We start from the raw sequence: 144,179 nt of genomic DNA, 5'->3' as shown, positions 1-144,179 counted from the left end.
AAAGGCTGGCTTGACTTCAGGTATAATTCGTCTGTAAACACACTTTAACCCTAACCCCTATCCTAGTTAGCGTTAGTTTAGCTTGCTAAGCTAGCGTTAGCTGATGTTGGTATGCTGGGCTGGTGTAATGCGTAGGCTACTATTAATCACTGCTGTGTGTAATGTCAATTTGCAGAAAATGAAGAGAAAGTCAACAGACATCTCTTCTTATTGTAAGAAGAAGATGAGTAAAGGAGAGACAGAGCTGGCAGGGGAGCAGCAGCATAGGGCTAGTGAGGAGATGGCCTTACATGCTAGAAAGTACACGTGGAACTCTGTTTTGTAAAAGTGAAACTAAAACCTAAGTACAGTTTTATTAATGTGATTGTGACCTTTTTAATCATTTAAGTCTTCTACACACTTTAGGTCTGCAGCTCCTTCAAAACGAAACGAGAATCCATGCAGTTTTTCCTCTTCTGTGTTCTGAGGTTATGAGCCGACCATTAGTCAAGTTTGTTTTCATAATGTTCTGTATGCCAATTTTAAAAAAGGGTAACCAGTTTGTTTATAAAGTATATACATTCCAAAACAAATGGAATACAAGCTATATGTATTACTCTGACCACAGTGGCCTAATCTAAAAAAATAGAATGTCTCGTCACTATTTTCTGTCTAATACTAAAAGGTGGTGTTTTGTATCATTTATAATGTTTTGAATTAGCTATAAAGGTCAATAATAGATGGTGTTTTTGTGTTCAATCACAGTATGTATTTACCATTTTATACCCCTTGAGTTTTTGGGTCCTGTTGAAATAAAATAGTCATGTTTTAAAACTTGATTTAATAAAGTCAGGTCAATCATCTTTGATCCCAGTGTGACACAAACAGCTTTGTTCTAAAACTATTTATAACCTAGAGACATAATATAACTGAAGAACATGTTGTGTTGCTGTTGTGTATTGTATGTGTTGAGAATGCTGAACATGTTGTGCCTTACAATAAAGGAACTTATTTAAATTAAGCTGTATTTGTCTTTTTAAAAAGGAAAGAACAACTAGCATATATAAAAAACAAAACAATAAATCACCAACACATGTATACATAACACAAAACAAGGTTCTTTTAAATGTTGTTTGAAGTAAAATGTTAACTATCCGTATTATATTCACTTCAGATGAATAGGATCAGAAAATGTAAAATAAGAAACCAAAGTATATCAGTAGGTGATTCTCTTTGCCATTGTTTTCATCTAGTCTATACTTTTACAGCAATTAAATTCTTGGTTTTGGTGGGCCACCCCAAGATTTTCAGTGGCCCCATTTGGCCACCCCTATGAAAGGTTTCTGGAGGCGCCACTGGATGGAGGTGACGAGGGGTGAGAGGGATCCCAACAAAGTAAATTAAGGCACCCGTGATCACTACACACTCACACGAAGGAACACAAATCAGGGGGGAGCACAGCACGACCAACACATCCTCACTCCCAGGTCGGCCTATGTTGACGTTATGTCAAGTCCCCTGCCGGCTTTTTCCAACGCAAGGGGGGGGGCCTTAGCGTCCATTTTCAACGCAAGGGGGGGGGCCTTAGCGTCCATTTTCAACGCAAGGGGGGGGGCCTTAGCGTCCATTTTCAGCTTTCCGGGATGTCCATGTGCTTCTATGGACGCTCATGGAAGCACGGCATTCGTTTGTGTCGACTGCCCTTAAAGGCAATGTGAGCGTCCATTCTCATTGGATAGCGGAGAATTGTACACCCGGAAGTAAATATTCCCCTTACTGACAATTGATTTTACAGTGATATCTGCACTACTCATCGACTAAAAAACACCAGATTATCCTTGTTAATTACACAACATTGATTGGTTTAAATTGTGTGCAATGCTTTTGTATTTTTCCCCTTCGATTCGGAGAAACAAATCTTTTTTCGGAGTAAAGGATGGCAGAAGACACTACACTACCCAGAATCCCCAGCTATCATTTCTCCCTGCAGAAAAAGAAAACATGGCCGAACTTCGTTTTATTCTGGGTGTAAAATGCCTATTTTAAAGTTAGTTTGGCCATTAAAATGCATTTTGATGTCATTTGATGCGAGAAATATGAGTTGTTATTTCAGATTATGTGTGCAGTGGATGTACATGATCTTTAGTTTGCTAGTTATTACGAAGATTACTTCAGGAAATTGCGTCCAACGTTTTCATTGTTACCAAGGTGGTTGCTAGGGACGCTGCTATCGATATTATTTCTGTTATGTTGTGTAACTGTTTAATGGTGTTATCTTTATTGCTACCCCCTTCCCCGTCAATGTATAGTGTTGGTCCACAGCGCAAACATATTAGTTTAACAAAATCCGCATCTAAAGATACGTTATTTCCCCCTCTGCAATTCCAGTCTCACATCTCACAGCACATCGTCATTAACAAATACCGGAAACAGACCGAAAACATTTAAAAAAAATAAAATAATACCTTATTCCGAGTGTGCTTGCTTTTCTCTTTGAAAGTCATCACATAACGGCATTGTAATACACGGTTCGGCTGCATTAAATATTACATATCTGCCGTAGTTCTGTATTTATAGCCCTGATGAGAAGACAAACATGAGGAACTGAAAACGTGACGTGGATCATAAATATATCAACCATTAAACAACATCTTACATTTCTTTTCACACAATACGTCTCCTTGCCGTATCAACACTAATTCGGCTCACTTTTATATTTGATCCAATTGGTAGATAGGCTGTATTTACACCATAAAGGTGCACAGATGATATAAAGAGACACCTGGTGGTTAAAGCATGTTATTGAATTTCATTATTTTTATTATTAGATATTAATAGGATCACTATAAAGTATATTCATTACTCGTTATTCTCTACTAATAGTTAATTAAAGACTGTATATAATGACTATTTTGCACATCCCGTTCAAGATTTCAAGATGTTCTAAGGTTTATTGACATATCATATAGGCCTACACAACTGTGGTGTAGTTCTGCACTGAATGAAAAACTTGGGTCGCAGGTTCCTCAACAGTGCATTACAAGACATCTATCAATATGTGTGCATACCTCCAGCAATGTTAACTATGTTGAAGCACTTATTTTAACTGATATTATACATAATGTATTATACTCTTATGATGTATGCAGATATTTCATCTCCGGCCTTGTCAGGTATTGAACAATCAATAAATAAAGAACACAGAATTGTTAAATATAAAACACAGAATTTGTGTGATTATACTAAATGATTTTCAAATAAACACCACTGCATATTTAACTGTTACACATGCTGATGTAACGCAAATGTTCCAACTTGGGATCAATAAAGTATATCTTATCTTAAGCTGATCGATGGCTACTGCCATATTTGCAAAATGTGCCTCTGAACCTTGACAAGTGCATGTTTCAGGCTTATCAATTAATGTAATGTAATGTAATGTAATGTTATCAATTAACAACAGGAGGGGTCACAAACATAAGTCCAGCTGTTAAATAAAGCTCTTCTGACCTTAGCTGGCGTGTGGGTATATATATTAATACTGCCCATTATGGGCACCAGCAATTTTCACCCATTTATTAATTATATGTTTTAAATGTGAGTGTTTCCTGTCCCCTAAACCTCCAGGGATGTACACAGTTTAATACTGGCAACTTCTTATTATGGGAAATACGAAAACGTCTTTTAAAACTACAACTCCCAGTAGAGACGTGCCATAGAGAACATGTTGCGAAACAGAATAGCCAGCATGTGTAGTTCTGGGTACGGGGTGGGGGAGGGGGGGGGGACGCGGTGGACCCGTTCAAATCCAGTTTTGAACAGTCTGCCGTGGTTCCATCCCATTTCAAGTGCTGTTCGAGGCTCGGTAACCCTCGGAGCACACTCTCCAATCACAGAGCTTGAGGACTATCACGGGGTTTGTCAAACAGAGCACATGGTGTAGTCCAAACGATAGCTGGGGCTTCTGGGTAGTGTAGTGTCTTCATTGCCTTTAAGGGCAGTTGACACAAACGAATGCCGTGCTTCCATGAGCGTCCATAGAAGCACATGGACATCCCGGAAAGCTGAAAATGGACGCTAAGGGCCCCCCCCTTGCGTTGAAAATGGACGCTAAGGCCCCCCCCCTTGCGTTGAAAATGGATGCTAAGGCCCCCCCCCCTTGTGTTGGAAAAAGCCGGCAGGGGACTTGACATAACGTCAACATAGGCCGACCTGGGAGTGAGGATGTGTTGGCACGACACACAAAGGGGGAAGCCACCACCGGGGACACCAGCACCACACCTTTGGCTCTCAGCAACTAAGAGGGGCAAACAAGAAACAATTACTGGGATAAACAGTAAACACAAACTAGAGAATGCAATTCCTGAAGAAATTGCTAGTGGGAATGCTTTATGCTGAAAAGCTGACACTAAACTGCTATGCTGAAATGTAATGTGTAAGAAGAAAGTGAAGAATTTAGATTAAATGAAATGTGTAAGAAGAAAGTGAAGAATTTAGATTAAAATGGAATGTGTAAGAAGAAAGTGAAGAATTTAGATTGAAATTATACATGAACACAGGGGGCTTGAATGTGTGATGAGAGAAGAAAAGAAAGTAAAAAAGCTTGGAAAAGCAGCAGAATATTTGAACTGCACATTTCTGAACTAACTTGATGGCGAATGATCTGTCGCCATGGCAACGGCATTTGATGACACCCCATACTACGCTTAGATGCATTGATGGCTGCATCGTTATCAAACCTGTGAAGTTCTGGGCTGTAGTGTTAATTTCGTCAGCTATTTTTTTATTTAGTTTTAGTCTTAGTCCTGTGTTAAATTTCCTTTTTAGTTTTAGTCATATTTAGTCACCTTCATCCTGTTTTTATTTAGTCAAGTTTTAGTCGACTAAAAGTCTGAGCATTTTAGTCTTATTTTAGTCGACTAAAACAGTAAACATTTTAGTCAAGATTTAGTCGACTAAAAGTCTGATTATTTTAGTCTTATTTTAGTCAAAGAAAACTAATTATTTTAGTCTACTTTTTGTCAATGAAAACTGTTGAGTCTTTTTTAGTCATCAGATTATATAGAACATTTCCGTCAAACTAGTCTAGCCAAAACCAATACTTTGTCATTTTAGTATATAAATAAATAAGATTATCTTGTCCTTATTTGATGAAAAACACAGGTTGAATGATTAAGAAAGCAGCTTAGAGAGCATCTGGTCAGGTTTGTGGTGTTTGTACCAGCTGTGTTATGGCCACATTGCTTCCCTTCTGATGAAACAATGCATTCGCTTTTTTTCTCCGCCTCATCGTAGCGAAAATGGGCCCAAATATCACATCGTTTCTTTATCCCAAGCAGTGGTGGCTTTAGACTTTTTCGTTGTCAGTCATTTTGACGGACAGGATTGTAACATTTCCGTCATAATCCATTATTACCCGTCGAGTGCACAATGTATCACTCACTCGCGCTGACGGGGGGGTATTCGGTTAACACGAACACTGCTCCTAAGCCCTGTTGTTGCCATTTTATTTTCTGTTAAATAAGGTTAGTTAGACCATGAGTTAGACCCGAGTCTTTCACGTTAACAGTGTGACGCTGCCCGGTGTAATTCAAATGTACCGCCGCGCGCAGCACAGACACAGCTGCTGCTCTGCCGCAGCACCGGAAATGGAACTGCTGGGAGAAAAACTGACTATCAGAGATGTAACGTTATCTTTGATAATATTTCGTCTCCTCATTTTTCGTCAACGAAAGTAAAGAGAGATTTTGTCATAGTTTTTATTTAGTAAACTACATTTTCGTCTCGTCACTTTTCGTCAACGATATTGCATAATGATTTCGTTACAGTTATTGTTTACTGCCGTCGGTGCCGTCTCGTCATCGTCTCGTTTTCGTCATGGAAAAAAAGGTCGTTGACGAACATATTTCGTCATAGTTTTAGTCAACGAAATTAACACTACTGGGCTGTTTGGAGTATTTTTACTGAAGCTATGAGAAAACCGTGTTTCGAGGCGAGCATTGTGTTGCCATGGCAACGGCATTTGAAGAAATCTCAAAACTGTCCCGAAGATGTCTTCACAGCTGGACTGTTGAAGTCTGCTGCATGTCAGTTGGAGTGATGACATCATCGTGTTCCATTAAACAGGTGTTTATATTTGAGCTAACGAGCTCTGTAGAGATCACAGGTTTCCATTGTTCTGAATGAGAGATGAACCTCTTACATGTGAACGTTTTGTGGAAGAACCGTAACAGATATCTGTGAAATTTCAAAACGTGAAGCATGTCAAGGAAGTTGAGTATCTGAAGTGTAATTTATGTGTAATTTCGGGTTAATAATGTGACCTTTTTGGCAGTTTAACTAAAGGTGTGCGGCTGCTACCATGAGAAAATATCTGCCTGAAATTACAATGGGCTTCAAAGGAGGAATGTTGAACGTTTTTGTCACTTCATGCCCTCAAACAAGGTCTGAACAAATGTTAATATCTCTAAAAGTAAGAATCAGATTTAAAAGTTGTTTCACACGAATAATGTCAGAACGATTTGTAACATTTTAAAGTTGGAATGAGGTTTCTGAGTGAAAGTATGAATGAACAGTTAGCAGTTGAAGTCGCATGAAGATTTGTTGAAGTCTGAAGATTTCCTCCATTGACTTCAATGTTAAAAATGTGATGTATTATGGGATGTATCTCTGGAATTATGAAAGTTATGAATGAGAAAAGTGATAGCCATTGATTCCCGACCGAGCTGAACGTTTTGATGTTTGAACGGAGTTTCTGCGATGTTCAATGCGGGAGGAGAAGAGGGCCAAAATAAGTTGGCGGAATAATAATACAAATGTAGAAGAACAGTTAGTTGGAATGCTGTTAACAGCATTCCCACTAAATTAATACACAGACCAACACATAAGATAAGTATAAGACAATAAAAAGTCAAGAATACTACAAAATACAGATTTCAAGTAACTGAATTAAACAAAACAAATTTAAAGCAACAGGGTCGAAAACTAAACCAAAGAAACGAAAATCAACCTAACAGTCTACTTAATCTTGAATTAAATAAACAGAACAAACTTAACTCAATGAAATAACTAATCATGAACAGAGATTAATCGAACAGTCCGCGATAACAATGTTTAAAATATGGCCCTGTAATGAAGAGCAAAGGCACAGTGATACCAAGAGGCTGGTTCAGACTATAGAGGCTTCTCAATTCTTAAATTTCCCCTCCTCGACTCCCCTCCTCGAGACTTAGTCCCGCCACAGGAGATGCGAGCGGAGGACCGAGGAGTCGAGGAGGGGACATTTGAGTATTGAGAAGCCTCTAATGTAGGCCAAGAGCAACACCCGCCAGACAGTAGTGTAGCGGTGAAGCACAGTAGGGCATGGAAGCCGGCTGTGCAGACAGAAACAGCCGTGAGGGCTGAGGGCAGACCAGCCGTCCAGGCAACAGTCAGGCAGGCAAGACACTCGTAGACTTAGAGCAGTCGTGGATGCAACACAGACGTGGAGAGGCAAAACAGACGTGGAGGCAAAACAGCAGTCCTTTATCACGCTTCCAGCGCAGAGCCTAGCAGACATTAAGTTTAAGGTGATGTTATGATAACAATACTAGGTTAAGAACATTCAGGAAGAATGATACTAGCAGAAGGTCTACCTACCGATCAGGCCAAGTTCAGACAAACACACAGCAGGAGAGCTTCATTTACAGCGGCAGCAGACATGGGCTGCAGGATCCCTGCAAGGGTCTACAACCAGCGATACATTTAGTATTTAGGCTAATTGTCATGCTAGGTGTACAACAAACAGTGGCGGCGCCAGGGTATGGCTGGGGTAGGCTACAGCCATACCAAGAAATGGCTTAGCCCTGCCTTAGCCCGACCATGAAAAATGTTAAAGTAAGCATGTTGAGAACACGGATTGCGAAAATCGTGTCGTGTCCACATCACACAAACTGATCCTGCTGTAACAACAAGTGCATGTTACTGACGCAATATGGTTGAGACCATTCGGGCAAATGCTAGAGGGGTGCAAGGAAGTAGTGGGGGAGTTTTATACACTAAAGGTGTGAAAATTCTCTCGCGCTATAATATCAGATCAAAATGCCTCCGAATGCAATTTGAATAGACCTACAGCCAATCAGAGCAACGAAACGTTGGGTCTGCTGCGTCATGCATTACTGATACGTCACGTTCACAGTGAAAAGTCCCCAAACTCGCGCAGAGTAAATTGCAGACAGCAGAACTTCTAGGATTAATTGTATATTTCGGATGGATAGATTTGTTCTTAAACGCCCTCGCATTGAGGTACAAGTCGAACAGGTGCCAGAGTCACACGACCCACCTGAAGAGTGAATAGTGAGTTTTGAATATATTTTTGTAATAATGGGTCATTTCAAAAAGTGTTTTGGATGACAATAGAGACACAGGCCACCTGTTGTGTGCTGTCTCTCTCTCTCTCTCTCTCTCTCTCTCTCTCTCTCTCTCAAGCATGGATATAGCGTGTATGTAATTTATATTACAAATACTGACTTGAGCCCCACCACTGTATGGGTTAGCCCTACCATAGATTACCCAACAAAAATACTCTGGCACTGCCACTGACAACAAACGGCAGCCACTCATGGATGGTGCCAGCGGAGAAAGCACGTCAGCGAAACCGGAAGTGGCCTTCGTGCCAAAGAGCAAGAGGGAGCAAGACCGACACTGACCGCTCTTTATAAAGGTTGCCCCGTGTGGTGATAGGGCTGAACAGTCTATCCTGCTACATTAGCATATTCATACACACTGTTAATACTGTTCATACTGCTCATACGCTATACTGTGTATATCTAGTGTATTCATACCCCTCACTGTTTATTCATCATTCAATTCATTCTATATTTTATTCTGTAGATTGTGTACATTAAGCTTTATTTAACAGCTGGTCTTATGTGTGTGACCCCTCCTGTTGTTAATTGATAAGCCTGAAACATGCACTTGTCAAGGTCCAGAGGCACATTTTGCAAATATGGCAGTAGCCATCGATCATCTTAAGATAAGATATACTTTATTGATCCCAAGTTGGAAACATTTGCGTTACATCAGCATGTGTAACAGTTGTAAATACTGTGATAAAGAAATAAACCGAAATTAACTCAAAACAAACAGAAAATAAGCGAAAACACGCATGGTTGAAAAACTGTGTGGCTTCCCTCTGGTGATTCCCAATCCCTAATGCTGTGCACCTGTGTCCTCCCTAAATAGTAGGTTGTACCCTGAAATTGGCTGAGTCCCCGCCTATGCCCAGGTCAATTCAGTAGTATCACAGCACCTTCATATACAAATATTAAAATACATCAAATTGGCTGCAACAAACACTATACATTGACGGGGAAGGGGGTATAAAGATAACACCATAAAACAGTTACACAACATAACAGAAATAATATCGATAGCAGTGTCCCTAGCAACCACCTTGGTAACAATGAAAATGTTGTATGGACACAATTTCCTGAAGTAATCTTCGTAATAACTAGCAAACTAAAGATCATGTACATCCACTGCACACACAATCTCAAACAACAACTCGTGAAAAAAAACGTAGGGATCCTACAATTTCAGAGGCGTTTTTGTAGAAATACTACGTCCTACGTTGTGGACCAACGTAGTTAATACACGTTTTTTTGTGAGACTGGGTTGGTGTGGTCCATGAGTAGTGGAAATGAGTCTGTTTGCTAAGCTTAGTCCATTGTAGATAATAATTGTAATGTTTTGCTGACATTAAGTTCTGTTAATATCTTCACATAAAATGCAGAGGTTTTTCATGTCACTCCTCTTTTAGCTGACATTTAATAAATGCAGGTACATTTTTAGCAGCTATTCATACTAAATCAGTTGTCCCTCCCCCTGGTGCCAGGACCAACAGATCCATCTCTAGGCTCAGCAGCCCTGTTCCCCCATAGGGCTTTGCAGTCTTGCCATGCTGTCCATTGAAAGCCAGTTGGCTAGAAAGCTGGACTTCAAGGACTTGGTCAGTGACTTTGCCTGTGAGAAGGCTAGGCGCTGGGCTCTTGGTGAGTACGGCTGAGCAAGGGCTCGTAATAACTGTTAAAGGGCAAGGCTATAGTAACGATATTGGATCACTACACACAAGATGCATGATGAGAAAAAGACTGAGAACAGGTAATAGGCTCTGATTTAGCACCGACATCAGGCCTATTCACTTCCATTTCCGTTTTGTTGTCCATTTCCACTTTAATGGACAACTACTTATTTTGTAGTTGGTATGTATATTTAATTAAAAAATATGCTGCTTATGTTATTTTTTTTGTGATAGCATTTTATAAATGATAATATTGGTGTTAATGTTCACTTTATTTTAATTTAAGAGGTCATGTATATTTAAGTTATATTTATTTTGATTTATGAATGTTCCATTCAAAAATGTTATTAAAAAGGCATGTACACCATAAAAGATGACTATTGAGGTCTATTGTCAGGAATGCTAGTCTTATATCAAATAGTGAATTCTACTGCAGTAGAATGTTGCACGTCTGCACAGTGTTATATTTTCACCGCTCAGTGTCAGTAAATATTGTGCAGTTAGTATTAGTATACAAGATAGATGCAAGCCTGTACAGGTAGAGTTATTTAAAGCATAACTGAGTCGGTTGGGTTCTGGAGGTGTGGTTACAGCAATTGTGCTTGGTTGGCGTGGCCTGTGCCTGGTGGTGGGGCCCAATGTGATATATTTTCATGGGGCCCAAAATCCCTGGTGGCGCCCCTGCGTCCGGCAGATTAGACGAGTCCCAGTCCATTCGTGGTGTTGGAACGCCTGTGTTCTCCATCTTCCGTCGTCAGGTCGATGATAAATGAACTAACTCTGACATCATGTAATATTCTGTTCTATGGACATGTAAGTGTCTACATTACCAGATGAAGCGGACTACTTCTCTCATTCCGAGTGTCCATCTTTATTCCACTGGCGCGTAACATGCACACATACATTACATCCACGTGAGCTCTGTAATCAAAGATCTTGTATTCACCAAGATGTTACATAAGTGACCGGGGGCGTCACTCTTCAGCTTAGCCAATCACTTCGCTCTATTCCCAAGAGCCTATCATAGCGTGCGTCAAACTCTTTAAACTCTGCTCTTTCCCCTCTGACAGCTGTCATTTCAGGTGACTCAACGCAACCCTCCTCCACCCCTTTTCGCCTCCCGTCCCTCCGAATCCAGGGTCAAGCTAAACCACTCCTCCTCAGACCGACCCAACTATCCACCAGTGTCTAGACCCCGGGGGGTTTTCATCGGATCGGTTCTACCCTCCCGAATGATACTTCCTGCACAACGGGGCCTAATCGCCAAAATTACTGTCACATTCATTTGTGTATCTGTGCATTAAATATGTATTATCACATCAAAACCTTCTCTCCTGATTGAACTGCCAGAGAAGACATACTCATATAAATCAATCACAGCCTGTTAAGACTCCACAGAAGCGGCATATATCTGCAGTTCTGCTGGGTGCCTGCTCATGTGTGTGTGCTGATAGATTAGCAAAAAGTGCAATACAAAAGGAAATCACACTACCAGTTAAGCTTGGAAAAGGAGAAGGAAAAGCAGTAATTAAAAAGAAAGGGATGGAGATCTGGCAGAAAAGGTGGGAGAAAGACCAGCAAGGCAAAGAGTATCATCAAGTGCAAAAGACAATTACAATTCATATTTATAAAGAAAGAAACAGAAGGGAGGACATCATGATAGCTCAGACTAAATCACACTGCATTGAATGGTACGCTGTATGTCATGGGGAAAAGTGACAGTGACAAGTGTGGGAACTGTGGAGTTATGGAAAATGTGGAACATATTTTATTACATTGTGTCACCTATAGAGTTGAAAGAGGAAAATTAAGGGATAAGGTTTTAGAGGCAGAGAGGGAGTGAAATGTAGCTGGTATTCTGGGAACAGAAGGAGAAGGAGTAAGAGCTACCAAGGCACTGTTCACCTTTTTGAGGGAAACTGGGATAGGGAAAATAATCTAACAGTAGGTTAGAATAGACCATGGATGATTTGTTTTTTGTTTTGTTTTATTTATTTTATGGTTTCTTAGTTTTATGTTTTTCGATATGTTGGTTTATTCGAGGGATGACATGATGACACACACCCGTGTACAGTAGGTGGCGGTATGCAACCAAAAGCTGTTTGCGACCCGCCATTAGAAGAAGAAGAAGAAGAAGAAGAAGAAGAACCTGGATCGAGATCGAGGTGGCGTCTCGTCGCTACGGTTCTCTCTCTCTCTCTCTCTGTGTTCCCGATAAAGTGTGTGTGAGCTTCAGCACTACTGATCCATCATCTGTGTGTCTGGATAAACCTCTGAATGGACTGTGTGCTCTTTTTTCTGGAGCGTTGAACTCGGACTATCGGAGCTTGTTTCGCATGCTAGCTGGAAACACGTTAGCAACACTAGTCAGCGTTTAACGGAGTTTGCAGGAAAAGGTGATCTAGTAAACATGAGTAAAGTCCAAATGCTGCTGTCGTTGAAGAAGCAGCGACTCACTGCTGCTGTTGAAGATATATTTGCTCTGTTTGAAAATACTTTAGCAGAGCACGAGGAGGAGCTGTCTCGTTCAAAAGAGGAGAACGAGAGACTCCAGAAACTACTGGACGCTGTTTTACAGCCTCAGCTTCGGATACACAGAGCAGGTCTGTTCCCTTTACTCTTAATTAACACTTTAAACCAGGGGTGTCCAAATGCGGCCCGCTGGCCATTTTGAATTGGCCCTCAATTCTTCATTTTCCGACGCTAGGAAGGATCCTTGCCTCGCTTCTGAAGCAAGTGACTCGGAAGCAGGGCCGGCCCTAGACATTTTGGTGCCCTAGGCGAGATTATGATTTGGTGCACCGCCCCTCCAAGCAATACACAATAGAATATATAAAGAATAAATGAAAAATCTCTACAAAAGACCAATACACTACAACAACTGAAGCGTATTGACATGTTGGTTGTATCCATAAAGAAGGTTTCAAATGTAATCATTATTGTATGAACATGTTTTAATTGGTGGGTGGACGTCACATCCTCTAGGGGGGTCCGGGGGTATGCTTCCCCGGAAATATTTTAAAGTAAAATGCTTCAATCTGGTGCACTTTGAGCAGAATTACTAAAGACTAGATCTAGGGGGTACAACTCTAAACACCCATATGAAAAAGATTGGTTTACATTTTAATAATCAAATATGTATGTGAACATAACCAATAACCTACCATAGCCAACAACAAATAAATGTAACGTATTTTATTTGTTGTTGTTCATTTATATCTTATTTTACCTAGTTAACATTTATTTATTCATGCATTTTTTTTTTAATATCTCCAGTTTTAAACGATATTTTTGGTTTACTGTCCTATAGTATACATTGGAATGTTTTCAAACCTGTTTTTATTCATCACAATAATTATAAAGGTGTGCCTTGGAAATATTTGTTTACATAAATTGTGACCAAACCGTTTGAGACCCACTGAGATAACTTAGACTAAAGTGTAGTAGTATAGTATTAGTCCCCGAGGGAAAAATGGGTTGCAGCACATCACAAAGGCATTTAAAAAGATAAGACAATACATCACTGACAACAACATAGACACAGATAAAAACAAACATAAGACATAACCAGATATCGGCAGACATGACAAGGGGCCTATAGGCCCTCATTTGCGAAATAGGGGGGACAGGGCCAGACCAGCTGGGTAAACAGTGCGTCCTAAAGTGAACTATCTAAACCAGGGCTCTCCAACACGTCGACGTTATTAAAAACGTTATTGTCCAGCCGCGGCCGAAAAATCAAGAAGCAACCTTACTACGCTATAATCGATAATCGAGCGGCGAGCTACTGAAAAGCTTTTCAGAAACTTTTCAGAAACTTTATTATTCACTTAATCACTGATTGAGATATGATGAAGCTAACTTAGTCTCATACATTCATGGGATTTATGTAACAGTAAGACAGAGAATGTGTGCACCCACATGCACTATTTTTGTATTTATAATGCTGTTGTAAATACTCCTCTCTGCTGTGTTCAGACTTAAGTCGTGTGTGATGCCACAGTCAGGACATTCAGTGTCTTCTTTTTAATAGAATACCGTTGCTAGACTGCAGAAGTATTTGTTTTTTTGTTTTTGAGGATGGAACAATTTCACACACAGATATAGAGAGGTTAGACTTATATAATTGATTTATTATGGTTTATAATTTAATGTGAAGAAGAAGGCGAAGGCTGAACTGTTCAGTGTCAATCCTGTGGAGATGGAGATGGAGGTTATAAATCTCCAAAATCATGTTCAGCTTAAGTCTCAGCAAAACTCACAACATTTCTGGAGCCTTGTAGACCCAGAAAACTATAAGAACATTCACCAAGCAGCACTGAAAATTTATGCTTTATTTGGTTCTGTTCTACATACCTTTTTGTGAAGCAGCTTTTTCTGGCATGAATGTCATGACATTTAAATACAGAACAAGACTGACTGATGAACATTTAAATGACTATTAGAGTGAACCTAAGTGTACTCCAGCATACACCTCTATGGTGGACTCCATGCAGTGCCATTCATCTCACTGACTGTAAAAACGAGTGAGAGTGCCATAAGATGCTTGTCAGGTGGTGATTAAGGACATTTATGTGAATTCTCAGTGATGTACAAGTTACTATGTGGGCCATAACAATATGTGAGACATTTACGTTTTCTTGGACCTTGATGTGAAGTTAAGATTTGTGATAAGCTTTAGGTATTGCAATTTCACACGTGTACAAAAGTATAGCTTAATTCAACTGATGAGGGCTATGTGAATAAATGTAAGCAAAGTGATGCAAGTAGCTCTTGGCTACTTTCATTTTTTCAAAGTAGCTCTCAGATGAAGAAAGGTTGGAGACCCCTGATCCAAACACTCAAGAGTCCTTTACTCCTGAGCTGTAGTTATCAGCCTCAATCCAACAACAATCCGCGGTACCGATGGACGGAGGCTCGCTTGCACTTTGGCTGTGAGCTGCGGGCGCCAGATAAGTCAACATCCCCCACTTTCATCACTTACAGCACACATCGTACAGGGCAAATGCAAAATGTTGCCGGGCCGGGGTGCAAAGGGTGTTTACTTTATTCAATTATGAATGTAATTGTATTGAGTCAAGGGCAGAACATTAGGCAGAATACGAATTCAAAATTAATTAAAAAAAAAAAATTATTATTATTATTTTTCTCCCAGCGCAGCGCCCCTCCAGATCTGGCGCCCTAGGCGACCGGCTAGTTCGCCAGTGCCTAGGGTCGGCCCTGCTCGGAAGACATGTGCTACCAAGCAAGCGTCCTCGACATTGAGAAACACCCAGAGACTAGGCATTTCAGTCCTGCAGGGTTTCCCCGTTAATATCAGTGTCTCGAAAACACATGTTGGCGACGGAAATACATCCAGTGTTTGGTCTTTTCCTGAAGCAGTGGTGCCCAACCTTTTTTGAACCGAGAGCTACTTTTAAAGTTGCCAGTCTGCTGAGATCTACCAGTCCAAATAGAGAGGCGTAGCCATTACTGACAGCCTACTACCAGGTAAATACACACTTCTACTAAAACTGACCTTTGTACGATTAATACTTCATAAAATACTGCAGATCCTTTGTCTTACCTCTTTCTAATCTACACACATACAAGTATTTAACTGAAGTTACACAACAGTGTTATTGATACAGAGTTGGAGTTTATTCACACGTCACATACTACAGTGGGTAATGTTTTCAAGAAACATTGAACAGTGCTGCCACATATGACACAGGAAAAAAGAAAAGACTCTGAACCCTTTCTTTGCCATTATATAAAAATAGTGTTGCTACAAAAGTATAAATTAGGCTTATAATAAGACAACTCAGATCTGAAGCTACACAGGAATCTGCTGCCAAAGTGCAATAAAAAAGACAAAATTAATAGAATCAAACCCTTTTTTTGTTGCATTTTAGTAGAGTATAAAAATAAATGCCTTTTTTTAAAATAGGATGCAAGCAACACTAGTTTCTTAATGTGAATTGATAATAGACTATAATCAATTTAAGTTTGCATTCTTATACCATTTTGTACAATAATTAATGCTGTCAAAATTATCGCGTTAACGGCGGTAATTAATCTTTTGAATTAATTGCATTAAAATATTTAACGCATTTAACGCAAGTGCAGAATGGCCCGCCCCATACATCCCACCAGTGGCAGCGCTGGGATAGGCTACACCCATACCAAGAAATGGCTTCGCCCCACCATGAAAAATGATGTTAAAGTAAGCAAAATAAAGTCCGCCAACTCGCGCAGAGAATTGCACAGACAGCAGTTAGTAAGATTGATTTCAGTAGCCACTTGTCTGGAAATACCGAAGACCAGAAACGGTTTTGAAAACTTTTGTCACGTAGTGATCGTCTTCTCAATAGAACATCTTTGATAATGTCTTCTGGCCAATCAGAATCAAGATAACGGCATGGTGTTGTTGCAGGAAGTCCCGACGGAGAATATTTTTGCTGTAGTACAGGTACATATAACTGGTACGCAGGTTATGTGCGTAATCTGAAATGCGTACCGTCACTTGTGTCACAAAGCGCATTTGCTTACCGACGTACTTGTGAAGCTTTTCCAGAAGGCGGTTAGATCACCGGAGGACAGAGTCGGTCTCCGTGTGCACAGACAGTGCTGCTGTTAACGTCGGTCTGTACAACGGAATTGTACCAAAACTACGCCAACTGGCTGCGGAGGGAGACTCCCCCCCCCCCCCCCCCCCCCCCCCCTTCACTGGAGAACTGCGCTAAAACAGCTGATCACAACGTTCACATCTATGGTTCACACTCTGTGGTCACGAAGTACTCCACTAGACCCCCCCCCCCCCCCCCCGTCGACTTTCCTGAAGTACTCCCCCGTTGATAGAAATCAACACGTAATGAATTAAGACCCCACGGTTTGATGATTGATAGGTGCTCTCTTTCATTTTGACACACAGAAAAATGTTACAATAAACATGTTAAATGGATATATCCGCCGTCTTTCATTTATCTTTCCATTCCCACAACAATATACATAATGAAATGACATAGTTTGAATGGTGATTAATCATGATTAATTAATTTTTAAGATGTGATTAATCTGATTAAAAAATTGTAATCATTTGACAGCCCTAACAATAATTATAATGAATAAGTTCAAACAAACTAAAACTTACAGCTGATTAATAACGTTATGTAATTTGAGTTTTTATTATATCAAAAACCTGTTGAAATGCTACTGTTATTTTTTACTGTCCCCTAAAAGCGCGTCGGCAGCCTCCAGGAATGCTTCTTTCACAACTTTGCCGCCTTTGAAAGACTTCATGTATTTTGCAAGAACGTGAATGACACGATAAGATGCTATGGTAGCAGCCTTGCTCTTGTTGTTGGGCCTGGTGAAAATGGACTGCTGTGCATTTAGCTGTCCTTTCAGGTCCCTCACCTTTTAGGAGCGTAGGGCAGAATTAGGAGGGAATTCCGTCTCGTAGCGTTTGTGCACTGTTTTGAAATGCCGCTCCTAAATTACCCTTCTTCGATAAAGCCATGCTCGCATTGCAGATGAGACAGATGGACTTCGCATTGCAGATGGACAGATGAAAATTATATATTTTGGGCTTTTTTGCTTCTGCTATAATTGTGTGTGTGTGTGTGTGTGTGTGTGTGTGTGTGTGTGTGTGTGTGTGTGTGTGTGTGTGTGTGTGTGTGTGTGTGTGTGTGTGTGTGTGTGTGTGTGTGTGTGTGTGTGTGTGTGTGTGTGTGTGTGTGTGTGTGTGTGTGTGTGTGTGTGTGTGTGTGTGTGTGTGTGTGTGTGTGTGTGTGTGTGTGTGTGTGTGTGTGTGTGTGTGTGTGTGTGTGTGTGTGTGTGTGTGTGTGTGTGTGTGTGTGTGTTGTTGACACGGACAACGTCAGCGAAATAGTGCCCACCAGCCACGCACCGACACATGGGGTCACGCCGGCCAATCACAAAGCTTTGCATTATTCTTGCACAGGAAGATTATGTTATAGGACATTAACGATAAAACAGAATATTGTTGTTCTATTTTTAGACACATCTCGTGACTGGTTGGGCACCCCTGACACTGGTTGTGTCTCAACTGAAAGAGGACCAGAAACACACAAAAAATATAATACAATTTTGAGATTTTGGGATATTTATCTCCCATTCTTTCACCTTTTCTGACATTTTCAACACCAAACATGTCGTTAATGTCTCTGTTTAGTGAACTACAGCAATCTGAAAGCCTGTACATTATTTATATCACACTTTATCAGTAAAAACATGCAGGAAATGCAGTATTTTCTGATTTATGGCGCAACACAAAGATATTTCGCTCTGTGCAAACCTTTGACTCTAATATGTCAACAACATGAAACAAGAATATGAACCTGGCTTTATCCAATGTTTACACAAGAGTTCTGGCTTTCCTACATCCTGACACATCCTTCATCTACACCACATGTGTCAAACTCAAGGCCCGTGGTGGATTTAATTTCGTCCCGCAGGATAATTTCTAATTACTATTAGATCTGGCCCGCCGGTATATTGCACGCACACCTTCACTCCATCCTGAGGGTTTCCTCAGCTCAGAGCCTGAGCCCAAACATTGATGAACTTGCACCCAAGATGAGATGCCAAGTATCTGACTTGAACTAGCATCACAGAGCAGAAAATTGAGTTTCAATGGATGTTTCCTTCTGCACTTTTTGTCTTGCGACAACAGGGCATGTTTGTTTTTTTTCTTTGAGGGGAATTGTTTTTTTGAAGCTGTTGTTGGCCTGTGGAAAAATGTAATCATAAGAAATGACTCCGGAAAATCTGCAGATAGAGCCACAAGAAATGACTGCAACTGATTATTTAATGTGTAATGTTGTTTTTTATAGGCAATAGTTTAAGCTTTGTTAGTTCCAGGTTTAATATGTGCAATAAGTTAATTTCAATAAGTTTTGCAATAAACATTGAACCAGTCCGGCCCTCGACTAGTACCAATTTTTTTTTATTTGGCCCACTTTGTATTTCAGTTTGACACCCCTGATCTACACTGTCTCAACTGTAAGAGGACTAGAAACACACTTAAAATAAAATGTGGAGACTTTGGGATATTTATCTCCCATTCTTTTACTTTTCGGGCATTTTACAGACCAAACGTGTCGTTGATGTCACTGTTTATCAAACTACCACTTTTTCTGAAAAATGCATAAAATTATGCAATATATGTTAAATATATGGTTTATACATGTAATTACTGGGGTTCCATTTCTTCTGATTACCTAATTTGGGCATGCACATTTGATGCGCGCAAACCTACCCCTTTTGGATTGGGAAAGGTTGGCATGTATGAATTCATTTTGATAACATTTTCTAACAAATCTTAGTTGATACAAAAAAGCCTTATAACTTATTTACATAACAAGCTTGAAATAGACTCTTCATATTTCATCTTATTATAATACTTCTGAGTCTTCTGTCCTCTGTTTTTTTTAAGGGATGAGCTACCAACAAGATAAATGAAACCCTATAGAGAGCTGTGATGTAGGCGTTTTTTTTCTTAAAGCATATTCATGTATCAAGCCTAATTTACCTACATGTTGCTAACTTATAACTTAACTGATGAGGCGATATACCTCACCTTTATGAGCGGCCCAGCCCTTCATATATTTTCTGTACGTGGCCCTCGGTGAAAAAGAGTTTGGACCCCCCTGCTTTAAACTCTTTGGCAACACATTAAAGTCTTTGGTAACACTTCTGACTATTTATTAGTGCTGGGCAACAATTAAATATTTTAATCATGTTTAATCAAATGATTTTCTGCGATTAATTGCATTGTCATGCACACAATTAAATAATGAATTCAAAAGTAGTCGTGTATTGCGCACTTTTATTTTAAACAAATAAGGTTATTTTTAACAGTAGTAGGCCTATTCCCTTTACAGAGTAGCATTTAAAATATTTGTTGTAAATCTCAAAAAACATTAATGTAATCAAATATAAAAACAAAGCTATTTGCCACTGTCTGGGCATTAATGTTTCATCTAGTTTGTTATTGAAAACAAGTTACCCTCCGAGTCCAGTGATAACGAATGTACATTTTTCTGAGAATACTTGCATACTTGTACTTAACCTGTTAAGCCCCAAGCCTGTGTTTCAGGTCTCAGGCTCGGAATTGAATTTCCCAGAACAAATGACCATATCTTCACTTCTAAAAGGTGTAAATTAATAATCTTTTTTCTCAAAGCAATGATAAACCTGTGAGTTGGATGTAGAAGAGAATCAGAATCAATATAGATTTTTTAAATTTTAAAGTAAATTCAGATTGAACATAGTAAACAAATGTAAATTATAGTGTCTGTCCAAAACCCATAACTTATAGTGAAAACCACCCTTCAATGATGGGATAGTATACAACAAGCTTTAGGTATTCAAACTATAACATATAAGTATCTTGTATCAAGATTGATGCAAAACAAGTTAAATTTGACCTTTTTTAGAGACGTTTAGAATAGGGGTCGGATTATTGGGGCCGATATTCCGCATTTGACCGATTATCGGTATCAGCATTTTTTTATGAAATTGCCAATAAAACTTTGGCTCTGATGCGGCCGTTTCTCTGGCTGCAGTCACCACTCTGTGTACACTAGTGATGTGTCGGTCGCAAAGTTAACGACGGGAGCCGGCTCGCGCCCGCGAACGAGCCATTTTTATTTTTTTTATTGTTAAGTAATACAAGACAGAATGATATGATGATCTCCGCGCTACAGCTGCTCCGTGCATGCATGCAGTGACATGGATTAGAGACGGTTGGATGCTGCTGTTTTGAGCATTGCGATATATTTATTTTCACTGTTATTTATTTATGATTATCCTTAGGCTCAGCAAAGATTTGATGTCAGCTGTTGCTGTCTTTTTTTCTATAGTTAATACTGAAATAGAGCCCTGTTGTTTTGTCAGGGCCTTTTCTTTAAATATAATGTTGTCGATACAGTAGCTCCTTTTTTTTAATGTCTATGCTTAAGTATTTATAGGTGTTGTTGCTATCTGCTTTGTGTAGCGTGGTTCTACAAGCAAGTCAGTGCATTCATGGGGTGGTATCAGAGAGTTACAAGGGTCTGTAAATGCAATGAAAACATTTGGCCACAGCATGTATTTTTACTTTTGAATACTTCAGTACAAAGGATGTATTGAATAATGTAAGTGATATATGTGTACACATATAAATCATTAGTCAAAACAGGGCTACATTTGATTTAATTATAAAAGGTATCATTTGTGGTAAACTGAAGAGCCGTTTGGGAGCCGAAAGAGATGGCTCTTCTTGGTGAGCCGAGCCAAATGATCCGGCTCATCAAGAAGAGCTGGAATTCCCATCACTAGTGTACACAAGCAATGTCCCGCCCACAGCGCTATCTGATAAACTATTACTGAAGATTTTCTGGGCGGGAGCCAGCCAGAGAGGCGGGACCTTCTCAGATTACAGGCAGGTGCGAAAGAATGCAGACACAGACTGAAGCAAGCAGCAGCGCTGAGCGGCCGAGCCATACATGTGTTAAGCCGAAGTTCAATAAACATCCCAATCCCCTATGCTGAAGTTGCAAAAACACCACGATCTTATGATCCAATTCTATCAGTTTCCCAGTTACACAGGGGCGCGGGAAGTCAGTCAGAGTTGGGGGTGCGTGCAGCGTCTCGCAGCGGAGTAAGTGTGGTGCGGAAGGGGGGGGGGGGGGGCTGCGAGTGGAGTCTCGTAGTTTTTCAGGTTGATATGTGAAGCTCATTAGCTAGCCAACATGTATCTAACAAATGTTTAGCAAAATATTAGAAGTGAGGCTACTAGACTAATGTTAGGTCTACTGTAATAGCCTCGCTTTTAATAGTTTGCAAAACATTAGCTAGCACTAGTGTTTTGAAGTTGCTAGCAGTTTATTGGGATTGTATGCTAGATAGACAGGCATTGTTTTGATATAATAAATTAAGCATTATTGTTAGTTAAGCATGTCAGCCTGCAGCCCCACTTCTTGTCTCTCTCTAACTCATTGCAGATGGCTGCACTAAAGAAAAGGGCACAGAGAGGAAATCAGTTGTAAGATGTTTAAAAGTTAATTAAACACAATATATGCTTAAATGCATTTCAAAGAACTTGTGTTGGAGTTTGTGTTATTGTACATTTTGACACCAAGATTATCTGATTTGACTGCAAATGTATATCGGTTCCAAATATCGGTTATCGGTCTCCTTGATTACTAATAATCGGTATCGGTATCGGCCTTGAAAAAGCCATATCGGTCGATCCCTAGTTTAGACAATAAAACCCCTTCTGGGGTCATTTGGGTGCATTTTCCATATCTCTGGAACCCATCGGTCGATTTTGGTGATTGACGCCACTTTTGAACCATTAGAGCCAATATAATCCTAAATCCATCTAAACATTACCATTGGTGAATGATGATTTGTTTCGGTAAAAATGGTCCATATCGACAGTAAGCTGAGTTTCTTCCCGTTAAGTGGGTATGACACATTCAAAGTTTGTTAAAAGTAGAAACCCTCAGACGCTGTTTCTTGCAAGATGTTGCGTTTAGCCCCCGGTACCAAGGGCATGGGGCTTAACAGGTTAAAGGGGACCTAGTATGCAAAATGAACTTGTTGATGTATTTTATACATAAATATGTGTGTAAGAAGACTCATGTTTAAGAAAATCCAACCCTCTCGCTTTTCCTCCTTACCCACATCTAAAGAAAAAAGCGGGGTACAAACGAGCAGATCCAGGATTTGGCTCCTATGACGTCATTGGTGAAATGTGGCACACGTGACACGTCCCAACCTATCGTCTACGGCACACGTGACACGTCCCAACCTATCGTCTCCGGCACACGTGACACGTTCCAACTGTGTCCGTCCCTCCGTATACAGTCGTCTAGCTGAATCCCCTCTCGCAGCTGTGTGTCTGTGTATTCAGCAGGATGTATGCATGAGGCACTTAGAGTAAAGTTGTTATATATAATGCATATAATGGCACTGTTCTAGCGGTAAACACTTAAGAAACAACATGTCAAGCTATGTGCTGGATCAGAAACAATGCTCGGCGTGTTTTGGGAGTAATATGGTCTGTGTTGACATTAGCAAGCATCGCTAACACTCAGAGCTAATGCTGTACTGGAGAGAATATGTGTAACGTAATGTCCTTGTGGTAAACCCTGCAAGAGAGAACGTTTTGAGCTCCATACTGTTTAAGAAATAATGCTTGTGGTTTGGAGCATAATATGGCATTTAATCACAGCAGCTTTTAGCTGAGTTTCTCCTGGTAGAAAACTCTCTTAGCAGGGGACAGCTGCATGATGCTACAAAGGGGCGTGGCTAGCAGCAGCTGTTTTAAAGCTATGGTCACAGAATCAGCGTTTTTGGAACAGGGCTGGAATAGAGGGGTATGAGCAGTATGAGGCATGGCTACAATAGCTGATCTACAATAGCTGATCTGTGGCAAAAAAATTCACAGACATGTTTTGTATAGGTATGGCCCTACAATATATTTGTAGTATTACCATTCTTTAGGCGTAGTGTATCTCTGAACGATCCAAAATACAATTCATTGTTTACATTGCAGCTAGTGCTAAACCAGAAGAAAACACCCTTTTTCATTTTTAACTGGAAGTGTAAAGGGGTTGGGCTACATGAGTGATTTGAGCCAACACAAATACACAATAGGTTGGACTAAGAAAGATAATATGAAAGTATAAAAACAAAGGCATTAATTAGGGTTGCAAAATGTCTGCCATTTTAATGGTGATTAGATTTTTTTAAATGCTAACATTTAACAGTTTTTTCTGGCTGTGTTTCTTGTTTCCTGCAGACATCCAGCAGCTGGAGGTGGTTAAAGAAGAGCTTCTCCCTGACCAGCAGGAGTGGAGCACCAGTCTGGACCAGGAAGACCCAGAGCCCCCCCCACACATTAAGCAGGAACAGGAGGAACTCAGGATCAGTCAGGAGGGAGGGCAGCTTCTGGAGCTGGAGGAGGCTGATATCACCAAGTCCACTTTCACTCCTGACCCTGTGAAGAGTGAAGATGATAAAGAGGAACCTCAGTCCTCACAGCCTCGTCAAAGACAAACTGAACATATGGAAACAGAAGCTGATGGGGATGACTGTCGAGGACCAGAACCAGCCAGTAACTCAGATCCAGAGAGCAGTTTACAACCAAAGACTGAGGATGACCCTGGAGACTCTTCTGAACCTAACACTGAACACAGTGCTGATTGTAAGGAGACCATAGAACCTGCGTCAGGCTCAAAATCACTGAAAAATAGACAAGAATCTGTCAGTGATTCAAGCCGTAGTGCTGTAAAGAAACAATTTGGCTGCTCTGTGTGTACGAAATCTTTTACATATGCACGAAATATTCAGCGACACATGAGAATCCATACAGGAGAGAAACCCTTCAGCTGTTCTGTTTGTACCAAATCTTTTGCATTGGGTCAAAGTTTAAAAAAACACATGAGAATCCACACAGGAGAGAAACCATACAGATGCACAGTCTGTAAGAAATCTTTTTCACAGAGTGGAAGTTTAAAGGAACACACGAAAATCCACACAGGAGAGAAACCCTTTAGCTGCTCATTCTGTACCAAATCTTTTGCACTTAGTGACAGTTTTAAAAAACACATGAGAATCCACACAGGAGAGAAACCATACAGATGCTCAGTCTGTAAGAAACCTTTTTCACGGAGTGGAGGTTTAAAGGAACACATGAGAATCCACACAGGAGAGAAACCATACAGATGCTCAGTCTGTAAGAAAGCTTATGCACTGAATAGAAATTTAAAGACACACATGAGAATCCACACAGGAGGGGAAATATACAGCTGCAATGTTTGTGACAAAATGTTTAAATGTCATAGTCGTTTAAAAAGACACAAGTGTGTTGGTCTTCAGTCCTCACAGCTTAATGAAATTCAAACTGAGGATAACGGAGAGGCAGAGCCTCCAATCAGCAGCTCAGCTGAACACATGGAAACAGGAGCTGATGGAATGGACAATGACTAAGTCTTATGAGAAAAATCAGTCTGACTGGATTAACATTGTTGCACAACATTCATATAAGACTTAAATGAACTTCATCTTTATCAACATATGTGGACAATATGTTTAATGTTTTTGTCATACTGATTTTCTGATTTATACGTTAACCACTGACTGTTGATGAACCATTTTTTTTTTATTGAGGGCTCCAAGTTTCCAGATATAGGATGATTTGATGTATTTTTCTTTATTTCTAAATGTTTTGTGTCATTGCTATCCTGTTAACCTGTTGACCCCCACGGACCCGTGGGTGGGGGCAAAAACGCAACATCTGAAAGAAACAGCGTCTTAGGGCTTCTTAACATTTAAAAACTATGGAGATTTCATATTAGCTGCTACGAGAGTGTATGACAGTTTCTGGTCTTGGGCAATCTGGCTACGCATCACTCATTCACCAATGGGTAATGTTTAGATGGATTTTAAGGAACTTCCCCTCGATTCTATTGGCTCTAACGGTTAAAAACAGGTGTCAATCATCAAAATTGGCCGATGCGTTCCAGAGATATGGAAAATCCACCCAAATGACCCCAGAAGTGTTTTTTTTCTTCTAAATCTCTCTAGAAAGGTCACTTGTTTTGCATCAATCTTGATACAGGGTACTTATTATATGTTATAGTTTGGATTCCTAAAGCTTTTAGTCTACTATCTCATCATTCAAGGGTGGTTTTCACTATAAGTAATGTTTTTTATTTGGACGGACACTAATTTACATTGTTTTACTATGTTCAATCTGAATTTACTTTAAAATAAAAAATATCTTTATTGATTCTGACTTTTCTACATCCAACTCACAGGTTTATCATTACTCTGAGAAAAAAGATTATTAATTTACCCCTTTTTAGAAGTGAAGATATAGTCATTTGTTCTGGGAATGTGATTTTCGAGCCTTATACCTGAAAAACAGGCTCAGGGCTTAACAGGTTCATAATGGTGAGGTGTTTTGTACCTGCAGGTGGTAGACGTGAGGATACAAAGGCCGGTACATGTCTTTTATAGTAGCAGCGCTCCCTGCACATGTCACACTTCACCGGTCCTCTTCCTGTGAAATCTAAACAGGAAAAGTCGTGATGAGTTTTTGTGATTTTTATTTTGGGGGGTAAACCTTTCAGTGCACATACTATACAAACAATAAAATACAAAATAATCCCTATAAAAGTTAAAAAGCTAATGTCCATGCAGCAGAAGAAGAGTGCATACAGACAAAATATGTAGAATTATCATTATGAAATATAGCAAGACAAAAAACTCTGATTAAATTATGATTTGTGTTCGGAGCCATAGACTCAATCTCCCAGGATCCTTCATTATGTAAAAACTACAACCACAAAAAGGCAGATTTAACTTTGTTTATAATACTGTATGTTGGATTGGTGTATTGGTGGATTGTGTAACTGTGTATTTCTTACGGTGGCCCTGAAGTGCAAGTCACTACAGCATTTCACAAAACACTACAGCATTTCACAAAATACTACAGCATTTCAGAAAACACCACAGCGTTTCACAAAACACTATAGCATTTCAGAAAACACTACAGCATTTCACAAAACCCTTCAACATTTCACAAAACACTACAGCATTTCAGAAAACACCGCAGCATTTCAGAAAAAAACGCAGCATTTCACATTGGACGGAAAGGGTATTCCTTTAGGGAGAACACTTTTTGTTTGTGATTGGACAGAGCCAGCCAGAGAAGCACCGCTGTGATTGGTTGTTTTTGCTGCCAGTCAAGAAATGACGCTTCGTGAATATTAGAAGGCACTGGTTTTACTCGGCGTGTTTTCGCCCATTGTGACTTCTGACTCTTAAATTATGTATTGTCCGCGTTGTGGGAAGACATTTCAGTAACTTCAACAATTTTGCAGTTCTTGTGGCTGCATTAAAAGAAAAATAAACATGAACAGGACGTCATTGGCCGGATTCCAGGTAAAACATCAACTCAAACTGTGTAACAATGCTCTGTAAAACCTTTAAGACTGTCTCGTGATTCATGTGTGAACCATAGAGCGCATTCACACTGCAGTACTTTTCCCACAAAGGTTAATGAGAACTTAGTTCATGAGAACTCTTTAGTTCTCATGAACTAAGTACAGATCTCGTTCACACCGGAATAAGTCCCTGGAGAAGGATTAGGCAAATGAAGCCGCTGACGTCACTTCTTCTTCTTCTTCTGCTTTGGGTTTACTGGCAGGTCGCAAACAACTTCACGGCGTATACTGCCACCCGAAGTCCACGGCCGGAAGTCCCCGGAGTTGGACCTTCCGAGTAAATCGCCACTGCTCCCATGTTTTCTTTTGTGTTGCCATAAGTTAGTCTCTCTGCGTTTCTGCGCTGGGCTAATGCGAGGATAATAAAATGGCGGGTTCACAACACTTTTTGGGAGTTTTACGGGGCGTGGTTTGCATCAAAAACGCTTCCACTGATTCTGGATCCTGACACTGACGCAGCTGGGTTGCATCGATTGGCAGTCAAGAAGATGACTGACTTTGGCCCATTCCCAAACCGCCCCCTACACCCTAGCCCTCCGTTTGTGCGTTCACGCGGAGGGTCCGCCATATTGAGGGCTGTTCCAAAGCAACGAGTGTGGAGCGGTGTGGAGGGGGAGTGGGCTATCAAGCCCTCAAACAGCGAGTCTGCAGCGGTGCTGACTTGAGACCAGTCTCTACCTGACCGGAGTCACGCTGTGTGTGTCCGTCAGGACATACGCTGTTTACTAGTAGTTCCAGCAAACATCCACTGATAAATTGCGATGTTAACAACCTCATGATAACCTCATATGTTTTTAACTTAGGATCATACCTGTGTTTAGTCTAGAAAAAGGTAAATGTGTGCATTTTATTAAAAAGTTGTGTACATTTAGAGACCGTTGCAAAAACTAAGAAGCTTATAAACATCAGGTTTAAAACTAAAAGAGATTTGAAACACAATGAAAGATGTTTGGAGTTTTATTTGAGTTAATCATTTAAACTTTTTGTCGAAGAGATGCTGATTTGAAACCATTGTTACATACAGTTACGGCATTTCCTGTTTCTGCCAGAGAGAGGGGAGGCCGTCCCAAAGCTTGCTGCTGTATTTACTCCCTCCATCTGACAGGAGGGAGCCTCGTTGAGCTGCGCGTGTGGCTACAGACGGAGTTCACTCCGTCACGGAGGGGTAGGGTCGAGGGAGTGGTTTGGGATTGGGCCTTTAATTCGGATTTGGATGAGGGCCCCTATGTCCTCATTTACCCAGACACATCAGAAGTCATTAATATTCCTGGTACTTCAAAGCCATTTAATATGAGGAGTATAAAACGGAAATAGGGAAAACCTACAACCGAATTGCTCTCTTTATATGTCTTAAATCAGATTATGACAAAGGTAGCGGGTAGAGGTTTCAGACGTTCAACCTTCTGTGAAAAGTCTGACTTGCTTGTGAGGTTCACGGATGATGCAGGCTCTGTGGAAGAAGGAATAGACGCAGGTGGACCAAGCTGAGCATTTCTGACACTCCTCATGAGCTTTTTGCAGTAATTTTTTGCAAATTATGGTGGAAAATAAGTATTTGGTCAATAACACAAGTTCATCTCCATACTTTGTTATATACCCTTTGTTGGCAATGACAGAGGGCAAACGTTTTCTGTAAGTCTTCACAAGGTTTTCACACACTGTTGCTGGTATTTTGGCCCATTCCTCCATGCAGATCTCCTCGAGAGCAGTGATGTTTTGGGGCTGTCGCTGGGCAACACGGACTTTCAACTCCCTCCAAAGATTTTCTATGGGGTTGAGATCTGGAGACTGGCTAGGCCACTCCAGGACCTTGAAATGCTTCTTAAGAAGCCACTCCTTCGTTGCCCGGGCGGTGTGTTTGGGATCATTGTCATGCTGAAAGACCCAGCCACGTTTCATCTTCAATGCCCTTGCTGATGGAAGGAGGTTGTCACTCAAAATCTCACGATACATGGCCCCATTCATTCTTTCCTTTACACGGATCAGTCGTCCTGGTCCCTTTGCAGAAAAACAGCCCCAAAGCATGATGTTTCCACCCCCATGTTTCACAGTAGGTATGGTATTCTTTGGATGCAACTCAGCATTCTTTCTCCTCCAAACACGTCTAGTTGAGTTTTTACCAAAAAGTTCTATTTTGGTTTCATCTGACCATATGACATTCTCCCAATCCTCTTCTGGATCATCTAAATGCTCTAGCAAACTTCAGACGGGCCTGGACATGTACTGGCTTAAGCAGGGGGACACGTCTGGCACTGCAGGATTTGAGTCCCTGGCGGCGTGTGTTACTGATGGTAGCCTTTGTTACTTTGGTCCCAGCTCTCTGCAGGTCATTGACTAGGTCCCCCCGTGTGGTTCTGGGAATTTTGCTCACCGTTCTTGTGATCACTTTGACCACACGGGGTGAGATCTTGCGTGCAGCCCCAGATCGAGGGAGATTATCAGTGGTCTTGAATGTCTTCCATTTTCTAATAATTGCTCCCACAGTTGATTTCTTCACACCAAGCTGCTCACCTATTGCAGATTCAGTCTTCCCAGCCTGGTGCAGGTCTACAATTTTGTTTCTGGTGTCCTTTGACAGCTCTTTGGTCTTGGCCATAGTGGAGTTTGGAGTGTGACTGTTTGAGGTTGTGGACAGGTGTCTTCTGTACTGATAACGAGTTCAAACAGGTGCCATTAATACAGTTAACAAGTGGAGGACAGAGGAGGCTCTTAAAGAAGAAGTTACAGGTCTGTGAGAGCCAGAAATCTTGTTTGTTTGTAGGTGACCAAATACTTATTTTACTGAGGATTTTACCAATTAATTCATTAAAAATCCTACAATGTGATTTCCTGGATTCTTTCCCCCTATTCTGTCTCTCATAGTTGAAGTGTACCTAGGATGAAAATTACAGGCCTCTCTCATATTTTTAAGTGGGAGAACTTGCACAATTGGTGGCTGACTAAATACTTTTTTTCCCCACTGTATAGTATAAATATACTGAAGTATTATTTATCTTAGCAGTTGTAATGTAACTTTGTGAATATGTGGGTATATAAAGGTCCCCTGTATATATATATTTTTTTAGCTCTAGTAGGGCTATGTAACAGTTATTTCATGATTGGGCCCCTGTTCTGTCCCACATCAACATGGGAACGCTACAAGATACATATTTCACTGATCTACCAGTAGCAGAAATGCACCAGCACAGGCATGAAAGAGACTGCAAGTCTGTAAAAATTGATGTAAACAATGTTTAGTTTTGTACATTATTTTATACGCTATATTCAATTCTGATTATTTGCGAGTTTAAAAGTAACACTTAATATATATAGTGATATATAGTGGGTATCACAGACTACCTTTAATGTAAACATTTATTTTGTTTATTACAAGAAAACTCCACAGGGAACATTTTTACATGTGCTTTACAGACAGGGAAAGTAGCTATCAATTTTTAAAATCTTTATCTAAGAGAAAGAATGAGTTCAACTATAATTTGCTTGTAAAGCTGCAAATATTATGAAGCTAATGTTTCTGTAACATCTCATGAAGACAACTCTAAATATAGTTAGTTAAATACGTTCTGATTTTCAAGGGTACAGAATTTGTTTTTGCAATATGATGTACTGTACTGTAATTACATTTAGTTTCCACCATCTGTATCCCCCCAGCAATCAGGGAGGATGCATTTTCATGGCAGGGAAGATGATAGCTGTGTGTTGTTCATGGAGGATCAGGCCCACATTTTCTTTCAAGGGACCTGGTGAACCACATAGCTGGACAGCCTGGTTTCTGGGCACATGTGACGGATGTGTCAGATGATGAGATAGGGAGGTATTGCAAGAAACTACACCAGTCATTGTCATACATTGGTTATTTTTTTAAATGCTAAGAAGCACAGTACTTTTGTTTAAATGTACAGAAAAGCCCCTTATTCAAATGACTGTGTGCAGAACATCTGAAATGCTCAAAAACAAATTTAGAGTATTCCCTTTTTTTAAACATTGCAGTCATTCAACTACTTTTTGCATTTTTTTTTCCTTTTGTCAAATCAGAAGAGTGATATCTATTGTAATAATTTGCCGTTATGTGGATATCTTTGATGGTGTGTGTGTTTTCCATTTAGATTGAGTTGGCACATTTTCTGAAGTCTCTGCAAGATGTGTTACTGAAACACAGCTCCATGCTTCAGACTGCTGGCTGCTTCAGGCATGTCAGCTCCATTGAAGAAAAACACACTGTGGTGGCAGAATACCTTACCTGGTACACCATCGGCAGGAATCACAGTGTAACTGAAAGGTAATGATAGGTGCTTTAATTAAAGGAATTTAATGTTGATTGAGGCTTTATTAAAACATACTTATTACCGCTGCTGCTGATGCTGCTACTTTGACTCTACTTATAATATTAAGTATTGGTCAAGTTCAGACAATGATTTGAAAATTGTTGCTGTCTAAACATTATGAAAATAAGTGTTTCATAGTAATATACAGTATCATGTTATTATTTTCACAGTATTTAAATACTACTGAGAGATATATAACCCTTACAATTGCATATGTTTTACTGACTGTAACAATTCACTGTATTCTTTAACAGATTCAAAGATGGACTGGCTAGCCTACACTTTTTGGATGCCCTTTGCCAACATCCGAGTGTACTGGCTCCAGTGCTGTGTCATACGGACAAGAGGCTGACTTCAGTTGAAGTAAAATGACTCTTCTTACCACAGCTCAGTCCAGCAGGGAGCAACAGGAGGACTACAGAAACCGTGGCACTCAGCTTCTGGGCAGACTATCTGATGGACTGTGAAGGTTTGTGCAGTAAAATACTGTTCTGATCAGAATAGGATCTGCTGTTATTACATGAATGTTAATATATGTAATGACAACTCTTTGTTTCACAGAACAAGGACCAGTGTCACTGGAGGAATTATTCATGTTCATCACAGGCCTGAAGACACTGCAGGAATGACACCCCATCCATGTGTCACGTTTTCACATCTATCTATCTATCCCATGGCAAACACCTGTGCAAACACCATAACACTTCCACTACTAGAAACGTACGCTCGTTTCAAAGCCAATATGGACTTTGAGATCCAAAACTCCCCAGGTTTTGGATGTCTGTGAAATGGTAAAAGAAACCATCAATGGTAACCATCTATCCATCCATCTTCTCCCGCTTATCCGTGGTCAGGTCGCGGGGGTAGCAGTTCCAGCAGAGAGCCCCAAACTTTCTTTTCCCTGGCGACATCAACCAGTTCTGACTGGGGGATCCCAAGGCGCTCCCAGGCCAGCGAAGAGATATAATCCCTCCACCTGGTCCTAACCCCTTGGTCTCTTCCCAGCTGGACGTGCCTGGAACACCTCCCTAGGGAGGCGCCCAGGTGGCATCCTAACTAGGTGTCCGAAAAACCTCAACTGGCTCCTTTCGACGCGAAGGAGAAGCGGCTCAACTCCGAGTCCCTCCCGGATGACCGAACTTCTCACCTTATCCCTAAGGGAGACACCAGCCACCCTGCAGAGAAAACCCATCTCGGCCGCTTGTATCCGCTATCTCGTTCTTTCGGTCATGACCCATCCTTCATGACCATAGCTGAGGGTAGGAACGAAAAGGGCCTGGTAGACAGAGAGCTTTGCCTTCTGGCTCAGCTCCCTTTTCATTACAACGGTGCAGTAAAGCTACTGCAGTACTGCTCCCGCTGCTCCGATTCTCCGGCCCATCTCACGCTCCATTGTTCCCTCACTCGAGAACAAGACCCTGATATACTTGAACTCCTTCACTTGGGGTAAGGACTCATTCCCTACTTGGAGTGGACAGTCCATCGGTTTCCTGCTGAGAACCATGGCCTCAGATTTGGGGGTGCTGATCCTCATCCCAGCCGCTTCACACTCGGTTGCGAACCGATCCAGTGAGTGCTGAAGGTCGCAGACCGATGAAGCCATCAGAACCACATCATCTACAAAAAGCCATGGTGCAATCCTTAGTCCACCGAACTGCAGACCCTCTCCCCATGACTACGCCTCGAAATCCGATCCATGTATATTACAAACAGGATTGGTGACAAAGCGCGGCCCTGGCGGAGGCCAACCCTCACCGGAAATGGGTCCGACTTACTGCCGAGGACCCGGACACAGTTCTCGCTTTGGGAGTACAGAGATTGGATGGCCCTGAGTAGAGACCCCCTCACCCCATACTCCCGCAGCACCTCCCACAGTAACTCCCTGGGAACTCGGTCATACGCCTTCTCTAAGTCTACAAAACACATGTAGACCGGATAAGCGTACTCCCAGGCCCCCTCCAGGATCCTTGCGAGAGTAAAAAGCTGATCCGTCGTTCCACGACCAGGACGGAATCCGCATTGTTCCTCCTCAATCTGAGGTTCCACAATCGGCCTGACCCTCCTTTCGAGCACCTTAGAGTAAACTTTCCCGGGGAGGCTGAGTAGTGTGATGCCTCTGTAATTGGCACACACCCTCTGATCCCCCTTTTTTTTAAAAAGGGGAACCACCACCCCGGTCTGCCACTCCTTCGGTACTGTTTCCGACTTCCACGCAATGTTGATGAGACGTGTCAACCATGACAGTCCCTCAACACCCAGAGCCTTCAGCATTTCTGGGCGGATCTCATCCACCCCCGGGCATTTGCCACTGTGGAGTTGTTTGACGACCTCAGTGACCTCCACCCGGGAGATTGGTGTTGATCCCCCGTCATACTCCAGCTCTGCCTCTAACATAGAGGGCGGAGTTGTCGGGTTCAGGAGTTCCTCAAAGTGTTCCTTCCAACGCCCTAACACTCCATCAGTTGAGGTCAACAACGTCCCATCCTTACTGTACACAGCTTGGATGGTTCCCTGCTTCCCCCTCCTGAGGTGTCAGACAGTTTTCCAGAACAACTTTGGTGCCACCCGAAAGTCCTTCTCCATGTCTTCTCCAAACTTCTCCCACACCCGCTGCTTTGCCTCGGCCACGGATGAAGCTGCTGCCCTTCGGGTCTGTCGGTACCTTGCAACTGCCTCGGGAGTCCCCCGGGATAACAAATCCCAGAAGGCCTCCTTCTTCAGTCGGACGGCTTCCCTGACCACCGGTGTCCACCAGGAGGTTCGAGGGTTACCGCCCCTTGAGGCACCTAGGACCTTGAGACCACAGCTCCCCGCCGCGGCTTCGGCAATAGAGGCTTTGAACACCAACCATTCTGGTTCAATGTCCCCAACCTCCACAGGAATGCCCGAAAAGCTCCGCCGGAGGTGTGAGTTGATGGTTCAATGGTAACCATCACTGTGAAATTATGAATGAAGAATGCTGGTGTATACAAGTCTGGCCTAAATCTTCTGTCAGAAAGATTGCAGCAATCCAGGGGGTATAGATATCCAAACTTTAATGGTTCACAGGAGTTATGGTGTTACAGGATGTTCATTTGTTATGTTGTGTTGTGGTTATCTAGGAAATATAAATAAACCGAGTAGATCAAATTAATGAATGACAATATTAATCCTAATAGTTACATTACGATTTCCTGCTAGGAACAGTACATACACATAAATGCTGGAACAGTCAGCTACATGGTAAACTACGTTGGCCCTGAAGTGCAAGACACCACAGCATTTCAGAAAACACTACTGCATTTCAGAAAACACTACTGCATTTCAGAAAACACTACAGCATTTCAGAAAACGATACAGCATTTCAGAAAACGCGGCAGTATTTCAGAAAACGCCGCAGTATTTCAGAAAATGCCACAGCATTTTCTGAAAACACCACAGCATTTCACAAAACACTACAGCATTTCAGAAAACGATACAGCCTTTCAGAAAACGATACAGCCTTTCAGAAAACACCACAGCATTTCACAAAACGCCACAACATTTCAGAAAACACCACAGCATTTCAGAAAACACCACAGCATTTCAGAAAACACCACAGCGTTTCACATTGGACGGAAAGGGTATTCCTTTAGGGAATTTTAATACTTAAGATATTTTTATATTAATATTTTAATGCGAAAATGAGCATATTGCTTCAATACCTTCCAGGTCATGTGGCCTAATCACTCAAAATCAATGTTGGGTCAAAGAACTACACTGGCTGCATAGGACACACCTCTTTTTATTGCATTTTAATACTTTAAATATTTTATATTAATATTTTTATGGAAAAATTAGCTTATTGTGAGGGCCACATTGTGCAGTATGATAAGATGTTGTTGTCCACAGGTTGCACATGGCTTCTTTAAGGTGCCGTTTGCAGGTGTGTGCCCTCTCCCACACCTCTAGCATTTCCTGTTATCCTTTATCCTGCTTGCCTTTTCAGTGTTAGTGAGTTTAGCAAAGTCGGCACAGGCATTGAGGTAGTGCTCCTGGTTCTTACAATAAGGGCAGAAGGGCTTAAAACGTTTATTTAGCTGGGCAGGAGTGCTAGCAGCAGGTGATGAATTAGAGTGTTGGGCTCCATGCTGGCTACCAAGCAGTATAGTAGCAGATCTGACTCTCTGTGGCTTAGCCACTCTTCGCTCCTTACTGTCTGTGTGTGCAGGCTCTGGACATGTGACAGTTATTCGACGTGAAACCTGTAATGTCTGGACTTTCCTCTCGAGCCACACAGCTAGGTCAGGGTCAGGTGAGGTTACTACCACTCTGGATGATTCCTCTGTTGAAGCAGTATTCCACGAATGAGTCTCTGAAGTGAGGAGGGAGTTTTCTGAGTAATGTGTCAACATGAGACCCACATCTCAGCTCGGATGATGAGGGGCCTTCCATGGTGTTTAGCATTCCCACCAGAGTGCCAACTGATGCTGCAAAGTATTAAAACGCTTGATACTCAAAATGTTTCACTGCTGGAGCGTTCAAGATGGCTTTAAGCTCTCCCTGCACCAGTTGTCTTGGCTGGCCATAGCGTTGGGTCAGGGTATGCATGGCACTTGTGTATGGAGTCGGGCTGTTGATGTACCTCTTAGCTACCTGGAGTGCAGATGGAAAGGTGAGGTGATCGAGGAGGATTTGGTATTTATAATCCTCGGACAGGTGTTGGTGAGGGCCAAGCACGCTGTCCAATCCCTTTTTGAGCATAAGAAAGTCAGTTTATTTTCAAGAGCTGAAGATGGTTAATCTTGGCATTGGGATGCCATATGATGATGCAATCGCCATCTCCATCATACTGGGTATGTTAGGATTAGCTGTGAGCCAGGCCGGTGCAGGAGGCTGCATCATGTAGGAGTGATGTAGTGATGTAAGGTGGTGCAGCATACTGCATAGGCTAATATGGCTGTGGAGCCGTCTGCCAGTACCGGTGATGTGCATTATATGGCTGTTCCGGTGGAGCTGGCACAGACTGTGGGCATGCAAAAGGAGCAGGAATAACACTAGGATGTATTAGCAAGGCAGGAGGTTCAGGCTGTACCACAATAGGAGAAGTGACAGGTGACGCAGAATGCATCAGCGAAGCAGTGGGTGCAGAATGCATCTCTGTTGCAGAAGCTCTTGGAGCCATAGGAGGTGTGGGCTGCATCTGTTCAGCAGAAATAACAGGCGCCGCAGGGGAAGTCTGCTGTGTCTGCGGTGCAGGAGGATCAGCCCGTGTTTGAGGTGGAGACGTTGAAGGAGACGTTTGGAGAGGAGCAGGATGAGCTTGAGGATATGAGAGTAAACCTGTTTCTTCCATACGTTGGTTCGTGGGAGAACACAGCTCCAGTTGAGGGAGGCTGCAGTAGCGACTCTGGTATGCTGTAAACTGTTGTGAGTGGTATGAAGGGTAAGCCAGGGCACTTTGAGGATGTGAGATAATCTTTACCTTGTCCATTTCAGTTTCTAGCTCTTGCATCTGCCTACTAATCGTCTGCCAGCGTGCCTCTAATCGTTGCCAGTTGTGATCTGGAGTGCCAACAGGGTGATGTGCTGTTACAGGGTAACCGACATGTCCTCCTTGGTTGGGCGACTCGTCATATGCTGCTCTCGGTGATGAGACTGGCCTCATATGGGGTGGATAAAGAAGTTGATGTGGGTAGCTGAGCTCGAAGTCCTCCAGATGTCCGGGAATGCGCCGCACTCTGCTGGGACGGGGACTGAGTGGTGGCTGCCCATCATACAGCTCCCTGGATGTGGCCATAGCGCAGCTTGTATACATCCGGCTCGAAGGACCACTTGTGAAAATTATGAATAATGAATGCTGGTGTATACAAGTCTGGCCTAAATCTTCTGTCAGAAAGATTGCAGCAATCCAGGGGGTGTAGACATCCAAACATACATTTTTCATAGGAGTTATGTTGTTACAGGATGTTTGTTTGTTATGTTGTGGTTATAGTTTCATACACGCACAACGTGGAACAAACAACGACCCGTTCACTCGCTGAAAGTCTGTTTATGACCGGTCGCGCTGCGCAGGACTAATGACGTTACAGTGTGAGGGGTGCGTCCGGTAACTATCTCTGGACTGTCTGGGGGGAGTCCCAAAGCAGGGAAGTTTGCACAACTGTGGTCGCGACGAAGAGTGCACTGGACAGATGCCATTAACCTATTCTCTGTTCCACAGTCTGTGCACAGTCTCATGGGTAAAATCCCAACATTTCTGATACAGTCAATAAAGTTGTTTTTTATCCCTTCTGGGTTCTTGTTTGTTGGTCCACACTTGAGCCACATGATTTTGCGGCATAACCCGTCTATACAGCCAGATATCCCAATGCCAAATGGTTTCAATTTGTCATATCCATCTATGTGCCACACATAATTTGGAGAGTGGTACGTGCGTCTGACAAACCTACGGCGTGTCCGCGACAATGTTCCGAGTGGGTTGAGTTCACGAAGCATCCTCATTACAGTCTCCCTTTTAACATGGAGTCCATGTTTCTGCTTTAATGTCAGCCACATAGTTCGATTTGTCCAGGTCCCCGCAGCTCTGAGAAGATGGCCCTCCTGACTTCACTTGTTGACGAGTAGTCACCCCGTCTCCTCAGTCCTAACTCTTTCAACCGCGCTTTCAGGGTTCTAAGGGACATGTTGATGTCGTGATGGGTTGAAAGCATGTCGAGGATAACATCGTATGTATATCCTTCGTTAAAATATTCCCTTAAGATTTCCATCTCTTCTTCCATTCTTTCCAACTCAGTTTAAAATTCGTGAAGAAACAGCTGAATAGTACCAAACAGGGAATACGTGGTGCTGTCCGCCGGGTGCTGAACAATATCGAAACGTAATTTCTTGACTGGCAACAAAAACAACCAATCACAGCAGTGCTTCTCTGGCTGGCTCTGTCCAATCACAAACAATAAGTGTTCTCCCTAAAGCAGGGGTGGGGAACCTGCGGCCCCCGGGCCGTATACGGCCCGCGAGACAATTTGGTACGGCCCTCGAGGTAATTTATAAACACACGCATAATATATTAAAGAAATCTAGACCGCAAAAAAATTAAACAAGCAAGTGCCTGTTTTTCCTCGCCACGGTCAGGGTCCTTGAATACAACACGAGCCTAACGTGTCATCACGTGGTATATGTCTCGTCTGACAGGGGTGCAGTTCTGACGGAGAGCACCAGAACGCCGCTCCGGCACTTCCAAAAATTGCAGTACCCATAAGGAGCCGTACACATGCCGCAGTTTTTGCGTGGCTGTGTCTTAGTTGTAAGCCCAGTGGTGATCTGTTCATCGCATACAGTTTGAAAGGGGAGTGATTTGTAAAATATCCATAAAGAAAAATAAATCTGCTTACAGTTCTGTTTCATATGGGTGTTGAGAGATGTGTGCATAGATCTCCTAATTTTGCTCTCAAAGTGCACCAGATTGATGCTTTTAACTTCAACATTTAAAAAAATAATAATAATTATTATTATTTTAGGTCCCCCCCCACTTAAATCATGTCTAAACTAAATACATTTGCATACATCTTGTCTCCAAATCTTTCTGTGTTGGTAGTCATGCCACAACCGTGCACGTGCATGCATACGCGAGTCATGATAAGATATCTGGATTGAGAGGTTGCTTTTTCTTTGCACAGCATGAAAGAAAGGCGAAATGAATGGGCTGTGATTTTAGTATTTTTAAGCAGAGGTCAATAATTTGTACGGCCCTCGGAGGATGTTGGAAACATTGAAATGGCCCTTGAGAGGAAAAAGGTTCCCCACCCCTGCCCTAAAGGAATACTCTTTCCTGAGATGCTGTGGCGTTTTCAGAAATGCTGCTGTGTTTTCTGAAATGCTGCAGTGACTTGCACTTCAGGGCCACCGTAATTTCTAGACCTATTTGACAACCTTTAAAACTTTATCAGACATAGTTTGTGAAAAACCATGAAATACTGAAGACAAAAGCAGTGTACAGGAAGTAATGAGGAAACGCACATGACTCATGCGTTTGGAATGAAACTCAACCAGATAAACAGTCATGATGAAGCTCCACCTATCACCTGACTCACATGAGATTAACCAGGTAACAGGCTGTTATTCTGCCTCGCTGAGATGACACACACACACACACACACACACACACACACACACACACACACACACACACACACACACACACACACACACACACACACACACACACACACACACACACACACACACACACACACACACACACACACACACACACACACACACACACACACACACACACACACACACACACACACACACACACACACACACACACAAGTCAAATCAGTTACGAAATGTATTATCAAGCAACAATGGCAAAAGTTATGGAACAGTAACACTAAAGGAAGACATTTATACCAGATACAAAGGGCGGTAGGAATGGAAAGCACTTAAGGGAGTAATAGAAGAGAACAGAACATTAACAGCAGGATACAATTGGATCACTCTGGATTAAACTCATCACCGCATCTGATTGGAAAACATCCAACTTGCAACTGTGATGGTTGCCAACAATCAGAGACAATACATCATGTATTTTTTAGCTGCCCGGAATATAACAGACAAAGACTCATTCTGAAAACTGCACTGGAACAACATAACATTAAGGACATGGATTTCAAGTCAATATTCGTAACTCAAGAAATGAAGTAAACAAGCTTATTTTCAAGTTTCTCAAAAACACTGGTCCGAGGACAAGGATTTAACATGAACATTAAATAAATCAACAATAGGTGGCGATATATGCTCCAGTCCAAGTGGAAGCGATTCACCATTGAAGAAGAAGAACAGATTTTTAAAACACATTTTATTTGCATTTGTTTTAAACATACACCCACCCTGCAAAAGAGTCGGAACAAACCTAATACATTACACAATCAAATAAATAACAGATTTTCATGACTACCAAATAAATATCATTTGAAAACCCCATTTGAAAGTGATTTACCCATTTAAAAACATCCTCTTTTACACTTTCAAAAAAACTACACCTATCCTTTGAAACTTCAATATTAGAGTCATTATCCCCCAGTGAGCACAGAACCTGCCCAACAGCCAACAGCGTATAGTACGCATGCTCCACCCTCAGACACGCTGCCACCAGCCCCCTCAGACAGAGCACTCAGGGCTGTTTCTTCCTATCGGCGGACTATGCAGATGCATAGGGCCCCCGCAGCCACTAGGGGACCCCAAGCGGAAAGTATTTTTTTTCTGCACATGTCAATAGCAGTTTCAACTATCTTTTTTTGGAAATGAAAATACTATATATAAATATATACATATGTACACATGTACTTGGCAAATGAATAATAATAATAATAATAATAATAATAATAATATATGCATAATTGCATATAAACATTGTGAACACTTTTTTTACATTCATATGTTCACGCTGTGGTTTGGAACTGCTTTTGAATGTTATTAGGCATTTTGTTTTGTAAATGTTGTGCATAATCAGTAATGTTTTCAGCTATATTTAACTATGTCAACACATTCTAATAGATTGAGTTTTTTTAAATATGGGATTTGTGTGTTCATATTTACCAACACCATAGACTATTCGTAATACTTTTTTTTAAGGATGTTATTATTTTTTGTAGATTTGTTGAGTACGTGTTTCCCCATATTTCGGAGCAGTAGTAAAGGTAAGGGAGAAATAGACTGTCATAAAGAGCATTTATAATCTCTGTATTGCAAATCCATATAATGCAGTAATTTCTACTCTCAGACTTTGTATTGAATAACATGTAATTTGTTTTGGCCACATTAAGGGATCATTTATTAACTGCAAACCAGTTACATAGTATTTCTAATTCTGCATTCACAATTTAAACAAGATTATGATGGGAGCAGAGAATTCAAAGTTCAGGTTCAGCCTCACTATATTTGGGGAGAATTAAAATGAGCCGTCTTTATTTGTAGATAGCCAAGCCCCCCTCCTGTGTTCGGTGAAGCATTATATGCTTAAAAATCCAATGTAGGATATAAACACGACTAAACTGCAATGATAGCAAAGCTGTGGCTTGTGTTTTTGGGATAATAAAGTCCAAATGATCGTTGAGCTGTCAGCCAATGAGTGACGTCTGAGGAAGATGAAAAATGTAAATTAAACATTGTTGAGAAAATGCTGCATCTCTTGCATTTATTGACATCGAGGAGCCTTATTGTTTACCTTTGTAATATACTTTTTGTAAGTTTCAATTGCTTTGTTTTCGTGAAATTAGCGTGTTTTCCTATTAAACTGTAACAGATTGATGCATCTCCACAGATCATCTTGAAGGCTTCGGAATCCCCCCCATTGTAGTAAAAAAACTGTAAAAACTTGGGTCCCCAAACAGCATCTTGCATAGGGCTCCCAAAAAGCTAGAAACGGCCCTGAGAGCACTGTATCCATCCATCCCACTCCAGCAAGTTGGTTCTTCCTACTTTTCCAGATTGCTAATTTTGCATTAGCAAACAAGAAATGTATCAATAGTAAGGTTTCCTTCTTTTTCAGGATGTATTTGGGGCCATGGGCAAAAAGTGGTATGGAGAAAACCTCCCCGAACCCTTCCACCCACCCCTGTAAAAATCTTTTAAGACCAGCCAATCTGGGACAGGACACCACTAAATGTTCCAATGTTTCTGTCATAAAACAGAACAGACAGCCCCCCCTTGTGCCTGGGTCAAAATGAGCTCTGTATTTGTTAGTGGCTATTGCACCGTGTCAGCCATCCTTTTCTCAACCGGAGATTTATACGGTCCGCCAGCTGCCCTGAGGGGAAAAGCCAAAGCCAAACACATCCGTCCACCTCGACTCTCTGACGCCTGCGAGCGAGCTGAGGTTTAGCACCTTTACGCAGCTAAGGTATAGCTTCTTTCCATTGCAGGAGCTGAACTTTCCAGGTGTTAGAGTCCCCAGTGATAGCAGGAGACCATCCTCCTCTCTCCATTCCCCCACCGCAGGACCCACACTCAAGGCAGGACAAACATAATCATGTCCCTTTCTCCACTGGTCAGCCAGATCTGCATCCAGAGCAAAAGTCTGGTGGGATGGCGACAGCGACTGCCACACCTCATCTACCAGGTTCTCCATGCCCGTCACCTCAGCCAGTTTTTCTGTGGTGATCCTTATCAAATGGCCAAGTTTTACCACTCCCGCTTCAATGAATGCATTTTTTAGGGTGGCTGAAGAGAAAAGGGTTTCAGAAAGAAAACCAGTGTCAAACAGTGGCTCCTCAAACAGCCACATCCCAGGCCGGGGGTCGGGTGTTCTGGTAAAACTCAGAATCTTCCAGGCATTGATGACTGAGCAGTAAAAAGGTGCAAGTCCAGTTATCTTGTATGCAGGGGCCTTCAGCAGAAACAGGTGTTTATCAAAACCAAAGGCCCCTGCCCTCCAGAGGAACAGCCGGGCCATAGGCAGCCAGCAGGGAGAGGCACCATACAGCAGCCGCTGAGCTGCCTGCAGTCTAAAAGCAGCAGTCCCTGCAAGGCCCTGCCCCCCCTCCGCCACAGGTAGGTACAGGACCTTTGCTGGCACCCAGTGATGACCCGACCAGAAGAAATCCACGAGAAGCCGCTGCAGTTGTTTCATGAGGCCCGGCGGTGGGTTTAACACCTGGAGTCTGTGCCACAGAGACGAGGTTGGCTACAATAACTCTTCCCCTGTAGGACAGCTGGGGTAGCAGCCATTTCCATTTGGCTAATATTGCTTGCACCTTTCCCAGCAATCCCTCGCAGTTCTGTGCCACCATGTCCTCAGATCCCAACCAAACTCCCAGGACCTTTAAACCCTTGTTTCCCCAGCTGAGGTTACAAGGAAGACTGGGCCTATTTCCTACACTCCACAAAACTGCCTCACTCTTCTCCCAGTTAACTTTGGCTGTAGCAGCCTTCCTATACACAACTAAACTGTCCTGTAGCTCCTGGATATCTCGCTGACCCTGGACAAAAACACTGACATCAGCATAAGCTGATACAACCACCGGAGAGGCCTGAGCTGACTCTGGCAGACACAGGCCCCTCAGCCGGTTTCTAAGTCTGCACAAGTCTTTTGCCATGTGGAATAGCCGGGCATCGGTCTATCCACTCGCCGCTCTTTGTAGAGCGCTGTGTCAGTGCTTCATTATCAAATCCATTCCACTTGCTTATTGTGAGAATGCCATACAGTCTATGGAGAATGCCCAAATCAATGAAATTCCGTACCATGTTTTCACTGCTACTTTGTACCAAGATAGATTCTCAGAGCCGTACACATGCTGCGATTTTTGCGTGGCTGTGTCTTTAGTTGTAAGTCCAGTGGCAAACTGTTCATCTATCATATCATACAATAAAGCCATCAATTCGAAAATAATAGGATACAGCATTAAAAGTTATTCTGGGTCTCACGTGTGGCACGACGAGCGCATTTTGTGTGAGCGAGCGAGAGAGTGAACGAGAGAACGCTAACGTACATGGATAGTTGTCTCCATGGCCGTATCTACCATTGAGGTCACCGAGGTCCGGACCTCGGTAATCTTTTCCGAGCTGCGTATAACAAAACTTGTGAAATAATTGCACTAAACGGGGTTCTTTGTAGTACTTCCATTTACTGACGATGGGGGCGCTGCATAAATACGTAGCCTCGGTTAAAGCAAACAGAAGAAGACGACATGTATCAACAAACCACCGCAGCTCGGACTTGAACCGGATCAGCGGAGGAGTGATGAAGTATCTAGAGATCTGAGTCCAGTGGGCTGCTTGTGTTTCTGTTCATCAGGACATCATATGACCAGCAGATCCTGTGTGAACGCTCTACGTTAGTCAGTGGACGTCCGACAACATGCACACTAACTTATATTGCAGCTATAGGCTATACTTTGGTTTACATTGCGTGAATAAACTAGCTAGAGAGCTAACGTTAATTACATTCATCCAATGTCAGAAGGATTACCTTTTAACAAACGTTGTAATGCTTTTCTTTCATTTCAATTTGAGTAAAACATTGAAGATATAACATTGTATTGTTTTCTTTTTACACTGACTCAGATATAATGAAAAGATTACGTCAGTTGAAGCTCAGCGTTGGTACGAGAGAGAGAGAGAGAGAGAGAGAGAGAGAGAGAAGTCAGGGAGGAACTGCAGGTACAGTCACACAAAAGAATGTAGGCATCTATTTATCTATCTATGTATCTATAACAATAGTCGTCATTTACAAAAGGCATAATTTAAAAACATACATCTATTGCAGTTATGATGTTATAATAATCAAACATAACAGATTTAAAAAAAAAAAAAAATGCAAACAAACAAGTGAAATTAACTAAATGGCTGAATTGCTTTTAATTAACTGGCAGGAGCGACAAGTGAGGAGGAGACAAGTGAGGAGGAGCAAACAGTGAACAACGAGGGAGAGATAGAACAAAGAGAGAGAGTAGAGGAGAGAGAGAGTAATGAACAGGAAGAAGACAGAGAGACTAAAGACGATGGAAGAGAGGCTGCAGGTTATGGAAAGGAGAGAGACATGGAAGTGAATGTTGACAATGTGTTGTGATCATTTTAGCCTCTTCTGCATGTCCAGATCATTAATAGTAACAATCAACTGATTCTTATGCATCACACTTTCAAAAATAATGGATGCTGCAGCCCACTGACATGAAATCAATATATTACCTAATTTGTGACCCCCCACAGGACTTCAAAAGCACCTAACTAGATCATGAAAATCCCAAATATGCTAGGGGGGTATCTCCCGAACCCCCCTAGCATATTTGGACCTCGGTATTTAGGAAATCCTGGATACGGCCCTGGTTGTCTCTACAACAAGGAGGAGGAGAGCTCTCTCCTGTCAGACAAATCTTATAACGTCAGCCCAGGGAGGTAAAGGACTCTCTGAGTGTTTAGATCGTTGACTTTAGTCTAAGTTATCTCACGTAAACAAGTATTTCCAAGGCACACCTTCTATATGATCATTATAAAAAAACAAGAGAATAACAGGTATATGAAACAATTCCAACTCATACTATAGGACAGTAAAACAAAAATACAGGTTAAAAGGGGAGTGATTTGTAAAATATCCATAAAGAAAAAGTAAGTCTGTTTTAAACAGTACTGTTTCACATGGGTGGTGTTGAGAGATGTATCCATAGATTTAGTCCCTAACTTTGCTCTCAAAGTGCACCAGATAGATGCATTTAACTTCAACATTTAAAAAAAAATCTTCCCGTGGGAGCATGCCCATGGACCCCCCAAGAGGAGGTGAGATTCACCACCTGCCCACAAACCCCGTCAAATTGTCCCACCCACATTGAGGATGCTTCCTACGCCCATGCATCTCTCAACAACACCCATATGAAACAGAACTGTAAACAGATTTTCTATTTCTTTATAGATATTTTACAAAACGCTCCCCTTTTAAAACAAACCGTTTGAGACCCACTGAGATAACTAGACTAAAGTTAACTATCTAAACACTGAGAGATTCCTTTACTTCACCTGAGCTGAGGTTATCTGAGACTCTCAGTCTGACAGGAGATAGTTCTCCCTCCACCTTGTTGTTGAAAAAGCTCCTTATATCCGTTAGCTTGGCTAGCAAGCACCAGATGCTAACCACAACGATCTCCAGTAGATACCTTAGATACCCACCGGTGCGCGAGCTCTCTCTCTCTCGCTCGCGCACGCACACAAAATGGCTCGTGCCACACACACACACAGAGCAGAGCTTGAATGAAACACAGAGACCCAGAAGTAAGCTACTTGTACTCACGAGGCTATGCTATTATGTGCAGAATCCCTCTCGCTTTCAGGTGGTTTTGATTGAGTGTCCACACGTGGACGTTTAAGGACTAAAAAACGATACATTTGTCACTTTGCTGTTAGCAAGTAATTTGGCACTCTAGCTAACAGGAAGTCACTCAAGTGTCACAAAGTAATTTAGCCTATGGGTAGGTCAAAAATGGAATGGGTGCTGGCCATTGGCCTAATCATATCACCTGTGTTGGCTTTATGTTTTTGGTCAAAAATGTGTTTGTTTCACATTTGCATTGATGTAATCAATAATTTTTCTAATTTAATTTAATACAAATAATAATAATAATTTTCTGAAAAAAACGGGGGGAAAAACACCCACACCCTGTGCAACACCATCGCACCGCAAGCCCGCGCACAGTGTTGCCAACTTGGCGATTTTCTCGTTAAATTTGGCGGCTTTCCAAACCCTCCGGCTACTTATTCGTGTCAAAAGCGACTAACGACTAATCTAACGATTTATAATGGTGTTATTAGGGACTTTTCTGGTGTTTGGAGACTCACGTATTGTTCTGCAGTTAATGAGCCGCGGGTGCTGCCGTGAGCCCCGCCTCCCTCCCATAGTACTCACAGGCGCCCAGACCTTTCTTATTATACATCCATGGCTCAGACCGACAGTTGCCTGGCCGCAGCAGAGCTGCTGCTGCAGTCAGAGCAGAGAGGAGACAACAACACTCCTCCGTGTCGAGACTGCAAATAAATTGCCCATGCGCCAACTGCCAAGCCGTCCTGGTTTTGAGCGGGATTTAAATGTAAAATGTAAATGTTTCTTCACTCACCGTCACACTATAATAAATAACTGCCTTTGCTTTGCTTTGACTCACACAGCCTCAGTCACTCAATCACCTCGTCCACTGTGTGTGTGCCTCTCTGTGACAAGCTAAACATCATGGCACAGTCTAAATTGTATTCTCAAAAATACAGAACGGAGTGGGAATCAAACCCTGAGTATAAAGGATGGTTGAAGCCATTTATTGGAGATGACATGACACACGGGCATACTGCCTTTATTGTAAGGGGGATTTCTATGCCAAACTGTCTGACATCAAGAAGCATGTTAAAACCCAAAAACATACTCAAAATGGTAAAGACATTACCAGACTGTCGTCTGAATTTAACTCCGGTGGTTTCAAGTTTTGATCCTTGAAGGGTTGGGAACGTTTTTTGTACTTTACCATGCTCTCTCCTACAGCCGCCATTACATGATATGCAAAGTAGGCGATGACGTAATTTAGCGACTTCTGGCGACTTTCCGGACAGCTAATAACTACTTTCCTTAGTATGGAGTTGGCAACACTGCCCGCGCACATCGTGCACCACCGCCGACTGCTCAGGAGCAGCGTTGCTGTCAGCAGCAGCGGCCGCCTCCAGAGGGGGGCCCCCGCCACCGTGGGAGACACCCCTCCCTCAGCAGCAGCCACCTGCTGCTCCATTACAACCGGCGCAGCCACGGGCGGTTTCGGCGCAACGGGCGTGATGAGGTGTGATTTGTGCCAAAGAACAGATATCTAAGCTAACTGAGCGGAGAGCTAACGTGTCAACGTGTGCCAACGCCTCCAATGGGTTGACATACAATACAGGCGACGGCACGACGTTGTCAGACGTCACGGCGACGTCACGGCGACGTATCATAGGTGCGCTCAAAGTATGCGCTCAAAGTACGCGCTCACGTGGCGGCGGCGTAGCTTTGAAAGTGCTATCTTTAGATATGCGTGTTGATAACGTGTTGATAATGTGCGTGTGCATATGCGCGTGAACGACGTGCGTGTGCATTAGCGCGTGAATGACTTACGGAGCGTCCACACTACAGCTTCAAAAAAAGCTTGGAGCTGGGCGTGTCTGGGGCTTGGGGATTTTATTCAAGCAACGCGACCAACCACCAATCACATGAATGTCCCGCCCCGGACATACAAAGCAAAAAAACGCGGTTCTTCTCCACTATTGCTAAAATGGATGCCGGTGTTGTAGCAAGGGTAAGAAGGGCAAGAAGGGTAACACGTGTGTGTGCAAGGTTGCATAAAGTGTATACATTGTCTCGCAGGAAGCCATTTAGTGTGCGTCACTGTTGGGTACATCCTATACTCCGAAAACGTTTGCAACGGGGGGAATACCACGTTCTGGTCCAAGAGCTCCGTCTGGATGACAACCTCTTTCAGAAATACTTCAGGATGAGCAAAGACGTATTTGACGAGTTGCTCGGAAAAGTGGGTCCACTGATTACAAAGGCTGACACCCATCTGCGTTTGTCAATCGGACCTGCCGAGCGACTCGCCATATGCCTATGGTACGTTTTGTGTATTTCTACTTCTTTCATCTGACTCTGTATAGAAGGAGAGAGAATGCATGAATGAAGTCTGTGATTTAGTTCAGATCGATAACATTAATTAACCCTCTGGAGTGGAGTGCACCAGATGGGCGTAAAAAAGTAGGGCTTAACTCTAACGTCGGGCTTAGCTACGTTCGACTTAGTGATTCGAATTTACTCCGAGTGCACCAAGCCTGACTAGTCTCGATCGTAGCTGCGCCTGGTCTTAAGATGCGCGTCCACGTGAATACACGCTAAACAGTAATTGTTGCCAAGCAACACACGTCTACATAAGTTACCACTCGAACTCCTCCATTCAGAGCAAGCTAAGAATTTGATAATGAATATGGATAACGGAAAGAAGAGAAAAAACTATTTTACTGATAGAGAAATTAGAACCTTAATTGAAATATATGCAGAGCACAAAAACTCGCTAACTGCCAAATTTAATAACAATATGACCAACAAGAACAAACTTGCAGCCTGGAAGTCAATCACTGAAGCAATAAATGACTTGGGTGATGGAGGGATACGGACGGTGGAAGAGTGTAGGAAGAAGTGGAAGGACCTACTATCCAGAGCCAAGAAGGATGCGTCAGTTCTCAAAAACCCGCCAACCGGCGGGGGCCCAGCACCAAAAACCTCTCCATATAGCGATATAATTATAGCTATCTTTGGAGAGGATTCCCCCACTTTCACCGGGTTGAGTGGGATCGACAGCTCTGAGCTGTCAACCTCAACATGTGAAGAGGTTGATGCAGACGTGTCAGCTGTCACTATAAGTGGTAAGTCATTAATAGAGTAACATCTCCCTACATTATCTATATAAACATTACCCCCCGTGAGACATCACGGCTAGCAAGATAACAATTAGCAATCACGGCAGTTGATACAGTAACTGACATTAACTTGAAATTTTACAGACTCAGAGGACCGCAGAGAAGAGGGAAGTCCCTCACCCACAGCGTCAGCGATGACTCAAGGGGAATCCCAAATGGCCCCACCCCGAAAAAGGAAGAGGGATTTGACTGAGCTACAGCGGGAACTGACGGAAAAAGAAATCATTCGTGTGGAGGTGGAGACCGCAACATTAAGAGCGGAACACGAGAAGATTGAGCTGGAGAAGGAGAAATTGAGTCTCCAAATTACCATTCTTAATAATCAGCTAATCATGACGGAAGAAGACAATTGTTCATTCTTTAATCATATTTGTTGTAGGCTACTTGTTTTTATCTCAATTTCATGTTAATAGTTCTCCAAAATATTGTTATTTAATGTTCTTGTGTGTTTTTTTAATAAATGTGGCTATAAAACGGCCTAATGAAAATATGTGATCACAATGGGAGCTTATTGAAATGCAATTGCAAAAAACAGCATTCATATTACAAATATATAGGTCTAATATAGGTTGTTTATTATATGATTGCGAGTAAGTCGTCCACCGATATCTTCACGGATGTCAGCAGGAGCCACAGGGTTCTCATCCGTCTCCAGTACCAATTCTCCATGCATGGGAAGGGGGATTCTCTTTTTCACACAGATGTTGTGCAGCACCGCAGTGGCAGCAATGATCACGCAGACGCGCTCAGGGTGCATTCGCATTTCACTGTGGAGGCAGTGAAACCTACAAAAAAAGCAAAAAACAATTTAGCCTATCTAAAAGGCTGGCCTTTTATATATTATAAAAATGACTTACTAACCTACGTTTGAGCACTCCAATGCAGCGCTCTACAATGTTCCTTGTTTGTACATGCTTCTCATTATAGCGGCGCTCTTGTGCAGTTCTCTCTGCGATGACAGGTGTCATTAGCCAGCACTTCAGAGGGTATCCACTGCCTCCGAGAAGAAGACCATTCACTCTCCCTGCCTCAAATTCCCATTGAAGGGCGCTCTCTCTCAGGATGCGAGCATCATGGGTCGACCCAGGCCATCTTGCAACGAAGTCGACAATGCCCATGTCCGAGTTGCACACAATTTGGACATTTATTGAGTGGTAACCCTTTCTGTTAACATACAAATACTCATGTTCAGAGGGGGCCTGAATGCGAACATGAGTACCGTCGATGCATCCGACAATACCAGGTATACCTGATTTTAACAAAAAATCTTGCCTGGATTTCGCTGCTTCTTCTTGGGTTGGAAGATGGATATAATTCCTAAGGCGGAGCTGGAGAGCCAAGGAAACTTTTCTAATAGCCCGACATGCAGTTGTGCGATGGACATTAATCATGTCTCCCACAGTATTTTGAAAGGCCCCGTTCGCGTAGAATCTGAGCGCAATCAGCACCTGCAAGATTGGGGAGAGCGCAGCGTTTCGGTCTGATCCGTGCTGGAGTTGAGGGGAGATCTCCTCGATTAATTCAAAAAGGGCTTGTCTGCCGAAACGAAACCTTTCTATCAGCTCACTGTCCGAATAGATATCCAGTGGGTTTGTTCGATCACGGACGACTCTTTCTCTTCTTAATGCCCTTTCGTTGTTAAACCTGTAAACAAGACGCACTGCCATAGTTATGTTCCTTCTTGCCTGTTTTACGTTACTATGGATACTAGTCTCTCTTTCCGATTTACGCCTGCTCCGTACTAAGCGTAAAAGTTACACCCGGGCGCAACGCATACAGGGCTTAAGTCTTAGTGGTGCACTAGTCATAACTTTAGTTTGGTCTTAACCTTCGGTTCTACGTCGGACGTAGAGTTACGCCCAGCTTATGCCCAGCTGGTGCACTCCACTCCTGGACGGTGCGTCTTGGTCACGCTTCATATCGGCCGGCGCGGAGGCCCTCCGACAGTGGGTCGCATTTGCCATTCGATCAGTGAGAGGAGAGGAGAAAAATGCAACAAAAATTGTCCCCGGTAGAAACCGGGTGAAATAGCCAAAAAAATAATAAAACTGGGGAAATGTGAAAAAAAGTGTCCGAAGATAGGCACTCGTGAGGCGGGCAGAGTCCCCTGTCAAATCCCGTCTACAAAAAACAGGGTAACCAGAATTTCTGGCCTGGTCTGGAGAGCATGTGGTTCCTCCCAGAGTGTCCGACCTGCTGATGAATGTCGCGTAAAATCAGTTTGGATATGTGGGAGTTTTTTGGAAGGATTATCGGGTTTCTCAAATGTACTGGCATAGCAGATTTACTTATGCGTCCTCCAATCCGTAGGATACCTTCATCCAGAATAGGATCAACTTTGCGTAAGGGGCTGTCAGCTTTAACATCTTTTCCTTTCCTTAGCAGCATCAGCTCAGATTCAAAGTAGCGCTCTTGTTCATAGTGAATGATGGATTTCTCTGCTTCCTCCAAAGATAGTCCTTGTTGTCTTTCTGCTGTTTTGGAGCGGGTCACTGGTGCTTTAGCTCTTTTGGATTGAAGCAGTCTTTTGAGTTTCAACAACCAACCAACTGCTCTCTGTAGTTTTTTCTAAGAGGAGTAGTGTTCAATGAGGTCGGTGGTTGCACAGTTATTTATTTTCAAGCTGTTAACAGAGATGTCCTTTTTAATCTCTGGATCATTAGGGAGGATGTGGCCAAGATCCTTTGGCTCTTCGGGCCATTCACTTTCCTCATTTGAAAGGAAGTCAGGGCCATTCAACCATCTTCTGGACTCCAAGAATGGTTCAATATTCAATCCACGTGATGCAAAGTCTACTGGATTGTCCTTGGAACTTACATGCCTCCATTGGCTTTCTTGGGACAAGGTGTGAATCACAGCTATCCTATTAGCAACGTAGGTATGGAATATTTTTGTTTGGTTGTGGATGTATTTTAGTACTGATGTACTATCTGTCCAGAAGGTTGATTTCTGTAGTTTCATGTTCAGTTCCTTCTGTAACATCCTGTCAATGTTTACAGCAAGTGTAGCAGCTGCGAGCTCCAGTCTGGGAATGGTGATTTGCTTCAGAGGATTGACTCTGGATTTCCCGAGAATGAATGACACATGAGTATCTCCTTTGTGATTCGTGAATCTAATGTAGCTTGCAGTGCCATGCCCTGTTTCACTTGCGTCACAGAAGTGATGCAGCTCAGCAGTCCTTATGAATCCAAGATGTTCAGGCTTCATGCACCTGTTCACTTCAAATCTGCCCAGCTGATCTAGTTCTGCTATCCATCTTTGCCATGACTTTGAAAGGTGTTCTGGGATAACTTCATCCCATCCACACTTATCAATGCAGAGTCCTCTAAGGATTTGATTCGCCTTGAGGATGAATGGTGAAAGGAAACCGAGGGGGTCGTAAATCGAACTGACAATAGAAAGAACTGTTCTTCTTGTAGGAACTCTGTGTTTGATGGCAGCAGTGAAGGTAAAAGTATCTCTCACGATATTCCACTGGATGCCTAGAACTCTTTCTAGAGGTGTTTTGTCTTTGTCTAGATCTAGTTGCTCAACTGGTTTAGCTCTGTGCCCGTGTGTTGAGGTTTTCCTGAGTAAAAATGTTGATTGCAGGATTTTCCAGTTGTGGGCTTGATGCACCATTTGCTTGCCGAGATCTTTTATGGAAATCCACAATTGTTCTATGTAGTGGAGTTTTAGGTACAGCAGCTACTTCAATAAATTCCAAGACAGAAGTGTCTGTATACGTTTGCTCCACCTTGTCCAATTTACCTTCTTCATCTAAATAAGCGTTCATAGCATCCCCAAGATGATCATCCTCATTTGGGCTGAGAAGTACCCTCATTTTGGCATCTGCTGCTGCAATCTGTGATTCCATCTCCACCTTTTCCATTTTTGATTTGAGAATTGTTTCCTCCAGTCGCAGTGCATGCATGTCCTTTAAAGCAGCAGCCTTAGCCTTCAGAGCTGCCCTTTCTGCTGATGCTAACTTAGCAGCAGATGAGGCCCTTTATGTTGTAGTCCTTTTGGAGGCATTGGAGATACTGTCAAGTGGATTAACTTGTAGTTGTGCAATACGTTCTCTTCTCCATGCTTTAACTTCCTTTGCAAAGTAATTAAAGTTCATAATTCTGGGTTCATACCAGTCTGTTACATCAATGTCCCTTTCCTCTTCAGATAAGAGTTGTTGGAGAGCATTATGCACTTTATTGAATTCATCCATAGCAGTTTAGTTTGTTTAGCTAGCTCGTGCTTTAAAAAGATATGTAACTACAACTGATTTACTTGCAATAAACATTAAAAAAATATTGGAGGCATGCGGTGCAGCACATTACCTGCTTGGCGAAGTCAGACAGAGAGGAGGTTGTAGCCGATGTCCAGTGCGTTCATGGTCATCGGATAGTAATCGGTAGCATGGTGTTCACTTACTACGCGACCGCACAACGTAACGTACAGTAATTCCACAACCACATAAATGGATTAACATCGATTTAGCTGGGGTAACACAAATAAATGAATAAATCTACTGGTTTCATAATTTGAACCAAAAGTGGTGCATTTTGCACTATCTTTTATTTATCTTTATTTATTTTCTTATTATGTCCTATTTATATTATGTTGCACTGTTGGAGGAGCTCGTGATCTAAGATTTGAAATGCCAAAATTACACTGTAGCTAGCATCTGATAACAAAAACCCTTGACCCTTGAACCTTGAACCTTAGTGGTGTTTATTTTTCACGGAGTTCAGTTGCTAAGAGATCACAAACGTCACGTCCGTTTACACAACAACACAAATGGATTAACATCGTAGCCTTTGTTTCTGCTGAAAGAGGTCTCGACCAGCTAGAGCCACAAGAAAATCGGCGAAATCGAGGGCGAGGATTACAAAATAAATTAAAAACATCTAATTTTGACAATAAAAACCGACCAATAGCTTGGTTTCACTTGACGTCACACCGCTGCGTTCCTTTGGCGCGAAATTCCATTGGAGGTCAGGAAGTAATTTTCTACAGAGGATCTAGCTGCTGTTACCATTGTGAAAATGCCGGTGTGTTGTGTAGTTTACGGTTGTTCCAATCGATCTGGCCGAGAGAAAAACAAGAGGTTTTACCGAGTGCCGAAGGTTGTCGTCCATAAAGCTGAGCAATTTAAGAAGCTAACCGAAGAACCCCGGAAAAAATGGCTTTCAAACCTACATCTGCGGTCGGGAGCAGCAGAGTCGTCTAATGCAGTGTCTGCAGCGACCACTTCATCAGAGGTATTAGCTAACTTGGTTTTTGTGGCTTTGTTTATGTATTATTGGGTTGTGGTTAAATGCTTATTTACTTAGTTACTGATCATGTTTAAGTTACCTGTAGTCTAATATGGTCTTTGTTGGGACTTTATAGGGTGCCCTAGCGCTTTGGGTGACGTTGAGTTGGAAGACTGGGCTCCCACTGTTAGCCTCGGTTACCACATAAGTAAGCCCAGATCAGAGGCATCTCTTTGACGAGAGCAGACGATGGAGCTCAAGGAAGACCAACAAAGACAATCAGAATGTGCAGACGCTTTGTTGGATCTCCTGCAGACAACCGAGAGCCCAGAACCGACGCAGCCCCTGTCTGACAGCCCTCAACCAGAGGACACCAGTGGGATATTAAATGACCAACAAGGTAAATTAACCACCAGCATTATTATTAAATATTAAAAATGTGATTGTCAGAAAATCAATGCAAACTTTGAATTAGGTTTAGGAAATAGAGTACTAACTTGAGAATCTGCAATAATTGGAACAGAGAACTTGCATGTCTGTAAAAAGGTTGTCAAAAAGATAACTTCACAACAATTCACATTCATATTTGATTATTTTAAATAACTAATTATGCTTGCTACTGCTATATTGTATGCAGGATGCCAGACTGATTTAACGATGGAGGACATCGAGAGGATGGAGGATGTTCTGAGACAGAACACAACAGAGCTGGGAGATCTTCGGACAAAGGCACTGGACACAAAGTTCAACCAGGAGTCCTTTGAGAACAACGAAGAGAAGACAAAGTTTTACACCGGGCTCCCCAACTTCTTAGTTTTACTACAGGTTTTTCAACTGTGCGAGCCCTACATCACCTACTTCATGAGAGTACAGCATTTATAATTGAGTGGCCAGAGCGACATGTACTTCAAGCTACAATGCCAATGGGATTCAGACAGGCATTTGGATGTAGAGTTGCTGTGATTGTTGACTGGTTTGAAGTTTTTATTGAGAGGCCCTCTAATTTAGCTAGAGCACAAACATGGTCCAACTACAAGCATCACCATACTGTTACATTTCTGATTGGTGTTGCTCCCCAAGGCTATGTCACTTACATATCTTGTGCCTGGGGAGGAAGAGTTAGTGATAAACAGATCACAATACAGAGTGGGCTCCTAAAAAACCTGTTACCTGGAGATATTGTCCGAGCAGACCGTGGGTTCGATATTGGCGATAGTGTGGGATTTTACTGTGCTTCACTAAAGATGCCTGCATTCACCAGGGGGAAAAGTCAGCTGTCAGCATACGAGCTGGAAGAGACAAGTGAAATAGCTAATGTGCGTATTCATGTCGAAAGAGTCATAGGATTAGTCAGAAGAAAATATCAGATTCTGCAAAGCAGGGCTGTGCCCATAGAGCACATGCTAACAAAACCAGGTGAGGCACTAGCATTAATTGACAAGATTGGGGTTATTTGCTGTGCCTTGTCTAATCTGTCAGTGTCTGTCGTCCCATTGGAGTAAAGTCATGGAGCTGTAGTCTTGTAAATAAGAAACCATGTATTATTCAGTATCATTTAATCTTTTCAGTAAACATCTTTTTGTGTTCAAACATCTTGTGTTCAAGTATTTTCAGTAAACATCTTTTTGTGTGTTGTAAATTGTGTAGCCTTACTCAATATACAACAATATTCATCTACATTCAGGCTTAATTCATTCAACAATATTCTAGAGATGACAATTGGTCTGGTGACGCTCCCATGTATGGCCATTGAGGGTTATTGTAAATGTAAATAAGAAACCATGTATTATTCAGTCTTCTTAGTATCATTTAATCTTTTCAGTAAACATATTTTTTACAATAGCAATATATCACACAGCCCTACTTCCTCTAGTGAGTGTGGTCAGTGAATATGAAGGTGCTGTAATGCAGGTTAAAGAGCTGCCACTGTGCAAATAATAATGCAACAAGGAGAGAACCACAACTTCCGGGACCAGGGCGGACCACAGGTGCTGGTAATCACGCCTTCTCTCCCTCCTGATCATCTTGCAACTGAAACTGAAAAATGGAACAGCAGACAGGGAGAGGAGGCTTTTAGTCACCTGATAGTTATGCACTATCATGTTCTTGTGGAAAAAAATGAGCACACCAACTCTTTATGACTTTTACCTTTCCCCTTGTAAGTTGCTGTCCCAACACTTCAGGGAGAACACATAGTCTGAAAAAACTCTCAACTCTGGGAATGATGTTGTCCCACAGGTCCACATCACGCACAATTCTCTCTACAAAGAGGTCATTTTTAGTCCAGACAACAAAGTCGCAGTAGTCAACATCAACGACGTGGAGCTGAGCCTGTACTTGATGGTAGTAGGCATGTCTCCTGTCCAGCTTCACAAGGATCCGACCCCACGGAATATCGGCTCTAAAATGAGGAATAACAGATGATTTTAGCAGTCAGAACAACTAAAGCAGCAGTGTTAATAACAGAAACGCCAAAGAGTCACATCTAATAGAAATATATAAAAGCATGTATTTTAAGTGTGTAGCAGTCAGTTTATCATTTTGAAAAATTATTTTCATGCCTCTGTGCAAGGCTTAGTCTTTCTATCTGTATAGCCTCCACTACATGTATTTAATACCTTCAGTTACTTCACAGATGTGGATGAATGATGTGAAATATAATAAGTGTTAAATCAGACTTTAGTTCCACCTGGAGTAAATCCACCAGCTACCCTGCAGTATACAAAGTACTTCAGACTAGCTGCACCTTCACCAGCTTTGAGAACACTTTCATGATCAATCATTATAAAACATATCATATATATTATTCTGAAATGGACCAATCTGCACAACGACTACTTTTACTGTCTTTCACTATATTTTGATGAGAATACTTTTCTACTTTCACTTGAGGAACATTTTGAATGCAGGACTTTTACTGTAACAGAGTATTCCTACACTCTGGTACTTTTACTCAAGTACAAGATCCGAGTACTTCTACTTTTACTCAAGTAGGCTACAAGATCTGAGTACTTCTACTTTTACTGTCGCTACTTTAACTATATTTTGATGATAATACTTTTGAGGAACATTTTTATTGCAGGATTGTTCCTACATTCTGGTACTTCTACTTTTACTCAAGTACAAGATCTGAGTACTTCTACTTTGACTCTAGTACAAGATATACCACCTCTGTTCATAGCCTATGAAAAAAACTATTAGAAAACGAAGGCTAAAGCTAACGTTAGCAGATAGTGACAATGTATGCTAGTTAGCTAGCTCAACGATAATATTGCGACAGAAAGACTTTTCAGTGCACATCACGCTCTGCCGCTCCGACAGGGAGCTCTGCTCTGAACACCGAACGGCCCGTTCTAACAGTTGTTCACCAGCGGTCCAGTCTGTGCCACAGTGACTCCGGACCGCACAGTTAATAATAACGAACAAGGTAATGTAGCTGCTGAAGCTAGACCCTCGTCGCGGAGCAGCAGAGCCTTATTATACATCTATGAGCAGAGCCGACAGGCAGGAAGACTCGAGCACACAGCTAGCGCTTCATTATAATATATAAAAAAAGAACACCTTGCGTGTCATGATGGCACATAACAGCTCGCGGCCGCAGATTTTATTGCAGATCTACATGAATCACACAAACGACCTATTTTGGATTCAAAACGGCGAATTTCGCCGAAAGGTGACACGTTTGCATCCCTGATACACACACAACACTCACAGGCCAGTTAATGCTGAAGGCAAGGCGACAGCCGTAACACTGCCTTACATGAGTCCATGTAGCTAAAGTTAGCTAGCTAGATGTCTCCTAATAATGCTACTTAGAGGTAAGAAGGTATAGGTAGTTAACACTCACCCGGGCAAAAACAAGGCGACATTTGTTTAATGCCTTGTTGGTGCCGAGGTCATTCACCCATCCACACACGAAGTAGTTGAAAGCTTCCAGGCTTTTATACGCTTTCATTTGGCTAGCCGTGTAGTAGGAGGTATGAAGGACGAGGTAGCTGGTGATATCCATCGCCTCGACAGCGGGCAAATCTGATAAATCACGAGAAAAGTCGCTCTTTTTCAGCTGATACGGATCGTATCCGATGTGTGCTGTGATTCTTTTCACGATATCTGCGGCGTGCAGGTTCATTTAATTGTTTGACATAGTCGGTGTCCTCCATGATTCCTGCGTTGATGAATGATTGCGTTTTCACTTCCTGACCTCCACTTGAATTTCGCGCGTTGTAGAAGTCACGTGACTGAAACCAATCTATAGGCGCGGTAGACCATTTGCTTGGCACTTCCGGGTATTTCTCCACTGGTTAACATGGGTTAACAATACCGTGTAGCTGGAACGTTTTGAAAAGACGAAACCGTGACATCTTCACATCTCCCAGCATGTTAAAGCGTCACATGTTCACGTCTTGCCGTGATACCGGGTTGCTTCTTTGATATTGAAAAGGCTTATGACATGCTCTGGAAGGAAGGACTACTAATCAAGTTAAAATCTTTGGGAATTGGTGGTAAAGCATATAATTGGGTTATGAATTTTTTACTGGACAGAAAAATACAAGTAAGAGTAGATGCAGAATATTCAAGTGTTTATGCTGTGGAAAATGGTACTCCGCAAGGTAGTGTATGTAGTCCGTTGCTGTTCAATATAATGATACATGACATCTTTAATCAAGTTCATCCAAGTATGGGAAAATCTTTGTATGCAGATGATGGGGCTTTGTGTGCAAAAGGCCGCAATGTAGCACATGTTGGAAAGAAAATACAAGCTGCAATATTTGAAGTGGAGAAATGGACAAATAAATGGGGATTCAAAATGTCAGTAGCTAAGACGCAGGTCATTTGTTTTACAAAACGGCATAACATTGCTCCTATATCGTTAAAATTGTATGAGCAACCTCTTGAACAGGTAAACACAATAAGATTTCTAGGTGTTTGGTTTGACGGAAAGTTAACATGGAGCAATCATATAGAAAAGGTCAACAATGTACTTCGGTGTTTGGCGGGACAGGAGTGGGGAGCGAGTAGGTCATCACTTCTGAACATATATTGGGCACTCATGTGACCTGTATTCGATTATGGGTGTATAGCGTTCATGGCAGCAGCAGAATCAAACCTTAAAAAGCTGGATGTCCTACAAGCTCCGGCCCTGAGAATATGTAGTGGAGCTTTTAAAACATCTCCAGTATCAGCAATACAGGTGGAAATGGGAGAAATGCCTTTAAGGATAAGAAGAGTGAAGTTAATGTTGGCATACTGGGTAAACCTTCAGGGGCACAGTGATAGTCATCCTGCGAAAAGTATCTTGAAAGACTGCTGGGAACACAATGAGTCACATTTAACAAGTTTTGGATGGATTGGCGATGTTAAAGCAGCAAGTATAGGTTTGAATCAAATACAGTATTACATTACATTACATTGCATTTAGCTGACGCTTTTATCCAAAGCGACTTACAATAAGTACATTCGACCAGGAAGACACAACCTTGAAGAAAACAGAATCATATAAGAACATCAGGTTTCAAAGAGCCAATCGTTTCAAGTGCTACTCAACTGGCTTTAGATAAGCCAGTCCTTTATTAGTATATAAGTGCTCTGTTAGCAGTTCTTTGTTAGTCATTCTATCGCTCGAAGTGGAGTCGAAAGAGATGAGTTTTCACATTCACACAGACGAGTATTGCCCCACAGTTCCAATCTCGTCCATTCCACCCTGGTTGTTCCCATTGCCAAGTGTAGACCTCAATATACGAGAGGAGTTAAAGGAAAAGAAAGAACTATGGTGCATAGTCCAGAATTATTTTGCAAGATATTACTCAGACTCAACAATCATATTTACAGATGGTTCCAAAGATCCAGAGACAGGGCGTGCAGGGGCAGCAGTTTATATCCCAGTGAGTAATACACACATAAAGAAAAGGGTAACTGACTGTGTGTCAGTATACACCACAGAGTTGTTGGCATTGGTGTTGTCATTGAAATGGATAGAGGAGAAATAAATACATAATAGTGTAATTGCATCCGACAGCTTTTCAGCATTATCAAGTATACGATCAGGCAGATCTTCATTTGGAATGGACATAATAAATGAAATATTTCTAATTTGATATAAAATGCAAAACAAAGGCATAGCAACTCGTTTCATCTGGGTTCCTGCTCATCTTGGTGTGGAGGGAAATGAACAGGTGGATATTCTGGCCAAACAAACACTCAGAATCATGAACATAGACATAGAAGTCCCACTCAGCAAAGCGGAGGTTAAAACATTCATACAGAAATATGCACAAACAACATGGCAAGAACATTGGGATCTTAGTGATACAGGAAGACATCTTTATACAATTCAAAAGGTATGTGGGGGATGGAAGGAAGGTGGGGTTTAAAAGAAGGGAGGAAAATCTCATTTCTCGGATGAGAAATCCGAGAATATACTTCATAATCATACATGAAGTATAATAGGAAAGCATCCAACCGGAAAGTGTATACACTGTAGCCAGCCAGAAACTGTTGAGCATGTTTTACTGCTTTGCAGGAAATATAGTACTCAGAGAAATGTGCTTTTCCAGACACTCAAGAAAGCAAAATTCCATGACTTGTCGCTATCAGGGCTGTTAGGGAAAACATCAGGCAATATATATTGTGAGATTATTACGTTTCTAAGAGAAATTGATTAATTTAAAATAATCTAGAGTTTTGGTTCTTTGTTTTGTTTGTTTTGTTTATTGTTTTCTGCATAGTCTCTTGTCCACACTCCATTCCAGTTGGTGGCGGTAATGCACCTAAAAGTTGGTTTGCCAACCGCCAATAAACACTAAAGAAGAAGAAGAAGAGATGGAATTATTTAGGCGCACCAAGAGTGTACCCTGGTGGAATGGTGAATGTAGAAAATCCATTAAAGACAGAAATAAAGCATTCAGGCAACTCAAAAAACTCCATTCTCAGGAAGCTTTGAATCAGTATAAAAGGGCCCAGGCTATAGTAAGGAGAACAATAAGAACGCAAAAACGCACTTTTTGGAGGCAATATTGCAATAGTATTGGAAGAGAAGTACAGCTTGCAGATGTTTGGAGCATGATTAGGAGAATGGGGGGATTTCGAAGGAATTATGAGTTGCCAGTTTTGAGCAGAGGGGACATAATGGCTCTCACACATTTAGGAAAGATAGAACTTCTAGCTCAAATATTTAGGAAAGTTCATAGTTCAGATAACCTTACAGAGGAAGCCAGGCAGTGCAGAAATAATACACTCATGGAAAACCTGAGAATATTGGATAGAGTAGAAGTGTTAGGGGATCAGTTGGACCTGCATTTTAGTATGTTTGAGTTGAGAAGAGCAATTATTAGTGCTCGTCAAACCACTCCTGGGAAAGATGGTGTTTGTTACAAAATGTTGGAACACATTGACAGATAACACTCTAGTCATTGTGTTAAGGTTGTTTAACAGGGTGTGGGATTCTGGCCAACTTCCTTCAGTGTGGAAACAAGCGATAATAGTGCCCATCCTAAAGCCAGGGAAAGACCCTGATGGAAATTATATGATGGAATGATATGATCATTCACACTCTTGTACAGTAGGTGGCGGTATGCACCTTTAAAGTTGTTTGCAATCTGCCAAAAACTGAAGAAGAAGAAGAAGAATAAGTTCTTTCTAACCTGGATCCATGAGGCGTCTGGTCGCTACGGTTCTCGCTCTCTCTGTGTGTTCCTGAGACAGTGCGTGAGCTCCAGCACTACTGATCGATCATCTGTGTGTCTGGATAAACCTCCGAATTGACTCTGTGCTCTTTTTTCTGGAGCGTTTACCTCGGACTATAGGAGCTAGCTTAGCATGCTAGCTGGAAACACGTTAGCAACACTAGTCGGATTGAGAGTTTAATGGAGAGAGAAACGGTTTGTTTAACGGAGTTTGCAGGAAAAGGTGATATAGTAAACATGAGTAGAGTCCAAATGCTGCTGTCGTTGAAGAAGCAGCGACTCACTGCTGCTGCTGAAGATATATTTGCTCTGTTTGAAAACACGATAGCAGAGCACGAGGAGGAGCTGTCTCGTTCAAAAGAGGAGAACGAGAGACTTCAGAAACTACTGGACGCTTTGTTACAGCCTCAGCTTCGGATACACCGAGCAGGTATGTTCCCTTTACTCTTAATTAACACTTTAAACCAGGGGTGTCCAAACTATGGCCCGGGGGCCAAATGCGGCCCGTTGGCCATTTTGAATCGGCCCTCAGCTAATTAAAAAAGTATGATAAAATAAGAGTTTGGTACCTTTCTCCATGTTTCTGTCCCCACTAGCGTTGTCATGATACCAACATTTTTGTTTCGATACCAAGTCAATAATTACGATTTCCATACTTTTTCTTAAAAAAGGGGAAACTGTCTTAAATGTCATTATTGTGCTTTATTTGAAACCTGGAAAAATGTTTCAGTCATAACTAGTGCTGCGTACCGGTACGCCAAACCGGTACTGGACTTGTACAAAGTTTCGGTTCAAGTCCGGTTAAAACCGGAACGTCGGGAACCTGTACTTGGACTCGCAAAAAAACTAGCACTTGCGTATATTCTCCTTTTTGTTCTAAACCATCTAAAACCTCCATGAAGGCAGGAGAGACTGAAAAGAGTCAAGGGAAGCTTATAAAAGTGAACAGCATTTAATTACACAAAATATGCGGTGGTGTACAATAGGGGTGCAACAACTAATCGACTTAATCGATTAAAATCGATTAGCAAATTAGTTGGCAACTAATTCAGTCGTCGATTCGTTGGTGACGTCATCACATGTGTTCTACACCCCGTTAAGCTCCAACGTTATCCTGTACTTTTTTATCGGTACAGGAGACATTTAAAACATGTCATATGTATTATTGCTACATAAACATTATATTGCAGTCTTAGTGTCGCCAACTTCGTTTCTAATATGCAATATGACTACAAAATGCGTCTATAATGTATTTTCGATCTTCCCAATTCAGACGAGAGATCTCTCCCCCGCCTGCTTGCGAGGGGGCGGGGCAGTTTACACACACATGCAACACACACATACGGAGGAGATGGCGGAGAGAACGCGCTCCGAGGTGTGGTTAAACTTTAGCCGCCTCGATGTGGACAATGCTCGTTACCAAAAGTGCAATAACAGTTTATCATGTAAGGGCGGTGACACGAGCAATTTATCTAAACATTTAGCAAAAGTGCTCCAGATCCAGACGGAGGAATGCACCGGGTTCGACTGTCTTTCTAGCAGCTCTGTAGCCCCGTCCACGAGTAACGTTTCCACGTCAGGTGTTATGTATGCTAGCAGCAACACACAGAGTTAACTCAGTTATAAAAACATAGGTTAATGATTAGAGGTAACGGAGTTATTTATTTTTCTAAAGTTTCAGCTATTCTGTTTACAGTTCTGTCTTCAGATTATTTAATATGATTTGTTAAAACATTGTTGTTTCTTTTGATGTGAAATATTATGCATTTAATTAAAATAAAAAGCGATGTTAGTTTTGTTCACAATTTGTTTAGTTAGTTTACCTTATTTCTTGTCAAAAGAACCGTTAATACTATTGTTAAAAGGACCGGATCGATAAGCAGTATCGATATAAGTAGTAGTACAGTTAAAACCTTAACGATCCGATTAATCGTTTCATTAATCGATAGATTAATCGATTATCAAATTAGTCGTTTGTTGCAGCCCTAGTGTACAAATGAAATTGCAAAAGGAGGTGCTCTCCTCATCTCCCGTCAGCCCAGGTCAGCCAAGGTCAGCAGGTAGAAGAGATCAATTCTTGGCTTGTTCTTCCTGTTGTCATCTGAGGTCTTCTCCTATTGGCCGGCGTCGTCGGGGGGCGGGTCCAATGCAATTCCTGCCTTTTTCTGTTGCTAAATTACATAATTCTGGTGTCTGTGGTTATTTAAACATTCCCTGATAAACGTTATTCAGCGTCAATAAATGAGTGCTAATCCCAGTGTGCTCAGTGTACAACATCACATGTAATTTCACCTTCGATTCACGGTTTGAAAATGTAGCATTTCGCCACATGCTAATGCTAACCGGAAGTGAATAATGTTCAGAATAAAAGTATTAAGTTAATAGTGTGAACTTCCGGTTTTTTCAGAATAAAACTGATTTTAATTTAATTCAAATTACGCCATATCAACATTGATTTTAATTTCTAACAGTATGTATGTACATCACTATGTATGTACTGTATAATGTACACATGCAGAGTTGTAGAAAATACATGGTGTACAGACTGTACAGTACACTCTGACTGTACAGTCACTACAGTTAACTGTATAGTAGTGGCAACATTTTACATTTGTAATTTGTAGAGAAATGTAGACACAAGTTGGAAGGGAGCAAACCTGACTAATTTGAATTTGAGTTGATTATGAGTTTATTTTCAATTGATAATTAGCTCACAATAAGTTCACTTTAGTTACTCACACAATTTGACACAAGCCATGGCTTCAGGTCCGGACTTATAAGTCCAGACCTGAACCTGAACCTCTGGACTTGAGTCCGGACCTGAACCTGAATGTGAGTCCAGGTACGCAGCACTAGTCATAAAACAAACTTTTGAACAATGAGAACAATAAATAAAATAAATGTTTAAAGCAATGGCATTCAAGGTGAAATGACAAGACAGGGCTCGAAAGTAACGGTTGCCATTGGCAACCGTTCAGAACAAATGTCAACCACTTGGTCTTTGGTTGCCATCAGTGGCAACCAGTTTTTAACACAGAGATAAGGACAGCAAAATGTGCACCCCAAAATAGATAAATGTTAATTACTTGTTGTATTAAGAGTGATATTTAATTATTGTTGTGACCAGTCGGAACCTGATACTAAAGTTGCACGTGCATTGGTGTGATTACGGAGCCAGAAAGCGATGCACGTTTACTTGCTTGCCCCGTGTGTTTGTTTTACAAAAAATGGCGACGCAAATTAAGTTGTTTGACTGTGGGGTAAAAAGTTCAGTCAACATCTCAAACGAATATTCAAGGTGATTCAACTGATAAAGTGCAAGGTGAACCCGAACGAAAAGCAAAGAGGAAATGTGTAAAGTCTTGGGAGGCGAAATATAAATGTACATTCTGCTCCGTTGTCTATTCACTTCCGGTAAAAATTCTTTCAAAAATAAGAGTCCCAATCTTATTACTACCAAAATAAAAATGCAAAACGAAACTTTACCATAGATAAATATTGGCATAAAAATGTAATCACTTCTATAAAAATGTAACACATTTTAAATATAGTTAGACGTCATTTACAGAATTAATAATTAATATCTAATTCTTAAACTTGAATGTTTTTCATTTATTTAACATTAGAAATGTATTAGTCTGGCCAATCCAAGACTTCAATGCTGAAGGGCCAATGGATCTATGGTGGGGATCAGCACAAAGGTCAAGGAAACCTAAACTTGAAAGGGAGACAACGGATGACCAAGAAACTAGTGATCTGTGAAGAACAGAACAACAGCTGCACTACTGGTATATATGTATACCAGCAATGGAGGGTGGACAAGTTTACTACCACTTAAGTTTCAAATAATTGTGTTAATTACTTATTGTAAAGCATTTGAACATTCTTTTGTGTCACATGGAGTGTTGCACAGTGTACCGATACTTGAAAGGTACCGCGATACCCTGCTGTTAAAAATGTTACGATTCCTCCGTTTCCTTCCGTTAGTATCGGCACTTTAAGAATGACGGGGAAAAGTACTCCGGTGAGAAAGCGCTGTTTTAATAAGAGCTGTGTGTGTTCAGCGCTGTGCTTCCACTCCCTGCACTGCAGCCGTGCAGTCCCTCCCATCTCAAGCACACTCTAAGTGCCTCCCCTCTCTTGTGCACGCGCTAGCTGCCGGAGCATGTGAGAAAACGAGAAACATGGCTGCAAGTGGGAGTGCCGCTGCGCCTCGGCTTGTTGACAAAAAAGACGCCAGAAGCGAAAGTATTTTAGCGATATCTCTGACAGTGAGGTAGGGCTGCTCAATTAATCGTATCTTAATCGCATTTACGATCATGGCTTGCAACGATTACGAAAACAACGTAATCAAAATAAAACGATTATTTTTGTATTATTATTATTACTTTTTTCAAATTCCCTTTTTTTGTGGTTTTTCAGTTGAATTATACTTCAAGTTCAGGGTAATCAACTGTTAAAAACATACTGTTCACATTTTGGATAGTAAATTAAATGGATAATCGTTTTTAATAATGGTGATATCAATTATTGACCCAAATAATCGAGATTATGATTTTTGCCATAATCGAGCAGCCCTACAGCGAGGGCAAGCCTACGGACACCACGAGGCCTGTATGTACGAAGTGTTTTAGATCCCTACAAACCAAGGGAGCCAAAAGTTGTTTGAGATGATGCTTAATTTTTTAATACGAATTCTTGTCATTGATTTTATTTATTGTTCTCAATAACTGGCTGAATAAAAAATGAAAACCAGCCTGCCACCCTAGGACTAAGGTTTAGTCTGAGTAGGGACATCATCAAGCCAGTTATGCTGCTAAACAGTAGGGCTATGTTCTATTTTTTGTCGGAGACCTCATTGTGTTGAATGTCATTTCTGTTTAATATACAAATCTATTTTGACAAAGTTGTTTGAGATGATGCTTAATTTTATTTAAGGCGAGACACGGCAGGCAAAAACATCGTTTTTCAAGTACTGGTCAATTTTGAGATTTTGTGCTATTTTGATTCCATAACATGTTTTCTTTCAGGCTTTTGGAAGGAAAACGTACAAAATACACATTTAAGTGTTAATTTTACTATAGTTTGTCTATTTGCGTCTGTAGATTTCTCCTAAATTCACCAAAAGTTAGCATTCTAACGTAACATAAAGTACCGCGACCGCTGTGTGCACCAGGTCAACAGAGGTATCACTGGAAAGCTGTGTCTCTCCTGCACAATCTCATCGGATCCAAATATGGTCATTTCCTTTGTATCAGCAACCAATCGTGAAAGCGCAAAGGGGTCTTAAACCAAGAAACGAAATCTCATTGGCTGGTGTCAATTTCTGACAACGTGATTCGTTCAGATGCGTCATGTGGTGTGCTAAAACACTTCCTGGTTAGCTTTCAGCTAGAAATTGAGATCTCAAAATGCCAAAAGAACGGCGAAAAAACCGTTCACAGAGAAGACGACAACAATTGTCACTTGCACGAAGCAAGGTTATACAAAAAAAAATGACCCCGAACATGAAATACCTTCACGGAGTGCGTCGATGCGCAAGCTGTCATCCAAAGAACAGGAGGGTTTAGCTAGCGCATCACTGCAATCTTTAAAGGTCGTTTTCTCAAAATTTGTTTTTTCTCCTACTCTGAGTTCGAAATCTCAACTTCAGTAGCACGTAGAGACACCAAACTTTCCAGTTATATTCCTATCAATATTATGAAGGCTTTTACAGAAGGGTTTGTTCATATATAATTCATAGCCTGAATTATACAACATTGTATACCTAAAAACATGGCGAAAATTGATATTTTAGGGCTGTTGACAGTATTTTCTGATTTATGGAGTGATAAAAAGAGATATCCAATATCCCTTCTGTAAAAGCCTTAGATACTAATATGACTACAAAATGAAACAAGAATTTTGAATCTGGCTATATCCAAAGTTCAGATTTCGATTCCTGAAATGTGTTAAAATATGTGCATATTTAATGAGATAATGGATAATTTGCGTATTTAAACATGCTATTTCAGAAAACTTGTAATACAAAAGACAATTGCCTTATTGTAAGTAATAAACTGGAGAAATGTCTAGCCGATACCTTTAAGTTAAAAAAAAATTACCCTATTCACCTGGGGTGTCTCGCCCTAATACGAATTATTGTCATTTATTTTATTTATTGTTCTCATTGTTTAAAAGTTTGTGTTATGGTTCTGGTGTGAAATAAAGCAAAATTACATTTAAGACTGTTTCCCTTTTTTTAAGAAAAGTATCGAAAAAGAATTGGAATCACAATTCGTGACTTGGTATCGAAACCAAAATGTTGGTATAGTGACAACACTAGTCACATGTTCATTATTAAGTTGATGTATAACTTTATAGTATCTTAATTATTGAGAATTATTATTGTATGTTTTGTTTTTTGTACTTTGTTATAATTATGAGTGAGAAGAAAAAAAAGAATATTTATTATTGTGTGTTTTGTTTCTGACATGTTCAATACATTGACTAATAAAAAATGTAAACATTTTTTTATTTAAAATATAAGTTGACTAAAAATGGCAACCGTATTTTCAGTTTTGGCAACCAAAAGCTGTTGCCTGGTTGCGAGCCTGGCAACCACTTTTAAAAGTTAGCGTTGAGCCCTGCAAGAGTTATGATATTGGGGTCATGTCGAGTCAGATCGCTATCACTTTAAGAGAGAGAGAGGGGGGTGCGGTGGCACGTGCATGTGTGTGCATGGTAGAGCGAGCGAGAGTGTTTTGCGAACGAAGCAGCAGCAAAATAGGTCTGTTGAGTGTCTTCAAAGTTAGATCTGTAACAAATACCTTAATAAGTGCAACGGGCTCCCAAAGAAGAGCTCGCCTGTCTGCCTTATTGAAAAGTGGGTAACATAGCTCCTCAGGGCACGGTCCTCTCTCCCTTCCTGTTCAGTCTATACATCAGACTTCAGACACTGCTCACAGTCCTGCCATCTGCAGAAATTCTCAGATGACTCTGCCATTGTGGGCTGTATCATCAGAGATCAGGAAGCTGAGTACAGGAGTGTGGTGGACAGCTTTGTGGAGTAGTGCGGTCAGAACCATCTGCAGCTCAACGTCACAAAAACTAAGGAGCTAGTGGTTAACCCAAGCCCAATTACCATTGTGGGCATGGATGTGGACATTGTGGACAGCTACAAGTTCCTGGGTGTCCACATAGACAATAAACTGGACTGGAGTAAAAACACTGACGCCCTATATAAGAAAGGCCAGAGTCGCCTGTATTTCCTCAGGACACTCAGGTCCTTTAACATCTGCAGCACTATGTTGCAGATGTTTTATGACTCGGTGGTCTCCAGTGTGATCTTCTTTGCTGTAGTGTGTTGGGGCAGTGGGGTGAAGACAGCTGATGCCAACAGACTCAACAAGCTCATCAGGAGAGCAGGATCTGTCCTGGGAGTGGATCAGGAGTCGTTGGCAGTGGTGTCGGAGGGAAGAATGCTGAGGAAACTTCTCAGCATACTGGACAACGGGTCTCACCCCCTGCATGCCACACTGGTTTCCTACCGGAGCACTTTCAGCCATAGACTGATATCACCGATAACCACCACACAGCGCCACAGGAGGTCTTTCCTCCCAGAGGCAATCAAACTCTTAAACTCTTCACCCTTAAGTAAAGGGCACTGAGCAGTGTTTCTGCCAGACCAGGGCTGAGAGGGCGTCCACCCCGAGATACTGTCTTTTTACGTTAGTGAGCTGGATCATTTGGCTCGGCTCTCTTAAAGCGCCGGCTGTTTCAGCTCCCAAACGTCTCTTCGTGTTACCACAGTTTACCACGGAGCCTCAGTTTCGCCGCTGCGAGGCTCCAGCGCTCGCAGTTCACGCGCGTGCTCCACAAAAAAAAAAAACCCGCTCATCGCATCTAAATCGTGCACGTTCTGTGTTGTTGTCCTGTGGCAGGCACCTTCGATGTCGGGGAAACAATCTTCAATACTCCGAAAAGAATCCCACCAGACTCCTTTGCCCCTCCAACAGAGGGATGTCCTTGTCCTTTTTCCTTTTCGTTATTTCAAGCGATAAAAACTCTCGATCTTCTCTCGAATTATTAATATTTGTGGACGCCCTCGGCCCGAGTTCAGGGCGTCCCGAGCTGAATAAGGGCGTCAAATGACGGCAAGTCGCCCCCCTGGCAGAAACGCTGGCACTGAGAACTTCCACACCAACACTATGTGCAATATACATATCAATATAATTACCATCACTGCAATACACTCGCTGCTATATATAACTATGTGCAATATTACATTATTAGTATTAATAATGCTATGATAACGTGCAATTACGTAACTGCCACTAAATAATAATAAGAAGAAGAATTGTGTAGCAGAGTTTCCGTTAGCAGGTAATTACCGGACTATGACCGGATATTCTGATGTTTAAAACTCAGTTAATAATAATCGTAACGGATCGAAAAGTTCAGATTCATTTTTCAAAAAATGATACGCTTCCCCAAACAACCAACAACATCATTATTACATTCAAACAAACTACTTTTAGTAGATGAAGTACATTATTCAAAAGTTTACATTACATTTGAATAATAACACGGGAGAAACGGAGCCTCTCTTTTACTCTCTCCCTCCCTCTCTTTCCTGACAGCCCGTCAATATCAGACTTATGCATCTCGCTAAACAGTGGGCGGGGCTTCATGTGATCATGTAGAGCTGCGTTTCTCCGTCAAACTCAGCAGCTGATCGGATCTCTGATCCCTCTCTCTCTCGTCCGGTTATACTTCACTCGCGTTTATGTCCACATCGATCAGATCCAGCACTCCTGATCGGCCTTTATAGAGAGCACTGATCAAACTTTTAAGAGTGAATATCGGCCGTTAATGATCGGCGGCCAATCAATTGGAGTATCCCTAATTATTACCGCACATTTTGACCGGCAGGTTTTTAATTTACCGTTTTTTTATAAGTTTGACCATCTTAAAACTGGTAATTACCGGCTAAAGGAAACCCTGGTCGCAACCTATCGTCTCTGTATACAGTCGTCTAGCTCAGTGATTCTCAAACATTGTTCAATAATGTACCCCCTTTGAAAAAGAAATTCAACCAAGTACCCCCTGATCAGCGCAAAAACTATTTGTTAGGGGAAAAAGCCTATATAAAGAGGTACAGCGCTGCACCATCAGTGTCTGATTTATTAAAACAACAACATTGTAACTGAGAAACACTTAAATGTTACATTTCAAAAGTTTACAATCCATCACTAAATTCATGGCAAACCAATTTTAACATCATGCAATAACACTCAGACGACATTAGTTGCATTGAACTGATCTTTTTAATAACTTGTACTTACAATTTAGTGAGAAACATGGGCTTGTGCTTCACTGAGGATCTTTGTCATTCTGACAGGGAGGCTAACTGCAGTTATTACACTTCGTGTTTTGAAATATGTGTAACTCTAGTCTATTAATATAAAACCCACACTGCTCAAACTTCGTTACTTTTCCTAAAATTGGTATATTTATCTTTTTTTTCTCCATTAAAATAAAAATAAATCTCACGTACTCCAACGTACCCCTAGGGGTCCGCGTACCCCCATTTGAGAACCACTGCTGAATCCCCTCTCGCAGCTGTGTGTCTGTGTATTCAGCAGAATGTCTGCAGGAGGTACTTAGAGTAAAGTTGTTATATATAATACATATAATGGCACAGTTATAGCGGTAAATACTTAAGAAAGAACATGTCAAACTATGTGCTGTATCAGAAACAATGCGCTGCGTGTTTTGGGAGTAATATGGTCTGTGTTTACATTAGCAAGCATCGCTAACGCTGTACTGGAGAGACTATGTGTCCTTGCGGTAAACCCTGCGAGAGAGAAAACGTTTGAGCTTCATACTGTTTCAGAAATAATGCTTGAAGTGGTTTGGAGCATAATACGGCATTTCATCACAGCAGCGTTTAGCCGAGTTTCTCCCAGTAGAAAACTCTCTTAGCAGGGGAAAGCTGCATGACCCTACAAAGGGGCATGGCTAGCAGCAGCTGTTCCATTTAAAGCAGAATCAGCCTTTTTGGAACAGGGCTGGAATAGAGGGGTATGAGCAGTATGAGGCATGGCTACAATGGTTGATCTGTTTGGTATTTTAAGCAAAACACTTCACAGACATGTTTTGTATAGGTATGGCCCTACAATATGTTTCAAATATAGCATAATAGGTCCACTTTAAATAAGGTTTAAATCCAGGATTTTCATTTGTAACAGAATATTACCATTCTATAGGTGTAGTGTAGCTGTGAACGATCCCAAATACAATTCATTGTTTACATTGTGGCAAAAATACACAATAGGCAGGACTAAGAACGATAATATGAAAGTATGAAAACAAAGGCATCAATTAGGGCTGCAAAATGTCTCCCATTTGAATGATTAGATGTTTAAATGCTAACACTTAACAGTTTTTTCTGACTGTTTCCTGCAGACGTCCAGCTGCTGGTCGTGGTTAAAGAAGAGCTTCTCCCTGACCAGCAGGAGTGGAGCACCAGTCTGGACCAGGAGGACCCAGAGTCCCCCCCATACATTAAGGAAGAACAGGAGGAACTCAGTATCAGTCAGGAGGGAGAGCAGCTTCAAGAGCTGGAAGAGGCTGATATCACCAAGTCCACTTTCACTCCTGACCCTGTGAAGAGTGAAAATGATAAAGAGAAACCTCAGTCCACACAGCCTCGAGGACCAGAACCTGCCAAGAACTCAGATCCAGAAAGCAGTTTACAACCAAAGACTGAGGACGAGACTGGAGACTCTTCTGAAACTGACACTGGAGACTCTTCTGAACCTGACACTGAAGACAGTGCTGATTGGAAGGAGATCAGAGAACCTGCGTCAGACTCAACCTCACTGAAAAATAAAGAATCTGTCAGTGATTCAAGCCGTAGTGCTGTAAGGAAACAATTTGGCTGCTCTGTGTGTACGAAATCTTTTACATATAGAAGCAATTTTCAGCGACACATGATAATCCACACAGGAAAGAAACCCTTTAGCTGCTCAGTTTGTACCAAATCTTTTGCATTGAGTGAAACTTTAAAAAGACACATGAGAATCCACACAGGAGAGAAACCCTTTAGCTGCTCAATTTGTACCAAATCTTTTACATTGAGTATAAGTTTTAAGGAACACATGAGAGTCCACACAGGAGAGAAACCATTCAGCTGCTCAGTCTGTAACAAATATTTTGCAATGAAAAGAAATGTAAATCGACACATGAGAATCCACACAGGAGAGAAACCCTTTAGCTGCTCAGTCTGTAAGAAAGCTTTTTCACAGAGTGGAAGTTTAAAAGACCACCTGAGTGTCCACACAGGAGAGGAAACCTTTAGTTGCTTAGTCTGTAAGAAAGCTTTTTCACAGAGTGGACATTTAAAGGAACACATGATAATCCACACAGGAAAGAAACCACATAGCTGCTCAGTCTGTAAGAAAGCTTTTTCACAGAATAGATACTTAAAGGAACACATGAGAGTCCACACAGGAGAGAAACCATACAGCTGCTCAGTCTGTAAGAAAGCTTTTTCACAGAATAGAAACTTAAAGGAACACATGAGAGTCCACACAGGAGTGAAACCACACAGCTGCTCAGTCTGTAAGAAAGCTTTTTCACAGAGTGGAGGTTTAAAAAAACACATGAGAGTCCACACAGGAGAGGAAATATACAGCTGCAATGTTTGTGACAAAAGATTTAAATGGCTTAATGATTTCAAAAGACACAAGTGTGTTGGTCGTCAGTCCTCACAGCTTAATGAAATTCAAACTGAGGATAACGGAGAGGCAGAGCCTCCAATCAGCAGCTTAGCTGAACACATGGAAACAGAAGCTGATGGAGGACAATGAATACGTCTTATGACAGTTCAAAGTTCAGATTGGGCCTCAGAATAGACTATTCTTTTACCGTTCTGTTTTAATTTCACAATAAAGTTAATAGTAATATTTTGTTTGGTATTATTATTTGTTATTAACTAGACAGCTGGGTCATGTTAAGACCATATTTTCTGTGTTGCTGTGGGTTTTTCCATCGCTTTTGTGTTACAAATATCAAAACAATATGTGTGGTCTGTGAATAACAAAATATATCCGTCGTAAACTAAACCGGAAACAGCAGTATATTTGATTGTGTTAACACTGTAAACTTGACAGCTTTTGAACCCAAACCACCTACTGATTAAAGTACATTATTAGACGTTTAGAGGCAATGCAATTCAAGAAGATTGTGTTGCTTTTTAATTACTGTTTTTAAATGCCTTGTTATTAATGTCTTTCATTTTTTTAAAGCACGTTGAATTGCCTTATGTTGAAAGGTGCTATATAAATAAACTTGCCTTGCCTAAGTTCTGCTGCATGTTTTGTTGAATGTGTTATATTTGATGAAAACATTTAAATATTAAGAGTATATACAAATTAGGGGGAAAGTCGAAGGTCAATGATAGAAATATAGAATAGAAAATATCAAGAAGATACTGTAAATGATCTCTGCAATAAAATAATTTAGTGCCGGATGTACAAAGATATTAATAGGAGTATGTGCAAAACAGACAAACTAATTTGGCTTTATTAAAACATGAAATGATACTTTAGGTTAAGGTCTTCTTTTAAATAAATGTAAGCAAAAAGCCTTGGGGCTATCTACAGATAAATATTAAGACTGACAAAGTACTTAAAGTCTAATATATTGCATGGTTTGTTTTGGGACTTGACTATCAACTTTCCTGCAATGTTAACTATGTTGAAGCACTTATTTTAACTGATATTATACATATTTATTATACTCTTATAAGATGTATGTAGATAGAATAAGAAATGTACAGAATATGACAGTTTAATGGTGGAGGTACACGCATATTGATAGATGTCTTGTAATGCACTGTTGAGGAACCTGCGACAAGTTTTTCATTCATTGCATAACTACACCGCAGTTGTGTATTATGTCAAACCTTTGAAAATATTGAAAGGGATGTGCAACATAGCCATTATATAACCTTTTTAATGAACGATTAGAGAATAACGAGTAATGAATATGCTTTATAGGGATCTGCAGATACATTTTTTGTCTTTTCAAGCCCCAAATATCTTGCCTGATTGTTGGCACTTGACAATCACCTTCACTGAATTTTACTCAGGTGTAACTAAAGTCTGATTTAAGGGTTGTTTATATATCACATCATTAATCCAAATCTGTAAAGTAACTCAAATAAATGTAGTGGAGTGAAAATACCAGGTTAACGTTAAAGGTCCCATGACATGGCCATTTCTACTGATCATAATTCCATTGTTGAGGTCTACTAGAATAGATTTATATTGTGCAATTTTCCAAACTCACATTGGTTTCTCATACAGCGTCTCTGTAGCCTATAGTATGTGTATTCACTCTCTGTCCTAAATGGCTTGTTGGAGCTCCTGCCCACAGGCCAGAAGACTATTAAACACCTGAACTTTTGAAACAACATCCACAACATTAGTCTGGCTGCAATTTACAAATTATTTATCTAATATATCATATTCCAATCACTTGCATATAGACACCAATGTGTTTCCCATCCCCTAAACCTCCAGGGATGTATACAGTTTAATACTGGCAAGTTCTAAATATGGGAAATACGAAAACGTCTTTTAAAACTACAATTCCCAGTAGAGACGCGCCATTGAACATGTTGCAAAACACACAATAGCCAGCAAGTGTAGTTCTGCGGTAGTTCTGCGGAGGGGGGGGATTTTACAATGATACATGTGAGAGAAACTTCTGCTCAGCAATGTGATGGAAGAAATAGAAGACTGGAATCCGCTTTAAATCAAACACCGGAGTTTATTGAGAGTCAACGGCCGGAGCGTTTACAAGATATTCACACAACTTTCATCATGAGAATCCCAAGTCAACACTGCTCATTACAGAGCAGAACAGCGCAATTCTACACAGAGAATATAGGAGTGGCCTATATTCGCGCGCTTTCCATCCTAATCGATATCACACATGTTGAAACACAAAGGACTGGTCTGTTAAAGGAATGGTATGCTCATGACACTCATTTTTAAATAATTATCATCCGATAAAACAGACCAGTCTCTGCCAGTCTCTCTTTTTTTTTTTTTAATCCGATGACATTATCAGTGATTTTAAACTGATTATATACCGAAATAACATCAACACTGTGGGCGCCGCCATTTTCCGGACGTGACGTAAACCATGCGTTTGGTTTTCGAAGACACGTTGATCTCCATGTTATTTACTGTAGTTTCTCTCTTCAAATATGCCTCACTGTATCGCGAAATATTGCCACAATTCTGATAGGAACAATCCACGGAATGCTCGGTTCCATCTGTTGCCAAAAGGTAAGCGTAAGAAGTACATTCGGAGGCAGTGGCTAGCGAAATGTGGCCGGCCCGAACCGAAAGATTCACAGGCTCATGTATGCAGCGAACATTTCAAATTTCCGGACGACTACTCTGAGAGTATGATAAAACATAACATGGGATTTATGGAACAACCATTACTTAATGGAGATGCAGTACCATCGGTCTTTCTGGTGTCAGCACCGACCAGGACACCAGTTCGGCCAGTTGAGAAATCGCCCTCTGCAAGTGTGAAGCGACGGAGGAGCAGAAGTAGTGCTCGGAGTAAGAATAAGGTATGTTATAGCGCATTTCCATTGCAGCGGCTAGCCCCGTTTTAACGTCCTTTAGCGTCCAGGCCAGGACAGTTTTTGGTGGCCTTTCCATATAGCGTAGTACCGGCTAGTGTGTATTTTACCCCAGTTTTTTCCGGCCCCATAAAATCGTGATTCTATGGCCAGGGACAACGAAGCTGAGTATGCTAAACTAGAGAGGGAATCGCTAGCAAGGGTGGTACTACATGCATACATATAGTATCTTATATCATCTTCCCATTATACACAAATGCATTTCCAAACATTTGGACTACCTATGTTGCAAATGTATTATCTTTTCAATTTACACACGGCATCTATTGCACGTCTGTCCGTCCTGGGAGAGGGATCCCTCCTCTGTTGCTCTCCCTGAGGTTTCTCCCATGTTCCCTTTAAACTGTGGGTTTTCTTCGGAAGTTTTTCCTTGTACGATGTGAGGGTCTTAGGACAGAGGGTGTCGTATTGTCATACTGATATGTATGGCTGAATTCCCCCATCCAATCTCTTCACATTGGTCAAAACTTGTTCCTCTGCTGACGAGTCCGAACTGAAATACTCCACCATGTTTCCGTGTGTTGACAAAGTGAACGCATGGATGACGTCACGACCATCACGTGACTACTGAAAATGGCAAACATGGCGGCGGCCAGACGGAATATACAGGTCTTGATAAAAAAGAGCTATAAAATCATTATTTACCGGGGAATATCGCTGATTTCTTCAGGGTATGGTTTAAACATAACGTTTCACTAAATACTGAAGTTTTGATTAATTATCTAATGAGTGGACCATTCCTTTAACACCATCTGCGCATTGGCCACACTCCCCCACAGGAAGGCAGGGCCTTTTGGCCTTTTGCCCTGTGTAAATTACAAACAGGACACATAGGGAAAACACTAACATTCTCCCATGCACAGATCTCATTAAAATATTTTCTTCACAGATCCTCCCTTTTATCAATTTATTGATAACCAATTAACATTAGTCTAAGAATATTTCAGTCACTACTTAAATCAAATAAAACGTCCTCAGAGTTGTGTGGGTTCTCATTACATTAATTACATCAAAAGCAGAATAAGATTGAAACAGTCAATCACAATGGTTGATACAGACAACCATAATAGAAAAATCATCTCTCTTCAGTGTTTGATTTCTTTTTGTCAAAAGCACAATAATAACACACATGAAATACAAAAATAGAATAGTAAAATATATGTTTCAAAACAAGATCTTTTATCATTTATCACTCAGTTAATCTCATTCATCAAACACAAATTCAAAATCAGCTTACATTTTAAAGATTTACTTCAAGGCAATTACTTATTAAAACACAATTAGAATGTAGGATTATAAGAAATCCAATTGAGGTATAAAATCAGAATCATAAGGAATCCAGTTAAGATTCACAGTTAAGATATCAATTCACAGTGATGAATCGATCAATCTGTAATCTGTAAAGGTACAGTGTCCTCAATCTTTAACATTACTTTACGTTTACTTCAATACACTTATTCAAGAGTAAGGCACTTACTACATACATTTTATTCAAATACATTTGTTTAAAATCTGAAAAGGAAAAGTCAGACATTTTATTGTAACAACCTGAGGAAGGAAAAATCAAAAACATCTGTTCTTTATTCAAGGAAAATCAAAACATCTATTCTTTATTCTGAGTGTCAACTTTAATCAATTTATCAATCGCTGAAAGGAGGTACCCATGGTACAGGAACTGCCATGGAGACCCATGGGTCTGGAAGCTTGGTGTCGTACATCAACATTGTGTCATTTACAGTAGAATACCCCACTAGCCTCTGTGGGGCCTGGAGGGCAGTCTTGGCAACCCTGCGTATGGCTAATTTAACTACAGTGATCAAACAAATCACTAGGATTAGCACAACCTAGATAAACACTGCAACAGTAACAACAAATTTAACCAACCCCGCTCCCCAGGATCCAAGGGTTCCACTTAAATCCCCAAATGTAAACCCACGAGTTTCATGCAATTCTTTTATTCCGTTAGCCGTATCATGAATCATATCCATAACTTCCGGTGTGGCGTCAGAGACAAAGGAACAGCACACCGCACCAATTACTTTACATGCGCCCCCCTGGGCAGCTAAGAGGAGGTCCAGCGCCATGCGATTCTGTAGTGCTACTGTCCTAACTTCTTGCAATTCTTTATGTTCAGCTAACATTGCTGTGTTTGATACATTTAGATGATTTTCCACTACTTTGGATAATGCCATGATTTCCTGCTGACAAACATAAATGCCGTACCAAGGCAAAAATAGGCTCGCTATCTGTTGTCCTTTTGTAATGGACCTGCTGTTCCTGTGTAGAGAGGGAAGTATCGCTGCAATCTCATTTGCCTCTACTTTACGGATTAAAGGAATTAGGTAGGCTAGATAGCAGGTGCCATAAAAAAACGTCATACGGTACGCAGCCATAAGCTCGGTCGCCACAAACTAAGTAACCTCTCTGTGGGAGGGGAATTCTGGCTAATTTTACCCTCACTATGGTATTACAGTCGCTGTGTCCCACATCCGGAGAGGTGTGAGATCCTGCTTCATTCTGGAAACAGATGGACACATTCTTCCATTCATGTACTACAATTGGGGGAACATATATTGAACAGTCACGTGTAGGGGGATTGCATAGGGGTATTGGTTGCGTACAATCATGTATTTTAACCGCAACGGAGTCCACTGTTCTGGAGCCAAACCAGGGTACCACTGTCACTAAAGCTTCAACTAATAAAGATGCCATGTGTGGTTGTTTTGTGCATGTTGGACTTGTGGAATTAACCGAACAATTTGTTTGTACCAGAGCTAACTGGAATCTGTATTCAAAAGCTAGGTTAATGTATTTCTTCACATATATTAGTTTTAAAAACATCAATCGTTTGAAACCGTCAGGTAGGTAATTTTTATTTACTGTCTCAACAATGAGAGAGACCAGACCCTCGTACTGTAACAGTTTATCAGAGTCTGTTGGGTATGAAGGAGTGTAGCAGTCCTCAGCCTCATCGCTAATCCTAGAGTCAATATCGTTCCAGCTGACTAATTTATAATCCGCTTTTGTGAAAGGAATTGGGCTAAACATGGGAGAATGCATGGATTCTGGCATATTTTGGCACAGCCAACAGTTGCTAATATTACGTTCATGTGCGTAGTCTAACATTAAACTTACTGCAGAATTAGTTTTAGTTCGTTTAAAAGGAGTGATTAAGGCCTTTTTTGAAAAATCTACATCACCTCCTGAGTGTTTAAGTGGAGTGGATAGAACATTTGTTTTTCTATCTGGTCCAGACAGTTTGCATGCAGTAGCACCTGGATTGGGAACCTGGTAATCTGGTTTCCTCACTCTACATGTTGCTTTATCCTTTATCAGTGTCTTAACCTGTTCTCTAGTGCTACACCACAGTTCTGGGGGCATGTCTTCAATGGTGTCGAGTGCTATTCTCACCCCCTCCGACGCCACCCCGTCCGCACGGTACTGGTCCATTGGATATATCTCCCACGTTGAGTGAACTAAGGATACATAAAATATAATAATACAGTTAGATGGATCACATATTAAAGCTGGACAGTTAAAAGAAATAGTCTCTGATTTTTGATCAGGGAGGGAGACAATCCTCCTGATTCTTCCTCCTTTTCTTTCTCGTTGTGTCTCTTGCACCATACTGAATGTCTGTGTGGTGATTGGATACAACCTGTCCTTGTCGCTAGGCACTGATTTGCCCGTTGGTGTCGTTTTGCCCTCAGGGTCTGGGCCCTGAGTGGTCAAGTCGCCTGCGCTCATAGATAAGAGCACCTTATTTTCTTCCTCAGACGGGCGAGATCCCTCGCCACCTGTCGTTGGGATTTCCACAGCTCCATCTAGCAGGGCGTCCTTGGCCAGGTACAGAAGACCCAGCATGACGATGATGATGACTGCCTTCACACGCCAGCATCCGGTAGAGGGGAAAGACGACATCTTGTAGCGTGAATCCACTCCGGTCTCCCTTGTACTCTTAGGGCTGTTCTGGTCACTATTAACACCTGGAAAGGACCTTTCCACCTGGGAGACAGAGCATCTTTTTCAAGAGATTTGATTAGTACATTATCACCAATCTGAAGGGGGTGGGTGGGCTCCTCTCCCGGCTGGGGGAGCCTGTCAGCCACCCGTCTGTGAAACTTTCTCAACATGTCAGTTAGATATTTGACATAGTTAGTCATGTAATCATCTGTCCACAAAAGAGTGAGTTTGTGGGGTGTTACTGGGGGGCTAGATCCTGCGAACATTACCCTTCCCATCAATACCTCGTGTGGGCTAAGCCCTGTCGTTGCATTTGGTGAACTTCTGATGGAGCACAGAACTAGTGGCAGCGCGTCTACCCATTTTAGTCCTGTGGTCAACATTGTTTTAGTGAGTTTCTCCTTTATAGTCAAGTTCATTCTCTCAACCTGGCCTGAGCTCTGTGGGTGATAGGGAACATGCAATTGCCATTTGATACCTAATACTGTAGCTAGACTCTGGGTTATCTTATAAATGAATGCTGGACCTCTGTCACTGTTAATTCCTGTGGGCACACCAAATCTAGGAATAACATCTTTGAGAAGACACTTTACAACTGTTCTAGCGTCTTCTTTTCTGGTAGGGTAGGCCTCTACCCATTTGGAGAACTGGCACACTATTACCAAAAGATATTTGAATCCTTGGCATGGTGGCATATGTGAAAAGTCAATTTGCATATTTACAAAGGGCCCCGAGGGGGGCGGTAAGTGTTCATGCTGAATTTGACCACTTCTTCATCTTGTCTGCTGGCATATCATGCATCTATCTACAAGGGTCTGTGTAGCTAGTGTAATGCCTGGAGCAAACCATTGTGACTTTATAATCCCATTCATTGTACTGTCTGATAGCTGGCAATCTGGCATTGGCTTTAAGTGTGACTCTGTGTGGAGGGGCTGAACAAACAAACCCCACATGATTCTTGTGTTTAGCCCATAATGTGGCCGGAACCTCAGAAAAATCTGAGGGGGGTCCATATTGTGTGGGTGCAGGTGGCTGTAAATGAAGAAATGTGCTTTGAGGGAGAGAAACTTGCTCAGAGAGATACAGCATGTAATGCTGTTCTCCTAGGTTAATTAGATTATGTGTGTGTGTGAGTGTGTGTGTGTGTGTGTGTGTGTGTGTGTGTGTGTGTGTGTGTGTGTGTGTGTGTGTGTGTGTGTGTGTGTGTGTGTGTGTGTGTGTGTGTGTGTGTGTGTGTGTGTGTGTGTGTGTGTGTGTGTGTGTGTGTGTGTGTGTGTGTGTGTGTGTGTGTGTGTGTGTGTGTGTGTGTGTGTGTGATCTGTTGCAGCTGTCCGTAGAACATGGCAGTGGGCTACCATGGCCCCGACTTCCTCAGGTTCACTTCCTGAAGTGACCGCTAGTGTGAGGTGAGGGATCGTGTCTGCAGCACAAAGAGCCTGCTGTTTGGGTGTTAGCCTAACAGGCAATGTGCACCCCTGGGGTCCTAAAAATAGAAACTGTTCACATTCCAACTGATCTGAGCTGTTGCAAAAACCTCTTACTGATAGCGCATAGTCATCTGATGGGTTAAAAGCAGCTGTGCAGTGACAATTCAATACAGGCCGCATAAGGGACATTAAAGAAGCACACACAGGGGAAATGCTAGCAATTTTCTGAATTCCTGTTGTTGAGAAAACAGAAATCATGTTGAAATCTGGAAATGACCAACAATAAAGGTTGTCTTGAGATGATTGAATGAATTGGACAGCTTGATAGACTTTGCTGTCAGGAATAAAACAATCCGTCTGGAGTGCAATGTATTGTTGCTTGTAATTTACAAAGCAAATCTCTGCCCATTAGATTAATAGGATTTCCATCTGAAATAATGAAAGAGTGTTGGACATGTGATCCTTCAATTGAAATATTAGTTTTCTCTGAAACGGGCTCTGACATAGGAATGCCAGAAACTCCCATTGTTGTAACAAAATTATTGGTTGCTTCACACACTTTTTCCTTCGTGCGCACTGCTGATAATGTTGCTCCGCTGTCAATCAAAATATCTACCGCCTTACCACTGAAATCAACGGGCATAATCGGATCTTCACGCGGGTTATTGGAAAGGCGAATTGTTGCTGCTTGAATGGGGAAATGCTGTGAATTTGACCCTATTCCTTCATGGCCCCTCTATCGTCTGTTAAATTGACTTTGCTGACCGTTTTGCCCCTGTTGGGCCTGCCTGTCGTATTGACTGTTAAGGGGAGGGGGAGGCAGTAATGCAGGGTGTTGGCGGGGGGCTGGGGAAGAGCAGGCAATGCATCCTGCTGTGCTTGCCAGCGCCGCTCGCACTGTCCCGCCCAGTGATCCGTTCCGCCACAGACGTGACACGGCATCAACTTTTTGGAATTTTTATTCTGCTGCTGTCTGCCCTTGTCTTGATAACCCTGTGATCTTCCCTGATTTTGATACTGCTGTGTGCGGTTTTGTCCCTGAAACTGCTGGGAGTTATCCGCACTCTGATAAGCCTGTGTATTTTGCGGCAACTTTTGCATCAGCTGGGCAATTCTGGGGGTCAGAAATATCTGATTTCTGTGCAGCGCGCATATTGTGGCTAATGTTATTTTCCATGTTTTAATTTGCCAATCTGGGGTAGCCATCATATACGCCTGAGCTGTTTCAGGGATTCAATTATGTAACAAAGTCTGTATGGCGAACAAATCATTGTCCTCTCTTTTAATGCCCGCATTATTATCCCACACTGTCATGAAACGCTGGAGCAATTCTGGGACAGTTTCTGTTGGGTTCTGTACGCAAGCCGTCACCAGCGAAAAATCTGTGTGAGTTTTGGTGCATGCTTTGATTGCAATAGCAGCTACAGTCTGGATCCACATATCACGCGTCTGTGTCGGAGGCCAATCACCTGCAGGTGTACAGTCAGGGAATTTGAATTCCTCCCTACACGTGGGTCAATCTGCCTTGTATGTTAGGATTATCAGCTGTTTAACATCATGAACTAGACAGTTATAAACTGAGCAGACATTAGTCAACCACGACAGATACTCATCTGGGCTTTTAGTGGGACTTGGAGCGTGATTAGTGACATCCATAACCTCAGCGGGTGTCCAAGGCTTATAAACTGGAACTTCTCCTATCAGTATTTTCGGTGCTGTCAGAGCTTCAAGTTTATTCTATACTTAATTAGTGTCGATATATCTTTGCTCAATTCATTGTTTATTTATATGATTTTGGTTTAGGTTTAGTTTTGTTTATGCCGCATGATTGCCCGTATGGCTGCAGCTAATTTTGGTTTATTTCATTTTGAGTCATTCTGTGTTTTTGTCCCCCACTTATTGTGTTTTCCCTTGTTTTCCTCTTTTAGTTACTGAGAGCTGAAGGTGGTGGTATTGGTGTCCGAGGTGGTGGCTTCCCCCTTTCCGTGTGCTGTGCTTCCCCCGAGTTTTTGGATATTTTCTCCGTGTGATTGTGTGAGTGTGGAACACGTGTGACCGGGGTGACTTAAGTTTGTTCTTGTGGGATCCCTCTACTCATTCGTTGACCCTCTCCCCCACTGGTAAGCCTCAGCCCCCCTTGTTCGTTCTCTCCCTTTTGGATATAGCCCTGTGTGACGGTTTTTATAAATTGTATTTTTTTTACTATTGTATAAATAAACTGTTCTATTTTGATAATTGAACTACGTCTCTTGTTCTATGAGTAACCGAACCTGTGTGTCCTAGTGACTTAAAACTTGTCACATTTCCCTGGGTGAAATTCCCAGGGTGGCGTTGTCGGACTTAGCGGTTTAAACCAAACTGTTAAATTAATATAATTATTCTGCGGCCACTGCTACAAAAGGAAATACAGTTTAAACTGCCGTATGCAGAGAAGACGCCGACGTGTCGCACTTATCATTTATATTACATCATCAATCAGATCATCGATCATATAATATCATAATATATCATATATTTCCTTATCTGAGTCAGCTGAGCCGTATCTGGCCGTGCAACACTTACAGTGTCACATACTGTATGCAGAAGTATTATTTTAAGCAACACATTATGTTGGAAACACTCGAGACAAATGTAATTAAAGTCAGATCCACTCGTGTCTTAGACGTGAACGCGCTCTCAGCTGGAGAGAGAAACCCTGGCTTGATTTACCGAGTTGATAACCAGCGTCGTAGGACCGCTTAGCGAGATCTCGTTTGTTAGTGTGTTGTTGTTAGTTTGTTTGTTACTCAAACATATCCACGGTCTGTTGAACTGGCTTCGTAGTACAGGGCACAGGCTAGCAGCGCTAATGTCAAAGACACAGACATTATACATTATATTTGTATTTTACCAGGATGCAGTGACACAAATATTTACATATTTACATTTACTATCTATAGCACCCGCCACCCCTGACATCCCTCACTCCCCCCGTTAACAATTTACTAGCAGTACCGAAGTGGGCTGGTCGAGAGTCCCGGGATGATTTTTAATCCCATTCCACCACTGGCTATACATGACCGTATGATCGCCCATATTGACGCACCTCATTCCTAAACTTCTAACAGATACAACATAAACCGATCCTTCAGCCTCATATGAGCTCTCAGATACGTTCAAAAGTAAACTGTAATCGCTGTCTGAGCTTGCTACTGTGTGCGCCATCGTGCGTTTACATGCAGAAGCTGGGATCCTGAACGGTGCAGCTGGAGCGCTGTGCAATGACGTCACACATAATTTGGCGGGACTTGAAGAATCCCAGAGAAGATCCAGAAAATTGTCAACATTGAAGGGCAGATTAATGGTTATCAAAGTACAAATATCCAAAATCAGTTCAGTAACGGTTTTCAAGGGGACAATATTTACTCAAATTGATGGGTTTGGATGATGGGGGAAACTCGTGTCACAGGCTCTTTAAATAGCCAGTGCTCACAATTGGTGTGCTGGCCCGGTGCCAAGCAGTGGCACAGAGGGAGAAGATCTCCGGTCACATATAGTACAGAGACGGTTTAGAAAATGTATTAATTTGCAACCCAGTATCACGGCATTTCGTGTTCACCAACACGATTTTTAATCTATTGATTCGTGTTCACCAACACAATTTGCCCCTTTTTTTTCGTGTTGCATAGCACGATTTTAAAAGCAATGTATTTCTACTGCCTGCAGCACGTCTTTTTCTCCAGTCGGGTCGTGGGAGACCGGAAGCTGTGTGGTTCATAAAAACATGTTCTTACTCAATATCAAGCCACAATTATTGCTTTTATTTTAAATCGTATAATTTCGGACTTTTGTTGCCGTCTGTGAGGAAAATAAATGGGGCTCAGAGCCTCAGGATACTGAAATCTGTATTTTTAAATATTTTTTCCTTCTAATTTGTTATTCTTTTCAAAATAACACACTGTTATTTACTCACCAATAACACACAATTATCCTTGCTTTTATTTATTGGTTTAATTCCATAATCTCGGGCTTTTTTGGTGTCCGTCAGGAACTGAATTTCAAAATAAAAATAACCGGAAACAGACGTAGGCCTATAAGGGACATTTCGAGCATCATTGCGAATGTCAACATTTCTGAGTTTAGGATGGCCGAAGACACTACACTACCCATAATCCCCAGCTATCGTTTAGGACTACAGTCCCCGTAAGGTTACGCAGAGTGTCAAACATCTGTGTGAAATGGAACGAAACCACGCCAGACTATCCAAAACTGGAATCGAACACCCCCCCAGAACTACACATGCTCTCTATTGTGTTTCGCAAAATCTTCTATGGGACGTCTCTACTGAACGTTTTCGTTTTTCCCACAATTAGAAGTTGCCAGTATTAAACACATTGGTGTTATCAAATGTAAAACATATAATTAATAAATGGGTGAAAATCGCTTGTGTCCATAATGCGCAGCATTAATATATACCCACATGACAGCTCATTGTTACTTTGTAATTCGACTCCACTACAATTCAGAGGCTAACCTGGTATTTTTACTCCACTGCATTTATTTGAGTTACTTTGCAGATTCCGATTAATTATGTGAAATATAAACAACCCTTAAATCAGACTTTAGTTACACCTGAGTAAAATTCAGGTAAGGTGATTGTCAAGTGCCAACAATCAGGAGAGATATTTGATAGTTGGTGCTTGAGAAGACTAAACATGTATCTGCAATTGACATGAATGGAAACAAGTAATAAAGTATATTCATTACTCGTTATTCTCTACTAATAGTTAATTAAAGACTGTATATTATGGCTATTTATTGACATATCATACACAACTACGGTGTAGTTATGCAATGAATGAAAAACTTGGATCACAGGTTCCTCAACAGTGCATTACAAGACATCTATCAATATGTGTGTACCTCCACCATTAAACTGTCATATTCTGCACATTTCTTATTCTATCTACATACATAAGAGTATAATTAATGTGTATAATATCAGTTAAAATAAGTGCTTCAACATAGTTAACATTGCAGGAAAGCAATATATTAGACGTTAAGTACTTTGTTTGTTTGTACCTTAATCTGTTATTTAATGTTTAAATAAAGGTTAATTCGTTTTTCTGTTTTGCACCTCCTCCTATTAATATCTTTGTACATCCTGCACTAAACTGTTTTATTGTAGAGATCACTTATAGTATCTTCTTGATTTTTATATTCTATATTTCTATATTTATACTTTCCCCATATGAAAGTATGTACTCTTAATATTTCTTTAATCAAATATAACACATAAAAACAATAATTCAATAACGTGCTTTAACCACTAGGAGGTGCACACAAGGTACACACAGCATAATAACTTTGTATTATTAGTGTGTATGTACAACATCTGAAGATGTATAGTTTTATTCATGCTTTCACATCATTTTACAGCATATTGCTATACTATTTCAGACTCAGTATTTACATTCTTAAATTCAAAGAAAATCAGTAATATCTTTAAAAACTACAGTCCTTTTCTATCAGCTGTGCACCGTTATGGTGTAAATATAACCTATCTATGAATTAGATCAAATGTAAAAGTCAGCCGAATTAGTGTTGATACTGCAAGGAGACGTATTGTGTGAAGAGAAATTGAAGATGTTTAATTGTTGATATATTTATGATCCACGTCAAGTATTCAGTTTCGGCGGCATTTCTTCCAGTTTTTCCAAAGGTCTTCTCATCAGGGCTCTCTAAATAAAGAACTACGGCAGATCTGTAATATGTAATGCAGCCGAACCGTGTATTACAAAGCCGTTATGTGATGACTTTCAAAGAGAAAAGCAAGAGCACTCGGAATTAAGTATTCTTTTATTCTTTTAAAATGTTTTCCGGATTTCATATAATATAAACACCAAATCCCAGCATGCATTGCGGCTAACACATCCAATCAGCGAGCTTAAAACCATAGCTGAGGATCTTGGGTAATCGCTCGAAATGCCTACGTCTGTTTCCGGTTATATTTATTTTGAAATTCAGTTCCTGACGGACGCCAAAAAAGCCCGAGATTATGGAATTAAACCAATAAATAAAAGCAAGGATAATTGTGTGTTATTGGTGAGTAAATAACAGTGTGTTATTTTGAAAAGAATAACAAATTAGAAGGAAAAAAAGATTTAAAAAATACAGATTTCAGTATCCTGAGGCTCTGAGCCCCATTTATTTTCCTCACAGACGGCAACAAAAGTCCGAAATTATACGATTTAAAATAAAAGCAATAACTGTGGCTTGATATTGAGTAAGAACATGTTTTTATGAACCACACAGCTTCCGGTCTTCCTCGACCCGACCGGAGAAAAAGACGTGCTGCAGCCTGCAGGCACGAAACACATTACCAGTAGAAATACATTGCTTTTAAAATCCTGCTGTGCAACACGAAAAAAAGGGGCAAATCGTGTTGGTGAACACGAATCAATAGATTAAAAATCGTGTTGGTGAACACGAAATGCCGTGAGACTGGGTTGTAATTTGACCCTATAGAAAAGCTATACAGCTCTGAAGATGCGCCGGTGAAGATGGCCGCATTGTCTTTGGCTCTCTCCAACTCTGCTCCTTTTTCGTTTTTTGTTCATGTATACTTTTTGTCTTTAAACATGGTTCGCAACATGCAAGCCGACCGCACCAACTCTGTTATACAATATAGCAGAGAGGAACTTCTTTACATCTGAAACTCTGTGGAAAATAACCCACCGACAGACAATGGGGATTCGCTACCTGTTGTCCTACCTGAGCAACATAAGAACAGGACCATATGAGGGTGCCGGGCCGGGCTGCTGGAGAGACAGCAAGCGCATTGTCGTGGCATCTTGACGGGACGGGTGGCGCAGTGGTCTGTGCATCTGATCATCAGATCAAGGGGGGTGCTGGGGAACTCCAGTTCGAAACCCGCTTCTGCCGCCACTGCGTCAGGCCGTTGTGTCCTTGGGCAAGACACTTCACCCGGATTTGCTCCTGTGGGTATTGTCCACAGTATATGTATAATATCATTGTGTACTTGTAAAAGTGCCTCGATGACTTCGAGGCGTGAAGATGGACGGTGTGGTGCAGTGCGAACCGTGTATTACAATGCCGTTATGTGATGACCTCCAAAGAAAAAAGCAAGCAAACTCGGAATAAAGTATTTTTTAATTTTTTAAAATGTTTTCAGATTTCACATCAACAGGTTAACTAAAATGTCCGTGCGGAACAATACCCCCAACCCATAGATCCGTGGGGATTTCTACCTGAGCCACTGGGAGTAAAGGTTCTTTGCAGTTTTCACCACCCTCTGTAAAGCCTTACGATTAAGGGTGGTACAGCTGCCGTACCAGGCCGTGATGCAGCCAGTCAGGATACTCTCGATGGTGCACCTGTAGAGGTTGCAGAGTATCCTGGAATCCATTTTGAACCTCCTCAGCCTGCGGAGGAAGAAGAGCCGCTGTCGAGCTTTATTGGTGATGGTGGTAGTGTGAAGAGTCCATGTCAGGTCCTCAGTGATGTGGACCCCAAGGAACCTGAAGCTGCTGACTCTCTCCAGCGTAGTCCCATTGATGGCGATGGGGGCGTGTCCCTCTCCCTGCTGCTTCCTGTAATCCACAATCAGCTCCTTTGTTTTGCTGATGTTGAGATGGAGGTTGTTATCCTGGCACCAAGATGTCAGTTTTCCGACCTCCTCTCTGTACGCCGTCTCGTCACCGTCTGTGATCTGGCCGATGACGGTCGTGTCATCAGCAAACTTCACGATGTTGTTGGAGCTGTGTGTGGCCACACAGTCGTGAGTGGTGATCCATCCTTCATGACCATAGGTGAGGGTAGGAACGAAAATGGCCCGGTAGACAGAGAGCTTTGCCTTCTGGCTCAGCTCCCTTTTTGTCACAACGGTGCGGTAAAGCGACTGCAGTACCGCTCCCGCTGCTCCGATTCTCCGGCCCATCTCACGCTCCATTGTTCCCTCACTCGAGAACAAGACCCCGAGATACTTGAACTCCTTCACTTGGGGGACTATGTGCGATTGCGTCCATTAATTCCACAACCACACACATGGATTAACATCGATTTAATACATTAATGTAGCCTTTGTTTCTGCTAAAAGAGGTGTCAACCAGCTGGGGCAACAACAAAATCGGCGAAATCGAGTGTGACTATTACAAAATAAATCATTATTATATTAATATTGACAATAACAACCGACCGTCGGGGTAGCATTTGCCGGGGAGCGTTCTCATGGCGTCTATTATCAATGCTATGGGAGGTCTATGAAGGTCTATGGGACACCCTCCCCGTTGAGAACTGACTCTCAAGGGGTACCCTGTGCGTAATAGAGTGACGGGGAGGGGCCCAGACCAACCGTCAACATGTGACGAGTTGGGAGTGAGAACGTGTTGTAGAAAGAGAAGGTGGAGTCTGACTTCAAAGGCTGTAACACCCGGAACATGTGGGCGGGATTAAGAACAATGACATGCTACAAAGGAGCAGCGGGGGGTGCTGCAGGAGTGTCTGCGTTCGCATCTCTCCCAGATGAGCTGATCAGCTTTTTTGCACGTTTTGAGAGCAGCAGAAGGAGGCACAGAAGGACCAGGAGCCCTGCCCTTTTGTTTTAAACAGGGTAGATGTGTGCAAATCCTTTAAAAGGGTTAACCCACACAAGGCTCCTGGACCTGATGGCATCCCTGGCCGTGTTCTCAGGGTGTGTGCAGTTCAGCTGGCAGAGGTGTTCACAGACATCTTCAACATGTGGGGATCCTAATAAACTATAAACTATGTCCCTGCTGCAGTCTGTAGTCCCCACATGCTTCAAACACTCCACCATCGTTCCTGTCCCCCAAAAAACTATAATCACCAGCCTCAATGACTACCGCCCAGTAGCACTCACCTCCATCATTATGAAGTGCTTTGAGCGGTTAGTCAAAACCTTCATCACCTCCTCCCTCCCTGACTCTCTGGACCCCCTGCAGTGTGCCTACAGAGCAAACAGGTCCGCAGACGACGCCATAGCCCACACCATCCACACTGCCCTCTCACACCTGGACCAGAGGAACACATATGTGAGAATGCTGTTCATTGATTACAGTTCAGCATTCAATACCATTGTGCCCTCCAAGCTGGCCATCAAGCTCAGAGACCTCGGGCTCAACAGCGCCCTCTGTGACTGGATCCTGAACTTCCTGACGGGCAGACCCCAGGCAGTGCGGGTGGGAAACATCACATCCTCTACCCTGATCCTCAACACCGGTGCCCCTCAAGGCTGCATGCACAGCCCTCTCCTCTACTCCCTGTTCACTCACGACTGCGTGGCCACACACAGCTCCAACACCATCGTGAAGTTTGCTGATGACACGACCGTCATCGGCCAGATCACAGACGGTGACGAGACGGCGTACAAAGAGGAGGTCGGAAAACTGACATCTTGGTGCCAGGATAACAACCTCCATCTCAACGTCAGCAAAACAAAGGAGCTGATTGTGGATTACAGGAAGCAGCAAGGAGAGGGACGCGCCCCCATCGCCATCAATGGGACTACGGTGGAGAGAGTCAGCAGCTTCAGGTTCCTTGGGGTCCACATCACTGAGGACCTAACATGGACTCTTCACACTACCACCATCACCAAGAAAGCTCGACAGCGGCTCTTCTTCCTCCGCAGGCTGAGGATACTCTGCAACTTCTACAGGTGCACCATAGAGAGTATCCTGACTGGCTGCATCACGGCCTGGTACGGCAGCTGTACCACCCTTAATCGTAAGGCTTTACAGAGGGTGGTGAAAACTGCAGAGAACATCACCAGGACGGAGCTGCCATCCATGGAGGACCTTTACTCCCAGTGGCTCAGGTAGAAATCCCTTAGGATTATAAAAGACCCCCATCACCCCAGCCACAAACTGTTCAGTCTGCTGCCGTCTGGCAGGCGTTACCGCAGCATCCGGACAAAAACAACCAGATTCAAAGACAGCTTCATCCTGCAGGCAATAAGACTGTTAAACAACTGAACTGCTGAAACAATTTCATAACATTCATCTGCTACTTAGTAATTATTTATCTATTATCTAATATATAATTCCAATAACTTGTATATAGACTCGTATTGCACTAGTCCACTTTTTTTCTCACTTTTTAAAAAACTATTTTTCTTTTTGTATTACTTTTAATATAATATACTTTAATATTGTTTTAATATTGTCTGCTTATCTGTATTATTGTGTTGCGTTGTTGGAGAAGCCTGTGACCTAACGACATAATTACTCTGTAGCTATGTTAGTTTGACAATAAAGAACCTTGAACCTTGATTTAAAACAATGTATGGTGAGTGAGGTTGTGCCCTCTCTTGTCACTGAGGGCCCTCTTGCTCAAGGGCCCCTGGACATGTGCCCAGTGTGCCCTGTGATTAATAATAATAATAATAATAATATAATAATTTTATTTATTTATTTTGTAATCATCTAGCGACCGCCCCTCCCACTTTGGGAACCCCTGGCTTGGTGGACTAGTGCATTGGTGTTCGGATCAGGGGAACACAGGTTCAAACACCACTGCAGTCAGCATGTCTTTGTGTCCCCGGGCAAGACACTTCACCCCAAATTGCTCCTGTGGGGATTGTCCACAATATTGAGTATGTAAGTCGCTTTGGATAAAAGTGTCTAACATGTAATGTAATGTAATGTTATGGCGCGTTTCCACTGCAGGCCTCGCTCGGCCTCGCTCGGTTGGGTTAGGCCTTATTAGGCCCGGCTCACTTTAATGCTGCGCTTCCATTACAGTTTAGGAACTGGGGTAGTGTAGGCGCAGTGTAGGCGGAGCCGTGACGTCATCTTCAATGAGCGTTCCAGAAAAACAACACAGCCGTTAGCTCTTAGCACTCAGAGCTCACAGCTCCTCATATCTGTTCAGAAACTAGACAAAAGTTAAACAAGTACAAACCACAGACTGCCTGTGTCATGGCGAATACAGTCGCTGGTTTATTTATGTCTGTATAGGCCGTTGTTGTGAGTGTGGACGGTCGGAGCATATATAACGTTAGCCTAGCCAAGCTCCATTTAGAAAACACGCATTTTAAAAGGGTTTTTCGCCTGCCGTCTGTCTGCAGACTTGTCAAAGCATTAATTCATAGTTTTTACTATCCGGCATCAGTATGTTGTTACTTCGGCATCATTTTGAAATGTGTATTACAATTAAATCACGGTCAAATATGTTCATCTTGTTGTAGTTGTAGCCCCCTTGCCAGCGATTCTCTCTCTCGTTTAGCATACTCAGCCCAACTCAGCCTGGTTGTTCCTGGCCCTAGAACCACGATTTTATGGGGCCAGAAAAACTGTGAATTAGGACCCACTAGCCGGTACTAGGCCAAGTGAAAACGCAACCAAAAACGGGCCCCACACGGCTCGGCACGCTTAAAGCGAGCTACCCGCTGCAGTGGAAACGCGCCATTACAGTCTAGAGGCCATGTCCAATATGTTTTGTTTGATTACATCTACTGAAATGAGCATTCAATGACTAAATTATTCTTAATTACTTTCATTACATCATGGCTTTGCATTGCAATATTAGAACGCATAAAACCCAACTTTATTTCTTCAAAGTTGCTGGTGTTCGTTGTGTAGAGGTCCGCTGTGTTTCATCCAAGCTTCCACTTCGTGCTCCGATAATGCTGAAAGTATCTGTTGTATGCTTTACCTGCTCCAGTAACAAAAGTGTAATTCACTGGACAGAGACAAGAGAGATAGTGGATGGACCCAGAAAAGAACCAGAAGATAGTCCGTATAGAGCCTTCAGGTTCTGAAAATTATCAGGGATAGAGCTAGAAAAAAACTCCAAAAACCTGAATAGAGCTAGAAGATAGCCAGTACAAAGCCAAGAAAGACAGGAAGGAGCCAAAAGAGTTTGTGTTTTGTATCTTTTAATATTCAAGCTCTTCTCTTAAGATATTAAAACTTCCTACTGTATCTCAACGTATCCTTGTATTCCAATTAAAAAAACTTACATTTTTGCTGCCAATTATTGAGATAGTTTCACAGCTTTTATCTTACAATATTTAGACTTTTTTCTTTATATATACATTACATAGGATGAACAGCACGATCCACTCTGCTGGATTCTGCCCAAATCTGCTCAAAATGCATGCAAACATCTAACTTTATCCATACTCCTGCAGTTGTATTGTTCTGGATTCATAGTTGTTCTGCACTGTTATTGTTATGTATTTAATATAAAGTGAAATACCCATACAAAAAAGTCAGAAAAGAAAAGGGACTCACTTAAGGAAAAAGGTTCTGAACCAGTGAGAGTTCTTCATTTGCACATAAACATGATAACTATGTAAAGTTGTGACCAGATGGTGTCGACCTCTGCACACATTTAACGCTTTGCATTTTTTGTATTTATTTCGCCTTTTATACCACACTGCAAGTCTGACATTTATTAATGAGACGACTGGAAGTTACACTGCAGATTTAAACACTTATAAATACACCTCAAGTCTTTCACAGCCAGTAATATCTCTCTGTGTCACCTTGTTTATTATCTTGCCTTTTTTTTCACAGCTAGAAATATTCAAGCAGAAAAATCAGTGCCTGTTAAATCAAAGGGAAAGCAATCATCTAAAACAATATTTGTGAAGCGGATAAGATCAACTCAGTGTACAAGACACATAAATCCTGTGATTTCTGGTCCTAATCCAGGCTCTATGTTCACATATAGAGAAGGATATTACAGTGTTTGAGGGCCTATGTCGGTTAAAAGCCAGCGGAAGGGTGTATTAGTCTGGGAAATATCTCATAATAAAGTTGTAAATTAACAAGAAACAAACTGTGATACCTTTAAAAAAATAAGTGCTTGATAGAGGTTCATCCAACCTTGCAAGTGGACCAATACAAAATAATAATAAAAAATACTTACAAAATCATTATTTGTATTATTCCCCCCCACCAAATGTAGGAATGTAATATACTTTTGTTTTTGTAAATGCCTGATTTTTTCTGGTAAATTAACCTGACAAATCTCAGAATATCCCAAACAATTTTTACGATTCAATCTTGCTTATTTTCTTGAAATATTACCCTCCTCCCTTTCTATTAATTTGATTACATTTTTTTACAATGGCCCAAAAACACTGCTGATAATGGAAAACGTTACTCTTGTGTCAGTGGAATGCATGAATTAATATATTAAATATGGAGCATGAGGTTCACAAAAACACAGCTCTTAATGTTAAATAGGATACGCTGCCTTCAAACACATTTTGAATTTAATCAAGCTAATATCCTTTTCAGCTCAATCCCATCTCAGTGTAGTAACAGCTGACAGCAATCCATTGGGTGTTGTACCACCATCAAATCTATCAATACATATTGGAACAAGGACCCTTATAATGGGTTGATTGTCAGGCAAATGATTGTAAACATATTTTCCTAATGATGTTTTGTCTCCACAGTTTGGTTGGACTCATGTGACTCTGCTGATCGTGGTGACTCAGTCTCACCTCATCATTCACAACCTGTTTGAAGGGATGATCTGGTAAATAAATAGTATTTTATCATCTTTGCATAGATTAAGCTTCACCTTAATAGTTTCCTAAGTTTCTGTCTTTAAAAAGAAAAATATTCCACTGTGTTTTACCATTTCAATAAACTTTAACACTTTTAATATTATACTAAAACTGCACCTCATTGCAGTTAAATAAAAAGAAACTGCACTTACTATGTTTACCGCGTATATTGGCTAGAACAATCCAAATACATTCATACATGCCTTGTTTAACAAAACTTGTTTTCTCTAAATCTCTTATTTATGAGTCTCATGTTAACTTTTCTCTTCTCACAGGTTCATTGTGCCAATTTCCTGTGTGATCTGTAACGACATTATGGCCTACATGTTTAATTTCTTCTTCGGGTGCACCCCTCTCATCAAAGTTGGTTGCATATTATTGTTTTTCCTATTATAAGAAACTGTTAATGTCAGCAACGCTGATGACTCTAAATATAAGGATCATGCCACCAAACACAGATTAAAACTAAAATAACAAACCTGAATCAAAAATGTAAGAAGTAGAAGGTACAGGTATTTTTGTTAAAAATGTAAGAACCCTATGTCCTGTCCTGTTGGGGGTCCCGCCGACTACTCTTCTGCCGAGGGTCCTGCCAACCCTATGTCCTGTGCCGTTGGAGGTTCTGCTGGGGGTCCTGCCAACTCTATGTCCTGTCCCGTTGGGGGTCCCACCGACTACTCTTCTGCAGGGGGTCCTGCCAACCCTGTGTCCTGTCCCGTTGGGGGTCCCGCCGACTACTCTTCTGCCGGGGGTCCTGCCGAATCCATGTCCTGTCCCATTGGGGGTCCCGCCAATGACTCTTCTGCCGGGAGTCCTGCCAACACCGTGTCCTATCCTGTTTCGGGTCCCATCGACACCAGCCCTTGCTCCATCGTGGGTCCCACTGACACCAGCCCAGGTTTCGTCCAGGTTCTCGTCTACGTCTGACCCGCTAGGGGTTCCACCAGCTCCTGCCCGTCCTTGTACCCGGCCTCCTGAGTTCCCCAGCCGCGGTCTTCTCCCTCGAGCCCGGCCCCCTGAGTGCCGCGGTCTTCGCCCTCGAGCCCGGCCCCCTGACTTTCCCGGCCGCGGACCTCGCCCCCGGGCCCGGCCCCCTGACTCTTCCAGCCGCTGCCTTCGCCCTCATGCCCGGCCTCCTGAATTCGCCCGCTGTGGCCTTTGCCCCTTTGTGAACTCTGCCTTGCCTCCGGGTCGTCCGCCCGAGATCCCTTCTGGGCCCTCCGCTGTGCTCCTGGGTTGTCAGTTCAAACCCATCCTCCAGACCCACTCCAGCCACCCTGGTGGCCCTAGTTTTGTGGACTCTCATCCCAGAATTTTAAGGAAATCAGTGGAGATATTGAACAGGAAACATTTCAGTCAAGGGGCATCATATGACCAATATAGACAGAAGGGCAACATTTATTTGAACATTTAAGTCAATGATACCATTCCTAGGAGAACTTAACATCTGTATGGAGTCAGATCAGTCTCAATATTAATAAATGCTCACAGAAGGATTCACAAATGTATTTTGCGATTTATATATAAATGACTCTCCACAACAATATCTCTCAATGCACTCACAAATATTTATTGTTATATATAAATGTACAAAAAATTGGCATTTAAACTGCTTTTTATAAATTCAAAGACGGCTCTGAATTAATAATCAAATATTAGGGGTGTAACGGTACACGTACCCGTACCGAAATTGTTCGGTACGGGCCCTTCGGTTCGGTACACGTGTGTACCGAAGTGTACCGAACGAATATAACGTTAAACGTAAAAAATTGAGAACGTGAACAACTTCTTGGAAGTAATCTCAGGTGCTGCGTCGCAGCATTCAGAGTAATTTGCTCCCATTGTGTTCAACGCGTCATCGAGCGAGCAAGTCATTTCATTGGACGAGCTGGTCAGAGGGATGCGTTCAAATGTAGTCAGTAATTTGAGGAACTGTCGAAATGGCGAACGCAGATAAAGTTGAGCTCGAAAATCCTCCAGCATCATTGAAGTCTCCGGTTTGGGAACATTTTGGTTTCGCAGTTACGTACAAGGATGAGGGACAAAGACAGGTGGACCGAACCAAAGCTGTTTGTCGGCATTGTTCAACTAACATTGGTTACGCGGCTGGCAATACATCAAACTTGCACACTCATTTGAAAAGGCATCACCCGAACGTGAATATCACCGGTACCAAAAGACTGAAGTGCAAACCCAACTCCCACTAGCATTTAAGTCTCCACCACTCGCAAAAACTTCAGACCGAGCCAAAGCTATTACAAACGGCAAATATCCTTATGTTGCCATGTTAGCAAAGCGCTACCTGGCTGTATCTGCTACCTCTGTCCCTAAAGAGGGAGTTCTCCACAGCAGGAGACATTGTTAGTGCCAGCAGATCTGCCCTTTCGGAAAGCAATGTGGACAAGTACATTTTTCTTTAAAAAAACATGAAAATACAATGACAAGCAAGTCATTATGTCAAGCTGGCTGCTTAGGTACTAGTACAGTAAAGTTCAAATACAGATTATTTCAGTTCATCGAAAAGCTGCACCTTAATGTTTTTTTTATTATATTTTGCATTTATTTGAGTGAATACATTATTCACAGTTTAATAATAATTAAAAAAAATATGTTATGTTTTGTGATAATTTTTTCTGCTGTACTGAAAACGTACCGAACCGAACCGTGACCTAAAAACCGAGGTACGTACCGAACCGAAATGTTTGTGAACCGTTACACCCCTATCAAATATGTTTCCTTTCTTTACTACTGGATGAAATTACAAAATGTACCCATCATTTTCCTCATGCTATATAGCCACATAAAAGTATCAAACCACCAGAATAAAAATGCACCAGAATACAGGAAATCTATTTTTTTTTTTTTTAAATGTCCCCCCCACATTCAGGATGCTTCCTACGCCCATGCTGGTGCCCCTGTGTTTTCTCCTCCCTCCTCACCTGTGTCTTGTTTCCTTGATTAGTCCTGTGTGTATTTTAGTTCTGGTTTTTCTGTCTGTCTTTGTTAGATCCTTGTTTGTCTGTGACTGAGTTCACGGGGTAGTGTTCTGTTTTGTCACCTAACCTTGAAATAAAGGTATTTTTCTATTCCATCTGCATTTGGGTCCTGCCTGCTTCACTCACCCTAACAGTATGTGTCCTTTTTTGTTTTGTGTTACATGTGTAATCAATGTGCAGCAGGTCTCCCTTGTAAAAGAGATCGTTGATCTCAATGGGATTTGTATCTGGATTAATAAAGGCTACAAACAAACAATACTCCTGCAGTTGTATTGTTCTGGATTCACAGTGAAGTGTATTAGATGTTCTGCACTGTTATTGTTATGTATTTAATATAAAGTGAAATACCCATGACAAAAAGTCAGAAAAGAAAAGGGACTTACTTAAGGAAAAAGGTTCTAAACCAGTGAGTGTTCTTCATTTGTACATAAACATGATCACATATTTAAAGTTTTGACCAGATGGTGTCGCCCTCTGCACACATTTAACGCTTTGCATTTTTTGTATTTATTTCGCCTTTTATACCACACTGCAAGTCTGACATTTATTAATGAGACGACTGGAAGTTACACTGCAGATTTAAACACTTAAACACACCTCAAGTCAACTTTTCTCTTATAATGTCCAGCTTTTTCTAATAAAAAACAACTTTTTTCTCAAATTCACTTTTTTCACGAAATATTCAAAACGTTTTTAAATATTGCAATTGTATGTTAAAAATAACATGACATTGACATGTGTAACCTTGTTTATTTATTTTGTCTTTTCTCCAAAAATAATCAAACTTTCATTTATTTATTTTTCCAATTGTATGCCTACACTGTGGTATTTCTACTTTTACGTCTTAGATTTTACGATCTAAGTACTTCTTCCATCTCTTATTTCACCTTAAAATACATCTTACATTATGATTCTGCTGCAGCCTTAAAGGCGACACTGAGGGAGGCACAGCAAGAGGTACAAATAATTTCCTTTCTGAGACACTCGTGGTTTCTTTTGTGTGACACTATCGAACATTAGTCATTTATAAAAAAAGAGTCCCCACTACTGTTACATGAACCCTGGGGCCCTGCAGCTTTTACTTAGTCAGCCTGTGAGGCATTTATACAGACACTATGAGAACAAGTATGAACATGGAAGTAAAGGCAGCATGAGGCGACGCGTTTAGCTTAAAAAAAGAAGAAGAAGAAGACAGATTAACACACAGGAAGTAGGAAGTGTGATCTGTTAGATACAGTATCCACATTGTGTGTGTGTGTGTGTGTGTGTGTGCTCCGTTGGGGTTTATGTGTGAAATGAAATGCTGACCTCTGGTTTAAGTTAAGGACTATGTCTCTGAAACTCCGACGCAACTGGGACTTCAGCACCTTCAAGGCTGAGACAGCTCGCATAGGTAAGCCTGGTGATGCGAACACTGTGGGTGCAGCACTGTCACACTTCACTTTTTGGGCTCTTCACATATGTTTCTTTATTATTCCTAATTTTGCATCACATAGATTTGTTTTAACATGCTTAACAGTTTACTTGTAATGTTTTACAGCAGTGGATAGTAACTAAGAAAGTTTGCTCAATTACTGCACTTTAAGAAAAATGTTGAGGGACTTTACTTGAGTATTTCCATTTCCTGCCACTATATACTTCTTGTTACCTACAATTTAGAGGCACATATTACACTTTTTGCATGTGAGTTCACGGTTTATGCAGCATTAATGAGTTACGATGATATTGGTGAATGTTTCATTTTCTTTATTATTTATAATTTTCTATCAAACAGATTTATTACTGACGTTTTTTGTGGTTTCAATATATACTAAACAGTTGATGTTGTTGTTTTCTTACAGTGGTGGACAGTTTTATGTAACTTGAGTATTTCCATTTCCTGCTACGTTATACTTCTTCTTCTTCACTGCAATTCAGAGCCATATATTACACTTTGTTTCTTCACAATGTCTTTAGTTGCTTTGAAGATTTAGATTAATACAAAATATATTCAAACAATAATGTTTTACTAAATAAATTAAAACGTTATTGATCCCTCTGTGAAATGTTAGCTAACCGGCAGCATTATATAAGTGAAAACCCGCAACATCAAAGTGATGAACACATTATAATGTAAAAAATACAATGTACATTTTTCGGAAATGTGAAAAATATGTAGTTTATTTTTGTACTTTAATTATGCTGTTATTGAGTAACCATAATGTGGATGAATGTAAAATAGGTGTTTTGTTTAAAGACAATCGTATTATAAGGAACTAAATCTCTGGTTTTTTGAGCATGTTGGTGGTTGCTTACCATGTGGTGATTGTAACCAGTGTGTTAATGGTGGCCTTCACTTTACATAAATCTCTGTCATCCAAAATAGAATGAACAGTTTCTATATTAAAACATATCTTGACGTTCAAAAGGTTAAAGCAATGCATCACTTAAAAAATAATATGTATATGTCGATTCCTCACCGTATGTTACCTTGAAATGTTGAAGAAATCTCCTTGGTGTTTTTAAGAATGAAAAAACTGAGACAATTATTGTGAATTTAAGTAAATGGGAGCAGTTTTTTAAACCAATGCCAACACATCTATTTACAAACTCTCACTCAACCCATGCAGTAAAATCCAAGTTTCATTTATTCAATCTTGCGTTAACAAGCATGACTTTTCAATAAAACTGTACTATATGAAACACCTCAAAGTTTAGTGCATGCACAAGGGTAAAACTGTAAAGGTGTCAGCGAAAGTGCATCTGTTTGAAAGTGAGTGATAGGACTGGATAAATAAGACTTTGAATTAGATTAAACAGATGTTTTGATAGTTTAGCCGTTGTTCAACGAAGCCCCCGTTAAGTTCCATTCATCAAGATTTTTTTTAAGAATTCAATTACACACACAGGGTTATTAATGGATACATAAATGATCTTTTTTGAGCTGACATGTCCCTTTTAGAGTGCTTTCCTAAATCACCTTTACATAACAATTTAGCAGTGCAGTGGTTGATATGCATACGATGTGCAGTCAATACTATATATACAGTAAGTGTCTCTACAGATGTCTAGACTTCCTAAAGTCTAGACATTGTTTGCGTAGGGTGGCATCAGTGCAACACGCCTGGTTTCCTCTCTCAGGCTCAGAGCACACAGCAGTTGCAGCATTTAATAAAAGATGGTTGCCTACAAGTAGTGGCTGGATAAAGATTATTTCGTGCAGTCCTGTCTTTGTACACTACCTGCATCATTTTCTCTGTAATCATTTTCACAATCAGTGGTATTTCAGCACTGTTGAAGGAAGTTGCTGCATGTACTATGTATTTTGATCTGCTCCATGTTGACTGACTATCAGGTGCTATTATGACCATGCTCTTAATTTAGTATGAAAACATGACTTCCTGAAAAGCGGGCGACCCCCCTCCTGTTTTTTTGTTTGCCTTGACATGATTTGTTGACCCTAACTGTGACTGATTTTATTCTTTGAAGCTGCAGTGACGCAGGTTTTCAACAGGAAACTGATGCAAGAGCTCAGTTTCTGCAGAACTTTGTCTGTATGTAACTGTGCCTACATACAGTGGGGCAAAAAAGTATTTAGTCAGCCACCAATTGTGCAAATTCTCCCACTTAAAAAGATGAGAGAGGCCTGTAATTTTCATCCTCGGTATACCTCAACTATGAGAGACAAAATGAGAAAAAAAAATCCAGAAAATCACATTGTCTGATTTTTAAAGAATTTATTTGCAAATTATGGTGGAAAATAAGTATTTGGTCAAGAACAAAAGTTCATCTCAATACTTTGTTATATACCCTTTGTTGGCAATGACAGAGGTCAAACGTTTTCTGTAAGTCTTCACAAGGTTTTCACACACTGTTGCTGGTATTTTGGCCCATTCCTCCATGCAGATCTCCTCGAGAGCAGTGATATTTTGGGGCTGTCGTTGGGCAACACAGACTTTCAACTCCCTCCAAAGATTTTCTATGGGGTTGAGATCTGGAGACTGGCTAGGCCACTCCAGGACCTTGAAATGCTTCTTACGAAGCCACTCCTTCGTTGCCCGGGCGGTGTGTTTGGGATCATTGTCATGCTGAAAGACCCAGCCACGTTTCATCTTCAATGCCCTTGCTGATGGAAGGAGGTTGTCACTCAAAATCTCACGATACATGGCCCCATTAATTCTTTCCTTTACACGGATCAGTCGTCCTGGTCCCTTTGCAGAAAAACAGCCCCAAAGCATGATGTTTCCACCCCCATGTTTCACAGTAGGGGTTCTTTGGATGCAACTCAGCATTCTTTCTCCTCCAAACACGTCTAGTTGAGTTTTTACCAAAAAATTCTATTTTGGTTTCATCTGACCATATGACATTCTCCCAATCCTCTTCTGGATCATCTAAATGCTCTCTAGAAAACTTCAGACGGGCCTGGACATGTACTGGCTTAAGCAGGGGGACACGTCTGGCACTGCAGGATTTGAGTCCCTGGCGGCGTGTGTTACTGATGGTAGCCTTTGTTACTTTGGTCCCAGCTCTTTGCAGGTCATTGACTAGGTCCCCCCGTGTGGTTCTAGGATCTTTGCTCACCGTTCTTGTGATCACTTTGACCCCACAGGGTGAGATCTTGCGTGGAGCCCCAGATCGAGGGAGATTATCAGTGGTCTTGTATGTCTTCCATTTTCTAATAATTGCTCCCACAGTTGATTTCTTCACACCAAGCTGCTTACCTATTGCAGATGCAGTCTTCCCAGCCTGGTGCAGGTCTACAATTGTGTTTCTGGTGTCCTTTGACAGCTCTTTGGTCTTGGCCATAGTGGAGTTTGGAGTGTGACTGTTTGAGGTTGTGGACAGGTGTCTTTTATACTGATAACGAGTTCAAACAAGTGCCATTTAATACAGTTAACAAGTGGAGGACAGAGGAGGCTCTTAAAGAAGAAGTTACATGTCTGTGAGAGCCAGAAATCTTGTTTGTTTGTAGGTGACCAAATACTTATTTTACAGAGGAATTTACCAATTAATTCACTAAAAATCCTACAATGTGATTTCCTAGATTCTTTCCCCCCATTCTGTCTCTCATAGTTGAAGTGCACCTGGATGAACATTACAGGCCTCTCTCATCTTTTTAAGTGGGAGAACTTGCACAATTGGTGGCTGACTAAATACTTTTTTGCCCCACTGTATATGTGATTATGTGTGTATGATGTGAGTGTGTGTATGATGTGTTTACAGTCATCCTTATGTTAGGATTTCGAAAGCACAAGCACACGTCTGTCAGTGTACAGGAATACTTGTTTAGTTTTTATGTATTTTAGCTTTTTTAACTTTTATAAACTCAAACACACATATAAAGATTTGAGAAATATCAATAACAAGTAATTACATTTAAAATAGTAATGTAATAAAGGACATCTATTTGAAGGTGTATGCTGCACTATACTTTACAACAACTACTACTACTATTACTACTGCTGCTGTTGCTGCTCGAATCATATTACATTTACCCTCTTGAATTTAATATCTGTCATTGAATGTAGACACTGTTAAGGAAAAGAAAAAGCAGATAAAATGTGTTTATTATACATCCCCAAAAAATAGGAAATAAAAAAAGCAGTCCATGTGTTTACCAAACTGATGTTCACAACAAAAATAAAAGTCACATAAATCAATTAAAGTAAATAAAGAAAAATAAGGAACATTTTTATTTAATTCAAAACATTATAATTACAAGTAAAAGAAAATACAAGATTAATACAAAAATAACAATAATAATAATATAAAATAAGAGAAAATGTAATTAAAAAATAGATCATAATAATAATAAACTTTATTTATATAGCACCTTTAATGCAAGATGCAGCCTAAATGTGTAAAGGTACACAATAAAGATGGAGGAACATCATTAAAAACAAGTTATAAACAAACAGAAAGAGTTATATCACAGAAGCATGTGATGATATATATTTATCCATTTATATTGTAAATCAGACGTTTCAAATAGGGCTATAAGGGCCTCGGTGCCTCAGTATTACACACTAACAATATTGTGCATGATTTATGAAATTCCGCCCTGTACGCCCAACTTTACAGGTGAATTTATAACAATGAAATCTAATGAAATTTCACATTTCTTAAGTTTTATGAAAAGCCTCCACTTTATGAATATGTAACTCTTCTGTGCTGAGTCTTGCATTTTAATTCCGGTTAATAGCAGTCCCTGAACACATCTTTGTGGTGCTGTTGAGGCCCGTTTAAAGGTGTTGTGGGTGTGGTGTGACATGTCTCTCTGTGTGTGGGCTTCAGGGTTCCTCAACAGCCTTTTAACTTTCCAGTAATCAGGGGAGGTGACGCTATTAAAATGAGACCAAAGGACCCTCAGGTGGAGGCCTTCAAAGTGCGGCCGGCCATCCGGCGTTGATGTGGCAGCTTCCTGTTTACCCCGGAGCAGCCCTTCTTCTTCTCTTCTCCTCTGTCATCTTGCGTAACAAGACACGGTGAATTTAAGAACAACTGAGCGAGTGGGCTGAATCATGATCAAGATATCTGTGCGGTCCTCAGTCCTGTGTGTGACTCTGTCTCTCTGAGCCACGTAGACCTCCGCCTTTCATCCCTCCATTAAAGCATCAGGGTCATTCTCAAATAAACTCAAGGGGGACAAGTGTCCACGAAGAGTGACCTTAAAAAACTCTAATCCTAAACATTTATAATTATTCTGTTTATAATAATTCCATGTATAATCATTCTCATTATGTAGACTCCTGCACTGCTTTTTTGCACTTCTGGTCAGATGCCTAAACTTACATTTCGTCACTAGTACATACTACGTAATGACAATAAAGTTGAATCTGAATTTAGATTTCTGGGCCTGTATTTAGAGGGAACTCTGGGCATAACTGAGTATAATATCCATATCTTTGTATTAGTGTATGGTCACCAGAGACTAAGGGGTTGTTGTTGTTGCTTTCGTTTGCGTAGACATCGAGAGCAGGTCCTCTTCCATGTTGCGCCATGTTGAAAGTATTATTTCCCCCCAGATAACAACAAAGTGATAGCTCTAACCTTTTGCAACTTTGTTTTATTTCAATACACAACAATATTCATGCATTTGAAACAGTGGCCATAACATGTTTTTAAGAGACAGTGGCTGCACTGCCACTGTGCAGTGTGAACTTTTAATCTCTGACCTTTCAGCATTTTATTGTTTGATGCTCAGTCTCTTGCAGACCACAGTGTTATTTCTGTTGAACAATCACAGCTGTATTCATGAACCTAGCACAGGAAACTCCTTTCAGCATGAAACCGTAAAGGTGGGGGACAAAAATAATCTACAGCGCAGCGCAGGTCTCTGAAACCTGGAAACTCTGAAAAGAGGAAGTGTTTAGCTCCAGTTGAGCTGAGCGCTGATGTTTTGGTGTCGTTTCACAGCACGCTGGAGATTGTTGTTCATGACACTTTTACCAACAGCTCTCTTGTGGTGTTTGGCAGCACGATCCAGGAGTGTGGCACCCGGAGAGGGAGGCCCCATACCGGGCTCCCCTAACTCCCCCAGGTCCATGGAGAGGCCCCTGAAGGCCGGCTGGCTGAAGAAGCAGCAGAGGTCTCTGGTGAAGAACTGGCAGCAGCGGTACTTTGTGCTGAGAGGAAGCACACTGACCTACCACAAAGATGACAAGGAGACCACTGTGCAGGTGAGCATGTAGTCTATCTACAACAACTGATATTCCAAAGTTTGAAAAGCTGAATTGCTTTTTTTATTTGGCACATAACATGATTTATTTGTAGGGTTAGGTCATCTTTATTACAATTGCTTTACATTCAGTGATGTGAAGATATAGAAAGTGCTAACCATCTAAAGACACGTATTTAGTCCTCTAATGTTAGCACTTTTCGTCTTAAACATCAGTATTATTTATAGACTATAGATTTATAAAAAATGTGTCCTCAATAATTTCCATTCAACATCACAACCACTCTGCTGCCGTTTGCACACTTCCTGTACACAAAACAAACCCTCACAAGAGGCCAAGGCCTGCTTTTTTAAACTCTTTTATCTTATCATGTCATTCAACCAAAATCTCTCAACACAAAATGTTCATTTTTTCTTTACAAGTTGTGCAAAATGTTGACAAACTTCTAAGAAGGTGAAGCAAAGACAAACACTTGTTTCAGATGATTTCCCCTCTTTAATGGCCGTTGTCAGCGTCTTAGATATTTGTCAGATATCTGCTTCACTTACTTTTGGTTTAGAAAGCCATCATCATTTATTTACATGGTTACTGCAGTCATAGTAAATATGACCTATGCAAAGGATGAAGTCTGCTGAAGTACGTCACATCTGAAACCAAATTCCTACGTAAGCAAATTGCCGTCACACATGTAATTTACTCCACGTTATTTGACGTTCAACAATAAAAATAGGCATCCTTATTTTTAACCAAACACATATCCTTTTCCTAGAACTAACCACACACTCTGACCACCTGAAGCTAAAGATTAGGAAACGGAAAACCTTTCACATTGTTGGATATGCAACTTCTATCCTACTGGTGGGTGCAGTTTGCCCCTCTTGCAGCAATAGTAGTAGCTAAAACAACTGATAACAGCCATTTAATGGCCTGATCGCATTAAAAAAAGGTACAAATATTACATGTTTAAACCTCGAATGGTCTCATGACTAGTCCAACTTTCAAAGATTGCAAAACAAAACCCCTACATTTGTAGACATACAGTAATACGATTTTGGTATCGGACGCACTTTGAGTTCCCTACACTAGATGTTGTATTACACGTCCATTCGTGCATCTCAAGTTGCTAATTACACTGTGAACAATGAGCAGTGCATGGAAAAGAAAGTGGTAGTTCATATTGGCAACACCAAAAAACCCAAATATGTCTTGTTGACTCAAGATTGCAAAACCCCTACAAAAGGCAGCATGGTCAAATTATAAACCATATACATTTAAGAAGGCCTACCAAAATCCTCAGATGTAGTTCCTGTCTAGAGATGAGTGATAGTGAAACAGGAAGCCAGAAAAGCATCCTGGAAAAAATGTTGAATAAAATAATCGTAAACCCATGCAGGGACAATACTTAGTCATGTCCACTTTGGTCTTGTTTCTAAACAGAAATAAGGGTGTGGGCAGTCGGGGGATAAAGAGGAAATAGGCTGCATAATGTGAAAAGGGAAATATACAGTATACAATGAATGTGCTGTAATTTAAACTGAGTATAAAGCACAAAAGTCATTATGAATTAGACTTGAGTCACTGTTTTGATGACCTGCAACATTATGTGATATCAAATAAATGACTACACACTTGGTAGTATTCCAATGTTTCAGAGTGATGGGGAGCGGATTTGTTGTTATTTTTTTATATTTACTCCACTGAATATCAAACAATTACATGAGATGTCATTCCTTGTGAACAGGTTAGATATTTTGGCTACTGATAAAACTATATAAAGGTATACCATGTGCTTTTTCTTTAAAAAGACATAGAATCTGCAAGTAAGCCTGCAAAGACGAGCATTATGAGTTGCCCCTGGATAATCTAGAAAATAAAATATGATATGGACCCTAATGGTAATGGATAAGCAGTGAGGATGGTCATGCATGTTTAAGTGTTGTAAACCAGCAAAAGCACAATGGTGTCACAATGAAAGAAACTGTGCTACACATGCAGGGAAAATACCTGCTGACATGGACTCTGATAACTCTGACAAATGAAAACTAACTCATATTAGTGGTTGGTTGTTAACTTCTCTTTGAACATGTCACTAACGTAGTGTGTGTTTTTGTTCTCCAGGGAGTCATCCAGCTGCGGTTCAGTAAAGTTAATGAACTCCCTCCGAACCCCGATGACCCCGGGAAGTACATCTTCGAAATCATCCCACGTAAGCATGAAATCAACCTTTGAAAAAGATCATAACAGACTTTAAGATGCATTGTCTAGAGAGGGACCTCCATGCCTTGTGCCGTTGTCCTATTGTGACATTACAGCAGAGACACATCCACGTGTATTATGTCATTAAGCATTAAGGATGTGTTTCTGTAATTAATTAAAAAGGTCTTATTGATGCTCACAACTACTTATATACTAGAGAATCAGAATACAAATTCCTTTATCCGTCCCGCCAGAAGGACATTTACATTGTTACAGCAAAATATAGATAGAGACTAAGAAAATAGGTTGAAAAATGGGGCTTATAATACTTCATGACTACAAATACTCACCTTGACAATTAACTGCAGTAAAGACTCATAGTATGCTATAATAGTACATGTGTTAACATAATGATAGTCTGAATTTGGTTTATTTCGAAAAAGGTTTTCATAAAAATGACATAGATAAACACAGTAAGATTAATAGTAATAAATATACTAAAACACATTAACATTAAGAACAGATATTAAAAGGAAAGAAATATAATCTGAATTTGAAGATAGTGAGCTGTTCAGATTACGATTACTTTTGTTCAGAAATGTGCAAAATTGGCAGAGGTGGATGAAGAACTTAGAAGTACTTAAGTAAAAATGTGACAGTCCTGTATACTAAATCTTACATGAGTAAAAGTTAAAAAAAAAGTATAGGCATCAAATTTGATTTGAAGTACTTATTGTGCGTCGTGTCCCATTTCAGAATCATATATATTTATTGACTGGATTATTATTATTCATGCATTAACGTGTTCATCACTGCTGGTAAAGGTTAAGCTAATTTAATTACTTTATATACTGTTGCTCAATATCTTAAACTGCAATTATATATAATAGTTTATGTGTTTATTTATATTTTGTATAAACAAGTAATCCTAATATGTAAAGTAACTAGTAACACATTTTTTGGAATAAAAAGTACAATATGTATAGGCTTCTAAATGTAGTAGAGTAGCATGAAATATAAATACTTCAGTAAAGTACAAGTACCCAAACATCGTACTTAAAGGTGGGGTAGGTAATCTTGGAGAAACCAGCTCGAGTGCGCTAGAATTTGAAAATACACAGCCGGAACAAATCTGCCACTTCCTCACAGAGCCCCTCCTCCAACACACACGAAGGTGCACATGACCAATGAGGGCACTAGATAAGTTTGTGCACAGATGGAAGGCTGACAGGCAGGTAGGCCATCCAGCTACTTTAGCCGGGCCGGCTCAGATGATTGGTCGTGCTTTTTACAGTATTACGGCTTCCACAGATGACATTTTTTTATGGATTTGTTGTCGAAGCACTTCAGATATTCATTGCTATCGGGATGTTAAGAGCATTCCATGGAATATAACAAAAAGTGTATCTCGAGCCGGTTTCTGAAACTTACCTACCCCACCTTTAAGTACAGTACTTGAGTAAATCTACTTAATTACACCACTGAAAATTGGCTAGGGACATTTCAAAAGTATGAGTAAGTATAAGTAGGAGGAAGAGTTTGTAGTGAACAAAGTCACAAAGTTGTGCTTTAATATAACATGTGGTGTGAATGGGAAGAGAAGGTATCAATGCATGTGTTAGTGTTATATATAAGACATTGAATTAGCACAACAACCACTTATGATGCTGCATAGGTTATTTTAACCGCATGAAAATGCCTTACTTAAGACCAACAACGAAACGTTATGATCAGCATTCAGTACGATAGTCATACATTTTTACTTCAACAGATACAATTATAACTTATGTTACATTTATAGTTTACTGTACGACTGCAGCTTGATGTTGATAATATATTGTGAGCCTCTGCTTTATGGATTAAATGTATGGCTTTTTAGGATTAAAAAACTAATGTCGCAACAGGATTTAGAAAAACTTGTCCATGCTTTTATTTTCAGTAGACTCCACTGCTGCAATGGTGTCTTCACAGGTCTCACTAAAACATCTGTTAGAAAGCTGCAGCTGATTCAGAATGCTGCTGCTCGAGTCCTCACTGACACTATAAAAGTGGTTCACATGACTCCGGTTCTGAGATCATTACACTGGCTTCCAGTCTGCCAAAGAATTGATTTTAAAATACTACTGCTAGTTTTTAAATCACTAAATGGCTTAGGACCGAAGTATATAGACGACCTACTCCATCACTATGAACGAAGCATCCAGGAGTCTCGGGTCTTCTGGGTCGGGTCTGCTCTCTGTTCCGAGAATAACCACTAAACATGGAAAAGCAGCTTTTAGTTATGCCCCAACAATCTGGAACAAACTGCCTAAATCCTGCACGTCCGCCGAAACACTTCCTATTTTTAAATCCCGACTAAAAACGCACCTATTTGCCGCTGCTTTTAATTGAGCTGCCCATACTCACACTACAGCAGGCCTATGCCTTTTTAGTCATGTATTCTGTACCTGCTGTGTTTATTTATTTATTTTATTTCATTACCTTTGCTTATTATGCCTGTTTTTAAATGCCTTTTTAATAATGTATTTGTTCTTAAATGTCTTTTGATTTTAATCTGTAAAGCACTTTGAATCGCCACGTGCTGAAAAGTGATATATAAATAAAATTGCCTTGCCTTGCCTTGCTTTATAACTATTTAAAAGAATCCACAAGACACTTCTAAGTCACATATAAAATGTCTTATAGCTATTGGTATCAGAACACATGATGTGTGTTTATGAGCAATATAAATACATACAAATTCACTTTGAATGCCCTCGTAATACACGTATAGTCTTCATAGAAATGTCCACTAAAGCTTGATTTGTATACCATCATTACTATAAATAATTACATGATATGCCTGTTTCTTGTGTCTGACAGCATGACTCTGCACTTTACCTGCGTAATGGAAAGTCAGAAACGACCACAAACTGATAGCAATCTCGATCTTCTCTGGAAATCTTTATGTAGATTACTGACAGGCGTGTGTGTGCCCACTTTTTTGCTGTACTAAGATGCCATTTTCTAAAAACAACCATGATTTCCCAGGTACATCAGGAGACAGAGAGCGATGTCCCTATGCGTTCATGGCTAACTCTCAGAGTGACCTGGAGGAGTGGGTCCGCACCCTGCGCCGGGTCATTGGAGTACCAACAAGTGGAGGTTCAGTAAAAATGTATATTGTTATGCAAAACGTGTGACACTGGAACTTTCTTTAGTGACAAGACTTTACCGTAAATGTAAGGATTATTTGGATATTTTCCTAAATTAGTATTGGATTTATTTGTTTTCGTTGCCTGGAGGTAAATGAGGAGATTGTTACCACTGCACAACAATGAGTAGCTGGAACTAACAGCTGGAAACAGGGAATTACCCTGCTTCATAGCACCTCTTTTCCAAAAAGGAAAGCCAGGAAGTCACCATCTCTGGCAAGAAATGGTTCAGCTCACGACCCCCCACAAAACCATGACGTTTGAAACGTGTTGTGTAGAGATTAAACAAACATCATACGTCATTTCAATGAATAGCGATGCTTCTGTCTAAATCTATTGTTATCTTGGTATACAGCCATGCTAGACATATCCCGTCTTTATGCTAAACTACCGTAAACTTAGGAGTTAGGCATGATGGCTGTATCTTTCAGTAAATAAATACAAATGTCTTCACTCTGGAAAATAAAGTGCACTTTTAGCCATTTAAAGGCACTGTTCCTAATAATTAAGTATATCGTCTTCAAATGTCGTCAGTACTTTTTGAGTTGTTAAGTTGTACACTTTTGGAATTTTCGTGACTGAACGTCGGCATTTTTGCCATGAAACAAGAAGTACATGTGAAATCTAGAATACCCTAAGAATATCTACATCTTTCAGATCAATCTCAAATTTGAAGGTGTAAAACGTGTTCTAATCTCGTAATTTAAGTCATCTAAGATGTAACTTAATACCCCTTTGCAGTGTTTGGAAAGAGCCTCGTGGACATTGTCACATATGAGCAGCGGTTTGGGCCTCACATGGTGCCGATCCTGGTCCAGAAGTGTGTGGAGTACATCAAGGAACACGGGCTGAATGAGGAGGGCATCTTCCGCCTGCCGGGTCAAGACAACGCAGTCAAACAGTTCAGAGACGCCTTCGACGCCGGAGAGAGGCCCTCCTTCCCCAGGTACGAACAGACACAAAGATGTTGGACCATTTTGCTTCCATAATGTGTCTTCGTTGAGGCTAGTGGGAAGAACATCCACGTGTAGGCATTTATTTCACTAATTTAGTCTATTTCTTTAATTCACCAACAGTTGAAATAATAATAAGTTAAATAATGCCTAATTTGAATTTTTAAACATAAAGTAAAACTTAAAATACAAAAATATTCTGTTTTTATGTCAGTAATGACCTGGGGAAGTTTCATGGTGGTATCTATACAGTAAGTCACATTGACCCTAGTAGTGTGTACAACATGAATTAATTTAACAATACCTATCGTCAAAGGCCGTTTTCTCAAACTGAGGTTGTTCTCATCCTTTTTCACCAGAAATCTCCACTTCAGTAGAATAGACAGACATACACCATACACCTTTGAAGTTTAATTTTCATCTATCTTCTGAAGGTTTTTACAAAGTGCTTTGTTCACATTTCACTCAGAGCCTGACTTATATAAAATGTTTTCCTTAATACATGTCTTAAATATTGTTTTCAGACTCATGACCGTAATTTATGATTCATGGAGTGGTAAAAACGGATGGTTCACATTCGTGTTATAGAAATGAATACATATTACCAGATATTTAATAAGATAATGCCTCATTTGCATATGTAAACATATAATTTCAGTATATTGTATTACAAAAAATAATGCCTTAATGTTAGTAGTTAACTGACAAAGTAACATGGTGTTATATTAGTTAATCATTTAAAACATTTTAAGATTTCCACCTCAATATAACATTTTTTGTATTATTGGAAGCCCCTAACCTTTACGGCCCGTCCACACTACAGCTTCCACAGCTTCAAAAACGGTTTCCAACGCGTCTGCCCATTCACTTTGAATGGGGGTGACGTCACTTTTCGCCGAACTGCATTGTGGGAAGCCAAGCGGAGCTTTCCTGGCATTTCAGGCTGCAAAAGTTGAGCAATGTTCAACTTTTGAAGCTTCTGAAGCTTTCGGTGGAAGCGTCAGCCAATCAAATCACATGCCAGTACAAGCTCTAGCCAATCAAACCGCTGCTTGTGTGTCAGGGGCGGGAGATTCATGTGATTGGTTGTTGGTCGAGCTTCAGACACGCCCAACTCCAAGCTTTTTTTTTAAGCTGTGGTGTGGACGGGCCGTTACTGATATACACAAGTATATTTCAGTAGTGAATATATATTGTGTAGCATTTACTATATTTGTAATAGGGTTATTTGGGTTATGAAACAAACAGGAAATACTCAGCATAAAGTGGTTACCTTAAAACACTTGAAAGGGCACAATTTAAAGCAATCTTTAAAGCAGGTTGGTACATTTATGAGTTAAAAAGGTCATTACTATATAAGGAGAAAAAGTTCTAACCTCAATCGATCAGCATCAGCTTTTTTTTTTTCTTCTGAGAACACAAGGAGAGATGAGAGATGCAGAGCGTCTGATCTGAAAGCGACACCACATCCTGTTCAGTCACACAGGAGGAAGCCTGTGTTACTCAACTTCTCAGAGAAAAGTTCATTAAAACATTCAAGCTTACATGTTTGTCTGTAATCTAGTATGAGCGCAGTCAAAAAGGCTGATGAAAGATTGTCAAACTGCAGGCCATAAATCTAACAATGAACACAAGGTTAAGCGTTTTCCCCTCAAACTTTACTCTTGGAGCCCAAACAATGAAATTGAATCCATGCCTGTTGCTTAAGCCAAATATACAAAACCAAGCCAAGAGACCAGAAATGTCAACGACCTCACAATCCTGGAGGACTTCGTAAATACCTTTGATTGTACAACAACCCCATGTAAATGTTTACAAATCTAGTCAAGAAGGGAAAATAACTCTTAAACATGTTATATTTAAAGGTTTAACGTAACATTTCCAAATCAAAATGTTAATGTTATATTTGTTTAGTTGTGTACTTACTTACATTATCCCAATTGTTTCCCAAAATGTACAAACCCAGAGACATGTGTAATTTTAACCAAAGTAAATCTGCTTTTCATTTGGTCTCCTTTAGGGGCATAATTTCCCCATTTGAATCTTGTTGTCTGCGAGAAGCTTTCATCAACTGACTTTTGACCCAGTTTTAAGACACATTTTTAACAAACACTTTTTAGATCTTAGCGTTTTTTGTCTCTACTTTTAACAGCATGAAATATTCTAGTCTTCTGACATCTGGACCATGAGGTTTTAGAGAAGCTGAGATAATGTTAGCAGCACCCAAATGGCATTGGAGAAACGCTTATTTTTACAGTAACATTTGATTCAGCGGGCTCATAGGTTTTGAATCTGTGGATAATTAGACTCTCGGTTAGGTCTTGTGAAGCTGAGAGAACGTTAGTGGTAGCTGGCAGCCCTTCCTCCCCACAGTGTGTCTGCCAAACTGCCCTGGAGAAACAGATATTCACACAAAACTACTATGCATTACATTACATTACATTGCATTTAGCTGACGCTTTTATCCAAAGCGACTTACAATAAGTACATTCGACCAGGAAGACACAACCTTGAAGAAAACAGAATCATAAAGTACATCAGGTTTCAAAGAGCCAAGTATTTCAAGTGCTACTCAACTGGCTTTAGATAAGCCAGCCCTTTATTAGTATATAAGTGCTCTGTTAGCAGTTCTTTGTTTGTAATTCTATCGCTCGAAGTGGAGTCGAAAGAGATGAGTTTTCAGTCTGCGCCGGAAGGTGTGTAAGCTTTCTGCCGTCCTGATGTCAATGGGGAGCTCATTCCACCATTTTGGAGCCAGGATAGCAAACCCACGTGTTTTCATTTGAATTTGTATTGGTTTTACCCCGTGGGGCTGTTTATTTTTAAGAGTAGAGTAGACTTCGGGTAATAATTTGGCTCACATTCTGAATGATATACTAAAGGACCCTTTACAGGAGAGCCTATCTGCAGTGACGACAATGATGGCAAAGACCACAACTTCCAATGGCTTTACATTCACAGCATGTAATCAAGCAGACTGCAAGTCAATTAGTGATGTTACGTTCACGAACGATCCGATTCTTTGGAACAGCTCTTTGCTACGAACGAAGGGAACGGAGTCTTAATTGGTGAGAGCCGTTCTTTTCCACTCACCTTTACATGAACAGTGAAAAATCTTGATTTTGTTCCCCAAGCGTATTCTGTGAAGACCCGCCCCTACTCTGATCGGTTAGGTTTAGGCCGGAGTGCCTCTGATTGGTTAGGTTTAGGCACGAGACATTAGGTCTGGCAATACAGTCATTCATTATCCTGGTGATTATTTTGCAGATAAACCTATTAACCCCGCCCCCTTAAAAATGGGTCTTTTGAACGGTTCTCGGAAAGGAACGGAGCCATAAGATCCGGCTCCCTTCATAGTCTGTCCGTCCTGGGAGAGGGATCCCTCCTCTGTTGCTCTCCCTGAGGTTTCTCCCATTTTTCCCTTTAAACTGTGGGTTTTCTCCGGAGGTTTTTCCTTGTACGATGTGAGGGTCTAAGGACAGAGGGTGTCGTATTGTCATACTGATATTCTGTACACAGACTACACACTGAGACAAATGTAACATTTGTGATATTGGGCTATATAAATAAACATTGATTGATTGATAGAGCCGTGATTCCCATTACTAAAGTCAATGATGCATCAGGAAAAATGCATGCAAGCGTATTGTTTTTGGTTTAGGTTACACAGTATTTGCATGTTAATTGTAGAATATGTGTCCTTACCCACAGTGACACAGATGTCCACACGGTGGCGTCTCTGCTCAAATTGTACCTGCGCGAGCTCCCGGAGCCCGTGGTGCCCTGGACTCAGTACCAAGACTTCCTGGACTGCACCAACCTGCTGGACTCGAGCAGCTCAGAGGTACGTTTGGCTGCAGTATTATATAATATATATACTATATAATGTTTGAGTGTACATGTAGGAGAGGTCATGTGGTATTTTGTGAAGCCTTGTTCTTTAATCTTTTCCTCATGTGTCCTCTCAGGGTTGGAAAAAGTTGGAAAAACAAATTGCTCTTCTTCCCAGAACCAACTACAACCTTCTCAGTTATGTCTGTCGGTGAGTACATATTGGATTGCAAAGCATTATGGGACATTCCTGGTTAGTCAATGAGGCCAATTAGGGCTATGACAAAAAGGTTTACAAATGAAGCTTCATATGTATGTCATTGAATGTTCAATATATTCACCATAGATATGTATATTTTGTATCCGCATTTTAAATAAATGGATATATATTGGATTAAATACATTAGATTATCTAATTAAACCATTAATGAATAATATGACATTTGACTTAAAATGTGTTGGTTTAGTCAACATAATTAAGTGCAGATTGAGGACTGAGCTCATGTTGAGGGCAGTGGCGGCGCCAGAGATTCTCTCTAGGGGGTGCTGTGGGGTAGCTTGACGTTTCATAGAGGGTGCTCAAACATTAAGGGTTTCCCATTAATGCACCAGCGCTACAGTTGAATTTTCTACTGCAACACTCCCCACACGCACACACAGTGCACCCGCAACTGTTACAATGAAGGCTCGATAATCAGCTCAAGGCATAGGTGTAAGCAGGGGTAAAGTGCTATTTTTACAAGTGGGGGGTGGACCTCACCTCCTCTAAGGGGACCCTCACCTCCTCTAGTGGGGCCCGAGGGAGCATTTTTTTTAAATATTGAAGTTGAAAGCATCAATCTGGTGCACTTTGAGAGCAACATTAAGAGATCTATGGATACATCTCTCAACACCCATGTGAAACAGAACTGTAAACAGATGTACTATTTCTTTATGGATATTTTACAAATCACTCCCCTTTTAAAACAAACTAGATAACGAGACTAAAGTTAACTATCTAAACACAGAGTCCTTTACTTCACCTGAGCTGAGGTTATCCGAGACTCTCAGTCTGACAGGAGAGAGTTCTCCCTCCACCTTGTTGTTGAAAAAGCTCCTTATCCGTTAGCTTGGCGATCTCCGGTAGATCTCTCTCGCTCGCGCACGCACACAAAATGGCTCGTGCCACACACACACAGAGCAGAGCTTGAATGAAACAGCCCCAGAAGTAAGCTACTTGTACTCACGAGGCCTATTATGTGCAGAATCCCTCTCGCTTTCAGGTGGTTTTGATTGAGTGTCCACACGTGGACGTGTAAGGACTAAAAAACGATCCATTTGTCACTTTGCTGTTAGCAACTAATTTGGCGCTCTAGCTAACAGGAAGTCACTCAAGTGTCACAAAGTAATTTAGCCTATGGGTAGGTCAAAAATCGAATGGGTGCTGTCCATTGGCCTAATAATATCACCTGTGTTGGCTTTATGTTTTTGGTCAAACATTTGTTTGTTTCACATTTGCATTGATGTAATCAATAATTTTTCTAATTTAATAAAAATAATAATAATAATTTTCGAAGAAAAAACAAAACACATATTTATTGGGGGTGCTTAGGGGGTGCTTTGGCAATCCTGGGGGGTGCTTCAGCACCCCCTAGCTCGCCCCTGGTGCCGCCCCTGGTTGAGGGTGTGTTTGTGTGTTTGAGAGACGGGTTGAGAAAGTAAAAGGGGAACTAATGTATACATTAACGTACTCGTAACAATGCTTTGTCCCCTCCAAACATATGATATTTTTGTCCTATACATTACACATCCACCACTTGAATCTAATCCTACAGATAATATGAAAGTGGATTTATAAACATGAACAACTAAATTCTGGTCAGCTTTTGAATTCTGAATTACAATTTGGAGGTCCATGTTATGAGCTAAGCTTTGAACTATTTGGTACAGCCCGTTAATTTCTGTTTAGAGAGAACATCGTTGTTCAATGACACGTCCCTGAGGAAGACACTTTCCTGTACATTTACCAGATCCTAAGTCCCCTCCAATCCAAATGTTCTTCTGAGATCAGTTTCCGTCCCAACTAATATTAAGACCATCTGTTTTCGATGCTTTCTCTTTTTGCAGATTTTTGTTCGAGGTGCAGCAGCACTCCAGTGTGAACAAGATGAATGTGGAGAACTTGGCCACAGTTATGGGCATCAACCTGCTCAAACCTCAGATAGAAGACCCCATCTCTGTGATGAAGGGTATGATAACACACTGCTGACCAACCAACATGTGTGCAGATGTGTGTTGAAATCATGTGCCTGATATTCTGGTCCCAATTAGGCTTATAATATTATATACTTCTCTTAATGACTGTGAAGTCGTTATTACTCAGCATCTGGAAAATCCCTGAAACCAGACTTTATGTGACTACTAATTTATCAAGTCAATTATCTGATGTGTTAATATTGCAGAATGACTATCCTTCTCTTTTTTCAACTATATAGTAAGTTGAATAACACTGATTTTTACAAAAAAACCTACCTTACAAGGTTAAGAAGGCCTGTCTCATTTAGATATGCGTGTATTGTGTAAATCTTCACCCATTTACATTTTCCTACTATCTTAAATTACTACTGACATACAGTTTCTATGTCTTCTTATCTACTGTATGTAAAAACATTAGGTTTCCCTCAATTATTTTTTTTATCACATTTTCCTCCACATAAACTTTTTCAAAATATGATACTATCAAGTTTTACCTTTTTTTAAAACTGTTTTCTGACATTTTCAATGCTAAATTGTAATAATGACTTTTTTACCACTTTATACTACAACGTTTTAATTACTTCTTATGACATAGTATACTATGATTTTTTAATGACTTTTTATGCAAAGCATTATTTTTACAAAATAATATGGCTTTCAAATATAGTTCTTTTTTATGGAAAACTTTGACTGTTGAATTAATTTTGTTATGACATACTGTACTATGACTCTTATTCTTATACTCTCTTTTTTATGAAGATGTTAGGTAGCAATCAGGCATTGTACACAAATACAACATAAGAAAAAAAAGGAACTGAATCTTGCTTTGACATTTAAAAGATAAAAAGAAAAACCTGAAGAGAAGACGTTTTGATGATAATCTGTTTTCTTCACAGCGACTCCTCAGATCCAGAAGCTGATGACGGTGATGATCCGACAGCACGAGGCTCTGTTTCCTCTCTCCAAAGACGTTCTTCCCTCCCCGCCTTCAAAGAAGGCTGAGAGCCAGAAGAACGCGCCCCGAAGCTTTGTGGGCTGGGAGTCTGCAGAGGTACGAGCACATGGCCACACATTAAGCTCTTTTCGTATAAAGGCATGTATTTCGGCAATGGAACGAATTATTGGTGATTTGTGTTTGGAGAAAGACGTTTCCATGCATCTTTGTTGGACTAATGACTCAAGTGATTACGTCATTTTTTGTTTGCAAATGACATTTTAAAATCATCAATGTAGTCCCCCCGATAACCGGTAATAGTGGGGGAAAAAATAATATATATTTTTTATTTTTGTCCAAGTCTCAAGAAAGTCCCAAATCAATGTTCCTTTGTTAAAGAAAGACAAGTGCCAAAACACATATTAATGGGCAATTTATTAAACCTGTTCAAAAAGTATGACAATTAATCTGCATATGTTGATAATCATTGAAATAAATGTACTTTCTGGGGGAAAAAACAATGCTGTCAAAGCATCAAAGTACATATATTGTATTGTAACACTAGCATGAATATTAACTCAATATATATAATACATAACATGATAATAGATTCATCATAAAGTTCCTTGAAGTCTGGGATCTGTTAAAAACGCTCCATATCATATTGAACGTTTCACATTGTGCGAGGAAGTAGATATAAATCTGTTATTAATCTTCATGTGTTTTTGTCTCAGATGGGAGATGCTTCTCTGTCTGAGTCTCCAGAAGAGGAGGAGGATATCGACAGTCCGGGTCCCAGCAGAGACTCTGTCAGCCCCCTGATTCCTCAGCAGGACCCCCGAACCCCCACACCAGATGGCTGGTCGGGAAGCCCCCGAAAACGCACCCAGACCCTGCCAACCTTCAACTGTCCGCTCACTGGGATGGCTGCCAAGGCGGACGCCCTGAACCGCTGGAGCCAAATCCAGGAGAGCGTGGAGGAGAAGAGCGGGACGCTGTCAGAGGACATTTTTAAGATCCTGGACCTCCGGAGTTCTGGGTCTTTGTTTGGAGGGGGAGAGAAGAAGTTAGTGGCCCGAAGAGTAAGTGACAACACAAGTTCTTCTTCTGCGGGCCCCCAAAAACCAGACAGTGACCCACAGCCTGGGGTGTCCCAACAGAAGATAGTAGGGAACCTCACAGCCACCAACAAGCCGGAGCAGAAGACAGACAGCCAGCTCGTCGAAAGGTGAGGAATTACACACCAGAGAGACCCTTGCCATTAAAGAAACATGTTGTAGGCTACACACTTTTCAAGTTTTAAGTTACTATCACTGATAAAGCAGTTATTTACCACAAGATTACTATTATAACAATGTTGTCTAATGGAATATTGAGGTGATCAATATCTTTTGAGGAACTATTTTAGCTTAACAACCTTGAAAACAACCAAATCCAGGGCCGTGGGAAGTAGGGGTGCTGAGGGTGCTGCAGCACCCCCTGGTGGAGAACAGGGGATCTGCACTTTCACAAGATTAAATACAAATATAATACAAAAAAACCGAATTTTCAGCCTTGATGTAACAACATTCATAATTAAGTAAATGTAACACCCTTTTCAACCCCGGTTACACTTTTCATTTGCCCTGTACGATGGGCACTGTAAGTGATGAAAGTGGGGGATGTTGGCTGAGCCCGCAGCTCACAGCCAAAGTGTGAGAGAGAGATAGAGAGAGGGGGTGCACCGGTACATGCAGGGATTGTTGTTAGCTTCTGCTGCGCAACGGATATAAGAAGCTGTTTCTACAATAATGTGGGTAAAGGACTCTGAGTGTTTAGATAGTTCACTTTAGTCTAAGTTGTCTCAGTGGGTCTCAAACGGTTTGATCACAATTGATGTAAACAAATATTTCCAAGGTACTCCTTTATAATTATTAGGATAAATAAAAACAGTATTGCGTGTTGTATACTATATATACAGTAACCAAACATATTGTTTAAAACTGGAGAGATTTAAAAATATGCATAAATAAATATGAAATGGTAAAATAAGATATAAATGAACCACACAAATAAAATAAGTTAGCTATGGTAGGTTATTGGTTATGTTCACATACTTGTTTGATTAATAAAATGCAAACCGATCTTTTTCATATGGGTGTTTGAGTTGTACCCCTAGATCAGTCTCTAGTAATTGGGTGCTCAAAGTGCACCAGATTGAAGCATTTTACTTTAAAATGTTAAAAAATATATTTGCGGGGGGGCTCCCCCGGACCCCCCTATAGAATGTGAAGTCCACCCCCCAATTAAAACATGTTCATACAATACTAAATACATTTGAAGCCTTTTTATATAAGCTGTCCACCATGTCAATACGTTTCTCTGTTTGTATTGGTCATAGAGGCAAATTGGTCAGAACCGGCTCTGGTGTCATCCCCACAGCACCCCCCATTTGAAACATTTTCCCACGGCTATGACCAAATCAATTTTGGTTTTGAGTAATTTGTCTGTCCCTTAGTTTTAGCTGGAAGAGTTTAACAACTGACATCAAATAAAAATATCTCTAGTGGCTGGAAAAGGGTCAATCACTATCATGTGACGTGAGCTTCTGCTTTACCTTGAACAAATTACAACATTGGTTATATTAAGTAAATAGTATCTTGCTGAACAACATTTGGCATTATCTTAACCTTATTTATTTACAATAAATGAACAATGGGTTAACAATAAAGGACTATCTCACCTTATCTTATCTTATGGGCAAAGAAAATCCATTTGCTTTATGTCATGGGAACCAGTACAATGCTAACTTTCGGTTTGGCCAACACATCATGTAATTCCTGCTGCACTTTATTAAAAACTTGGATCTCAAAGGAGCAGCATGCAGTCCTTCAATTCTAACACCAAGATTAAAGTGAAACACAAGATTGAAATCAAATTATATTCAGAAAACATTTCCTGTGTGGCACCTGCCAGAAATTGTGTCTTGAACTGTTGACATCTAATAAATAGTGTTTTATATCCAGCCCCATTTTGTTACAAAAATAGCGTTTCTTGTTTTGGGAATATTGCAAAAATGAAAGTTACATGTGGACAGATGACTGGACTAGAATCAAGAAAATGACACTGACTTCCAGGAAACTCTTGTTACAAGTTGATTTAGATTGAAAACAGGGGAATTCAATCAGGGACTTTTACTCAATATTCTTGGATTTGTTTGTTTTTGCTATCACAGAGACTGGGCTGTTTCCAGAATATATGTATGTGTGAGCCTCATGTGTCTCTCACCGTCTCTTGCAGTCTGCAGAAAGAGAACAAGGAGCTGAAGGCCACGGTGGCAGAGCTCCAGTCCGGCCTGGAGGCCGATCGCAGCAAAGTGGCCGCCCTGGAGATCTGCCTGAGAAATGCTGAGGGAAGCCGAGACGAGGCCCAGAAACGCAACAAGGAGCTCCAAAGAGACATTCAGCAGTTCCTCCCTAAAAAGCCACAAGATCCCACCTAATGGTTACTTTAAGACTCACTAAAATAATGATTTATGACTCTTCCAACTTCAACAGAGCTAATTTTGCATGAAATGGTTATGGGAAATGCTATTTTCCTCGACTGGATTGTTTCCATTTGAGCTTGGTTTAAAGAAGATAAATGATTGGCTCATTTGTTTGTGTCTGTGAGGAAAGTTTATCTGAATATTACTATTTACAAAGAAAGACTACTGCTACTGCTGTCCTCGAAAATGAAAGGCTGGCATAGACTTAACACTTTGATTAAAGGTCAAGTGGGCGGATATATATATATATTAATGGTGAACAGCGTGTATCCTATAAGTGAAAAGTCCATTTCGTTTCAGTGGCAAATTAATAAAACACACATTTACATGTTTTTCTTGATGCATGAAAACAAAACCTTTAGTATTTGTACATTATTGCTAAGATGCAAATACAACTGAATAGCATTCATATGAAGCAAAAAGCAGAAATAATGGAAGAAAAATAAATAAAAAACAATACAAAACTAGTTTGGTTTTTGGTGAATCTTTCCAGATCTTCAAAGACTTTGTAGTCAAAGTAGTGGGAAAAGTACCTCATTGGACTCCAGTCAGCACGGGCTGTAGGGTCATCTTGACTAGTTTCATGGATGTGGTTTCCATTTGACCTGCTCATAGAAACAAAGCTTGCATTCCTGAGGCAACTCTCATTTTTCATGGCTCCACTTAAAACAAAAACAACAATAAGACATACGTGCTACTCTTGGCCCACAGGGGGCCATGTCTTTCCAGCTCGTCCCTATCTGTCTCTCTGTCTGTATCTGTGCGCTCATGGAGCCTCCTGCATCTTTCCCCCCTTCTTCTTGACCCTCTTCTATCCCAGGTGTGAAAGCCTCACCTCTCTCATCATCTGAGAGCTCAACATCTTAATCTCCCTGAACTATCTGGTGCAGAAAATGTCTGCTTCAGTTCCGTCTCCTGCAACAATATTGAGTTATAAAGTCCATGAAGACGGTCCTGACGTCCACTAGAATGGACATTTATAAAATAGCTGTTATTTGAAAACTTGAATTATTTAATTGCTTTCAGAACTAATTATATAGTTCCTCACATGTTAATAAACAAGAATATACATGTATATGATTTTCATGGTAAAAATTACAATTATTCAACAATATTTGACTTCTTCTCCTGCTTCTATGCAATTTAGTTTTTGGTATGCCAGCCATTTTGGATGAAAATAAAGAGGAACTTCCCAGCATGCAATTTTAACCAATGACATATCACTGGAAGTACCAGGATGTCCTCTGTACAGCACATCAGGGATTGATAGAGTAGCTCAAAAGAGTTAAAGGAGATGCATGTTAACAAAATGTCCACTACAGTGGACATTTTCAATGGGCTGGGTCCCAGGAGGATACTGATGAAGACACCTGAAAGCTGAGGATATTGTGCGTGATTGGAGAAACCACTAGCAGGTGATACATCATAACTGACGTATATCCATGCGGATTGAAGCTAAATGTTAGCATCAGCCTGCTAACAAGCTAACACCTATTACTCACACTTATCATGCTGATATTTAACATCAGGTCTTTTTACGTGTTATCCATTTTAGTTTAGTGTGTTGGCATGCTAACATTTGCTAACATAGCAACAAAGATACTAAATATTTTTTCATTTCATTTCAAACCTTTATTTAACCAGATTGGTCCCATTGAGATCATAGATCTCTTTTTCAAGGGAGACCTGCAGCATATAGGTTCCACATGAAACATAAAACAATAAAGGACATTATACATTATATTTACAGGATACATAGTTATAGACATTTACAATATATATTATATAACATATTGCATAACAAGTAACGCCAATGGTACACAATTGTTTAAGCTACAACTCCTGTCTCTAAAGTTATATTTAATTTGCTATTTGAGAGTTTACAAGCCTATTTATCATTATAGAGATGAAATAGCTACTGTAGGGCGTTATGATCACTTCTTCTTCAGGGCAGGGAAGGCTACGCAGTACGCAGGCTACTGTCCCGCAGCTGCTGCCTCTCTGTTGGACTCCGGTACTACATATTACTCACGAGAAGTTGTAAAAAAAAAATGAGTGGGGGTCAAAAGCACTAACCACTCCGCCAACGCCACAGTCACCCCCGCTGTGCGGGCCGGATCAGAATGTCTGGCGGGCCGGATGTGGCCCGCGGGCCACCAGTTGATGGTCACTGAAGTCTCCTAAAGAGATGGGGGTGTGGCGAAACCCACGTGATAAGGACAGGAAATTGAATATAGAAATTCTCCCCTACCATCTGTTAGTTTTTCATTCATTTTACATCATACAAAAACATACCATTGTGGGGGAAACACAGATGAAAACCATAACATTTAGATATTTAATATCAGCACATAATACTGTATGTGGGGAGGATCAATCCTAAAATAGTAGTTCTTTCCCATACATCCACATTTCTTACACCCTTAGGACCATAATACAGACCATATGGATGGGACTGAATGTGTGTTTGAGCAAAAGAACATTTCCATTATCTAGCCTTCTTACGGTCATTAGGAAGATGTGTTTAACAGAGTGAAAGATAACAGCACGTCTGTCAATTGTCAGCCTGGCAGATGGGTGGCAGCGGCAGGAAAAGCTCATTCCTTCCCATCTCTGTGACGCACCACAATCAGGAGTGTATCTGCAGGTCACGCAAAGAAGCTCAGGAATGAAGGACCGTTGTGTAGTGGGATGAGGGTTCAGGTGACGATGAGTAGATTTATTTGAAGAGTTGCTGTTAATCTGATCAGAAAACATCTGACCAGCCCGACTCCATGTTGGTAGCAGTGAAAGTGAGTAGGCCTACCGTGTATTTACAAAGTGTCTTTGGGAACCATTGTCACTAGGTGGTGAACAATGCAAACTTTAACAAAAAAAGAGAAAGTAAAACAGGAAATAGCAAATAAAAAAAAAACCTGTGAATGCATCATTATAGGACAAAGTGCATAGGAAACAGGTGGGTTTGCTTCTTAAAACTACTGACTGACAGTGTTTTTTACAACTAGGAAAAGATGGATTTAAGGGTGAAAGCCACAGCTGCAACTGTCACATTTACTTCCAGATTTAAAGGCTTTATTGTCGTAAATCTCAAGCACCTCCAACAATGCTAGACACAGTATACCCAATACATACAAGTAAATAAAAAAGGGCGAGATTGATTTACTGCAGGAACATAATATTGTAATAATAAATGCAGGAATAATTACAATGTATAACAAATGTCATAAGATAAAACGGAGTGTTAAATGACATATACCTTACAGTAGTGTTTTTTAAGTTTTAAGCAAACATTTTGGTCTATAGGTCAATAAACTTAAATGATCTCAGCGAGGGAACATAACAATTCAGAAATGTAAAGTGGGGCCAGCCCTTGTTGTGCCTTATAGGTACATTAAAACAATTATGATTATGCATTTCTATGGGTAACCGATGTAGATTGCATTGTATCTTCTAGCTTCTGCATTTTTTAAGTAGAACTTGTTGTGCCCAGACACAGTCAATTTACCAAATTAGGAAGTAAACACAAAACATTTCAGCAAGCATTAGGGAACAAGAATGCTTGTTTTGTACTCCTGTGTTGTGACTCACAGTCAGTTCTGTACCATTCCTCCTTGATCATTAAGGCCTCACACCTCATTGCATTTCCATTTCAATGTGGACAAATATCATTTAATAGATACATCCTGTTACATTCAACAATATCAACAGAGCCTAGATGTATTTTGTCATAAAGAAATGATCAAGCTTGCAGAACTCCACCATTTACAAAGCAAATAAACAAGTGAGGAATATCAACCCTGGAGCACCCACCCAAACAAAATAGCGCTTCCACAAGGAAGAGGCTACAGGACAGTGTTTACAAAATCCTCATTAAGGAAGTTGTGAGATAAGACACGCTCATGTGCCTCACACAAAGTTAAAGGCACGCACACACACACCAGCAAAGGAGACCATAAGCACTGAGCAATGCAGAGCCCACCATATCATAGATAAGGGACAAAAGGAAAGAGCTGGGAAGAACAGAGCAGAGCACAGAGAGACCGAGACAGGAGAAGACACAAGAGAGATGACTCGGACGGACAAAGCCAAGCCCTGGCCACCCTGTCACCGGAACTGCAACACTTTTGCAAAGGACATCAAAAGGTGTGCATTAAATAAATGCTGTGAGATCTGGAAGAGAGCAGTCAGTGCGAGGGTCAACACCACTAACGTCTACTGACAGGGATATAGACCTTTCTTTGCCTATAGATGAACTGACCACAATTTGGATTAGCATTTGGATTAAGGCGTTCAGAAAACACAATTAGTTTTGTTTTACTGGTGCCTCAGCTTATCTAACCCCAAAGGGCATAAAATAGAAAGCTGCAGATTTTCCCATGGCGAGCATTTGGGTCTCTCAACTGGGAACGATCTGCAGCTCCAAGACTTTGCTGGTGCTGTTTTCCATCCTGCTGCTCCAGGGGCTCTGTGGACTGAGCAGCCCTATCTCCAACACCAATCAGAGGCATCGGGCAGACGGGCATGGAGGGGTGGTGGATACATCACTGCTGGAGCAGGACAACAACATAAGCATGCAGAGCCTGTTGCAGAGCCTGAAGGAACAGTTTCTGCGGACTTTTAATCTGTCTGGCTTGGATCCTCAGCCCCTGCCTCCTGGAAGCACAAGGGAAGAGCCACCTGAGTACATGATGGAGCTCTACAACCGTTTTGCTAATGACCGCACTGCCATGCCCACTGCCAACATTATCCGCAGCTTCAAAAATGAAGGTAAAGATGCAGTGCTCCATTTGATAATGCCCCTGTTGATCAGATAGATTGAGTCAATTTAAGAGCCACCTTTACTTCTTCGTTGCTGCCATGTATTATTTATTTTATATCGTAAGATACGTTTTAAATTCCAAGCCTTAGTCATGACCCTGTTCCTTGTTAGTTCTCAGTGCAAAGCAATGGCCTTGCACTGATAAGTATGTCAAAACATGTCAAAAGTATTACTCTGAAATGGAACTACTTCCACTTACATAAATATCATTGTTTAATCTTTTCCAAATGCGGATGAAATTGAGGATGAAATTAGGTTAGGATATTTTTGCAAAACTACTTTTGAAAACCTTATTAAAGAAACAAATTAAACCAAAGCTCAACTTTGACAATGCATTTATCTTCCCTAGATTCATCTCCTAGTGGTGTGGGTGTTGGAGGAGTGAGGCGTCACCCACTACTCTTTAATGTGTCAGTTCCCCACCATGAACGCATCACAGCGGCAGAGCTTCGCCTCTACACACTTGTCCAGACTGACCGACACCTCTATGCTGGTGTCGACCGAAAGGTGACGATCTATGAGCTGGATTCACATATCGTGGATGACAACATGACCGATGACAATACTTTGAGAGGAGATGTATTGAAAGAGGAGGAAGAACGGATAGAGCTGGTGGAGTTGGCTTCACGGCAGGTCTACGGCACCAATAACGGCTGGGAGGCCTTTGACCTCACTGCTGCTGTTCAACGATGGCGTAATTTGGACTATGGCACCACGCATCGGTTGGAGGTGCACATTGTAAGCATGGCTAATGAGGAAAATGTTCAAAGCATGACAGAGGACAACAAAGACGGACTTGAAGGGGATATGAAGATCGACACCAGCCCTGAGGAGAAACACAAACCTTTGCTGATTGTTTTCTCTGATGACCAAAGTACCGATCACCAGGATGACAAACGCGAGCTGAACGAGATGATCGACCACGAAACCTCAAACATGGTTCTTCAAAATGACTTGGGCCTGAACGATCTGTGGGGGGAGCTGGGGAAGGATGAGGGGGATGAAGAATCAGAGCCAGGTGAAGAGGACCTAATCCAAATGCGCTCCAATCTGATCTACGACACGGCATCTCGCATTCGTCGCAATGCCAAGGGAAACCACTGCAAGAAACAATCTCTGTACGTAGAGTTCAAGGACATTGGATGGGACAGTTGGATCCTCGCCCCGACTGGTTATGATGCCTTTGAGTGCACTGGCGTTTGTTCATTCCCACTAACAAAGCATGTCACGCCCACAAAGCATGCCATAGTCCAGACTCTGATCAACATCAACAGCCCTCAGAAGGCTGCAAGGGCTTGTTGTGTGCCCACCAAGCTGGACCCCATCTCCCTGTTGTACTTGGACGACACAGGCATAGTCACCTACAAGTACAAGTTTGAGGGCATGGCGGTGGATGAGTGTGGCTGCAGATAGTCCATGGTTTGAGGGAGTTTTACTCATCGTAAAGTCTTACAATAAGAGGAAAGACACAACAATAAGCTGAAAAGGGAGGTTAGCCAAAAATGTCTGGCAAGAATCTCTGCACGAGTTACTTAATGAGACTGGAATCGTTTATTCAGTATTTATGAAACGATGTGTGCTCCTAAATTAATGATTGTGGAAAATGTTTGTTTTAGACAGCTTAACAGAAACAGACAGAATGAAGACAGTCTTCTGCGGATCAACAGTCAACATGTTGCCGGTAGGGATGCCAAGGTACGTCGTCATAGAAAGAAAATGCACAAGATTGCACATCCTACAGTCAGGAGGCCTGGTGGGAACCAGCGGGCCATTCATCCCCCTCCCTCTCTTTTCCACTGACATCTGTCTTCCTCTCCACTTATCTCTGGCCTCCCCACTCGATGCAAACACTAATCAGCACTTCATGTGTCCTGGCGCAGTGGAATGACCCCCCCTGAGGCAACCTGACAAGACATGAACTCTGCTGTCCGACCTCCTGCCTCCTGCAGCCTCCTGATACGTAGGCGCTGTGCAAGGGCTCCTAGTGGCAGGGTTATCTACCCCAATCCTGTTTCCCACTTCACATGCCTCTTTTCCACTCCCCCGAGCTACAGTAATAGCAAGGTGTGGGGGGTTGAGAAACAACACTCAATTTGGAGAACTGAACGGCATTCTGGGCAACTTTTAAGATGGTGGGATGGGGGAGTCAGACAGGACATAGGGGCAGGGGTTGTCCACATTCCTGGGCAACAAACAATCTGAACTGCAACTCTGTGATATAGCAATGTGCCGCCAACATATCTCCAACTCATCATTTGACCCTTCCATCACTTTTATGGTAAATTGCCTTATTTGGACAGTTATTATCTGCCGGCGAAACTCAAGAGTGGACTTGGGGGCACCTAATCATGTGACCGTATTGGATACAACCCGAAGGAAATGCAGTCACAGAAATACTTTGTTTAAAAGACTTTCGGTACCTCTGCTGCTTGTCTCAAATAACACTATTTATTGTTCTAATTTATTATTTTTTTACAACAGAGTAGATAACTTTGTATGTACATTTGTAAGTTACTTAATGTTAAGAGGTTATTTTATCCGTGTCAATGCCTTTGCAGAAAAAATAGGAATTCTGTTGGGAAGAGAAATGGTAACAGTTTCTTAAATGGTAAATGGACTGTACTTATATAGCGCTTTATCCAGTCTTTACGACCCCTCAAAGCGCTTTACATACTACATGTCATTCACCCATTCACACCCATTCATACAGAGCAGTCCCACTTGCTCTAGGACCTAACATTCACACACACATTCACACACCGTTGGCCATGCCCGCACTCCCTCGCAGCCAGTCGCCCTATAAACAATAAATATTTAACATATCCAACATGAACAGTCTCCTTAACTGTGAACTAAACCCTGATCCCTACTGTTTCTTTAAGGGAAGTCACCCAAGAAATGTCATTATCTAACATCAAGGTGACTGTTAATATTGTGGGTCAAATGCCACGCTAATGTTTTTTTTTTTCACAGTTATTTTTCCACATTATCAATCATAGCATCTTGTCCTGTCAACTTTCCTTTCTATTATTTGAAAAAGAAGCTGATACAATGCATTGCTGACATTCAGATCATTTAGTCCGACAGTATCAGCTCAGGTCATAGTTCATACATGACACACAAACAAAGAACCATGGGAAACTGAGTGGAGTGGCTCGCTAATGAACAACATTGATGGCTGACAGCTAGCAGATGCAGACAGCTTTGGAAAACCTGTTCGCAAAAGGGAAAATGTGAACGAAAAACCAAAAATAGATCCAGTATCTGCTTCAGTTTCCCCAGTTTTTTCTATGAAAGTGAACTAGCTTGTAAGGGCATAGTGTTTTTCCTTTTGTGTACCAACATACATTGAAGATAAATAAAGATTCAGATCAGATTCATGCTCTGAAATGTGTAAACTATCTTGTTAAAAATGTGGGTCATAGAAATACTTATTAAAAGTGTGATGTCTTTGCTCTGTCTGGTAAATTACAATGCCAAAGCAGAATTAAGGTTGCATAGGATAAAGATAAAGATAGACATAACTTTATTTGTTGACATATTGGGAAGTATCTTCAAGCTTAGCAGATTTAGCATTGAAAAAAGGTTTTGTTTTTTTATTTATTCTACTAAAATCATACAAAAACAAAAACGTATAATTCATACACACAAATGAACAAAATTAGTAGAAGCGGGATGGCTGAAGCATAGCTTATGGGGAGTAGCCCTCCCGTGCATCATCATTAGCATCAATATAATAATGGCATTTATTTCGTCAAAAACGTATAGAAATTAAGGAGTACAAAGAAATAAAGAAAACTAATGAAAACTGAAAAAAAAAGTTAGGGCAAGAAAAAAGTAAATGCATATATAAGTAATACTGGGAATATCAAATATGTGTGAGCTGGAGTAATCTGCAAATATAATTGTTTTTACTTTAGTTTTGAATTGTTGATGATAGTAATACTCGAAAGGTCTGGGTGAAGTCCATTCCACGTTCTAACTCCGATTATGGATAAGCTGTGTGATTTGATGGTTGTTCTACAGGGCTTGCTACACAACCAGTTAGGATGCCTGGTTGGGTATTTCCTGACTGTGGTTTGGAACTGCTTTTGAATGTTAGTAGGCATTTTGTTATGGTCAATGTTGTGCATAATCAGTACTGTTTTATGCTTGACTATATCAACACATTTGAATAGATTGAGTTTTTTAAATATGGGAGTTGTGTGTTCATATTTACCAACACCACAGACTAGTCGTAATACTTTTTTGGAGATGTTATTATTTTTTGTAGATTTGTTGAGTAAGTGTTTCCCCATATTTCAGAGCAGTAATAAAGGTAAGGGAGAAATAGACTGTTATAAAGAGTTCCGAGTATTTTTTCCTCGAGAATGTTCTTAGTACGATACAAAATACCTATTATTTTCGACAGTTTAGTTTGTACATCATTTATATGGTGCTTCCAGTTGAGTTTTTCATCAACAATGAGTCCTAAAAATGTACATGCACCAACTTTCTCTATCTCTGTATTGCAAATCCGTTAATACAGTCATTTCTACTCTCAGACTTTGTATTGAATAACATGTCATTTGTTTTGGCCACATTAAGGGATAATTTATTAAATGCAAACCAGTTACATAGTATTTCTAGTTCTGCATTAACAATTTTAACAAGATCACCAAGATTATGATGGGAGCAGAGAATGGTGGTATCATCGGCAAACAAAATGAATTTGAACATGTCTGAGGTGTTGATAAAGTCATTAATATAAATCAGGAACAGTTTTGGACCTAAAATGGATCCTTAATGTTTACATTATTTAATGCTCAAATATCATCATTTTAGATCTGTCTTATCTGTCTTATGTATGTCTGAAATACTTTTCAACATTATCTTTATGAAGAACAACAACCTACTAATTAAAAATTGTGTTGTTTTCATGTTTACATTCCAAGCTTTACAGGTCAGACAAAGTGAATGTAAGTAAGCGGCTTCTCAAAAAAGATTTCTTTATAGGTAACTGTAGGTAGACTGACTAATGGACATGTTGTGAATACCTTGTTAAAGGTCCCATGTCATGCTTTTCCGGTTATTACCCGTTCCCTTGTGTGTTATGAAGGTTTTTATGCATGTAAACGGTCTGCGGAGTCAAAAACCCTCAAAGTACACCCTGTAGCGAGTAAAACTCTAACACAGAAAATACCTCCCCAAAACGCCTCGTTGGAGATTTCTCATTTTCTTCCTGGGTACTCTGACATGGGGATACCCTGAGGCCACACCCTCTGCCAGCCTTTCACGAAACAAAGCTTCCCAAACCTTTCAGCGATTCATGCCGGATATGTACAGCGTAGGGCACTGAAGAACGATGCTGTTCCTACTTTGTTTGGACCAGCGGGAGATTCGGGTACACAACCTGCAAGTATTCATTGTTGTTTGTGTATTTATGATGTTTAAAACAAACAAGGTATCTACTACGACTGTTTAAATTGCTACACGTTTTTTGGGCTACTAAGTTGGGATCGCGGAGAAATGCTCTCCGCAGACCCATTCTCACAGCGTTATAAACCTTTTTCTTACTCAATATCAAGCCACACTTATTGTATTTACTTCGGCTGTGAGTGTTTGTGTGCTCGGGATGAATTTCGCTTGTTCTCGCTGTATCGCCGAGAGGATCGCAGCAACGAGCGACAAGCGAGCTTTGGCTTGGGGGGCCCCCTCACTCTAGCGCGTTCTCACACAACACGGAACCAACTTTTGTCTTATGATGTTAACATAAGCACACATATTGTATAAATAAGCATGTAAACACCGTGGACCTAACCTCCTCTAGAGGGGTCCAGGGGCATGCTCCCCCGGGAAGAATTTTTTTTAAATATTGAAGTTAAAAGCATCAATCTGGTGCACTTTGAGAGCAAAATTAAGCGATCTATGGATACATCTCTCAACACCCATATGAAACAGAACTGTAAACAGATTTTTCTTTATGGATATTTTACAAATCACTCCCCTTTTAAACTATTCTTGTTTTGTCATATAGTATTTCATAACTGTTTTTCATGTATTCTCTCTAGCTGTCCATCTCATAATGTTCACAGAGAAACTAGCTGTGAATAGGAATATCATTCAGAAGAATTATAATTTCATGCAAAAATCTGTCACAAAAAGAGGTTGCACATTTAAATTCAGGTGTTGTTATGGCAACGTCAGTGGACACATTTACTGCTGCAAATACGTTCAAACATGCTGTCGACACCAGTGACGTGCGGTGAGGTTCATGGCTGGTGAGGCACTGACTCTTTCAGAGTCAGATTTACAAATATTATATTTTGACCTTAATCGAAATATCCGGTTATTTTCAAAAGCTTTTTTAGTCTGATGCTTCGATTCATTTTAAACAGACCGTTCAACAACGTTCGTTGCTTTTTTCATTGCCGTTGTATGATGAGACCAGCGAGCCTAAATATCATATATATGTGAAATAAGTTATTTAGAGACTATGGATGGCGAGGATAAATGTAATAAAGGGATCAAACATTACATTAGTGACATACAGTGAAATGGTGCAGGCATGCGCTTAGTGCCCGCTTTCCAGACAGTTTCTGTGGGGTGACGCATTCTGAGGTGAGGCAGATCTCATCTGTGCCTCACCTTACCCCACAGTAACTGGCTTGAGCGCGCTCACAAAATAAGTGCCCGCGTTAAATTAGTAAATTAGCTCCAGCCAGTTACTGTGGGCTTACGAGAGGCAGAGCTCGTCCCTGCCTCACTTCTCATCGCTACCCGTAGTTGTAGCCGAGCTCGGCAAATTAGCTGATTTTGACTATAAAAAGCGATTGGAATCATACATAAATCACATTTACAACACAGATCAGTGGAGACATTTTATTATTATTACTATTTAGTTTTTCTTTAGTTGTTTTTCCGTTACATTGGACTATGACAGGTGAGGCTCTGCCTCCCCTGACTTCACGTCGCTGGTCGACACGTAAAGCAGTGGCAACTATGCCACCATTTCAGCTGACTTTTTCTCAGAAATACTGTCACATAACATCCATATATTTCAGTGCTAGTTTCATGCTTAGCTAAGCTAACTATGAAACACTTTAACAGACAGGACTCAGGATCAACTGTGTCGCCTACTGTAAGGTAGCTTCTAGCTTCATGTCGAACAGTAAGTCAACATTTCCCAGAGAGCTTTCTTTGAAATCACCAGGTAATGCTAAAAAACATAACATTTAGATTGTGTGACAAAGTGTTTGTTTAATTTATCTGGCTAGCTATAGCTACTTGCTAACGGTTTAGCTTACCCCCGCAATTCAAAGTAACACGTCAACAACGTAGCTGTAATTTATGCTTTGCTTACATGTTCGCATAACTTGGAAGTTTACTGACATTTAAATACCTTGTTTACCTGGCTCAAGTGGTGGCTCTGGGGTTGTTGTGTGAGCCACCACTTGAGAATTGTTGTCTTTTTTAAGAAAAAAATGTCTTATGTCCATTTCCAAAACTCTGAGTCCGACTGACAGTTTATTTTAAACATTGTCACAGCTCACAGGATAGGTAGCTGTCAGCCAATAAGACAGATGTTTATTTCCATTCAACTCTCTGGTCGGTCTGGTGTGTTGCCTCTGAACACGAACACGAACAAACACGTACACGGGAAATTACATTCCTGCCGTCCTCTCTAGTGTCATGATGAGGTTCAGGTAAAGCAAGGTTAAAATGTATATATTATTGACTCAAAAATATAATACATTACTTTGAGAGTAGGCAATCTAGGCATATTAACAACATTAATTAAACATACTTATACACGGCGACAGTGTACAAAAATCTCTTCATTCTTTTTTTTTTCACTTTTTAATTTTTTTGCTAGGGGGCCCTTTGCTGCGGGGCCCTAAGCGGCCGCTTATGTCGCTTAATGGGTCGGGCCGGCTCTGCGTAGGCCTATATGGGACATTTCAATATGAAATCCGAAAAACATTTCGGAGTTTAGGATGGCCGAAGACACTACACTACCCATAATCCTCAGATATCGTTTGGACAGTCCCCATGATTAATCTTCAATCTCTGGGATTGAATGTTGGAATGGCAGTGCGCCAAGGTTACACCAAGCGTCAAACAGCACTTTGAAATGGAACGAAACCATGGCAGACTATCCAAAACTGGACTCGAACGGGACCAGCCCTCTCCCAAAGGTGTATTGACATATCATATACACAACTACTTTGAAGTTATGCAATGAATGAAAAACTTGGGTCACAGGTTCCTCAACAGTGCATCACAAGACATCTATCAATATGTGTGTATACCTCCACCATTGAACTGTCATAGTCTGCACATTTCTTATTCTATCTACATACATAAGAGTATAATTCATATGTATAATATCAGTTAAAATAAGTGCTTCAACATAGTTAACATTGCAGGAAAGCAATAAATTAGACGTTAAGTACTTTGTCAGGCTTAATATGTATCTGTAGATACCCCCAAAGCTTTTTTCTTATTTAAAAGAAGACCTTAACCTAAAGTATACTTTAATGTTTAAATAAAGGTTAATTTGTTTTTCTGTGTTGTACATCCTCCTATTAAAACCTGTTGAACCCCATCAACCCGCCCCCCGGGCGGAAAAACGCATCATCTGCAGGAAACAGCATCTGAGGGCTTCTTAATATTTAATAAACTATGAATGTTTCATATCCATGTAACGGGAAGAAACTCAGCTAACTGATCTTTTTTTTTTTTTAGCAAAAAAAACCACAAAGCTAACACTGAGCCTCTGAACTAGCCACGAGCCCGTTAGCATAGAACTCTAGCTATACCGATCGATATGACATGACATGTTACTTGTTAGACGCTTTTATCCAAAGCAACTTACATCCTCAAAACTGTGGGCAATCCCAGCAGGAGCAATTTGGGGTGAAGTGTCTCAGGGACACAACGACATGCTGACTGCAGTGGGGTTTGAACCTGTGCTCCCCTGATCCAAATACCAACGCACTAGTCCACTGCGCCACAGCTTCCCTTATATATAGATATACTTATTGGATCTGCACAAACAAGCTTAGATAACATCCTGAGAGTCCACAGATTATAGAAATATAAGGATCATCACTGAGCGATCAGAACTCGTGACAGGGGAAGCAAATACAGACAACACACAATGTAGCTTTAGGTAGCAAAACACAGAGATATGCTCACCTTAGCTGTTATTTTGATCAAAAGTCGTGTTCAATAGCATTACAACGAGAAAAAACGTGGCTGAAGGTTAATCCATAGGTTATTCCAATGTGTCTTTCACTTTGAAAAAAATATTGATAATCCATAATTCAATTTGTATGCAAAAATCGGAGAATAAGAATTAGCTGCGAATGGTAGACACCAGAGTGTGTCACAACTCCGGTTTTGGCTACGCGTCACTCTCACTCCTTATTTGGTAACCTGTGTGTGTATGTGGAACTTTCCCTCGATTCCATTGGCTCTAGCGGTTAAAAAGAGATGTCAATCAGCAAAATCGACCAAGGGGGGCCAGAGATATGGAAAATCCACCCAAATGACCGCAGAAGTGGTTTTTCTGTGCTAAACCTCTCTAAAAAGGTCAAATGTCACTTGTTTTGCATCAATCTCGATACAGGGTACTTATTATATGTTGTACTTTGGATTCCTAAAGCTTTTAGTCTACCATCCCATCATTCAATGGTGGTTCACTATAAGTAAAAAATATTTTTTGGACGGACACTATCATTTACAGTTTTTTACTATGTTCAATCTGAATTTTCTTTAAAATAAAAAACATCTATATTGATTCTGACTTTTTTACATCCAACTCAAAGGTTTATCATTACTTTGAGAAAAAAGATTATTAATGTTCCCCTTTTAGAAGTGTAGTTATGGTCATTTGTTCTGGAAATTTCATTTTTGAGCCTGAGACCTGAAAAACAGGGATGGGGTTCAACAGGTTAATATCTTTGTAAATCTGGCACTAAACTGTTTTATTGTAGAGATCACTTCCAGTATCTTCTTGATTTTTTATATTCTATATTTCTATCATTGACCTTTCTATCTTTCCCCCTATTTTGTATGTACTCTTAATATTTCTTTCATCAAATGTAACATTAAAAAAATAATTCAATAACATGCTTTGACCACTAGGCTAGACAAGGTACACACAGCCATAATACATTTGTATTATTAGTGTAGGACACTTGTGTATGCATAACTTCTGAAGATGTGTAGTTGTATTCATGTTTTCACATAATTGTACAGGATATTGCTATATTATTTCACATGTTTTACTTCTACACATTAATATCTGATTTGTAAAAACATCACAGACAGAAAGGTATATCTGTCATTTAATGGTAAGCTATTGCAATTCTGATTCCATAGATGTGTCTCCCATCACCCAAATCCCCTGACTATTCTCTAAACTCAGTATTTACATTCTTTAATTCAAAGAAAATCAGTAATATCTTTAAAAACTACAAGTCCCTTTCTATCAGCTGTGCACCGTTATGGTGTGAATACAGCCTATCTACCAATTGGATCAAATATAAAAGTCAGCCGAATTAAATTTGATACTGCAAGGAGACGTATTCTGTGAAGAGAAATTGAAGATGTGGTTTAATTGCTGATATATTTATGATTGACATCACATATTCAGTTTCGGTGGCAGTTCTTCCAGTTTGTCCAAAGGTCTCCTAATCAGGGCTCCATAAATAAAGAACTACGGCAGATGTGTAATATTTAATGCAGCTGAACCGTGTATTACAATGCCGTTATGTGATGACTACCAAAGAGAAAAGCAAGAAACTCCCACCTGTCGAGTACGGCTGTACTGTGGTGTTTTTCCTCCGGAGACGTCGCGAAGAGACGGAGCGGCTCCACCTGTTGCTGCCTGCGATCTGCGATCTACGGAGGCCTGCTCCCACCTGTAGAGTACGGCTGCACTGGAGAGGTTTTTACCCCGGAGTCGTCGCGGAGAGACGGAGCGGATCCACGCTTCGGGCTTGGCCTGCTTCCACCGGGCGTGTGCTGCTGTGCGGAGGAGGATTTTACCACGGCTGGGGCCTGCTTTCCACCTGTCCTGGTTTTGCTGTTGCAGAGGCCTGCTTTCACCCCGGGGATACCACGCTGGGGCTTTGGTCTGTCCTTTGCTGCTGTGCTGATTTTGCTCCAGGAACATCGCGGTTTCTGTGTGCTGGTCTTGGAAAATTTCCCATATCGGGATTCTGCTGTGCCTGTTAACTGTTTTGGACTATGAGAAGATCTCTAGTCATTCTGAGGAGTCTACTGGATTCAGGTCTGTTCTGCCACCCGCAGTGGGCATCCCCTGCAAAGGTTCGGATGTGTTACACAAACAATTACCGGTTGCCTTGTCACAGACAATCTGCTCGACAAAATATGTTTGTCTTTTTTGTTTTCCTGCAACAATGGTTCTTCAGGACTGCTTCTTAAGCTCTAATCACACTCTCGCAGACTTTTCCGGTGATTCTAAATTAGATGATGTATGTGTGTCGCTTAAGAGGAAAAGATGCCTGGTTTTGTTGTTGTTATTACTGTCAGGAAATGTACAACCTAACCCTGGTCCGCCCAGTAGTAGTAGTCAGATCGCTACTCCTGCTGATTTTAAAGCTAGATCTGGGTTGGGTTTCATCCACTTGAATGTGCGCAGTCTGTTAGGTAAACTAGATGTTGTCCGTATTTGGGCGAGCTCGACTGACGCTGACGTCATTGTTTTATCAGAAACATGGCTAAATAAATCTATTTTGGCCTCTGACATTGCCTTAAATGGTTATAATGTGTATCGTACCGACCGGCCTAATAAAGGTGGTGGCGTTGCCATTTATGTTAAGAATAAGTTCAGTGTATCCACATTAGTTTCCAAATCTATCAGTAAGCAATTTGAATTTTTAGCCTTAAATATAGAAGTGGCAAAGGGTCAACAGGTCATGGCGGTGGGCTGTTACAGACCCCCCTCAGCTGTCAAAAACTCCTTGTCTTCGCTAGCACATTTTTTATCGCAACTAGACTACAAGGAAATAGTGCTACTTGGAGATTTTAACTGGGACTGGTTAACTGCAGTGTCAGAGGATTTTAAAAACCTTTGTATCTCTTTAAATGTTACTCAGATTGTTGACAGTCCTACTCGCCCTAATATTAAGTCCCCAAATAAATCCTCCCTAATTGATCTCATTCTAACTAATATTCCCTATAAATATTCATCTGTGGGAGTATTTGCGAATGATATGAGTGACCACTGTGTTGTAGCCACAATTAGGGACACAAAAGTCCAAAAGGTTAAACCTCGTATTATCATCAAGAGAGACATAAAACATTTTGTGGAGCAGGGTTTTGTTCATGATCTGTTTGGGTTTGATTGGGGAAAAATCGATTTGTGTGCTGATGTTGAGACTGCATGGTCTTATTTTTATCTTGGTTTTATGGAAATTATAGATAGGCATGCACCCCTGCGTACATTTAGAGTGAAGGGACGAGACAATCCTTGGTTTTCGGCTGAATAATCTAGTCTCCTACATGAGAGAAACAAGGCCTGGGCAAAGGCTAGGCAATCAGGCTTAGAGGTAGAATGGCTGCATTTTAGGCAGCTAAGAAATAGCTTCACTTCACATGTCAAAAGTGCTAAATCTAAGTATTATCTGTCAGTTACCACAAAGAACCTGAACAACCCTAGAAAATTCTGGAAAGCCATAAAATCGATATCCACCGGTGATATCGGTAATGAGCTACCTCCGTGCCTTACCACAGCATCTGGCACTATATCGGATAGGGCTACCATGTTAAATTGTTTTAATGAGCATGTTGTGTCCTGTGGCTCTCTGTTTCACTCTCTGTTTCACTTCTAACTCTGCTTCTGTGAACACCACAGTCGGTGACTCAGAACAATGTGGTCTGGAAAACCCTTTCAGTTTTACTCCTTTTACTGTTGATGTTGTTCGTGAAGTCTTAACCAAGCTAGATCCTAAAAAGCCGGCTGGTCCGGACAACGTAGAACCTTTCTTTTTAAAGATAGCTGCAGATTTTATTGCTCCACCTCTTACTACTCTTTTTAACCTCTCCCTCAGCACGAACAAAATCCCAAAAGTATGGAAGTCAGCCTCTACTAAAAGGAGGGGAGGCCACCTTATTAAACAATTATAGACCCATCTCTAAATGGTCAGTTCTGGCTAAGGTTCTCGAACGCCTAGTGAGTGAACAAGTAAAGGAGTTTTTATGTAACAATGACATCCTGTCTAAACATCAGTCAGGCTTCAGAAAGCAACACAGCACCATCACTGCCACAATGAAAGTGGTGAATGATATTACGAGTATTTTAGATAATAAGCAGAGTTGTGCAGCTCTATTTGTTGACCTATCCAAAGCTTTTGATACCATCGATCATCGCATTTTGAAGCAGAGGCTACTCAGTATTGGCCTATCCAGCCATGCAGTGGGGTGGTTTGTGAACTACCTCTCTGAAAGGTCCCAATGTGTTCATTTTGATGGGCTGTCTTCTGAGTGGTTAAACATCACTAATGGTGTACCACAAGGTTCAGTTTTAGGTCCGCTATTATTCTCTATCTATATAAATAGTTTAGGTGAAAATGTCGAAGGAGCAACCTTACATTTTTATGCGGACGATACCGTGATGTACTGTACAGGTCCCTCGATTAACGAGGCTGTTGTTAAATTACAGGCTGTTTTTAACATTATTCAGACTCAGCTCTCTGAACTAAAGCTTCTTTTAAATGTGGATAAAACCAAGGTAATGCTCTTTTCTAAAGCTAAAGCTAAAAATACACCGGAGACTGCTTTGGATATTGTAACTACGCAAGGAATACAACTTGAAGTGGTTACCTGTTACAAATACTTGGGTATCTGGCTTGATGATTGTCTCACTTTTAAATTTCATGTAAATAACCTGCTTAAAAAGCTGAGGGTTAGGCTAGGTTTCTTCTACAGGAACAAGTCCTGTTTCTCGCTTGAGGCCAGGAAAAGGCTCTGTGACCTTTTTACCTGTGCTGGACTATGGTGATTTGTTATATATGAATGCACCTGCCAATTACCTGAGCAAGTAAGATGCTGCGTATCACAGTGCACTGAGATTTTTGACAAATTGTAAAGCACTTACGCATCACTGTACCCTGTATACCAAGGCGGTTTTGCCATCACTTACTGTACGGAGGCTCAGTCACTGGTACTTTTTCATTTACAAAGCCATGTTGGATAAACTACCATCTTATATCTGCTCCCTGATCTCTCTGCGAATTGAAAGTACTTATTGCCTGAGATCGCATGCTGTGGTTTTATTAAATGTGCCAAGTGCTAGGACTGTCTTATGGAAGAAAGCTTTTCGATGTGCAGCTCCACTAACTTGGAACAGTCTGCAAAAAGAATGGAAAATTACCAGGCTATAGTACCACTACATGTTTTTAAAGCTCGGTTGGATGCTACAAAATCAGATGCTGTTGGTACCTCTACATGTGGTTAAATATGTAAATTGTAATCCCTGTACATGTTGCTGTATGATGTCCTTTTGTTGTTCTGTTGTTTATGTTTTTATGTCTTCTTGTGGAACCTACTGCTGCAGGTCTCCCTTGAAAAAGAGATAATTGATCTCAATGGGATTTTACCTGGGTAAATAAAGGTTTTGAATTGAATTGAATTGAAGCACACTCGGAATAAAGTGTTTTGGTTTTTTTAAATGTTTTTCGGATTTCATATAGCATAAACACCATATGCAAACGTGCATTGCGGCTAAACAATCCAAACACCAAGCTTAAACCATAGCTGAGGATCTTGGGTAATCAGTTCAGTGGGTGTGTATCTATTTCCAGTTATTTTATTTTGAAATTCAGTTCTTGACGGACGCCAAAAAAGCCAGAGATTAGAACAAAGATTAGAACAAATAAATAAAAACAAGGATAATTGTGTGTTATTTTTGAGTAAATAAATGTGTTATTTAGAAAAGAATAACAAATTAGAAGGAAAAAAAGATTTAAAAAATACAGATTTCAGTATTCTGAGACTGAGCCCCATTTATTTTCCTCACGGACGTCAAAAAAGTCAGACATTATACGATTTAAAATTACAAACAATAATCGTGGTTTGATATTGAGTAAGAACATGTTTTTATGAACCACACAGCTTAACATACTACCAATAGAAATACATTGCTTTTAAAATCGTTCTGTGTGACACGAAAAAAAGGAGAAAATCGTGTTGGTGAACACGAATGAATAGATTAAATGTTGTGACTATAACACGAAATACCGTGAGACTGGGTTAAATGAGAGCAGGGGTCGTCTAAAAATGGATACAGACCAGGGGGCAAGAACCTCAGCCACTGACTCAGACTTTGTAAAGCTCACTAATTGAATATTTACAGAATGGTGGAAGAAATCTGGCCTTTGACACTGAATTGCTAACTTTCAGGAAACATGATGAAATGAAATTATTTTTGAATTTTCCCTGTTGATAAGGACTGTTGGATAGTTCTCTGTGCCTTTTCCTATCTCTTGTTTTGACATGCCTCTGTCCGTTGCAAGGATTTTAATCTTTGTTGTTTTTATAATGCCAGAGTTGTTGGTAAAGGATTTAGCCTACGTGATTAAATTAAGGAGCACACCGCACAACAAGTAAACAAGCTGAGCTCATACCCATTGTACAGGCTGTACAAACCGCTTTGGAAATGCCTAAAAATCATGAGGTTGCAGAACGTAGATGCATGTCTCGCTGTGAACGTGTGTTTTGGTGTGTGTCGTCCAAAGCTGCATGACTCACCCTGGCTCTGACGTGGGGTCTGTAATAAGGCCTGATTGTTTCCGTTTTGGGTCACATGTTTATCATGCCATCTCTCCGCAATACCACCACACAGCACTCATCTCTCGCTCTTCTCTCAGATCTCTATGTTTTCCCAGAAAAAGTGCACTTCTGCTCCACTTTATGACCATATGTACCCCAACATGTTTATACACCTTTTAGCCATTTGAATTTGACTC

The 144,179-nt window shown here is 40.9% G+C and overlaps 4 protein-coding genes across 5 annotated transcripts; all 4 read left to right on the top strand.

Moving 5' to 3' along the window:
- The first annotated feature begins 12,189 nt into the window (after positions 1-12,189).
- LOC117452117 (zinc finger protein 79-like) lies at positions 12,190-25,754 on the top strand. The gene is made up of 2 exons (XM_034090596.2): positions 12,190-12,642; positions 23,835-25,754. Exons 1-2 carry the CDS (start codon positions 12,450-12,452, stop codon positions 25,022-25,024), a joined length of 1,383 nt encoding a protein of 460 aa, XP_033946487.2. The 5' UTR covers positions 12,190-12,449; the 3' UTR covers positions 25,025-25,754.
- A 36,407-nt stretch (positions 25,755-62,161) lies between these two features.
- Positions 62,162-74,555, top strand: LOC117452100 (gastrula zinc finger protein XlCGF57.1-like). The gene is made up of 2 exons (XM_071204430.1): positions 62,162-62,644; positions 72,664-74,555. The coding sequence occupies exons 1-2, from the start codon at positions 62,395-62,397 to the stop codon at positions 74,067-74,069; spliced, it is 1,656 nt and encodes a 551-aa protein (XP_071060531.1). The 5' UTR covers positions 62,162-62,394; the 3' UTR covers positions 74,070-74,555.
- A 25,376-nt stretch (positions 74,556-99,931) lies between these two features.
- Positions 99,932-123,847, top strand: arhgap25 (Rho GTPase activating protein 25). 2 transcript variants are annotated; one of them, XM_034091527.2, is made up of 11 exons: positions 99,932-100,246; positions 106,288-106,511; positions 108,630-108,717; positions 111,738-111,851; positions 112,643-112,847; positions 116,566-116,698; positions 116,823-116,896; positions 118,792-118,913; positions 119,817-119,971; positions 120,589-121,082; positions 123,134-123,847. In XM_034091527.2, exons 1-11 carry the CDS (start codon positions 100,183-100,185, stop codon positions 123,333-123,335), a joined length of 1,875 nt encoding a protein of 624 aa, XP_033947418.1. In that variant the 5' UTR covers positions 99,932-100,182; the 3' UTR covers positions 123,336-123,847. The 2 variants fall into 2 exon arrangements, with proteins under 2 accessions (XP_033947418.1, XP_033947419.1); XM_034091528.2 differs by having other exon boundaries at positions 99,933-100,246; positions 106,309-106,511.
- Positions 123,848-127,317: 3,470 nt separating this feature from the next.
- On the top strand, positions 127,318-131,575 carry bmp10 (bone morphogenetic protein 10). The gene is made up of 2 exons (XM_034090434.2): positions 127,318-128,147; positions 128,549-131,575. The coding sequence occupies exons 1-2, from the start codon at positions 127,757-127,759 to the stop codon at positions 129,610-129,612; spliced, it is 1,455 nt and encodes a 484-aa protein (XP_033946325.1). The 5' UTR covers positions 127,318-127,756; the 3' UTR covers positions 129,613-131,575.
- Positions 131,576-144,179: the final 12,604 nt, after the last annotated feature.

Source organism: Pseudochaenichthys georgianus, chromosome 9, assembly GCF_902827115.2.
Source record: "Pseudochaenichthys georgianus chromosome 9, fPseGeo1.2, whole genome shotgun sequence".
Taxonomy (NCBI): Eukaryota; Metazoa; Chordata; class Actinopteri; order Perciformes; family Channichthyidae; genus Pseudochaenichthys; species Pseudochaenichthys georgianus.
Note: the sequence above shows the minus strand (reverse complement) of the source record. Positions and strands in the feature narration are given on the sequence as shown.

What these genes read in the sequence shown, in the direction of transcription:
- LOC117452117 (XM_034090596.2), top strand. Translation starts at nt 12,450, where the DNA reads ATGAGTAAAGTCCAAATGCTGCTGTCGTTGAAGAAGCAGCGACTCACT. An exon ending in GCTTCGGATACACAGAGCAG is followed by an intron (nt 12,643 to 23,834) that starts GTCTGTTCCCTT and finishes TGTTTCCTGCAG; the next exon opens with ACATCCAGCAGCTGGAGGTG.
- LOC117452100 (XM_071204430.1), top strand. Translation starts at nt 62,395, where the DNA reads ATGGAGAGAGAAACGGTTTGTTTAACGGAGTTTGCAGGAAAAGGTGAT. An exon ending in GCTTCGGATACACCGAGCAG is followed by an intron (nt 62,645 to 72,663) that starts GTATGTTCCCTT and finishes TGTTTCCTGCAG; the next exon opens with ACGTCCAGCTGCTGGTCGTG.
- arhgap25 (XM_034091527.2), top strand. Translation starts at nt 100,183, where the DNA reads ATGTCTCTGAAACTCCGACGCAACTGGGACTTCAGCACCTTCAAGGCT. An exon ending in ACAAGGAGACCACTGTGCAG is followed by an intron (nt 106,512 to 108,629) that starts GTGAGCATGTAG and finishes TTTGTTCTCCAG; the next exon opens with GGAGTCATCCAGCTGCGGTT. An exon ending in CATCTTCGAAATCATCCCAC is followed by an intron (nt 108,718 to 111,737) that starts GTAAGCATGAAA and finishes ATGATTTCCCAG; the next exon opens with GTACATCAGGAGACAGAGAG.
- bmp10 (XM_034090434.2), top strand. Translation starts at nt 127,757, where the DNA reads ATGGCGAGCATTTGGGTCTCTCAACTGGGAACGATCTGCAGCTCCAAG. An exon ending in CCGCAGCTTCAAAAATGAAG is followed by an intron (nt 128,148 to 128,548) that starts GTAAAGATGCAG and finishes TATCTTCCCTAG; the next exon opens with ATTCATCTCCTAGTGGTGTG.